This window comes from Bos indicus, chromosome 4 (genome assembly GCF_029378745.1).
Source record: "Bos indicus isolate NIAB-ARS_2022 breed Sahiwal x Tharparkar chromosome 4, NIAB-ARS_B.indTharparkar_mat_pri_1.0, whole genome shotgun sequence".
NCBI classification, from domain to species: Eukaryota; Metazoa; Chordata; class Mammalia; order Artiodactyla; family Bovidae; genus Bos; species Bos indicus.
This window is the reverse complement of record NC_091763.1, coordinates 22,413,303-22,557,481: the sequence shown is the minus strand read 5'-3', so window position 1 is coordinate 22,557,481 and position 144,179 is coordinate 22,413,303. Positions and strand designations below refer to the sequence as shown.

The window sequence follows — 144,179 nt, the reverse complement described above, 5'->3', positions numbered from 1 at the left end:
GCAAAATTAACAGGTACAAACTTTCAGTTATAAAACAAATGAGTGACAGGATGAAATGTACAGTGTTGGAAATATAGTCATTAATTTTGTAATATCATTGTATAGTGACATATGATTACTACATTTATCATGGAGATCATTTTGCAAGTATAGAAATATCAAATCAATATAGTGTTTACCAGGAACTAACAGTGTTGTAGGTCAATTGCACTTCAAAAACAAGCACATAGAAAAAGTGATCAGATTTGTATTTACCAAAGGCTAGGGTTGTGGGGAAGGGGAAGTGGAGGAAGGATGGTACCAACTCCCAGTTATAAGATAAATAAGTACTGGGGATGTAATGTACAACATAACAAAGATAATTAACACTGCTGTATGTTATATATGAAAGTTTTCAAGAGAGTAAATCTTTAGAGTTCTTATGACAAGGAAATTTTTTTGTACTTATTTAATATGTTATCCACATAAAATGATGGATGTTCACTAAATTTACTGTGGTAACCATTTTGTTATAGTTAAAATGGTTTATTTATATAGTATAAATATATATATACCCCTTATATATATATAAGGGGTACACTATGCTGTATCCCTTAAACTTACACAGAGCTGTAGTCAATTATATCTCAGTAAAACTGTAGGAATAAAATGAAAATGAAATGTCTGCTCTCTCCCCAACTCACCTTAGTTCAGGGGCATTGAAAACTGCTTCCAGCTCCCCCTGGAGCCTTCCTCAGCTCTTTTCTTCCTACATATAATCAGCTAGAACTTTCTAGCACTCACCATGCATCTTCAAAACTTTTGGTTGTTAGCCATCTTCTATATTATAAAGTCTAAGCTTCTGATCATAGAAATCAAAATCCTCAAAATATGGCCCCTACCTCTTTTCAGCCATGTATCTACCCTATCCCAGACCTAGTGTATTCTCCTGAAGGAAAAAAAAACAAAAACAACATTTCACATACTAGTTTTGCCCCATTTCAATGCCCTTCCATCAATCAACAATTGAATTTAAATTTCTTCCCATTGAAATCATCTCCTTCAAGATCCTGTTTGAATGCCACTTCCTCCCAAGAGCTTTGCCTAATCTCTTTAGCTGCAAGAGATTGCTGTCTTAAAGTCAGTAACACTCTTAAAACACTTAGATTTTTTTCTTATTTTCTATTATGTCCCCTTATTAGATTTTTCATGTCTTACAGACAAAAGAAACACATCATCTTTTCTTTCTATTCATCTCGTGTTGTACTTGGCATAAGTTTTTGGGCTCAGGATGGTTGTTTCAAAGGAACCACTGAATGAATTAATGGTAGCAACCTGTAAATTTAAATAATAGTTTTCTAGAGACACTCAAATTACGAAATATTTATCTTTGGCATTTTTAATTGTTCTTTGAATACAAAGGTGTTCTCGCTTTATTGACCACATATGAACTTTAAAAACTAACCCATCCAACACTAGAACTACAGTGAGGAATGCAAATAACACAATGACTTGCCCAAGTCATACTATTAAGGATGATACTGTGTCCAAAGGTGTGTTGGACTAATCCTCTGTTCAAACGTATTATGTATTTTCATTTGAATATATGTACACTTATATTTTTTGCCTTTTCATACTGTTCATGAGGTTCTTAAGGCAAGAATACTGAAGTGGTTTGCCATTCCTTTCTTCAGTGGACCACGTTTTGTCCACTGGAGAAAGAAAGCTTTCCTCAGTGATCAATGCAAAGAAATAGAGGAAAACAATAGAATGAGAAAGACTAGAGATCTCTTAAGATAATTAGAGATACCAAGGGAACATTTCATGCAAAGATGGGCACAATAAAGGACAGAAATGATATGGACCTAACAGAAGCAGAATATAGTAAGAAGAGATGGCAAGCATACACAGAAGAACTGTACAAAAAAGATTTTCACAACCCAGATAACCACAATGGTGTGATCACTGACCTACAGCCAGACATCCTGGAATGTGAAGTCAATTGGGCCTTAGGAAGCATCACTATGAACAAAGCTAGTGGAGGTGATGGAATTCTAGTTGAGCTATTTCAAATCCTAAAATATGATGCTGTGAAAGTATTGCACTCAATATGCCAGCAAATTTGGAAAATTCAGCAGTGGCCATAGAACTGGAAAAGGTCACTTTTCATTCCAATCCCAAAGAAGAGCAATGCCAAAGAATGTTCAAACTACTGCAAAATTACACTCATCTCACACACTAGCAAAGTAATGCTCAAAATTCTCCAAGCCAGGCTTCAACAGTACATGAACCATGAACTTCCAGATGTTCAATCTGGATTTAGAAAAAGCAGAGGAACCAGAGGTCAAATTGCCAACATCCACTGGATCATAGAAAAAGCAAGAGAATTCAAAAAAAAAAAAAAGCCCTTCTATTTCTGCTTCATTGATTACACCAAAGCCTTTGACTGTGCAGATCACAACAAACTGTGGAAAATTCTTCAAGAGATGGGAATATCAGGCCATCTTACCTGCCTCCTGAGAAATCTATATGCAGGTCAAGAAGCAACAGTTAGAACTGAACAAAGAACAACAGATTGGTTCCAAATTGGGAAAGGAGTACGTCAAGGCTGTATATTGTCACCTTGCCAATTTAACTTACATGCAGAGTACATCATGCGAAATGCCAGGCTGGATGAAGCACAAGCTGGAATCAAGGTTGCGAGAGAAATATCAAATAACCTCAGATACGCAGATGATTCCACGCTTATGGCAGAAAGTGAAGAGAAACTAAAGAGTCTCTTGATGAAAGTGAAAGAGGAGAGTGAAAAAGCTGGCTTAAAACTCAACATTCAAAAAACAAAGATCATGGCATCTGGCCCCATCATTTCATGGGAAAAAGATTGGACAACAATGGAAACAGTGACAGACTTTATTTTCCTTGGCTACAGAATGACTGCAGTTGATGAGTAGAGCCAGGAAATTAAAAGAAGCTTGTTCCTTGGAAGTAAAGCTATGACTAACCTAGACAACATATTAAAAAACAGAGACATTACTCTGCCAACAAAGTTCCGTCTAGTCAAAGCTATGGTTTTTCCAGTAGTCATGTATGGATGTGAGTTGGACTATAAAGAAGCTGAGAGCCCAAGAATTGATGCTTTTGAAATGTGGTGTTGGAGAAGACTCTTGAGTGTCCCTTGGACTGCAAGGAGATCAAAACAATTAATCCTAAAGGGAATGTATGTCAAAAAGGTTTATTTCTAAAGATACTATTATGGTCCTTGTAACAAGTTCAACTTGTAAGAAAATAAATGAAAATTAACCAATATGAAAGTTTAATTTCTCTGTCTCCATTATTAAACTGGAAATATGTATATATGTATTAGGTTTTGTCTCTATATTTGACAAAATATTTAATGACTAGTCCATACTTATTATTCTTTATTTGGTAATATTTCTACTATATGAAAAATTATAGTGATTTCATTTAAATGTTAGCAATTTAAATGAGTAAAGCTATGTTTTAAAATATCACACCATTATATCTAAAACGGATAACCACCAAGGACCTACTGTACAGCACAGGGAACTCTGCTCAATGTTATGTGGCAGCCTGGATGGGAGAGGAGTTTAGGGCAGAACGGATACATGTGTACATATGGTTGTGTCCCTTTGCTGTCCACCTGAAATTATCAAAACATTATTAATCAGCCATACTCCAATACAAAATAAAGAGCTTAATAAGAAAACAAAATTACTCAAAAATATTGAGGGGTTTGTGTTTTTTGTTTGCACCAAATAGAAAAATTAAAAGGTACAATTTTTGGTGGACAAAAATGAAATTCATGAGAAAATTGGTTAGATCTGAATTTCCAGGATTTACTCTGGTTGATTCTGATACATGTTACCCAAAATCAGTTTCAGTCAACACTTCCTTAAAAGGGAAACATCATGGATTATGTTGATATAGATACACTGCAGAATCTTCTACACATTGAAATGGACTTCCTTGTGAAAATGATATCATTAAACAAAATATTCAGCATTTACTACTTTTACTAAATCTTTGCTACCTTGAGTGATTACTAGTGATCCCCTATTGTCTAAATAATATATTATATATTATGCAATTTTATTTTAAAAATCCCACTACTTTGCCATGATACTTAGTATTATCTATCACTATGCATTTAATTAAATTTTGTATTAATAATACTGAGATGGTCAGTAATACTGAAATTCCTTTCAATTCCTTTATATGCTGAATGAGACAGTTTTAGACAGCTCAAAGTAACGATAATTTAGGGATTCAGTTCAGCTCAGTTCAGTCGCTCAGTCGTGTCCGACTTTTTGCAACCCCATGAATCGCAGCACACCAGGCCTCCCTGTCCATCACCAACTCCCGGAGTTCACTCAAAGTCGTGTCCATCGAGTCAGTGATGCCATCCAGCCATCTCATCCTCTGTTGTCCCCTTCTCTTCCTGCCCCTAATCCCTCCCAGCATCAGGGTCTTTTCCAATGAGTCACTCTTCGCATGAGGTGGCCAAAGTACTGGAGTTTCAGCTTTAGCATCAGTCCTTCCAATGAACACCCAGGACTGATCTCCTTTAGAATGGACTGGTTGGATCTCCTTGCAGTCCAAGGGACTCTCAAGAGTCTTCTCCAACACCACAGTTCAAAAGCATCAATTCTTTGGTGCTCAGCTTTCTTCATAGTCCAACTCTCACATCCATACATGACCACTGGAAAAACCATAGCCTTGACTAGATGGACCTTTGTTGGAAAAGTAATGTCTCTGCTTTTGAATATGCTATCTAGGTTGGTCATAACTTTCCTTCCAAGGAGTAAGCGTCTTTTAATTTCATGGCTGCAATCACCATCTGAAGTGATTTTGGAGCCCCAAAAAATAAAGTCTGACACTGTTTCCACTGTTTCCCCATCTATTTCCCATGAAGTGATGGGACCGGATGCCATGATCTTCGTTTTCTGAATGTTGAGCTTTAAGCCAACTTTTTCACTCTCCACTTTCACTTTCATCAAGAGACTTTTTAGTTCCTCTTCACTTTCTGCCATAAGGGTGGTGTCATATGCATATCTGAGGTTATTATATTTCTCCTGGCAAGCTTGATTCCAGCTTGTGCTTCTTCCAGCCCAGCGTTTCTCATGATATACTCTGCATATAAGTCAAATAAGCAGGGTGACAATATCCAGCCTTGACGTACTCCTTTTCCTATTTGGAACCAGTCTGTTGTTCCATGTCCAGTTCTAACTGTTGCTTCCTCACCTGCATATAGGTTTCTCAAGAGGCAGGTCAGGTGATCTGATATTCCCATCTCTTGAAGAATTTTCCACAGTTTATTGTGATCCACACAGTCAAAGGCTTTGGCATAGTCAATAAAGCAGAAATAGATGATTTTCTGGAACTCTTTTGCTTTTTCAATGATCCAATGGATGTTGGCAATTTGATCTCTGGTTCCTCTCCCTTTTCCTTAGTTAACTGTTTTTTCCCCTTGGAAATTAATATGCAACTAGGAACTATTGTACCACACTCATACTGAAGACCTTGGATATGAAAATTGAAGGTAAAAACTTCTGTAAATGATGTTACTGTAGCAAATTTAAAGATGAAATACTGAAATCTCTCTAACTCTGTTATTTTATATTTGTTTGGATTGACTATCTAAGCCAAAACCCACTGGCCCAGTTTTATTAGAATTTCCATGTCAAAATAGGCCTAACAATTCTGAATTTTTCTCCCACAAACTGTTAAATAATTGCTATTCTCGTTCTCATTAGGAATTATGAAGAGGGCAACCCCTCAGGTATATTATCTGCCTCTCGTTGCCAGTTAGAGATCAGGTAAGACAGATTTCATAAGCAAGTGGGTCCCCAAACTATCATTACATCATTACATCGTAAACAAAAAATCATTTATTCCTGCCTTAACATTTTGATTTTCTGCTGTTTTGTAAGGTGGAGTGGAGAGGCAGGAAGAATGCTTTAATCTGAAACAATTTGTAATGAAAATGAATTTTCCATTTCTATTGCATTTACTGTTTTATTGATTGATTTCAACTAGGGTTTATATCAGCCAAGATACATGTACAAATTGCTCTGAAACTATAGTCATGTTTGGCAATGTTGGTGTTTTAAGAAATTCTTTGGTTTTCATTGGAATCATTTTTCCTTATTCATAATGTAAAGTGTTTGAATTTCTCTAACACAAAATTCCTGGATTGGGAGTTAATACTAACTTTACCAAAGTACATGATGGTAAGAAAGAGGATGTCTCACTCTGGATCTTAGTTTCATTTCCTATAAAATAAGGAATTGGTACTGTCATGAGCTTCCAGGTCCCTTCTGATGATAGGATACTGGAGTAATAGACAGCTGTACTTAGCCATTATTTTTATTTATCAGTATTTGTAATGATCAAAATACAAAGTACATTGATGACAGACCATGTGATAGGATAACTTATTGAAATATCAATTTGTGTGTTTTGTTTTCATTGCTATGGATAACAAATGTTGGCGAGGATGTGAGAAAAAGAGAACCATTGTGCCTTGTTGATGGAAATGTAAATTGGCACAGCCACTATGGAAAAGCAGTGTGGAGGCTTCTAAAAAAATTAGAAATAGAACTGCTGTATGATTCAACAGTTCCACTGCTGGCATTAATTAAAGAAAACAAAAACCCTACTTCAGAAAGATATATAGAGGCTCATGTTCATTGAAGTATTATTTACAATAGCTCAGATATGGAAGCAACTTACACGTCTATCAATGGATGAATGAATAAAGAAGACACACACACACAATGGAATATTACTAATCCATAAAATAAAATGACATCATGCTATTTGCAACAATATAGATGGAACTCAAGAGCCTCATGCTAACTGAAATAAGTCAGAGAAAGACAAATACTGTATAGGTAGGTGTGTGTGTGTGTGTATACATTAAAAATATATCTATAAAACTAAGTTTATAGGTACAAAGAAGAGAAGTGATTACCAGGGATAAATGGAAGAACCATTTTGTTTTAGTTTAAATAAATTGAGTAAAAAATTAAATTAAAATATGATTTTTTTTGGAAAAATGTGAGCCTGGATATTAAGCATATCATTAAAATCATGTTGACTAAGAAACTGAGGCCTTCTCCCATTATCCAATTTTTCTGTAGAACTTGTGGGTTTCTGTGTGGTCCTGGAAAGGCAGATGGATGTTGCCAAAATAATTGAATTTGGATCACTTATCAACCAAACAAGAAGAGGCTTGGAGTCTTTTTTAAAGACTAATCTAATTCAATTAGATTTAATGACAAGAAAGATAATGTGACATTTCTTGTTTGTGAGTTTTAGAAACTCAAAATTATGACAGCAAGTATTGAGAAATAAAAATCCCTTTGAAAATTAACTATAACGTAACTCCAAATAATTAAATTAGAATTACTTTCCTCTGTTACAAACATTGAAAGGCAAAGTTCAAACTATGTATATCAAAGAGACATATATGTTCCAAGAGACTAAAAGTAGTGTTATGGTTGTTAGAAAGTATCATCATAGGTAAAACTTTCTAAGACCTTTTTTTATGAAATAAAAGTGTATAATTTCAGCAATTCTACAAATGACTTACGGAGAAGGCAGCGCTTTAATATTTGTACTTAAAGCATGTCTTACACAATATAGAGAGGAATGATAAAATTAATGATAATAATTTAAAATGTTAATTTTTGTTTTCTTAGAGCAGCATTCTATAGTATATATACATATAAATACCATGGCAAATTGAGACAATAGATGAAATTTTAAAACTTTATATTTTAGTACCTTTAGTACTTTTTCCTGCTTTTTTAATTAAGCTTTTTATTTTGTACTGGAATATAGCCTATTAACAATATTGTGATAGTTTCAGGTGGAGAACAAAGGGTCTCAGCCATACATAAACACGTATCCATTCTTCCCCAAACTTACCTCCTAGCCAGGCTACCACACAACATTGAGCAGAGTTCCCTGTGCTATACAGTAGGTCCTTGTTGGCTATCCGTTTTAAATATAGCAGTGTGTACCTATCTACCCCAAACTCCCTAATTATCCCCTACTCACATCCTTCACCCCCGACAACCATAACTTTATTCTGTACTCTGTGAGACTATTTCTGTTTCTAGGACTTTTCAATGCACAGAAAAATTTAAAGCTTTCAAATTTGTTTTTACAAAGCCAAGGGGTGAAGCCTAACATAAAAAAAATACAGCATTCTTTACTCCTTATCTTTGTACATTACTATGCATTCAAGAGATTTGCCTCTACAAAGCTTAGTTATTTTGAGAGACAGCCCAGTGAACTTGTCACCATTCATGAAGCCGTTGTGGGAAAAAAACTCTCTTGTGTGTCAAGTATCCTAATTCTAGCCCTAGTTTCTAATTTGACATCTGCGTACTTGGTTAAATTGCCTAACTTTTTTCTCAGAAGTATTGTCTCTAGGTTAAAAAGATCATAATGAGATACTCCAAAGCTTCAGCCAGCTTGAATTTGCTATTACAATGATTATTTTTTCCAAATAGTTTATTTCCCTAGCCTTTAGCCAAATATGCTAAGAACTGCCATCTTGACTGCCATTCATGTATTAATGTTGGCAGTTAAAGGAGTCACTACAAAGATTCTCTCATCAGCTAATACTTCTAGAATTTTGTTTGCTTATGTGTTCAGAGTCCATCTGAGTTACACAACAAAGTGAATCTCATTACTGGTATGTTAAACTCATAGCAGTGTTAGAAGAAAAGCAACATTATCAACTTTGTTTCAATCACAAGATGCCCTCCAAAAGATATAAGTTGTTTCAAAGAAAATCCACACTCTAAGACTCCCCTATATTAAAATTATTCAACAAGAATATGCTGCAGGCATTGATGCCAGCTACAAAGGATGAGATCTGAAAGTGTTTTAGGTGATGGCGGTTATCTTTGAAATAAACAACATCCTTTAGTCGATATATTTAATTCACTAAATATAAGGCCTGTATGTTTGCCTTATTTACTATTTTCTTCTAGAAATGCCCTTTTCTAGAGGCATCTGTTATGTCATGTGCCCACCACTAATAGAGAGCCGAAATATCAGGGCTCCAGCATTCTTCTGAATGGAAAGATCTAGAATGTTTGCTGGAACTCAGTTCAATAATAATACGCTCAGAATGGGCATACTTTTTTTATTTTATTTTTTTGCACATTAGCCTTTATCAAAGGACTGTTTGCAATACTTCAATGAGACTAAAATCAAAGGCATTCATTTGAAACTCTGAATAATCAGATAAGTACACAGGATTTGAGGGCAGGAAAGAAAAACTATTGGCTCCATTTTATAGCTAGGTGAAGCAGAGACATAATTTGAAATCCAAAAGTTATGGAGGAGGCAATGTTAAACCTAGAGCATAACGAATTTTTTTAAAGACGTAGAGTCAGCTACAAATTGGCACTTGCCATCTACCTCTGCAAGGATTAAATCATGTGCTGCCGCAGCTGCTGACCTTTATCATTCCCTGAAGGAGTTCAGGGTGGAGAGCAGAAATGAGGCACTCTGTGCTCAGGGATTCGGGGGAGGGGCAAGAAACTAGCAGGACAGGTCTTCAGATAGTTAGATATATTCAGGAGCTGAATTAATGAGCCCAATTTTTAGATCTCCCCATATCTAGAATGGCACTAAAATCTTTCATAGTAACGACTGTTCCTTGTGACTAACAGAAAGCTTCATGAGACTGGTAGAAACCTAGAAAAATATGTGCTTGATTGCATGTATTCCTCCTCCTGAAAATCACACATATATACTGACCTTCCACTCTGGCTCTTCAGAACAGTTTCTCAGAGCTATCTGAGGTGTTGTCTCCCAGGCTGCAGTCCTCATTTTGCCCCAAATAAAGTTTAACTCGCAATTCTCATGATGTACATTTTTTTAAGTCAACATCAGTTTTATTCAGAAGAACACTGCATGCATTTATCAGTTATACTACCTTAATAGGTAGCCAGCAAGTCATTTCTTTTTGAAAAATTGATAACTATCAAAGACACTTAATAGAATATTGACAATGGCCTTCCTTTTCTTGTCTTTCTATTTGACTGGAAAACTGATGTCCCAAGACACCCTAAATAAAATCTATATAAGAACATTATGCTTTTGAGGCAAAAACACTACATGTTACACTGCCCTTCCTCTCAGTCAGAAGAGATTGTTGGCTGATTGTCATCTGAAGTCCTCCCATTAAGACATTCTGGAGTCCTCTTCATGTGTTAGAACCAAGATAGTAGTCTCGAAGAAAAAAAGAACAATCAATGCAGACTTCAGTTAACATGTGACATCAATAGGATTGGTGAAAATTTCCATGGCAACACCCCTGAAAATGTTGTTTAGCAACTATATTGTTGTATAATAACTATATACTTAAACACTTATCTTCCGTTGGATGAAAAGAAAGATGGGTTAATTCTGTCAGTAAAATGTTCTGGCTGTCCTTTATGCCTACCAAAGTACAAGAATATTTAGCAAATAAAGTTTTTGTCTACTTCTTAAAGAAAAAGAATAAGAATAACTGACATGAAGTAGGTAATAACAGGCGGTGGGAGGAATGCAGTCTGCCTTGTGAAGCATCTATGAAATTTTTACATCTAAACAGCAAAGAAATCTTATCTTTAGTTTCTTTAACCCACAGAAGATAAGCTAAGCACTCAGATTGTAAAAATTTGTGTGATTAGACAAACATGGCATAAATATTTTTCTTTCCCCATATTTATTTTATTTTTTAATGTTTACTTATTTATTTGCCTATGCCAGGTCTCAGTTGAGAGACATAGAATCTTAAGTTGGCATCATGTGAACTCTCAGTTGCGTCATGTGGGATCTAGTTACCTGACCAGGGTTCAAACCAGGCCCCCTGCAGTAAGAGCTCAGAGTCTTAGCCACCAGGGAAGTCCCTCATCCCATATTTAAATATATATAGGAGATCAGCCCTGGGATTTCTTTGGAAGGAATGATGCTAAAGCTGAAACTCCAGTACTTTGGCCACCTCATGCGAAGAGCTGACTCATTGGAAAAGACTCTGATGCTGGGAGGGATTGGGGGCAGGAGGAGAAGGGGATGACAGAGGATGAGATGGCTGGATGGCATCACTGACTCGATGGACGTGAGTCTGGGTGAACTCTGGGAGTTGGTGATGGACAGGGAGGCCTGGCGTGCTGCGATTCATGGGGTCACAAAGAGTCGGACACGACTGAGCAACTGATCTGATCTGATCTGGTATATATATGTATGTGTGTGTGTGTGTGTGTGTGTGTGTATGTATGTGTGTGTACACTCAGGTGTGTCTGACTCTTTGTGACTCCATGGACTGTATCCTGCAAGGCTCCTCTGTTCATGGGATTTTCCAGGCAGAACTAGAATGGGTTGCCATTCTCTTCTCCAGGGGATCTTCCTGACCCAGAAATCAAACCTGTGTCTCTTATGGTTCCTGCATTGGCAGGAGGATTCTTTACCACTGAGCCACCTGGGAAGCTCCTATACACACATTCTTATTCAACATTCAGAAAACAAAGATCATGGCATCTGGTCCCATCACTTCATGGGAAATAGATGGGGAAACAGTGGAAACAGTGGCAGACTTTATTTTTGGAGGGCTTCAAAATCACAGCAGATGGTGACTGCAGCCATGAAATTAAAAGACGCTTACTCCTTGGAAGGAAAGTTATGACCAACCTAGACAGCATATTGAAAAGCAGAGGCATTACTTTGCCAACAAAGTTCCGTCTAGTCAAGGCTATGGTTTTTCCAGTGGTCATGTATGGATGTGAGAGTTGGACTGTGAAGAAAGCTGAGCGCCGAAGAACTGATGCCTTTGAACTGTGGTGTTGGAGAAGACTCTTGAGAGTCCTTTGGACTGCAAGGAGATCCAACCAGTCCATTCTGAAAGAGATCAGCCCTGGGATTTCTTTGGAAGGACTGATGCTAAAGCTGAAACTCCAGTACTTTGGCCACCTCATGTGAAGAGTTGACTCATTGGAAAAGACTCTGATGCTGGGAGGGATTAGGGCCAGGATGAGAAGGGAACGACAGAGGATGAGATGGCTGGATGGCATCACTGACTCGATGGATGTGAGTCTGAGTGAACTCCGGGAGTTGGTGATGGACAGGGAGGCCTGGCATGCTGCGATTCATGGGGTCGCAAAGAGTCGGACACGAATGAGCGACTGAACTGAACTGAATTGAACTCTAAATTACCCATATTTTCAATCCCTGATTTAAAATTCTCAACTTTTTCCTTTCTAGACTTAAGAAATTATACACGTATATATGACATCTTTTTGCCTTTTTATACTGTTCATGGGGTTCTCAAGGCAAGAATACCGAAGTGGTTTGCCATTCCCTTCTCCAGTAGACCGCGTTTTATCAGAACTCTCCACCATGACCCATCTGTCTTGGGTGGCCCTACATGGCATGGCTCATAGCTTCAATGAGTTAGACAAGGCTGTGATCCTTGTTATCAGTTTGGTTAGTTTTCTGTGATTCTAGTTTTCATTCTGTCTGCCCTCTGATGGGTAAGGATAAGAGGCTTGTGGAAGCTTCCTGATGTGAGAGACTGGCTTGGGGGAATCTGGGTCTTGTTCTGATGGGTGGGGGCATACTCAGTAAATCTTTATTCCAATTTTCTGTTGATGAGCAGGGCTGTGTTCCCTCCCTGTTGTTTGGCCTGAGGCCAAACTATGGTAGGGATAATGGTGACCTCCATCACAAGGGCTTATGCCAGCAGTTATTCAGTACCCCTGACTTTGCAGCAGGCCATTGTCAACCCACACCTCTGCCTGAGATTCCTGGACACTCATGGGCAAGTCTATCTGAGTCTCTTGTGGGGTCACTGATCCTTTCTCCTGGGTCCTGGTGTACACAAGGTTTTGTTTGTGCCTTCAAAGAGTCTATTTCCCTAGTCCTGTGGAAGTTCTATAATCAAATCCCACTGGCCTCCAAAGTCAAATTCCCTTGGGGTTCTCAATCCCTTTGCTGGATCCCAAGGTTGGGAAATCTGTTGTGAGTCCTAGAATTTTTGTAACAGTGTAAGAATTTCTTTGGTATAATTGCTCTCTAGTTTGTGGGACATCTGCTGGGTGGGCTCCATGGTGGGGCTCACACACTGTGACTCCCAGCTCTGCTGCAGCCAGAGGCCCTGTCCTTGAGTCAGGCCACTGCTGATCACTCAAACACTCTACAGCAGGTCTGGCTCAGTCTTTGTGGGGTCTCTTTGTCCTGGTGTGCACACAGTTTTGTTTGAGCCCTCCAAGCATCTCTGGTGCATGTGGGGTTTGATTCTAAATATGATTTCGCCCATCCTACCATCTTGTTGGGACTTCTCCTTTGTTCTTGGACATGGGGTATCTTTCCTTGGTGGGATCCAATATTCTTGTAGATAGTTGTTCAGGAGTGAGTTGTAATTTTGGAGTTTTTGCAGGAGAAGATGAGCGCATGTCCTTCTACTCTGCCATCTTATTCTCTCTCAAATTCGAAAAGGAGTATGTCAAGACTGTCTATTGTCACCCTGCTTATTTAACTTATATGCAGAGTACATCATGCGAAATGCCAAGCTGGATGAAGCACATGCTGGAATCAATAATCTTAGATAGGCAGATGACATCACCCTTATGGCAGAAAGTGAAGATGAACTAAAAAGCTTCTTTATGAAAGTGAAAGAGCTGCCTTAAAATTCCACATTCAAAAAAAGAAGATCATGGCATCCAGTCCCTTCACTTCATGACAAATAGTTGGGGAAACAATGGAAACAGTGACAGACTTTATTTTCTTGGGCTCCATAGTAACTGCCGATGGTGATTGTAGCCAAGAAATTAAAAGACACTTGCTCCTTGGAAGAAAAGCTATGACAAACCTAGATAGCATATTAAAAGTGAAAGTGAAAGTTTCTCAGTCATGTACGACTCTTTGTGACCCTCTGAACTATACAGTCCAGGGAATTCTCCAGGCCAAAATACTGGAGTGGGTAACCTTTCCCTTCTCCAGGGGATCTTCCCAACCCAGGGATCAAACCCAGGCCTCCCACATTGCAGGTGGATTCTTTACCAGTTGAGCCATAAGTGAAGCCCAGCATATTAAAAAGTAGAGACATTACTTTGCCAACAAAGGTCCATCTAGTCAAAACTATGGTTTTCCCAGTAGTCATGTATGGATATGAGAGTTGGACTATAAAGAAAACTGAGTGCTGAAGAATTGATGCTTTTGAACTGTGGTGTTGGAGAAGACTCTTGAGAGTCCCTTGGACTGCAAGGAGATCAAGCCAGTCAATCCTAAAGGAAATCATTCCTGAATATTCATTTTAAGGACTGATGCTGAAGTTGAATCTCCAATGCTTCATTATACTCCAATATTGATGTGAAGAACTGACTCATTAGAAAAGATCCTGATTCTGGGAAAGACTGAAGGCAGGAGGAGAAGGTGATAACAGGAAATGAGATGGTTGGATGGTATCACTGACTTGACGGACATGAGTTTGAGCAAGCTCTGGGAAAGGAAGCCTGGTGTGCTGCTGTCCATGGAGTCACAAGGAGTCAGACATGACTGAGCAACTGAACTGAACTAAACTGAACTATGATATCAGTTGGAAAAAAATCTTTCATAATAGTTTATAACTAACTCCTGACAATTATAGCAGTCATTTCCTAAATTCTATATATGTTACTCACTTTAGCAAAAAGGAAATGTCATTCTTCTTCTTTATTATTATTGCATTAAAGATATGCCACTTCATTGAGTTATAGAATTACATTGAACATAAGTCAACCATTAGAATGAAATTATGAATACCAAACATACATATGTATGTTACTCTTTTCATTCTTAAAAGTTTGAGAGAATATAAGGGAAATGTATGCACACTTTGTTGCTCAGTCATGTCCGACTCTTTGAGACCCCATAGACTGCAGCCAGCCAGGCACCTCCAGGAGAGAATACTGGAGTGGGTTGCCAAGCTCTCCTGCAGGGGATCTTCCTGATCCAGGGATCGAACCCATGACTCCTGCAATGCAGGTGGATTCCTTATCATCTGAACCACCAGGGAAGCACAAATATATATATCTCTCCTACCCTTTTCATTCTTGAAAGTGTGGGAGAATAGAAGGTAATAGGAGAGACTTACAATGCCTCCAAGTAGTCCTGTCCTCAGAGAAGGCAATGGCACCCCACTCCAGTACTCTTGCCTGGAAAATCCCATGGACGGAGGAGCCTGGTAGGCTGCAGTCCATGGGGTCGCTGAGGGTCGGACATGACTGAGTGACTTCACTTTCACTTTTCACTTTCATGTATTGGAGAAGGAAATGGCAACCCACTCCAGTGTTCTTGCCTGGAGAATCCCAGGGACGGGAGAGCCTGGTGGGCTGCCATCTCTGGGGTCGCACAGAGTCGGACACGACTGAAGCGACATAGCAGCAGCAGCAACAGCAGTCCTGTCCTAGACAAGAGGGGACTCAGCATTTAACAAGGATCCACATACTTAAATAGACATTCACTTGTATTTTTGTCCCTAAATTTTATTTTGCCCTGAAAAGATTGATTGATTTGCATTTAAACATCACTTCAGTTGTTCTTAGTAATGATATTTTATCAGAGATTCTTCTTTATAACAAACAATATATACAGCAAATGTTGTTAGAAGTTACCCTTAATACTTACCTCTCATTGCCTACATCCCACCACTTTAGTATTTTAGTCATGGCTAAGTTGATAATACAAATTAAGAAGGGATTTGTGCTTGTGGAGATTAATGAGAAAATGGAGAGAAAGAATCTTTTCAATGATGAAAATTATATTTATACTGTAGGATTTCCTTAGTTTCATAGTTTCTTATACAGTTTGGATCAGAGGATGAAGCAGAGGACACTATGGTTTCCCCATCTATAGCTACAGCTGTCACATCATTGGAGTTGAGGCCAACATTCTGGATTCCAAGGAAAGGTGGCAGTAATAAGGGAGAAATAAAGTGCAAAACAGCTGGTAGAAAATTAAATGAAAATAATCTTTGATAGTATATAGCTGCTATTATAAGTATTAAAAATTGGTCATTTAGACTATAACCTTAATAACAAAAACCTTATAAACTGGATGTTACATTTCAGCAATGTAATAACAGGTCTTAGAGAGATTAAGCAAACTGCCTGGGATCACACAACTGTTAAATGGCAGAAGCAAGGTTGGAATCAACAGGTATAGCCCGAGGAATTTATCTTTCTCAGTGTCCACCTCTTCTCCCATCTTCTCTATGTTCAATGCAACCTATTTCCTTTTTTTTTGTTAATATTTATTTATTTGTCTATATTGAAAAGCAGAGACATTACTTTGCCAACAAAGGTCCGTCTAGTTTAGGCTATGGTTTTTCCTGTGGTCATGTATGGACGTGAGAGTTGGACTGTGAAGAAAGTTGAGTGCCAAAGAATTGATGCTTTTAAACTGTGGTGTTGGAAAAGACTCTTGAGAGTCCTTTGGACTGCAAGGAGATTCAATCAGTCCATTCTGAAGGAGATCATCCCTGGGTGTTCTTTGGAAGGAATGATGCTAAAGCTGAAACTCCAATACTCTGGCCACCTCATGTGAAGAGTTGACTCATTGGAAAAGACTCTGATGCTGGGAGGGATTAGGGGCAAGAGGAAAAGGGGACGACAGAGGATGAGATGGCTGGATGGTATCACTGACTCGATGGACGTGAGTCTGAGTGAACTCCGGGAGTTGGTGATGGACAGGGAGGCCTGGCGTGCTGCGATTCATGGGGTCGAAAAGAGACACGACTGAGTGACTGAACTGAACTGAACCAGGTCTTAGTTGTGGCATGTGAACTCCTAGTTGAAGCATGTGGGATCTAGTTCTCTGACCAGGGATTGAACCCAGCTCCCCTGCATTGAGAGTGTGAAATCTTAGCCACTGGGCCACCAGGGAAGTCCCAATATATGATTATTTGGCTTCCTAGGTAAGTAGAAGCCTATTTCTATTCAGAAGAACTTCAACTGCAATATCAGTTATTTTTAAGATGATAAAATAAATTGGTATAATCTGCTAGAAAATGAATGCACCATGCACTGATCTAGATAAGAGATAATTCCTTTTATCAATTCTGTGATGGAGGTATCTAATTATTCCAATTTTTCAAAAGAACAGATAAAGGCACAGAAAAGTAAAATAACTTGCCCAAGGTCACACAGCTGCTAATTAGAGAAGCTAGGATTTGCAACAAGTCAATCTGGCTCAAGACCCTATGTTCCTGAGCAAGGCTGATTTCTCTATTAGGCACATAGACACAATGCCAAGGGCCTGCCATATTTTAGAAGACCATAAATGTGCTTTAATCTGAGTTTTTTTTTAAAGAAAATAAAAAAATGGAAATAAAAATGAAGTTAATAATATCAAGTATATAGTAAATATAATATCAAAATATAATACATATAATTAATGGTTTCCCAAGTGACTCAGTGTAAAGAATCTGCCTGTCAAGCAGGAGACCCAGGTTTAATCTCTTGGTCAGGAAGATCCCCTGGAAAAGGAAATGGCAACCCACTATAGTATTCTTGCCTGGGAAACCCCGTGGATACGAGCCTGGTGGGCTATAGTCTATTGGGTTGAAAAGAGTCGGACATGACTTAACAACTAAACAAAAACAACCCAACAATAATGCAGTAATTCTGAATATATAATAATTATTTCTTATGCCAACACAATCTTAAAATATAACAATATAATTATATATTTTATTAATAATATTTAAAGGAGGAAGGAGCCCATGAAAGCAAAGATGATCAGGATCCACAGAAGTCAAATTTAGCCATGTTCTTAATCACTGTGCTATGATGCTTCTCATTATAAATAAAGTTCACAGTAAAACACTCTTAAGTTTATTTGTGGAAATAACTTTCCCCAATAGTTTTCTGCCTATTATTTAGCATCCTTCATATTTATCAGCAATGATATGTCATTATCTCTTCCTAACTAAAACAAATTAAGAAATGAAAATCATCCTTTTCATGCAAATATCAATTTTTACTTCTAAACTGCATACTGAAATCATTTTTAAAAAGCAGACACAGTAAAAGGTAGCTGAGGTCAATTTCACAAAGCCTAGGAGTAAAGTCAAACAAATTATTTTACTAGGTCTCATTAATTTAATGGAGATCCAGTTTTTTGTTTGAGGGTGGACAGGTGATATAGGTTTGAAAATGTTCTGAAAACTAAAAAGTAGTTTATTATCATTTTTAAAAAACTTTTCTTGAAATAGAGTTGATTTACAAAGTTGTGTTAATTTCTACTGTAAAGCAAAGTGATTCAGTTGTCCATATCTATATTGTGCTTGTATTCTGGCTCTACAGCTTAGAAAGCTAAGAAGAGGACTCAGTATCAGTTCAGTTCAGTCACTCAGTCGTGTCCGACTCTTTGCGACCCCATGGACTGTAGCATGCCAGGCCTCCCTGTCCTTCACCAACTCCCGGAGTTTACTCAAACTCATAGAGGATAAAAATCAGTGATCAGAATGTTGAAAGGTCAGAACTTAAGTGAAAGCATAAATGAAAGAAGTAGAATTTTAGGCCTTGTTATGGATAATATGAGAGAATTTATAGAAAAGCGTAATAGATCTCATGTTGCCTTGAGCGTGCCTCTAGTTAACTATTTATTCAGTGTGTATTTGGTGAATGCTCAGTGTGGGCCAAGTCCATTTCCAGACAGGCTTGTACATAAAATAATGAACAAGAACACCAGAACCCGCCCAACTCCACGAAACAACTAAGCCCACCGACCACAACTAAGACCTGATGTAGCTGAATAAATAAATATTAAAAAAAAATCCATACTACTTTCCTGGAGCTTACGTCTTGGAGTGGAGAAGGAAGAATCAGGAAACAAATAAAAACTCGGGCATATAAGTAAACAAGTGGGAACATTTTAGACAAGCTAAATGCTATGATGAGTAAAGCAGATGAATATGCGGGAGAGATGAGGTAGGGGAGACACAGGGTGAGTCATGGAGGGCCCTTCTAAAAGGCTGTTTCACTGTGCTGTCTCTGCTTCCAGCTTATGCTTTCTGTCTGGCGGGGGTGCTATGTTATTTGTGTCTTCCTCATATAACACAGCGCCTGGCACACTGTGATGATGAGTGCTGAGACCTGCTGGTAGCAGCTGCACTTCTCCATTTGCTAAACAGAGAATTTAACAAGAGGAAATAAGTTTCCACTTCAGCAGAAGGGATTTAGTTTAGTTATTACTAAGCATATCCCAATCCTGAAGTGTTAAATCCCTAAATGGTGTTGTAATTTGCAGTTCTCGATTTCCTCTGGGTCTTAGTTTGCTCAGGCTGCCACAGCAAAATACCACAGACCGGCTTAACAATGGAGACTCATTTTCTCACCATTGCAAAGACTGGAAATACAAGATGTGGGTGCCAACTTGGCTTCTCAATGTGCGCTTGAGTGAAGTACCATAAGTCCCCTACCCACAGACAAGCTTCATTCCAAAAGTGCATTTGTAAGTCCAATTTGTTCTAAAGTCCAACAAAGTTAGCCTACATACCCAGTTAACACAGTCAGCTATATAGAACTGTACTGTCATAGGTTTATAATACTTTTCACACACAAAATAAAACATTTTTAATCTTACAGTACCTTGAAAAGTACAGTAGTACAGTACAACAGTTGACATACGGGGGCTGCCGTTAACAGTCAAGAAGAGTTACTGACGAGCAGGAGAGGAGGTGGGAAATGACAAAGCTGAAGGATTGTCAGCAGTAGGACACAGGGCAAACTAACTGTCACTTTCGCCTGACATTGACGGCACAGGTTCTGGTTCCCTGGCGGAACCAGATGCACATTTCCATCTTTGAAATTTTGCAACTTGAATGTTCGAATGTAGGGCACTTATTGTAAAGAAAGTGGGAAGGGGCAAGAGAGAGACAGAATGAGAGATAATCCCTCTTTCTTGCCCTTCTTACTCTTTATACAAGGCCACTAAACTCACTGTGAGGGCCCTACCCTCAGGAATCATCTAATCCTAATTACAGAAGGCAATGGCAACCCACTCTGGTACTCTTGCCTGGAAAATCCCATGGACTGAGGAGCCTTGTAGGCTGCAGTCCATGGGGTCGCTAAGAGTCGGACACAACTGAGTGACTTCACTTTCACTTTTCACTTTCATGCATTGGAGGAGAAAATGGCAACCCACTCCAGTGTTCTTGCCTGGAGAATCCCAGGGATGGTGGGGCCTGGTGGCCATCGTCTATGGGGTCGCACAGAGTTGGACACGACTGAATCGACTTAGCAGCGGCAGCAATCATCAGATGGGGCTTCCCAGGTGGCGCTAGTGGTAAAGAATCTGCCTGCCAATGCAGGAGACTCAAAAGACGAGGGTTTGATCGCTGGAGGGAAGATCCCCTGGAGAAGGGCATGGCAACCCACTCCAGCATTCTTGCCTGGAGAATCACCATGGACAAAGGAGCCTGACGGGTTACCATCCATGAGGTCTCAAAGAGTTGGACATGACTGAGCAATTTAGCATGCACACATGCAGCATCAGATTAGGGGTTAGAGTTTCAACATACACAATTTTTTTTTTCTTTTGGAAGGGGTGAACATAGATATTCAGTCCATATGCTTTGTTTTAGCATCTTTAACAATAGGATGTGTTTAGTAATTCCCTTAAGAGTCATTCCTCAGCTAGGTGACAGGAATACAACCATGAGTAAGAGGAATTCCTGTCTCCTGGAGCCTTGCGTCTAATTGTGGCATAAATTTGAATGTCAAATAAATGGATTCAGTCTGTGATGGACTGGGCATTTGGAAAGAGAGAAGTGCTTATAGTCACCCTCTAAGGTGGCCCCCAGTGATCCCACCCTCCTGTTATTCTTCCGCTTTCTGTACCATCCCTCTCTCATGAGGTATTAGTCTGTATGACCAGTAGCCTGTGGCAGAACTGTTGGTTAGTCATTTTCAAGATTTGATTGTAAAAGACGGATTTCCATCTTGAGCTACCTCTCTTGGATTATTTGCACTGGGAAGCCATGTCATCAGCAGCTCTGTGGAGAGGAACACATGGTGAAAATCCGAGCTATGTGGCCAGTAGTTACAAGGAGCTGAGATGGCCAGCCACCACATGAGTGGACTTAGATGCAAATTTCCTAGCTCCAGATGTCTGCAGCTCCAGTCTACAGCTTGAATCTCAAGAGGGACCCTGAGCCAGAAACACTCAGCACGTTTCCTCCCAGATTCCTGACTCACAGAAACTGTGAGATAAATAAATGTGGATTAACTTAAGCCACTAAATTTGGGGTAGTTTGTAACTGTGTGATAGATAACTAATGCAGATCTTTCAGTGCAGATGATTTGAGAGACAATGATCTAGAGTGTTCTTGATCAATGGTCAAATATGGAAAGCTTAAGTGAGAATTGATAAGCTCTCAATAAGCTAGAAAAATAAGAAGAGTAGCAATGGCGTTGATACCAAAATTGATGCACTACTGGCGTCTGTTTGAGCTGTAAGATTGAGTTACCCAGGATCCAAGCATTGATATCTCACATTTATGTCACGAAAGAGTCAAGTAACAAGAGCTATTTATAATGAATGTCATGGCCTTTTCCTCTGTTTTAACTGATAACACTTATTATTTTAAGAATTCTGAGTTATCAGTAGGAGTGGGTGTCAGAATGTGTATATGTAGAAGAAAGAATATCGTTGTCTCAACTCTAAATGCAAAATTATTTTTAGTTCTCATTCATATACATACCTGCTTCTTGAATGCCTTTCTGATAATGCCTTCCTTTATGGACTCAAATGATGTCTAGAGCATCAGATACAAATCTTTCCTAACAAAGGTAAGGCTCTCATCATAAAAAACTTATTTTTCTGGGTAGACTATGTTTCTCCAAAATACATTTGATAAACCTATGAGCATTGATATTATTTGACACCAGAGAAACAGGTAGTAATTTCAATTTAGAACATAAAAAGGAACCAAGAATAAAAATCCAAGTTGTATTTAGAGTGTGTCTTACAGATACAAAGAAGATTTGCAGCTTTCTTTGATGTGCTCACATGAAATGCCTGTAGTCAAAGGGCTATTTTTAAACTTGAGAAGAAATTCGGGACAAAAGGAACATTTTAAATATAAAAGAGAACTCTCGGGAAGATCACAGAGAAGTGAAATCACTATTACAAAGTTCAAAGACACATTGTTCTTCAAATACCAAGAGGCTGACTTAAGGATCATTGGTGACCCTCATTCTGGGACGACTTTTCTAGCTTTTAAGGAAGTGATGGACATGAAGCTGTTCTTTTGCCCCTTTTCAGAAACCACTCTGTTTTGGACCACTTTTCTGCTTTACTTTTTTGAGACTAATCCCTCTGCTGTCAGGCAACATTTTCTGTCTCCTTCAACTACTAGGCTAGAGTTTTTGAACTCAGTGAGGAGATCCAAATTGCAGGTAATTAGCATGTGGTGTCAGGCATCAAGTTGGCCGATCATAAGAGACTAGGGAAAGGAATCTGAGGTGTCAGTCCCTGGTTGGAGCAGGAAAAATATCAGAGACCAGGAATTGCTCCCACGTCGATGGGAAGCTGGAAAATTATTTTAAAACATGGGCAGGAAGCCAGGCAGACCAGTCCCATGTATTAAGGACCATTCTAAAAGTTAGCTGGAAGGTCATAGGGATAGATCTGTGACCTCAGGCCAAGGAGGACTGACCCAGAGAGGCGGAATCTATTGTTTGATGTCAGAGAGAAGCTCTAATACACAGGACATGAAAGGCAACTTCTATGAGTACCAACTCTGAGAGGCAATTTGAATACATTAGCTCATTTCTTCCTCATAGCAATTTTGGAAGATAGGTTTTATATCCGTTACATAGACGTGGCAACTGAGACTCAGAGAGATGAAGCAATTTGGCCTTTGTTGGAGCCACCATTCATGTCCATGACTGTCTGATGCCAAATCCTCTTTCACCATACCACTTTTTATTGTCCTATGAGTGATTTTATTTAACACAGTCATTGACTAAAAATAATAAACTTAGGGGACTTCTTTCATAAGGGATCTCAAGAGCATCAAACTCTTTATTTAATGTGCTTAAAAATGAAAGAAAGGTCACAGTGGTACAGGTTATGATTCTGAATTATATAATTCAGATACTTTGCTGTTGGTCACATATCAGATCCTTAGAAATCACAAAGAATGTTTATCTGTGTCAAAAAGAAAAGAAACCAATACATAGGAGAAATATATTTAGCTCAGTGCATCTTTTAATTTTCTTTTTGATGATAATTTTAAGAATTTTTATCTAAAAGCCATTTGTACGCAGGTAGTCAGTCCTTTGGAGAAGGCAATGGCAACCCACTCCAGTACTCTTGCCTGGAAAATCCCATGGATGGAGGAGCCTGGCGGGCTACAGTCCATGGGGTCTCTAAGAGTCGGACACGACTGAGTGACTTCACTTTCACTTTTCACTTTCATACATTGGAGAAAGAAATGGCAACCCACTCCAGTGTTCTTGCCTGGAGAGTCCCAGGGACAGAGGAGCCTAGTGGGCTGCCGTCTATGGGGTCGCACAGAGCCGGACACGACTGAAGCGATTTAGCAACAGCAGCAGCAGTCAGTCCTTTTCAACTATCCAGTAAATTTTGGTTTGTTTTCAGAATAGTCACTGCCTACAACATTGCTTAGGGAATATTTGAAATGCATTTATATTTGTAGAATAAGGCAATTCAGTAGCATGGTGTCCATTCACTGGTTCACTCATCCTACAACACCTTCTATATGCCAGTAGCTGAGAACGCAATTGTAATCACAGTACGAAGAAGTTTATTGAATGAAGGATGGTAATTAACATTTACACAGTTTTTAGAGCTATCAAAAAATGCCAGCTCTGAGAGGCCACAGGAAGGAATGCTCCTAATTCTACCTTGGAGTAAAAAAGCAAACTATACTTCCAGAAAGAAAGCTATATTTCCAGGAAGTACTTTGGAAAGCCCATCTTGAAAGCCTCTTCCCAATGTGTAATAACATTGATAATAAAATGATTAACTTGTTAGTCATTAGATTGTTCTAAATCAAGTTGTGTCCCAGGAGAATAAAATTCCATTTCTAAAATGGACCTTGAGAATCCCTTTTTCACTAACTTGTCTTTTATATTTGAAGAAAGCACCTCCACCACACCTGCATCTCCCACCGTGGGCCAGAAAACAACTATGAGGATAGAGACTGGTGACCTCTGCTGACACTTTACTGTTTAAAGTTATCAGTGCCATGCCTTCAAATCTAGAGGAAATGCCAGTGGTCCTCTTTCCAAAGAAAGGTAAAGGATTTATGTTTTGCTCTTCGTTCATTATTTATTTCAAAATTTACAAGTCACTCAAAGTTAAGATTCATGACTATCTAGATATATCGTTATTCTATGTGAAAAGTTCTGTGGTTCTTACAAAACTAACTATAAACTGCTAATGTGTTCATCCCTTATATGGACTAAAAATGACCATGATATGTGCATGTTGTAATAAACCATTCCACTTGCTAAAAGAAAAATGTAAAGATCTTTTATATCACAACTCTAATCAGACTTCCTGTAGGTACATGTAACTAATAGTAAGAGATAGGCTGTGTATTCTTCTTTTAGATGATAAAAATCAATATTTCTGGGTAAATTCAATACTTATAGAAAGAGAAAAATACAGGTATATACACTATACATTATAGATTGGCAGTGGGGCTGATATTGCCCCAAGTGTTGAAAATTGGTTCTTGGAAGGATGGATGCTAGTGTTACACTAATTTGTGATCTTACAAAGGACTACAGGATATAAACAGATAAATAGTGTATCCATAATATCAAAATTTAATAGGAGGGAAGTTAGGAATAAAAAATATCCACAAAGGCTCTTTGGGGGGTAATAATAAAAAAATGTTGAGTAACACTAGTGTATAAGTATATATACACATATGTCTCATATATGTATATATAGGCATCTTTATGCTCACTATTTTTCCTTTAGAACAAAACAATATATGATATTCTGTATCTGTCCCTTGCTTTTATTTTTTAATATGCTATGTCACATATGGCAAAGAATTGATGCTTTTGAACTGTGGTGTTGGAGAAGACTCTTGAGAGTCCTTTGGACTGCAAGGAGATCAAAGCAGTCAATCCTAAAGGAAATTAGTCCTGAATATTCATTGGAAGGACTGATGCTGAAGCTGAAGAAGCTCCAATACTTTGGCCACCTGATATGAAGAGCCAACTCCTTAGAAAAGACCCTTACTCTGGGAGAGGTTGAAGGCACGAGGCGAAGCGGACAGCACAGGATGAGATGTTTGGGTGGCATCACCAACTCAATGAACGTTGAGTTTGAGCAAGCTCCAGGAGATGGTGAGGACAGGAAAGCTGGCTTGCTGCAGTCCATGGGGTCACAAAGAGTCGGACACCGCTGGGCGACTAAACAACAGCATGTCACATGTAAAGCAGGATTTACACAGGCCAATACTTGCAGGGATCAGGTAGGTAACATAAATAAGAAAAACAGGAATTAGGGAAGAGGTGTGGACGACAGCAAAACTGATACCCATGCTCCTGTACACAAGGGGGAAGTGGGATTCGGCTCCAGTTGAAGGCTGCTATGTGGAAATTTGGTCTCAGTGTTATCATATCCTCTGATTTGCCAAGCAATAGTGGAAATACAAACTTTACGTGTTGACATCGAATTTTCCAAGTGTGTCAACATCTTGTGGGTCAAGTGAAACATGTCCGAACGAGTAAACATCGCAGGTCTCCCTTTGGACTTCTGGTAGAGGTCCAACCTGGGGTTTCCCCAGATTGATTCAGAAGCCAACTACAACAAAATTCCTTGCACAGAATTTTCATGGGATGTGCTTGCTGGGCTTCAGTTCAGGTCTACTGAATCAGAAACTCTATGGATCCATCCAGGAACATGAATTTTTAACAAGGAGTTTCTTATGTAATCTCAAGTTTGATAACCAAGAACACAGCATACTTTTTAACAGATATATTACCTCCATAATTGGATGCCAAAGTAAGAAATGACCATACTGTATTAAAAACCATGTCCTTATTGGTGGGTATTGAAGTTGCTTCTAAATTCCCCCCTCTATACATAATACTTCAGTAAATGTCCTTTTGCACATTGCTTTTATTTTTATAGATTTAAAAAATTAGGATTACTGGGTCTAATTAAGGTCTAATAGATATTGTACATTTTAGGGTCTAGTAGATACTGCAAATTTACTTTAAAAAGGGTGCAGAAAGTTACATTCCAACCAGAAATATATATGAGTGTCCTTATCCCAACAGTAACATCACTGGACATTAGAATTGTTTTTCTTCTTGATAGAATAAAGATTTAAAAATTTTCTTTTTTTAAATGAAAAATGTTCTGACTTCCAATGCAGTTAAGCATATTTTTAGAAAACACATGTTTACATTTTCTTTATTTGAGGAGTTTGGAGATATATCCTTGTTGAGAATAGCAGGTTAGAGTGGAAGCTAACACCTTGTATACAGTGTTAATTTTATTGACACCTTTACCTGCTTCCTAGGGTCTACCCTCTTCTCAAATCGCTGCTTCTCTTCCCACAGGGAGCCCACTATAGCCACTAATTGTCTTTCACCATTCTGGTATATGTTTCTGAGTTTTATGTTCACTTGTTCATCCCTATCTCCACTTGGCTATTTTAATAGTCTATCTTTTCCTTATTTATTTGATGTAGCTCTGTGCAAACTAGGCCATTAGCAATTTACTATAAAAAGTATTTAAAGAATTATACAGGTTACTGTTTTACTTAATAATCAACCCAATTTGGACAAAATTTTACTTAATTTCAATCATATTCACCCACTGAATCAATCAGTACCCTTAGTTTCTCTTTTTGCTTTTAGAAATGTGCTCTATTTACCACCATGCATTTTCAGTATAATGCTATAATAAGTTAACTCCAGAATAATAGTGATTTTTATTTTATTAAATAACAGCAAAGGAACTATAAAGATTTAAATAGCTTTATATGCAAGTTAAAAACTTTCCAACCTCAGAAATGGATTTTTATGGGGGGAGGGGGGAGAGAAATGGGCTTTCTCTCAAGAGTTTTAATTTCAAAACCCAAATGGAATTTCAAAATAGAAGTAAATAAATGTCAAAGCCTCTTGGCCTCTGCTCTGCCATTCTATGCCTGAAATCCTGCCAAAATGAAATTTTCCATTCAAGAAGAACTGGCATTTACTAAGCTGATTTTTAAAGACTCACTTTTAAAAGTAGTGGAAACTTTGTGCAACTTTGGACGTTCCTCTGTGAATAGAACAGCTGCCTCTGTAGACATTTTCCACAATGGTAATGTTTTCTGAAAAACGAATTTGTAGCCCTTTCAATGTCTTCAGCCACTGGGTCTACTGGTTTTTCCCAGCACCAAGCATAGAAGATAAACAGTAACCAAACTACAAGCTAGTGTCTCACTAAGTATCACGGCACAAAAAGGACAGAGAGAAAAAGGACAGAAGAGAAAGAGAGAGGAGGGAGAATAGTCTGATAGTTCATTTGCTATACAGAAAGATTTATCTCAAAACTGTGTACTCTTTCAACAAAACTGAGCTGTAGCCTGGCTTGAATATGTATCATCATATTCAATTGCTGTTAAGATCACACAGTTAAAAGCTGAGTTCGTTTAAAGAATCCAAAGGGGGAAATATGGAGCCCCTGCAATACGTAATCAAATCCGAGGATTAAGTCTCCGCTTCTGTTGGTCAATCCAGCCTAGGTGGGGAGAAGCGGCAGTGCTTTGGGGTGCCTATGAAAGAGTGAAGTTTTGGGAAATGGAAACTAAAACTGTCAGCCAGCGAAAGCCTGCAGTGTTCGTAAAGGAAACTTTAAAAAATTAATAAACTATGGGATGCATCTAAGGTAGAAATGAACATTACAGAACGTTGTGAAAAAACTGAAATCCATTTTACTGCTTGTCAGTCTAAAAGCAGTGACTTGCAGCAACAAGCAAAAGTTCCTAGTTTGTCTTTAACGCTTTCTCACACCTCTCCTTAAATTCTCTTCCTTTCCTCTTTTGCAGCTCTCCTCATATGCAGTGTACCCTGGAATTAACCCCGAGTCTTCCTTTGATTTCTAGCTCCCGCCGCACTCCCCCCCCCCCCCCAACCCCCAACTCCCACCCTTTATGTTCCAAGACCCAAGCCTACTTTTCCTCATCTTCTAATATTTGTTGGTTGACGGGGCTTGGAGGAGGTAGCGAGGCAGAAAAAAGTTTTGTGGTTTGGAAAACTTGGGCCTTTGTTGTGTCATTTCCCCCACCGCTCCCCGCCCCCACCACGTGACCAAGACAGGCCGGAATTTTGTGAATGGAGCTGAAAGGTGGGTGCAAGGGAGGGAGAAGCTCCGCCTCCTTCCCTAAAGCGGCCAATCTCCTAGCGGAGCGCTGCGGGGTCAGCAATAAACAACAATGGGCTGGGAACAGACGGTACGTTATTGGCTGCGGAGAGAACCTCGCGGGGGCTGAGCCCGAAGCTCCGCCCCCTCCTGTTACCCTGGTTACCCGTCCGGCTCCAGGCGCAGAGAAGGTCTTTGGAAACTGTTGCCCAGATTAGAGGGGCTGGGCTATCCCGGGATTGTTGGGCGGCGGGGCACGCTTGCTGCCTGATTGCACCCTGGGAAAGTACCCGAGAGCCTCACTGTGCCGGCCTTGAAGCCAGGCTGCGCCCAAACCTCTCCCTGGCCGGGGTAAATGTGCGGTTCCCGCTTAAAATACTTGTAGGTGCGCGCCTTAGGACCGGCTAACTCTGATTCACTGCTTTTAAAGAACTCACGGTGTGTGCCCTTGCTGTCCACAGTTATTGGGTGTTTCCCCAGTATTAAGGTTTTTAATATTATTATTATTAATAAAAAAAATTGACCCTTGACTTCCATGGGTCCGGAATTGAGTCTTGTGCACTCATACTGCAGTTTAATATGGCTCCATAATGTTCCATTTAAGGAAAAACTTGGAATTAGAAATTGAGAATTGCAGCACGTTTCCCAACGGGCTGAACAGCTGCCGAAAATTTCCTTTGGTCTTTAGCTCTGGTCGCCACCAGGATCACAAATGAATTTTAACACCGCTGAGTCCCCGGTGCCATTCTGAGGCCTCTCAGCCCCTGTTGGGCCGAGGCTTTCTTAAGTGACTCTTTACAGCTCTAAGCCCAGTTGGAGGGTCAGGCAAGTGGTTTCAGAATTGCAGCCCTCCCTTTTTAACGTCCTAGTCATTGTCCTTGAAACCCGACCCCCCCTTCTCCCCTCGCCACCAACTCCCGGCTCTAGCAGTTTAAAAACTGGAGAGGAAGTGAAAGCGTCAAGTACAGTAAGTGACACCCTCCGCCTCCGTGTATACATAACAAAAGCTCAGGAAACGTGCGAGTCCCTAGGATATCCGAGCTACCCCAACCCATCCCTGCCCCTCCCCACCTCCACTGGGGACTCGAAACACCTAGTTGCAGTGCACACGTGGGACACATTTTATACTTTTCCTCACTTAGATAGCTCCGTAGTTCTCTCAGTTCCCCCTCCCAACGCAACCCCTTCTAAAAAGCAATTCCTCTGCTTCTCCTAAGAGCTTTCCCTACAGATCTTACTGTCCCATGAAAGACTGACTTGAGGATGACGTTTAAAAAAAATGTTTTTGATACATCATAACGGTGATGGTGGGCGTTGAAAAACGGGAAGAGAACTTGGGCCAAAAGCTTAGTAGGAACGAGGCTGTATTGCGAGGTGGGTTCCTTATCAGGTTCAAAGTGGAGGGACTGGAGATCTCGAGGAAGGTGAGGTAGGAGACTGCGGACCCACGGTCTTGGAAGATCGCGCTTCAGAGTATGTATCTGCCGCGAACGAAAGTGCTTTAGGAAAGTGCTTCAGTCCGATAGTGGACCAAACACACCAGTTAGGAGAACTGGCGACTCGATACACATGGCTTCGGTGTCCCCAGGCGCCTTAACAATAAGCAGCAGGTTAGGACGGCAGCCGATTTGCTCTGTGGAGTTTCCAGGCTGTGGTCACAGCGCCGGCAGGCACAGCACCAGCTTGGGCAGAGGGGCGCGGGAGATTCTCGAGAAGGGGCAGCGAGCCTCCTGATTGACAGCCCGAAATCTGATCTTGTGAAAGAGACGCGGAGCCAATGGGAGGCAGCGATCCATCAGTTTGGATTGGAGGCCCCTGGAGGAGAAGTAGAGGAAAAACCACCGAATTGAGCTCTGTCAGAGGCGCTTTCGGCTTCCAAGGGGGAAGTGCTGGGCAATAATTAATGTTTTTATTAAAATTGGAGGGAATTTTTTGCAGCCGTTCGCCTAGCGTGGCTTTCAGGTGGGTCTTTCCGACAACTTTTTATGTCTCTCCAGATAATTGCATGGTTGTGGGTTGCAAAAACTATCCTTACGAAAGAGGTGTCTCCGTCTCTTTAGTCCCGTTAGGTGCAAAGCAAGTCTCGCTGATCGCCATTGCTAGTTTTGCACACGTTTGCGAATCAGAGCTGCCCGGGGTACACCGACCGCGCAGGGAAACATCGAGAGTGAAAATAAATACATCGCCTCTTGTTCGAATTTTTGCTACTGAGGAAAATATGTAAATTGTGAACTCTCTTGGCTCTCTTTGGATCCAGGTGAAGGAGGCTGTGTAGGGAGGGTTATTTTTGTGAATGGGACTGTCGGAGGATAATTAGCTATGCAAATTCAAGAGCTTCATTCATGATTTTTTTTTTTTTTTAAAGCCTAAAAGCCATCTTGTTCCCCTCTAGGTTGATAGAAGTCCAGATTCCGAGGAAATCTCCAGCTAGATGCTTAAAATATAAAACACTGAGCTGAGATTTGCGAAGAGCAGCAGAATGGATGGATTTTATGACCAGCAAGTGCCTTACATGGTCACCAATGTGAGTGATCAGTTCGAAAGTTGCTGTTTATAAACTTGACTCCGACGGAGGGGAGAGGGGGGAGGAGGGCGAGTGAGAAAGGAGGGGGGGGAGCAAGGGGGTTGGGACTGCAGATACTTTATCTGCTTTGTTGCCACTGTAGGGCGACTCTGCTTCTAGAAGCCCAGTCTTCAAAATGAGCTTACCTTTCAGTGATTTGGATAAGGCATAGTTTTGTTTTTAAGACCCCCCCCCCTTTTTTTTCTGTTTAAAGTGCTCAAGATGAGTGGAAGAAGAGAAGGAGGGCAGCAGCAGCTGCTGCACTCAAAGTTTTTGGCTGGGTTTGTCTGCCACATTGAAAAGAATGAAGTTGAGACAAATGCTGACACTTTTTTGTTTACATGGGTTTTGTTTCTTTTTTTTTTCTTCTTCTTCTTTCTCATTGTCTCTCTTATGTTTTTCATTTCATCACTCTCTTTTTGTTCTTTTTTTAGGGGATTATCTGAGAGAATAAACTTCAACTGTGTTTTAATCTAGCTTCGATCTAGCCTAAAAACGACTTTAAGTGTAATTGCTTAATGTTGTTTTGATGCTGAGATACCATGAATCTATGACTGATACACAGTGTATTCAGATCCGCACAGGGAAGCAACTCTCCCTGGCTGTTGAATTCTCAGCATATGCTTTCACTGTCAAATGAATGCAGAAAATGGATATTGGGATTGATACCATGGACTTTTATTTTTCTGTTTAAGGAGAGGATCCAGTAGACTTCTGTATGCCTGTGTGTGTGCGTGTGTGTGTCTGTGTGACATCTGAGGTTTACATTCTTTTAAAAGAATTTTATCTTTCCCTTTGTAGAATCAGCGTGGGAGAAATTGTAACGAGAAACCAACAAATGTCAGGAAAAGAAAATTCATTAACAGAGATCTGGCTCATGATTCAGAAGGTGAGGTTTGATTTAGAGCTGAATTCCCCCTCTTTACCTGTACTTCCCACCCTCATAAAGAAGAGAAGCATTCAGTCTTACCTTAAGAATAATAAACTTTCAAATGACTGCATTTAAGCAAGACTTGTATTTGGAGCAATTAATGTGATGTGACAGTTTGCTGTTTTATGGCCCTGTCACAAACTAATGAAAGAAGGAAATAATAAGAGTGACATCCTTCTTTTAACCATTTTGTGTTTAAATACCTTTGTCCATATGGCATATAAGCAATCCTATACACTAAGGTAACAATTTGAAAATATCCAACACAGAGGAACAAATTAGACAGCTATGCGCACAGCTTAATTACTCTTTTCTCCTCCATTAGAAGTTGAGCAATATAAGTTACTGTTTGGTTTCCCATCTCCTTACACTAAACCATATACTGTTACCAAACTTTTCAGAGATGGTTTTGATGACCACATGGTGTGGTCATAATACCTTGTTTATAGGCCTTTTAAGTGGTCAATGAATCATAATTAAGGCCTAATTAATAATTATAATACATATTTAGGAAATTAAGTTGCAGATTCTTTCTATGAACTATTGATAGGAGGTCAATATGTTATCAATTATTCCAGCCGCATGGGGGCATTCATAATAAACTTAATAAACTTAGATTTAATTATCAAAGTTCAGTTTGCCATTTAGATTAGGTATATTGAATTCTCAAACTTCTTCAAATCTTCATATAAGTAGGAATAAGTTACACATACCTCTCCCTCCCCAGTGACAGAATACACAGTTTTGCACTTGATAATAAGCAGGTGCCTGGGAATTATCTATTTACTTTTGTAAACCTATTAGTGTACAAATTTTCTTCTAAAATCTTGTATTTAATAGTTGTCCCTTTGAGTTCTGAAGCACTGAACATCAAAACATATAGTACTTTGAGAATTATACCATGTCCTGTTAAATCTTTGATAGAAGATTTGGAAGACAGAAATAAAATGTTATTTAGTCTTTCTGATTTTTCCCCTAACACTATTTTATCAAGAATTGAATATGTTTAAAAAAAGTTTCTGAGGATAGACACACCTTCATCTCAACCTTTTTGAGTTCTACTGTAAGTGTGTTGTTTGAGGTCTCTAGGCTTATTTATTAAGCTATGTATTAAAAGGGGGTAAAAAAGATACTGAGAAGCATTGCTTAGTAGGCATCAAAATGGGCAGGATTATTGGTATAATTAAGTTATGAATCCTCATTTCTTTATTGATGCCTCTCCCCAAATTAAATTGATCTATAGGACTAATTTCATGACAAACATTTCTATTTAATGTCGCCTAAAAGGTTTTCAAATCTTTTGTTTATGTCTTTGACTTGTTTTTTAGAACTCTTTCAAGATCTAAGTCAATTACAGGAAACATGGCTTGCAGAAGGTAAGGCAAAAAATTGCTTTCAAAGGAGGGGAAAAGCAACTCTAGAAGGGAAAGATAAAAAAAAAAAAAGTCCTGAACTTGCTGTCTTAATGTTCAGCCCAATTAATTGAGCTCTAAAAGAGCCACCTCATGTGTCATGCATACATTAGAGCCTCTGATGAGTTTGTCTTTGGGGAATCTGGGACTGCACTACCCAGTGTCATCACAAATTACCAGGAGAAATTGCTTCCAGCTCACAATCACATCTGCTTTTGGCAAGAACTAATGCACCAAGACTTCAAGTTCTAAGCCTCTGTTCAGATTTTAATTGCAATTGATCAGGTTTATATTATTGTACCTCGAGAGACCTCCTAGAGCCAGAACCCGGCTTGCTGTTTCCTTTAGAGCAGCGCATATCATTATTTGGTGTTCTGGTGGAGGACTTTTCTGATGGCAGAAATTAGTTTCACTGGGTTCATCGGGACGGGATGCTTCAAGATTTAAGTGCAAGTGTCTTCTTTCCACCTTGCTCACAACACAGAACGTTAGGTGTGTATCCAATGCTAAGGATATGTATGGCTTTAAAATAAATCTTAGGGGGATTGGAAGATTTTTAAAATGTTTCTGTGTGTTACTATGATGTGATGTTTGTTGAAATTGACTTTTGCTATTTTGTTGCTTGTATTAGGATTTATTTAATGTAGCAAGGAGACATTTAAAGGCATTGCTTTTAATTTTGATTGCTTTTGGATAACATTTTGTGTTGCCATCTATTGTATCTTTTATTGTGTGAAACTTTATTTTATAGGAACAAGGAGATACTGCTTCAGTACAGCTTTATGCAACTTGAGATATGTCTAATGCTGAGGGACTTTTGTTGGTGTCTATAATTTGAAATTTTTCCTTTGGATTTGTTATGCTAAATGTGAAATAATTTTATTATATTATGTATCTTGTGGGAAACACAAAGAGAAAATTATAGATATTTAACATTGAGTACAGTTGTGTTATTTCTATCTTTACATTATATGGGAAACATGCAATTTTTGGAACAGATTTTTTTAAAGATGGTTCAAAGAAGAGAGAGGGTCTTTAAAATGGAATTGAGCATTGCTGTTGCTACTTTGAGGCAGACTGATGTGGTTTTTCGGTGGTCTTGCTTGTAGTTGATCAAATTGCTGTTAGCATATAAAATAAGTTTCTTTGTGTTGCTGATATCCTAGTTTTTCCAAAGAGCTCCTACAATCTTTATGAAGCTTTTAAGTTAAATAATAGCTTTTCCAGGAGCCCTTTGAAAGAGTCACTGTACTTGTATGTTAATGAAAGTTTTAGTTATATTTAAAGGTCATTTTGCTTGTCTCTGTAAATGAAACTTACTGCAATAGATTACTTATTATTGCAACATAAACCATATATTCAAACATAACTTTCTCAGCAAAAATCTGCACAGAGGCTCTTGCATGAACTTTTGTCTGTTAAGTTTTGCAGAGTTGAAGGTTGTAAGAACATTACATTTATGAGGGAATTTATTCGCTTTTCCAAAATACCTTCTAATATCTATTTTAATTGTTCTGGAAGGTTTGTTGGTTCTTAAGATGTTTAAGTCTCACTGATTCCAAGTCAGTGCACTTGCTGGCAGATTTTGAATGTGCATAGCAACTCTGTTCCTGGAATTTAAAAATGTGGAACTGTGACAGACTCTTACCATTTTATAATCAGTTTCAGTGCAGTGTTTCACTTTTGACTTGTTTTGTTTCTTTGTTACTCAGATAAGTGATTTGGTAATTTATCTGAGTTTATTTTAAAACTCTGAGCTGAATATTCTTACCTGTGATAATTAACTTAACCTATAAATTGGATCTGAAGATTTAGTTTTCTATAAAATAAACCTAGGAAGTGATTGATGTATTTGAAAGAACATGGACTTTTATTTGGAAAAGAATTTATAAGCTTAAATAAGTTCAGGGATTAATCCTTGGAGTGTTTTATTGAATAACCAGGTGGGCTCCTTTTACAAACCATGAATAAGACTGTATTTTAGAATAATTTAATTCTATGATGATATAAGCATTAACAGTAACTTGATTTTTTAAAAATCTAATAGTAAGAAGAAAGGTGAATTTTTCTTTTTATTATTAATGGGTTGCACATTTATTTTTATTTTTAGCAATTTTATATGATATTTGCATTAGCATTTTAACTTATTCTACATCTTGATCAACATTAGCTGAGATCTCAAAGTTACATTAGTTTATTCGTTGGTAGCTAGATCTGTTCATTTATGTCCTTCTGGACATCCAGAAATTAAAACATTGCCAAGCTGTCAGACTGTGAACCATTTACTTATTTCTTTTCATAATGTTTTATCTCTAAGAAGGATACCATAGAATTTAAGGCATCTTGACCCTTTAAAAAAAAGATCATTAGCAATTAACCAAGATTCTCCCCTGAGTAAGAATCCCATTGGAAAGTTAAACAGGTCTAAAAATGTATTAGACAGGAAAGTCAAGTTAGTTCTGATGTGTCATAGGAATTTTTAAAAAAATAATCAGAGTCCCTAAATACTTGGGAAACAATACATTCTCTCAGGTTTAATTTGTTTTTTTTTTCTATAAGACTTTTTATAAAGTAGACCCAAAGTGCACCATGAATTAGTCATAAGTAGATTATTATAGATTATGAAATGTGTTGTATGTCCAAGGAAAAATTTGGGGTAGATAAAGCAGGATTTGTTTGAGGGTGAGATTGGAACCAGTCTTTTCGGTTCACTAAAGTGTTCTCCAAAAATATATACTTCCATTCCCCCCACCCTCCCACCCCCCACCGCAATTTCTGAACAGGGATCAAAAATATATTTTTGAAGAATATAACTTTATATTAGTATCACTTTTGAAGTACTAACATTGCAATTTCAAGGTTTTTTTTTTTTTTTTTAACATATATGCCACACTTTAATCACATCTCATTCTGAAGAAAATTGAAAAGGTTATGTCTTCAGTGGCCACAGTAGCAGTTAAAAAATGGAGAATGTGCTTATTTAAAATTTTGCCAAAGCCACTTACTTATGTTGTCATTTTCCATGTACAATTCTTTATTGATTCTTTGACTTTTGAATTAGATTGCCATTGACAGAAAGGCAATTCCAATTATTTGATCCATGGAATAATGAGTTCAAATGTCCATTCTAATAACATCTTGGTAATATGCTTTTTTAGTGGTGCTTTAAGGAAATGTATCCTAGTAATTCATCGTTAAAATGGAACCTTTTATATGTGGAGGACAGAAATAGAAGGATGTAGAAGTGAGTTAAAAGAGGCTCACATTTTTAAAAGTTACTCATTAAAGCTTACCTGCTAACACAACTTAGAGAGAAATGATACATTTCATATGTAGCTAATATAAATATATAGCAACTTTTGAGTGTTATTTTTGATGTTGGTCTAGATGTCCGTGAGGTTTCCTTTCGTTAGTAGTTTTAAGGATAAATGTCAACAATGATTCGCCCCTATCAGGGCAGAATGTTTTTCAGTTGTGATGTAAGTTAAATTTCATGCTGCCATGACACTTGAGTCAAAGTTGTATCTCTAAAAATAACTTTTCTACTCTAAAGGTTATTATTACCTCATGCCCTTGTGCAGATAAGCTTTTTCCTTTTGTTTTCTGTGACCTTCCATTAATAATCAGGTTTGCTGAAAAGCAGAGATATCATCGTATCTCAACTTTAGTGGTTGATACTAAATTTGTATTCAAAATCATTTATCATGAATTTCTTTAAATGATATGTTGTTACTCAATGTGCATAATGTCACCCACAATACAAAGCTATTACAATGCATTCATTTTTATTTTTCAAAAATTACACTTTCTTTTTGAAATCAAACATAAATTGGATATGTACTCATAGATTTTTTTTTTTTTTTCCTCCATGTGATGCAGTTAGGAGAAAAGGCTTAAAAACTTCATTATGTGTGTTGTTTTTTTTTTTTTTAAAAAGAGGAATTGAGAATTAGACATCAAATTACAGAAGTCCATACTATTTCTTAGTGTTGAGCAAGAGTCATTGTGAGGGGGCAAAAGGGAGCTACTGCCCATCTTTTTCTTGTACCACGAAATACTCTAAACTATGAAACAAAGACTTCTTGTTTGGACCTTACTAAGGGATAGCAGTTGGAATAAACATATTATATTTTTCAGCATTTATTGACAATATATAAATGCATTTCATCTAGAATCTATTTGCAAAATAGAAATATTTGTTAAAAAAATAAAATTTGGATCTCGTATAGCCTAGATATAGTTTTTCCAGAAGGTCTTAATATATGTTAATAAAATTACTAAGCTAATTCAGTTACAGAAAATGTGTACTTTGTTAAATTTCATAGGAAAACTTTATTCCCTTTGTTGTACAACATTGTAATTAAAATAATAATAATAACAATAATAATATAAGTCAGCTCTCAGTACCTTATAGAGAATGTTTTGCTGACAGCAACAGCTCTGAGCTATGCGTAAGTTTTCAAACCTCTATATGTTAAAGTTAGGAAATTGAAGTTGATTTAAGGCTAAAAACAACGGAAAGTTACTGGTTTCTTTCTCTTTGAGCATACACAAAGCATGACTTTATCACTATAAAAGATTTTTCTGCCATGGAAGAATAGCCCCCTTTTTGGGCTGTTTAAATATATTTATACCTCTGCATTAATTAATGCTTATACATTGGTACAATCATTTTAATGTTAAAAGAGGATGTGGTATAAAACCTGGCTTAGAGGTTTCATGATTATTTCGTTCCATGGCCTGACGCTTCATTGTAGGATTAAACAAAATACGACTGTGTGAAGGTTGATTTTCTTATTGTTTTATTTAAAAGAAAAGTTAAATTTCTTCAGAGAAACTTGTTTCTTATCCTGTGAGAGGGAAATGCTATGAAGTTAAGCAATAGGCTATTATAATCTTAAAATAAAAAGAGCATTTGAAGAATAAGCAAGAAAAATAAAAGGTATTTCTTTAATGCTTTGTCATTTTTTCCCCTTCCTCTTTCCTTCCATCCTTCCTTCATCCATCCATCCATCCATCCATCTGTCTTTCCCTCTTCTTAGTTTTATACATTCAAGTTTCTGTGACAAGTTACCCTATAGAGCAGGATGGATTAAATATGTGTAAATGTATATATGGATTTCATTTTGCCATTTATTTAAACATATACCTTGATGGATCTGAGCTGTATTTGAGATAGAGCAGTAAAATTGGTGTGTTTATATTGCAAGTTCAAGTTGACTTGCCTTAACTCTCTGGAAGGGTGTGACATGAAAAGATTGCGGTTGAGCCACATGGCTCATGCTGGACTGTGTTTTTGTGAATGGAGGCAGAACTCCAGTTCTGCCTGCTTGTCTGGAGGAATTGCCGAGGAGATCAGCTGTCTCATTCACGGGCAGAAAGAATGACTCATACATCTTCCGCCTTGTTTGGCTCCAGGTCATTGTTACAGTGGATAGAACTGGTTTTAATTAAATATTAACCCCTTTTCAACTTAACATTTGTTTCATTTGTAAGTTTTCCGCTTTTTCCCTAGCTTTAAAAGAAAACCCGACAGGCGCCTAGTTTGTAAGAATAAGACGGTTTTTCCTTGTCTGTAGCCAAACTTGGAAAATATTTCAACATTCACCTTTTCTTAAGTAATGATTACTGCTTTATTTGAACGTTAAAAGCAAGCACAAAAGAGAGACAAACTGTTTAAAAATTGTCTGCTCTCCACCTCACCCCCTTGCCTAGGCAATGTCAGTTAAGAAAGTATATATTAAAATTCAAAATAAGGATTAATGATTCTGTGACATCAAGGTTGTGGTTAATATTTTCATGGTTTTCTCTCTCATAATATATATTGCAATGTAATAAAAAAGAGAAGGAGAGAGGGGGGAAGAAAAAAACAACTTTCAATGATAATCTAGGTAAAGCAAGTAGCTGAGAGTGCACATACTATGCTTTTAAAGCCGAAGTCCTGAGACTTGATGGCAGCTTGTCTATTAATGTGCAAGGAACTGACAGAGCGCTCCAGCTATTACCAATAAAATCCACATGCTTCATCTTCTTGAAAGCCTTTTATTGGTCTTTTGGTATATACTTTCTCTTCCCCTTTCTTACTCTTCCCCTTCCTCTTTAATTACAGAGTGTGGGAAAACATTTTCATTCCCCAAAGGTGATTATTCCAAGCATAGTTTATAATAGATAGTAGTAAAATAACTATATATATATATATATATATTTAGGTTGGCCTCTATTGTTAAATTTTCCTCTTTGGAGTGGGTATGGCTTGCCACAAATTTTCAGGCAGCTGTAGTTTGCTACTTCATAGAATTTTCGTGAATGGAGGCAAAAAAGGAAATGTATGATATGAGTGTGGCAATACTTTGTCATATTTTCCTTGCCCAGATCCAACTTGTGTTTTTCGTTAACTGCTTTCCTTTGACTCTAACTTGAAATTAGAGATAGACTGAAGCCTTTGTCTATTTAAGTGGCATGCTGCTTCATTTGGTCTATTCGGTTTCTCAAGATTAGCTTCTGTGAAACTGTGAGTCATATGTTTTTTGTTAAAATTCTGTAATATGTTCAGGCATAAGTGTGAAGTATTTATTCAGTATGTTAAGGAGTTAGACTAGAAATAGCAATTCTTATTCTTTTTACAAAATTGTTAGTATGTAGCTATTTTCTGTCTCTGTGAGGTATAACTTCTGATTTCTTCTCTTCCCAAAGTTTTGCCTCTGCCCCCTCCACTCAACAACTTCCCCCCCGCCGACCTGCACCCCACACATATGCCAATATATACTACTTATCCACCAGTTATTTTTATACCTTTCTTGCAGTGATATATATCATGGAGTTGCAAATTTGTCTTATGATAGTAAGAAAAAAAAAAGTTTGGCCTTTAGGACATTCATACCAGCATATTCTGTTACAAATATATTTGTTACTCATTTGCTATTTTTAACTATTCCTGTAAAGGGATATTACATTTTTATTAGATTCTTGTAAGTGTTGGCTTTTTAAAAGCGTAGTAATTGCTGTGGTTGATAACTTCGCATCTCAATGGTTATCTCTGTTTAGCTGTGAATTTAGAGCAAAAACCAAAACGTGTAGATATGATAGAAAAAATGTATAGGGTTTGATTCTGTCTGCCCACTGTCATTTATTAAATAAATATTTAAAACATTTTTGTACTATTTTTGGTGAAAACACTTACTTTAAAGGACATTCCTCTACATAATTTGTGAGTCTTCGAGAAAAATGAGGCTTACTGCAATGTCAAAAAATGATTATAACTAAGAGAATACTAATGTACAAATTTTAGCTGTGATTTTTTTTTCATATCCAATCTAATTCATTAGAAGTAAAAATATTAAACTTGCATTATAGTAATTTGAGTAGTACTTCGTGTGTGAAAGGAAAAAAATTGTGGGTGGTGGAGGTTGGGAAAGAAGAAAATATGTAACATTTTTTGAATATCTGATATTGTGACTGGCATTGTGTTTAAACTATTTCATTTAGTCTTCATGAAAAATATGTATTATCACTGTTAAACTGATGAGTGAAATGGAGTTCAAGGAGATTAAATAATGTTGCATAGTTTACACAGCAGAGCACAGAAAAATGATTTGAAAGTTGCTTGATTTGATTAACCTTGGTATCAGATGTTAGTGGAACCTGAAGAAAATACACCTTTTCCTCCAGTACAGGCTGGTGAAACAGGCATCAGTTCTAATTTGGAAAAAAAGTTCTTAATTTGTCTCATTTCCTTTAGTGGCAGGGGATGTAATTTATCTGTAATAAACTTAAGTATTGGTGAACAGAAGAAAGTTGTTAGAAAATAGTTGAATGTCCTGCTGCATATATTTTGGCAATTTGCAAGATTATCATTTATTCTGCTCTTGAAATATAACAAATTTTTTTCAAAAGATATGTTTTTTTTTTATATCCTATTACATAAGCTGACACACCAGACATTTGAATTGTGTGTATATTGTATTATTTTCTTATATAGAATTTTTTAAATATCGAATTTCTCTTTATATGGATTTTTTTCTTAACTCTATTGCCAACCCAAAACTTTTTCAACAAAGACTGATTATTTTCACAGAATAGGTACTTAAAAAAAATTACGTCTGTTTTAATATGACTTGATTAGATAAGTTTCAGGATTAGGTAATATTAGTTAAATAATACTAGCTGATCAGATTATACCTAAAGTTAACTAGGATGATAACTCATTATATTTTTGCCAAATTAAAAGTGACCCCACTTTTATGTAGTTTGTATGTGTGTAATTGTGCATATTTTTGTGTGTATATGGAAACTTGTTTTTGTAATGTTATGTCAATTTGGAGTAGGTTATTTTGATGCCTGAATTAACTGTGATAAAAATATTCTAGAAGTAAAATATATACTTCTGTTTTGATTGCTGAATACATTAAGTTCTTGCTATATTCATTGTTTTATTCCTTTACTAAAGACAGGGAAGTCATTTGATATTAAGACTGATGAAATAGTGATATTCTTTTTGTTAGTGTTGAATGGTCACCTGGAAAATATTGTGAATAAAAATATGAGGTTTATTTTTGTTAACTGTTATTTTTATGATTGTGACCATAATCATTGAGATATAATATTTTATTCCATATGACCAAAATCAATGACTGTCTTTCATGTAAAAAACATTATCACGTATTTTGGCCAAATTTAGGGCAAATGTTAATTATGGTAGTCTAGCAGTAGGTCAAACACATCAAAAACAGACATTTCTGAAAGGCAAGAGGGGTTTGTGTAATAACTGCACATCGTTTGAAAGAATTCTCTGATAAATGTAAATGGGCTGTTTAAACATCGGCAGTAGGTGAATTGAAATACTTCTTACTCCATTCTTGCAAAAAAAAAAACAAAACACTGCAGCTAATAGAATTCCTGTAGCTGCTTTTATTTTCATGTTTTTTTTATTTCCATGTGGCAAGTAAAATGCAGAGAAGCTACAACTGCCACCATTTTATTTCTGATATATGTGTTTGCTGGTTGACATTGATGATTGCTTCTATTTCCCTTCTTGAATTTTGCTGTCAATACCATTTGAAATAGGAGCTCACTGGCAAATAATGGTAGATTTGGTCTCAACCTAAAAAAAAATCTCCCATGAGAGATGTTACTTGACATTCTTTATGCTTTGGCAGTTTCTCTCTTAATTTTTTTTTTTTTTTTTTTCATTTTTCCCTTCAGCTCAGGTACCTGACAATGATGAGCAGTTTGTGCCAGACTACCAGGCTGAAAGTCGTAAGTACAGTATGACTTATCCCTTGGATTTGTCTTTGTTTCCTCCTTTGATTCTTTCCGTGTGCTTGGTCTCCTCTTCCAGTGTCTGTTCTTGGTACTTTTCAGCTTACAGTCATGAGGTAACTGTATTTGTTAGGTTGTACAGCAGAATTCCTCTGTGATCTGAACAGAGCTTGGGGAAACTGGCTGGACTAAAAGAGGACCCTGTTCCCTATTTGGTTAATATCCTTGGAGAAGAAACAGGGTGCCATCCATGAATGCTCAGGTGTTTACTTTCAGCTTTTCAGTGGGTCCACCAGGAAAAGTCTGAATACCGATGGCAGACAGTCAGTAGTTAAAATCCTGAAGAGATTTGTTGTATGACGTAAAAATCTTGGAACAAGCATTCTTTGGCTTATTGTATTATTTTACATTAATGAACATTCACTTGCTCGGATTTCATTTTTATCTTCATTATTTGCTTCCTGGATGGACACAGTGACACAAATGAAAGTTGCCATTGGCTTCCCTTAGAGTCCCTTCATGTTTCTTTCCCTGAGCCTCATTCCAGGGCCTTTCAGAGGATGCAAGAGAACTGATTCAGGGGTTCTGCCCTCTAATCGCCCAATGAGCATTTTGCCTGTATAAGCATGGTTGCCTCTATTAGCAAACTGCAGCTATTGGCCTGAGTAGGAATAGTAAAGAAAAAGGTATAAATGCCATCCTGATTTTAAAACTGATCTAACACATTTTGTTCTCTTATTTATTTTTTATTTTTAAAATTTTTAAAATGAACATGGCGTACCATGCCTTAGTTTTATTTATTTTACTTTTTATTTTTTTATCATTTTTGGCTGTGCTGTGCCTCATGTGGGATTTTAGTTCCCTGACCAGGGATTGAACCCGTATCCTTTGCATTGGAAACAGGAAGTCTTAACCACTGGACTGCCACAGAAGTGTCATTTTTGTTCTTTTAGCACCATTTAAAACTCTAACTTGTTTCATTTTTCCAGACCATTGACAGTTTCACAGGAGGCAGTAGCAAGAGCAACAACAGATGCTTAATACCTTATAACTTATCAAACTCGTATTTTCACACCTAATATCATAAATCTAATACAAATACCTACGTTTCTTTGAGGAACAGATGTTTGTGTGCAATGTTTTCAACTTTTATGTTTGAAATCTTTTATTTCTCAGGTGTCAAGGGTTGTAAGTGGTTTCTTCCAGGTTCTCTCCCATTTTACATAGTTTAGTTCAGCATCATTAAAGTTCTTTTTCATTTGTGGTAAAATATATGCATTCCAGAAAATTTGTCTTTTGAACCATTTTTAAGTGTGCAGTGTGGGGCTTCCCTGGTGGCTCAGATGGTAAAGAATCTGCCTGCATTGTGGGAGATGTGGGTTAAGTCCCTGGGTCAGGAAGATCCCCTGGAGAAGGGCATGGCAACCCACTCCAGTACTCTTGCCTGGAGAATCCCATGGACAGAGGAGCCTTGTGGGCTGCAGTCCATGGGATTGCAAAGAAGTGAACACAACTGAGCAAGTAACACTTAGGGGCAGTCACACTGTTGTGCAAACATGAACACTATTTATCTGAACTTTCTCATGATCTCTACTGAAACTCTCTACTGTACTTACTAAAAATTCACTCCCTACTTACCCTGCCTCCAGCCCCTGATAACTGCTGTTCTATCAATTTAACTTTTAATCTGAGAAAATAATGTTCTGTGCTGTTTGTTGTCTGAATATAGTTATTAGACATAGGATTTCCAGAAACCTATTCAGCTAAGATACAGACCTTCATTAGAGACTCTCAGAAATTCCCAGAAAGATGATGGCTAAGGATAACAGCTTGGCAAGGCTTCCCCTTCTTTGATAAAGTGTAGGAAGAGAATAGTCACATTTCTGCATGTCCTTTCCTGTTAGGAACTAGAGTTCTTTCTAAATACTGTACCTGTCATCTGAGTAGGAGAGTTAGTCTCATGGAGTCACTTTACATCTGAAAAAAATTGGTAATTTTAATACTCTGCTCCCTGGTGGCTCAAACTGTAAAGAATCTGCCTGTAATACAGGAGACCTGGGTTCAATCCCTGGGTCAGGAAGATCCCCTGGAGAAGGGAATGGCAACCCACTCCAGTATTCTTGCCTGGAAAATTCCATGGACAGAGGAGTCTGGTGGGCTACAGTCCATGGGGGTCACAAAGAGTCAGATAGAGCTGAGCGACTAACCCTTTCACCTTTCACAAATGCCTAAAGATAACTGTTTACATCTTATTTGCCCTCTCTTAGTTTTTCATATCGGAGAAGGCAGTGGCACCCCACTCCAGTACTCTTGCCTGGAAACTCCATGGACGGAGAAGCCTGGTGGGCTGCAGTCCATGGGGTCGCTAAGAGTCGGACTGAGCGACTTCCCTTTCACTTTTCACTTTCATGCATTGGATAAGGAAATGGCAACCCACTCCAGTGTTCTTGCCTGGAGAATCCTAGGGATGGGGGAGCCTGGTGGGCTGCCATCTATGGGGTTGCACAGAGTCCGACACGACTGAAGCGACTTAGCAGCAGCAGCAGTTTTTCATATTCTTGGTTAATTCATCTTCCTGAACTCAGTTCTCTTGGTTCACAGCATATGATTATTTTTCTTTCTCTTTTTACTCCTCTGATTACTCCTCACATCACTTATCTACCTTCTCTCTCTTGCCCAGGGTTTTGTCTGCAAACCTTTCCTCTTCTGTTTCTTATGCCATGCCTGCACAGTTCCATAGACCAACAGTCTATATCTGTTCAGTATAGTAACCACCAACCACATTTGTTACTGAGCACTTGAAATGTGGCTAATGGGTCTGAAGAAATTAATATTTAATTTTGTGATTTTAAATTTATGTGAACATGTGGCTATCGGCTACTGTAGTGGTCAGCACGGTTCTGTCGAAATAGGTTTCCTACACTGCTTATTGTAGTGTTGCTCTCCAGTCTGCTCCTGTCTATTGAATATCTGCCCCTGATCCACCACTGGGGTCCTTGTGCAAATTATAACTACACAGCACCTCTGGACTCATCCCCTCCACCCTCAGCTGAGCATCAGCATAAAACACCATTTATGCAACACCCCCTGTTTTCATTGTGAGGCTTCACTGCGAGTTCACATTCCCTAAGGCCAACAGTGAAGTCTTTCATTTTTTTCTGCCCAGCATCTTTCTTCAACTTCTGTTGCCTAAGTTGATGATATTACCAGTCCAAGCTGAAAACCTTTATCTTCAACCCCTCCCAGTTCTTTATCATCACTCCCTTAGGTTACCAAGTTGTTAATTCTACGTCTCCTCTCAGGAGTATCTTAATTTCATGGTCTCATTTCCATTTCCCTTTCACTGCCTTAATTCACACCCATATTCTGCCTCCACTGAACTTGTGAGTCAGCCTTTCTATGGGGGCTCTTGCCTTCAGATTTCCTTCCATTCTGCTCTCTGCAGTGATCCTGACGCACAGCCATCTGACTTTGTTAATTTTCTTTGAACTTCTTTCAACACAAAATTCTAATTTAGCTGTACAGAACATAGTTCCATGTCCTGGGCCTTGGCTACCTTTTCAGTTTTAACTGTTGCTTTCCCAGTACCCTGTCCCTCCCCATTCTAAACCTGAAGCTTTCTAATTTTTCAGTTCCCCCAAAGAGTGAGCTCCTTTATGCCTCTTTACCTTTGCACATGTTCATTTTGCTTTAACATTTTTAAGATCATTCTTTGCAGTCTGGGGCATCTCCAGCTTCAGATTCAGCTGAGACTTCATCATACTGAGATCTTTCTTGACCTTTTCATCCTTAGCCTGCAGAGTTAAGACTCATGGCATCTTGTATGTTTCATTTATTATTATATCTTAGATACATGTCAGTAAGACTGTGAACTTCTTGAGGACTAGGAGCATGTCATATTTCAGTATGCCTGGCCTATTTTAGAAGCACAATAATTAAAATTGTCGTAACCACGATCAGCGTCTTAGTGTTTATTTTCATTCAAGTATTTTCAAAGTCCCAATTCCCTTCTTAAGGTATAAACATATGATCATGCCTTAAAGAATATATATAGCTTTCATCTGGAAAACATGCTGAAACCATGAATGTTTAGCCAGGCATTTTCAGAATGCTGAAATTTTCCTTCAATTAGTGAATATTTACAGTTTAACAAATATGGCTCTGGGACTTCTGAATAAAGACCATCATTATAAAGGGAAACCTATAAACACAAGTAAAAATAAATCTGAAAGAGTCTACTAAAAAAGAAAGTAGAAGTGCAATTTATTCAAGTTTCATTGAAATAAAGGACTATTGTTCTGATGATGGTGACCAGCTAATTTCAGTCTTTGCTGAGGATGGAACAAGAGGGATATAATTTTAAAAGAGGAATAGGGCATATGGATTAGATTCTAAAGAAGATTTCTGGGTGGAGAAGTTTATCAAATATTGGAAATGAAAGGCTATATTGTCTCCTAAATGCCCTTTATAAATGTTTGATACTTGTCTGTCTGGAGAAGATTAGTGGGGCAGAGGGACCCTATCTCTAGGAGCAGAAAGAAGCTACATCCTCTCTGTGTGGCCCATCTATTAATTCTATGGGGCTATTTTTTTCCATTGTGAATAATCAGATTTCCTTACATACCTCAATCAAATAAAATGCTTCTGTTTTTGCTTTTATTGCTTTAGCTGTTTGGTAAATGTAGGCTAGATGAATGAATGGCAAATTCCTTCCCAACTTTGTATTCTAGAACATATGTTTGACTGTAACACATATAAACATATACAGAAGAGTAGTGACCAGAGCATTCAAAAAATCTGAAAAATGAAATTAAACTGTAACACTTGGGTGTTTTTCTAAAAATTTTCCTGAGCGTTCCTTATTTTGTTTATAAAGTATTTCACTCAGAAACCTGGAATTTTAATGATGTCATGCTATAGTCTGGTAACCTTTCAAGGATGCTGACTTTCTAAGCATGTATAGACATTAAAAACAAGTGAAAACAAACAAAAAACCGCCTACAAGCCCATCCTAGGAAATGAATGGAGGCTAAGAAAAACAATTACCTGGCTTGAACAAATTGTTTCTTAGAAATGAGTCCAGAATTCAGACATTGCTGACAAAAAACAGAATAACTATAGGATACACTTTCGTCCAGATGAAGTAGAATTATACTCTTAAGAGAATTGAAAGAGTGTTTAGAATATAGATCAACCTTATGTTTCCAAAGTAGATACAAATTTGTGTACACCTTGAATTTTTGAAAATCATGTGTTTTAAATACAATACATTGATAACCTTATATTTTAAATAAAATATTTTTACATAGCTAATCCTTTAAAATCTACCACCCCTCGTTTTCTTCCTTTACAAAGTTGTGTTATTATTTTTCTAACTAGCTTGTTTCCATTTGATGACATTAGTTCTTTTTGTGCTTGCTCTACACTGATTCACACAATAGATGATGTTCACATTTACATTTTATGTTCTTCCAGAACATTCCCACGGGTATAGCCAGGATTAGGCACAATTCCCAGTAGCACAATTCCTTGTAACTATACTTCTTTCTTTTATACCTGAGAAAAAACACTGGAATGCAAGTCAATTAGAAGGATGTCATTAAAGGAATAATATTGCCTAGATTCTTCTCTGGTTTATTTATGAAAGTAAATATAAAAAGGTTGCAATTTACTTTAACTGAAATTTGTAACACAGTAATACTAGTGACCCATTCAGAAAATAAAGACAAACCAGTGTGTGGGAACTTAACTGTTTGAAGTCATTATTATATGGGTGATACTTTGTGTATGTAAATTAAATTCATAGCTGCACTTCATTTTCTTATTTTTTTTTTTTTTAAGAATAGCACTTTGGATCCCTTTTGCAGTGAAGTAGAGATAAAAATACCTTAACAGATTCTTGTATAAATCTGCTTCTGAAAAAAAGCTGAAGTTAGACAGGTCTATGCAGACCCTAACTGAATAATTCCTTTTATATTAACATGTATTTCCTAGATTGGAAAGTTCCGTTTGTGTTTCTTAATTTTCTTTTCTACTAAGCTACCTTCCTGCATTCTGTTCCTTTCTACGTGGACAATGAGTACTTTATAAAGTTTACTTTTTTGTGACTACTTTTGAAACCTTTCTTACCCAATTCGTTTTTTGGATGTGACTTGACAGGAAGGTTTTGTCTTTCATTTTTCTTTTACCAGAGGTGCGTACACATTCAGGCTTCCCTGGTGGCTCAGTGGTAAGAACCTGCCTGCCCCTGTAGGAGACAAAGGCTTTATCCCTGGGTTGGGAAGATCCCCTGGAGGAGGAAATGGCAGCCCACTCCAGTATTCTTGCCTGGAGAATCCCATGGACAGAGGAGAGGAGTCTGGCAGGCTACATCCATGGGGTCCCAAAGAGTTGAACACGACTGAGCCATTGAACAACAAGAACACACGTTCACAGAGGAATTCCGTTTCTGGGATTGGAGTGCATGATTTTGCAACTGTGTCCTGTCTTCTTTTTAAACATTTTCTGAGGAAAATTTGAGTATGTTGCTGTCCTCAGACTCAAACTCTCCATTTGAAGGATGAAGTGTCTCCTGCTTTTTCATCTGAGATCATCTGTGTGCCTAAGATCTCAGCCGTCTCCAGCCCTTGAAAGGTGTTTGCTTTGTGCTGCTTTTTGTTGTGGTTTTGGCTGTTCTTGGTCTGTTTGTTGCTTTGTTTTTTGTCTTTTGCTTTTTTTTTTTTTAACAGTTTAAATATTTTATCAAAGCAATATATTGATAGAGGAGGAGAAAAAGCGCAAGTCAGATCAGTCCCCATTTTCACAGTCCTCTTCTGTAGAGGCATAGAGGCAACCATTTTTTTTTTTTTTCCCTTTGTAGTTAGCTCACATACTAAGTGATGTAATTGTACTGCAACTTATTGATTTATCAACTTTATATTTTTTTCTTTTGCCCTGTTCAGATAGATAATTATTTGGGGTAAATTTTAAATTATTTTCCTGAAAGTCATCAGTTATATAATTTTATATGAGTACAGTAATCTTATTCTCATTTGAGTATGAACATGAATTACTTGGGAAGCTTGTTCAAGTACAGCATCATGGTCCCAATCCTGTGAGAGTTTGACCTTTTAAGTCTGGAACTGAGCCCTGGAATTTCTAACGAGCTGTTAGGTGATTCTGATACAGGCCTTCCATGGAAATAAGGTTAGACATTTTTTTATCCTGTCATTTACTTATTTGTAAAATAAAGGCAGCAACATCATTTCTTTTTTTTTTTTGCAATTAAATTGTAAGGTGGACTCAATTCATTATGTAATAGATACAGTTTCTGAAAATGTTAACAAGTAATATTTTACCATATTATTACTGAAAATACTAGGGAATTAGTCTATATAAAAATGATATTATTGAAGTGGTTTCTTCATTTTCATTTTTGCTTGAGTTATTTGTGTTTCCCATTTCCAAAGACTATTTTCTACTTATTTTCTCTAACCTTTAGCTGTAAGTCATTGCTGATTGTTCATCCCTGTCATCCTAGAATCAATTCTACATTAGAAGGCTACCTAGTAAACTTTGAATCTTCCCAATCTGGTTAGAAAAAACCAAACACTGTGCCCTGTCCTGTTCCAAGTACCTCCGTTAAGGTTTCTTGTTATCGGAGAGTTCACTCTGACATTGGTAGTACACATCTGCCCTATGTATGTCATTTTGGAGTCCAGCAGCCACATTTTCAGCAAAATCAATTTTTAGTTTGGTGCTTGGTTGTTTCATGCACTCAGTGTGTTTAGTCACTCAGTTATTTCCAACTCTTTGCAACCCCATGGACTGTAGCCCATCAGACTCCTCTGTCCTTGGAATTCTCCAGGCAAGAATACTGGAGTGGGTTGCCATTTCCTTCTCTATGATTGTTTCATAAGGAATATATTTTTCAAATCAAAATAGAAACCCATTGGAAAATAAGCTGCATCTTGCAATAATTTTCATTTTAGATAACCCACCAGGAATCCACTGAATTCAAGAGAAGTATATCTAAATTATACACCTTGGCCCTGTTTTTTTTTTTTTTAAACCTTTATTTACTTAAACATAAAATGCAAAGAAATAATCTCTCAGGCTCATGCCCCATTATGATTCTGTGACATTTTTTTTCTACACTCAAGGGAGAAAAAGGAAAAGTAACATCTAAATACGGTAAATGCTTGCTTGCATTTAAAAATGAACTTTAGAAAAAGCATAATTAATGGGGAAATGTATAAATAGAAATTATAGTAGATGACTATGGACTTACAAGTAAAAAGTTGCATCAGTTTTATTAAAATATACTCTAGTAGATAGATATTTTTAACAGTTTTTGGTTTTACCAGTTTATTCTTCATAAGATAGATGGTTGAGACTCAATGCCAAAATGAAAACCAAAAGACAAAGCAAAACAACCACCCTCCAAAAAAAATTGGGGTTTTTATAGCTGACAGCTAAAATTAGGTATCACAACACAAGATTTTTGCTTTTTGTTTCAGATTTTATTTATTCTTTAATTTGGCCTTCAGCATAACAAATTATCCTAGAAATTAACTTCAGAAACACACTCAAAGGGAATATGTCAACAAATACTTTCCAGTCACCCTGCCTATAATTAGTATCAAATTATTTTGAGAAAAGTGATCTGTGCCTTCTTTGGTTGAACTTTACTCAATGTTAAATAAGTATACTGTTATGCAGTAACTGGACTTATTAGTCTAAGAGCCAAACCATATCTATTGGAAAATTTAGGTAAGGGATGAAGGTGGAAAATTATTTGCAGAACTAAAATTATGTTCTTTTTTTTAGTATTTTTAATATATGCAAGACACTTATGTATAGTGATGAATAAAAAAGCAAAAACAACATTGATTAGTAGTTACAAATAAAGCCAAAGCAATGATGAAAGTAAGTACATTTTTGAGCCACCAAATTTTGTATGTAAATTTCATGTAATCAGATGTAAAGGAGACATGAAGAGAGAATCTGAGCTAAACTAGTCTATGTGAATCTTTCTGTCATAATTGTATGTTTAGTGTTTTTATGGAGTTGTATTTATATCATTCTTTTTCCGTTTTTTCCCTTTTTTAACGTTAACTGTCTGCTTAATATGCATAGTGCATATTTGCTTCTGTCTGTTATTGAATTTTCTCCTAATGAGAGTTTGTGCTGTGTTTCACTAAGTAAAAGTGGTTGATTTAATGTAGTTGCTTTTTTAAATCTAATGAGTTGTGCCCTAACAAGTATTACTGTGATTTGGCTTTAGCTGAGGCTGTTGTTAACTCAAGAATGTATTTATTGAAAATTTGTCAAAATTTGTCAGGAATGGCTAAATTAAAAATCCTACTTATATAATGTCTGATTAAACTTTAAGAAAAACTACTTGTGGAATGGTTTTGTATGCCATCTTTAAAGCTTATTTAAATCTAAGTTTTAGCCAAAAATTCATTTTTCTGTAGATGCTACATTGTTAAACCACTTAGGTTTGTTTCAGTTACTCCTATTTGTTGGATTTACAGTCATGTTAAGAGTAATTATTAGATCCCATGGAATAGGTTTTGAACTGTGATTGTTCCTTGATGTGTATAGGAAAATATTATATTCATATTTCTGTTTGCAAAATTGGAGTGCTTGTATATGCTTACAAATGTGAGCCATATCCATTATATTCATTTTTATGATTTGAAATATGAATAATAGATCTTAGTGGTAAACATTTTAATTTTTCTTATGAGATTTTAACTTAGTTACTGGTACACATGTCTATATGGTTTTATATTAAGGATGCTCGATGGGTTTAGTGCCTGTGCTCAGTTGTGTCCACATTTTTTGTGACCCTGTGGACTGTAGCCCGCCAGGTTCCTCTGTCCATGGGGTTTTTCAGGAAAGAATACTGGAGTGGGTTGCCATTTCCTCCTCCAGGAGGTCTCCCCAACCCAGGAACTGAATATGTGTCTCCTGCCTTGGCAGGTGGAATCTTTACCGCTAAGCCACCTGGGAAGCCCATTAAGTAAGTTTGTAAGGCACCAAAGATTTATTCATTCAACAAATGTGTTTTAAGCCTATTATATGCCATGCTTTGATCCAGGCATTGGTGATAACAGTGGTGGGAAAACCAGAAAAAATTACCTCTACTCTCATGAAGCTTTTGTTCTTACCAAGTGTAACTAATATAAAGTCTCACTCATCTCATGTTGAGGGATGTGAAGTTGTATCAGGGGTCAGTGTGTATGCATAATCATTGTGTGTTCAGACTCCAATCTGTTATGTTCTGAAGAAAATATACTTGGGTATTTTTTCAAACTTTGTTTATTTCCACAAAAAGCACTCTGCTTAAAGTGGTAGCCACTGGATTTCCCAGGGGATGTCTCTGTGTTCACACCTCTTTATTCCTAAACCTAAATTCCTGTGATGGTTGACTAAAAGAAGATATTTTTATCACTTTTTAAAGTTTATGTACTCTCATGTTAATAGCATACATTGTATATTACCATATACAATGTATTAACCTTTACTTTTTGAGATCATACTCGAAGATTCAGTTCATTTGTCCTTTATTCCTTAATTATCTTAGAATTGATGACTTCTGTGTGCCCACAGATGCTTTGTATACATCTCAATTTAAACAGGATTTCAATTGACTTGTAGAGAATGGATCATGTCCTACTCATCCTTGTATAATTCACATGTGGTGGGTATTCACTGAATATTGAACTGAATGACTAGCTTCTTGGGTGCTTAGATTCTTTTTAAAAACATTCATTCAGAGGTAGCTTGCATTGTTTAAAATCTTGTACAAATATCTGCTTTTATTTTCCTGTGTTTTATTTTCCTTTGAGGGATAATGGAAAGCTGTTCCCACTTAAGTAACATTAGAACTAAGTCTCAGTTATCAGATAAGGGCTCTCTGATAAATATTACTTAAGACTCATATCTCACAATACATTTCTCAGTAATCTTTATTTAGCACAAATAATCTTAAGTAACTTAGTATTGTTCCCATTTTATTCAGAGAGAATCTGGGATGTGAAATAATCTGGTAACAAGGCACAGGGTTGAGATTCAAGAGGTCAGACACCCTCATTCTGGCTCTCTCTGTGGAGATCTCCCTTCCCTGAGGGCCCAAATTTAGCCCACTGGTAGATTTCAAAAGTGTTATTAATCTTGAAAAAAACATACATCGCAAAGAATGTTCTTCATAGGGAACATCAATATTGTTTGCAAATTCTTATTAAGGTGTGATAAGCTGAGGGAGACCAAGAGCACCTTTTTTATAGGGATTTGCAATGGCACCCCACTCCAGTACTCTTGCCTGGAAAATCCCATGGATGGAGGAGCCTGGTAGGCTGCATCCACGGGGTCGCTAAGAGTCAGACACGACTGAGCAACTTCACTTTCACTTTCCACTTTCATGCATTGGAGAAGGAAATGGCAACCCACTCCAGTGTTCTTGCCTGGAGAATCCCATGGACAGAGAAGCCTGGTAGGCTGTAGTCCATGGGGTCGCACAGAGTCGGACACGACTGAAGTGACTTAGCAGCAGCCCCAAGAAAGATATTCTATGAGCTGATGTGAGGTAATAGCTGGAAAGCATGGTGGGAGGGCTTGGTATTTGGGAACTATACCAATTCTCATCTAGGTTACAGTGAATTTTTTTTTTTCCTCTTCCTCAAATATTTTATCTTACTTATCTAGCATTGGAGAGATTTATGACTATATTTTCATGTTTATGTGCAGGTTTTGACTTCAGAAATGTTTGAGACCTGGCATATTTTCCTTATTGGGGGAGGGTGGATGGGGAAGAATGGCTTGGGTAATTAAGACAGTAGTTGTAGTTAGCAGCTGCAGAGTTAGTAGAAGTAGTACTAGTCACAGTAGTAGTATTGATGGAATTGCCAAAATAGTAGTAAATATTCATGAAGATCCCAAAGCGGCAGCTTGTGGATTAGTGATATTAGCAGTCTTATTTTAAAGATGAAAAACTGAAAAAAAAAAAATATTATTGGGCTGTCTCTGGCTTCAAAAAAAAGTGTACGCTCATACTTGTGCCAAAGTGGGAAAACAGCAAGTAAAAATTATGCGAACCCAGGCACTTTAGCTTATTGGGGAATTTTTCTTTATCGAATTCTCTGTAACATTGGAGTAGAAAAAATTTTTTTCTCAACCATTTTCTTATTAAAGAAGGTACTTTTAAGTTCTGCAGACTTATTAGCACAAATATTTATTTGTTGGATGAAAGAATGAATTTGAGTACAATGTCTTTATGCCAGTCTTTTGTGTATCTGCCCTACTCATTTTAGTGTGTCTGTGGTGCTGGTGGTTTAGTCACTCAGTCGTGTGACTCTTGGTGACCCCATGGACTGTAGCCCACCAGGCTCCTCTGTCTATGGGATTCTCCAGGCAAGAATCCTGGAGTGGGGTGCCGTTTTCTTCTCCTCTTAGTTTAGTATTACTTAGGCTTTTCACATTAAATAAGTATAATCAAGAATCTATAAACCACTATAAAATTCTGGATGTATTTTGATCAAAAAGAAATATAGGCCCCCCCTCTTTGTCCAGTTTTTCCTCTGAACTTTTTAACACTGACATTTAATCCTAAAGCATGATATACTCTTCTTAGATTGTCTTCTAGCCACAGAGCTGCCAGCAGAAGTTCTGTCAAATCCTCCAAAGGCCACTGGACTCGGTGAAAAGTGGTTCTTTCCTAACAAGATGTATGAATAACATTGAAGTAAACCCTTCAGTAGTGTGAGCTTTTTCCTTTGAGATAGTGGTCATGCGAAGAAGTTTTTTGAGCTTTTTTGAGCTTTTTCTGCTGTTTGAGCTTGTTTTTCTCCGACTTTATGGACACAACAGCCTATTATGTTGATTTGATTTGATTCTCTAGTCCTTGGCACTGGGGCTATAGCATCAGGTGATGACTCAGTTATCTCTACTCACAGGACTGCAGGGAAAGCCAAGTAACTGGATGTTACTGCTCCATCTTTCAGGATGTTTTTGCCTTCTTCAGTAGCCCCACATTCTTGTTTCCTTCTTGGGCAACCAAACCTTGTTTTCCTTTCTGAAAGCTCTACTTTCATTCACAGTTTTATGTCAGATTAAAGGCTGGTGCATTAGGTTATCAGCTAATCAATAAACTTCAGTCATCCCATCTAGTGATAAAGCTGTTTCATTGATCAAAGTGGAAATTTAGGCCCTTAGCTTTTAAATGGCAATTTCGGAAGGTTTGAAGAATGTGCTTGTGGAAAGTATAGCCCTATGTTCTTACGTGTATTGAGAGGCGGTCACTAGAGTTTATGAACTGTGTCTGATGTACACATAAGCAGATCCACATATAAAAATGTCTATCTGGATTTTATCTAAAATATTTTTCTGATTTTCCTTACTTTTTTTTCAAATTCTAATCAGTAACTCTTTCTCTCTCTCTCTCTAAATGTATAAAACCTGTATTTGTCAGAACTGATGTTATGATGTCTTCTGAACCTCTAAGGTGAATTTTCAATAAATGCACACATAGAAAAAAAAAAGGTTCAAATGCTGTAATTGTGATATCAGGAAGAACACCTCTTATTTTCCTATTAATTAAGTTATTAAATGGGTAATAGTTTAACAATCTTAAGATTTGGCATCTTTAGCCTTTTCTCTTGGTTGAGTTCCTACCATTGCTTTTTTTTTCTCCATAATAAAAAATAAGTGTAGCCAACAAATATTCATACTGTCAGGCATTATGCTAGATGCTATAGAATGAAATTTAAAAGCAATATTAGTGATAATACTAATCTCTCTTTGTTTAGCAATTTAGAATTTGTAGGTTATTTTCACACCCACATCTCATTTGTGCCTCGCAAAAGCCCTGGGATTTAGGCAGAGCAGACAACTTCATGCAGGTTTAATGAGATTCCCAGTCTCTTAGATAGTGAATGGCAGAACCAAAACTTATCTTGTAGTGTTTTCTCTTATACCCATCAGACAAATTGCAATAACCCATCATTCATTGAAATGATACCGCTGGGCAAGTGAATTAAAAACATATGAGTATTTTGGTAATATTAATATATATATATATACATAAATTTGTTTATATAATAAGTTAAAGGAAATATGGAAAACATCCAAAAGTTTCTTATTGTGTATGGATGACTTCTAATTTATAACTTAATATCCAAAATAAATCATATATGGAAAACAAAGGTGGAATAGACAGCCCTTTAAGTTCCCTATTACCCTATGAAAATCACCTTCATACTTTGAATTGTAGAAGTGTGGTTAAGTCCTGTGTCTACATAAGCCTGCAGCTTCCGGAATCCTGGATGTTTGATTAACAAAATAATGAAGCGCTCCAAAGAGAATTTTTAAATTTTGATTTGGAACACTATTTCTCTTTGGACATTGTGTAATTTGGCCAGAAAAATGTTCCAATATTGTCCTGAAATTAACTGAACACTACATTTGGCATTTTGTCAGCTTTTTTTTTATATTTATTCAGCTATTTTATAGTATTAATGCTGAAGACACTAAATACATATACATATACATGGTATATGTATTACACCATGTAATATAGATATAGAATCCTTTCAACGAACCAAGTGCAGTATACTGCATGAGAGCAAGGTGTTGGATCTAGGATGCTTGGTTTCAGATCTCTGTTTACTTGGCGTGTGGTTTGTAAGCAACGCAAGATAAGACCTGGATAATAATGTTCTCATCCCCTAGGGTAACCTGAGTTTTAGGATAACTTGTGTATTTTTACGTAAAATATGTAAGTAATAATCAGTGAGTGATAAACTACTGTGCCGTTTTATGTAAGGGACTTGAGTATCAGGATTTCGGTATTCACAAGTGGGAGGAGATCCTAGATCTAATACCCTGAGGATACCTACAGAATGATTATAATATGACTGACACAGAGAAAGCCCTAGGTATGGTTTTATTCTATATACACACAAATATATATGAAATATACGAAACATACAATTCATATTATTGTTCATTTGCTAAGTGGTATCCGATTCTTTGTGAATCCGGACACCGCAGCACACTGGGCTTCCCTGTTCTTCACTGTCTCCCAAAATGTGCTCAAAATCATTGCAGTATTTCACAAATGTACTCATTTTGAATAACTTACCTTTATGTGTTGTGTGTTTTGTTTTTGCCATATTTAGAAATTATATCTACACCTCCTTACTTAAAAGGTTTATTTAAACATACTGTAAATTTGTACAAGAGTGATTTGATCTTTTAGTATGGGTTACACTAGCAGTTCAGTGCATATCCACAGTGATGCTGTCAAGAGACACTTGGAAGTGTTTGTACAAACCTGTTGTCATTTTGACCATAAGGATTCATAAACAGAAGGTTGAACGGGAAACATTTGATACTTGAAAAAAAGGCCTGGTTATAGGATCTGTTACCATCTTATGTTTCAGATTATGGGTTATGCATTCTGGTTGATCAAGGACACCCTAATTTGTGGCTCTAGCAAAATTGCCTGCATTTCAATGTTTTTGTTGGTTTTGAAGTTGATGTATTCATTGAAAGGGAAAAAAGTGTTGATTTTTCAATTAAGATGCAACCTTTACAATGCAAAGCAATAATAATTATAGTGTTCACTCAGCCTGAAGAAAATATTTCACCAGTTAAATAGCAATAATCAAGATGAGAACTATATTAGAAGGGTGCTAATTTTATGATCATCTCTTATTTAAATAATAAAAATTAACCCCCAGGACCTTTGCTGTAACACACTGCGTGCATTGAAAGCCATATCAGCTTTAGATAGGGCCTGGGGAAGCACATTTAAAAGTTAATTGGTTGCTTAAGTTGTGAATAACCTAAGGTCCTCCTTATAAAATAGAATGAATGAATTAGCTAGGGAGTGACTGAACTTCTACCAGTCCAGTTGTGTTTGACCCAGCAATTGGGCTCTGTGTGCTAAATTTAAGAAAAGTAGATTCTAGCTGTATTAAAAAAAAAACCCTGAAATTATTAACATTAAATGATTGTCAAGCACTAAGTAAAGTAAACATCTTAAACAGTAGCTGTAATTTCACAAGGTGACACAATGACTTTGAAGCCCAAATGTCTAGGTTCAAATCTTAAGTTGCACAGTTCAGTGCTCAGTCGTGTCCGACTTTTTGCAACCCCATGAATCGCAGCACGCCAGGCCTGCCTGTCCATCACCAACTCCCGGAGTTTACACGAACTCATGTCCATCGAGTTGGTGATGCCATCTCATCCTTTGTCGTCCCCTTCTCCTCCTGCCCCCAATCCCTCCCAGCATCAGAGTCTTTTCCAATGAGTCAACTCTTGCATGAGGTGGCCAAAGTACTGGAGTTTCAGCTTCAGCATCATTCCCTCCAAAGAAATCCTAGGGCTGATCTCCTTCAGAATGGACTGGTTGGATCTCCTTGCAGTCCAAGGGACTCTCAAGAGTCTTCTCCGACACCACACTTCAAAAGCATCAATTCTTGGGCGCTCAGCCTTCTTCACAGTCCAACTCTCACATCCATACATGACCACAGGAAAAACCATAGCCTTGACTAGATGGATCTTTGTTGGCAAAGTAATGTCTCTGCTTTTGAATATGCTATGTAGATTGGACATAACTTTCCTTCCAAGGAGTAAGTGTCTTTTAATTTCATGGCTGCAGTCACCATCTGCAGTGATTTTGGAGCCCAAAAAAGTAAAGTCTGACACTGTTTCCACTGTTTCCCCATCTATTTCCCATGAAGTGATGGGACCAGATGCCATGGTCTTTGTTTTCTGAATGTTGAGCTTTAACCCAACTTTTTCACTCTCCACTTTCACTTTCATCAAGAGGCTTTTGAGTTCCTCTTTATTTTCTGCCATAAGGGTGGTGTCATCTGCATATCTGTGGTTATTGATATTTCTCCCAGCAATCTTGTATCCAGCTTGTGTTTCTTCCATTCCAGCGTTTCTTATGATGTACTCTGCATATAAGTTAAACAAGCAGGGTGATAATATACAGCCTTGACGTACTCTTTTTCCTATTTGGAACCAGTCTGTTGTTCCATGTCCAGTTCTAACTGTTGCTTCCTGACCTGCATACAGATTTCTCAAGAGGCAGGTCAGGTGGTCTGATATTCCCATCTCTTTCAGAATTTTCCACAGTTTATTGTGATCCATACAAGTCAAAGGCTTTGGCATAGTCAATAAAGCAGAAATAGATGTTTTTCTGGAACTCTCTTGCTTTTTCCATGATCCAGCGGATGTTGGCAATTTGATCTCTGGTTCCTCTGCCTTTTCTAAAACCAGCTTGAACATCTGGAAGTTCACAGTTCACATATTGCTGAAGCCTGGCTTGGAGAATTTTGAGCATTACTTTACTAGCGTGTGAGATGAGTGCAATTGTGTGGTAGTTTGAGCATTCTTTGGCATTGCCTTTCTTTGGGATTGGAATGAAAACTGACCTTTTCCAGTCCTGTGGCCACTGCTGAGTTTTCCACATTTGCTGGCATATTGAGTGCAGCACTTTCACAGCATCATCTTTCAGGATTTGAAATAGTTCAACTGGAATCCCTTAACCTCCACTAGCTTTGTTCGTAGTGATGCTTTCTAAGGCCCACTTGACTTCACATTCCAGGGTGTCTGGCTCTAGGTTAGGGATGACACCATTGTGATTATCTTGGTCGTGAAGATCTTTTTTGTACAGTTCTTATATGTATTCTTGCCACCTCTTCTTAGTATCTTCTGCTTCTGTTAGGTCCATACCATTTCTGTCCTTTATCATGCCCGTCTTTGCATGAAATGTTTCCTTGGTATCTTTCATTTTCTTGAAGAGCTCTCTAGTCTTTCCCATTCTATTGTTTTCCTCTATTTATTTGCACTGATCACTAAGGAAATTGTACAGTTTACCATATTTGGGATCTTGGGCCAATTACCTTTTTTAAGCCTTGTATGTAAAGGGGAAAGTAAATGGATTGATGTAATGATTAAATGAGGTGTCTTATGTCAAGATTTTGGTATACAGGTTAGTATTTGATAACTCACACTCTGTGTAGAAGGAAGACATTATCTGTGTCTATATTCTTTTGAGGCCAGAGGATTTCTTAAGCTACCAGTGACAGTTTCAGGATCATAGGGCCAATAATACAGTTAAAAAGAATTGAAAATGACTGCATATGGTTGACATAGAGGTGAAGAAATTTGGTTTGTTTCATCATTCCTGCTGCCTACCACCTGCTGATAATATACTTATCCTAGATAGAGATCATGACTATATTATTCTTTAAAAAGTAAAGATCTCACCATTTTTTCCATTACCAACCCAAAAGGAAGGAGCACTACAGATGTAGCAGTGTTATCTTACAAAATTGTGAAAGATCCCGTGCTTTCTCTTGTTTGTGTGGTAGGTTGTCTATGCCCAGTGCTTGAAGTATTTCCACTAAGAAAGACAGTGTATTTATGACTCATAATTGGAAAAAAAAGGTGGTGTGACAGATGAAACCGTTTTTTTCTTAATATGTTATTTTACTGAGGTGTAGTTGACTTATAATGTTTCAGGGACACAGCAAGGTGATTCAGTTATACATATACACATATATTATTTTTGAAATTATTTTCCATCATGGTTATTACAAGATACTGACTATAGTTCCCTGTGCTATACGTAGATGGAACCATTTTTAAACCATGGTTAAGAGTCATCCTATTTTAGAAATTGTGTGAATTATTTGTACAGATATGATGCCAAGATAAAGACAGACAAATATTTAAGTCTTCATTCATATGAAATACAGTTTTTGTGCATAAAGGTATGTTAAAAAAACCAAACCAAACCGTGATCCTTGAATTCAAAATCATACTAGGAAATTTGGAAGAAGAGGGTGAAATATGTCTGGGATGGTTAAGATACAGTAGAGTGAGAAGTTAACATAGCAACCAAGAGTGTACTGTAGGTTCTGGGATCCTAACTAGTTAGGCTCAGTATCTCAATCTACTACTTCTAGCTGAGTGACCTTGGCAAGTCACTTAATTTCCCAATACTTCCATTCCAGTCCTTCCTGGAGCTTACAAAAAGGCTCTCAGTGGTAAAGATGCTATAGATGTAGAACAAGAATAAAACTAAACAGGGTATTCATAATTAACATCATTATTATTATAAAATTAAGAAAAGTCCTGCATGACTAACAATGAAAAGAATGCTGCATAAATACTATAGTGTTTTTAAAAGTAAGAGATTATTGTAAATTGGAATAGTTAAGAATGCCTGCATGAAGAAAATGGAACATGACCTGGAACTAGAAATCAGATCCTTAGAATAAAATGACCCATGAAATGCAGTGAGCCTGGAGATTATCCACCCTTCATGGGTAGTAGTAGTGAATACTTGCTCAGTGCTCCTTGTGTGCTGGGTGCTTTTCTAAGCACTTTATATGTATATTCATGTATTATTCTGTGTTTACACCAGCCTTGTGTTCTGTGAGCTATTATCTCCTTTTATTCAGGTGGGAAAATTGAGGCACAGAGTAGTTAAGTGGCTTGTTTATCATCATAGAGTGACCAGGTTGCAGATCTGGCTCTCAAGTTTACACCTGTAACCACTCTCCTACACTGTTCCAGATAGAGCTTTGTGCCCAGACTAAGGTTACGGGGCAAGAGAATTTGCCAAGGTGACTAGTAGTTGATGCCCAGGTCGTTAGGCACTTAATCCTCCTTAGTGCCTAATTTTCAATATTTCTGTGCATCTAGCACCCTGGTTGGCTTCTCATGATGCGTATGATTTCCCCAGTCATGATGGGAGGACCTGTTAGGTTAGATGAAGGCCAGGTGTTAATTTCTCTGCGGGAAATCTGAACATTCTCTGTCCCTTGGGAAGAAAGGCAGTTGTATTTGGAGATCAGGTGTCATTGGATAGCAGGAGAGTTGGAGTTTGAAGGTCAATGTAAGTCAACATCTGTGAGGCAACAAAAATCAATCAGGTATATTTGGGGTTTATTCCTAAGGACAAACAGGCCAACTTGGAAATTTCTAAGCATGCAATTAGATGTCACATTCTTGAGGAAGAGAAAGTAGAAAGAAAAAGGCAAAGGGACATACATAATATATATATTTTGTACATAGGTTTCAGCAGATAGGCACACTGTCATTAACCATATTTTAAAAACATACATACTAAGTAATGCACCTCTGTCAGAATTGTTTTAATTGTATCAGTGGAACCTAATGTGGTAAGTCTAAGAAATGTGCAGTGGCTGAGAATTTAAATGCAAGCATTGTAACAGGAGACGGGAATCAAGCTTTATCTGACTTAATATTTATCCTCTGCACACCCTCAGTTTACAAAGCTCCTGTTAACTTCAAAGGGGTGAGGTGGAGAATGCAAACCAGGCCTGTTGTGTTGGTGATCATAGTTTTTTTGCAGGTGGTCTCCATGTGTTTCTCCAAAGTTCATCTTTTCTATTTGCACACATGGAAAGAGTACCGAGTCCTCTTTCATCTTCATATTTTTGTAGTTTCTTGGAGCTATCCATTACAAAAAAAAGGGCTAAATAAATTCTTTGTGTGTTTTGGTGCTAATGTAAGCTGCCGAATGTGTTAGCTGGTGACAGTATTTGACACACCTTATAGTCACTTTACACCTGCAGTTATAACAGATGCATTGACAGAGCTCTGTGTACTAAAGAATGAGATTATATTTCAGAATACAACATAAAATGGAAATCTAAAAAAGAAGTCCATTCTGCTTGTGAGTTTCTTACATTATATTATGTTGGTAAATACAGGGGCTTGAAAAGAAGTGCTGTTTGTTGTCAATGTTTGTCATCCTCTTTGATCACTAAGTGGTAGAAAAATGATCATTCCTGTATAATTTGTGATCAGCAGCAGACATTATAATATTCGTTTATATTCACATGGGCTTGCTGTTAACATCTAAGCGTCTCAAAAGGCAAATTTTAAGAGATGGTTCAGGTTGACATAGCAGCAGACATAGTTTTGACAGTTTTCAAAGAAAGCAGTTAAACATTAGAATATGTTGATTGTTTGGCTGTACCACCTCATTTAAGCAGGGAGATCCATTTATATAGACCTTACATCTTTAATTTTTAAAATCCACAAGGATTCAGTCAGATGAGTTCAGTCACTCAGTCGTGTCTGACTCTTTGCAACCCCATGAATTGCAGCATGCCAGGCCTCCCTGTCCATCACCAACTCAGACTCATGTCCATGGAGTCGGTGATGCCATCCAGCCATCTCATCCTCTGTCGTCCCCTTCTCCTCCTGCCCCCAGTCCCTCCCAGCATCAGGGTCTTTTCCAATGAGTCAACTCTTTGCATGAGGTGGCCAAAGTACTGGAGTTTCAGCTTTAGCATCATTTCTTCCAAAGAAATTCCAGGGCTGATCTCCTTTAAAATGGACTGGTTGGATCTCCTTGCAGTCCAAGGGACTCTCAAGAGTCTTCTCCAACACCACAGTTCAAAAGCATCAATTCTTCGGCGCTCAGCCTTCTTCACAGTCCACCTCTCACATCCATACATGACCACTGGAAAAACCATAGCCTTGACTAGACGCACCTTTGTTGGCAAAGTAATGTCTCTGCTTTTGAATATGCTATCTAGGTTGGTCATAACTTTCCTTCCAAGGAGTAAGCGTCTTTTAATTTCATGGCTGCAGTCACCATCTACAGTGATTTTGGAACCCAAAAAAATAAAGTCTGACACTGTTTCCACTGTTTCCCCATCTATTTCCCATGAAGTGATGGGACCAGATGCCATGATCTTAGTTTTCTGAATGTTGAGCTTAGTAGCTAATATTTAAATGAAATTTATGGGAAAATTCAATCTAGTGGGTAATTTACTAACTGGTTAGTGCATCTATATATTGTAACATAAAGACTTGCATTGTGTGAGGATTAGTATGATTTGATATGTATTTTAATGATGTGCTTCCCTGGTGCCTCTGATGGTAAAGAATCTGCCTGCAGCGCAGAAGACCCAGGTTCAATCCTTGAGTTGGAGAGATCCCTTGGAAAAGGGAATGACTACCCACTCCAATATTACTGCCTGGAGAATTCCATGGACAAAGGAACCTGGTGGGCTACAGTCCATGGGGTTGCAAAGAGTCAGACATGACTGAGCAACTAACACTTTCATTTTTCTTTGATGTTACCACAGAATGCTTTGCCCAAAATAGATGTAAAAAGATTTTTAATATTGAAATATTATTGCTTCCATGCTATGATTTTCTATTTCCAATAATACCTGTACAATACTGCTATCCAGTTATGCTCAACGTGTTATGCTTAATATGGTAATCGAATTTCCCCTTATTTGCAGTTAGCAAGTCAAAGTAAAAAAATATACATTGGAAAGTTGCCATGACATTATTGGCCCTGGAGCCAAATTTAGTAACTGATGAGAAATCTTGGTTCTGTCAGATGGGGTGGTTTCTTGAAGGACCAGAACAATCTTATTACATGGCTTTTCCCCTGTAATGTGGCCTCCAGAATGCCCTTGTTGGGACCCTGCAGTAGAAAGGCTCTAGAGTAGGAAATGAAGGTACAGACATTCTTCGAGCTAGCAGCTGGGAAGTTATATCAACAACTCTATGAAGTGTAATAAAAATTGGGGGATAATTTTCAACACATTTAAGGAGCCCTTCTGGAATACTGTGAAGAAGATGAAAATTAAGGAAATGTCTTAGGTGTTCAGCGTGTGTAATTAATGAATAGTTGCATAATACTTGATTTCATAATTTTAGTTATTCTAACAATTATATATCCCTGTATGTGTTAGTTGCTCAGTCGTGTCCAACTCTCTGTGACCCCATGGCCTCTGTCCATGGATTTCTCTAGGCAAGAATACTGGATAGGGTTGCTATTTCCTTTTCCAGGGTATCTTCCCAACCCAGGGATCAAACCCAAGTCTCCTGCATTGCAAGCAGACTCTTTACTGTCTGAGCCACCAGGGAAGCTTCTTATGTATCTCTAGATCATATCAACTAACTCATATTTAATTGTAAATTTATATAAATATGTCTTAAAATGAATTGGGTTGTGGGGTATAAAAATCAGATTTAAGAAATTGTATATCCATGGATAAAGTCATTCTCAGTAACTGTTCATTGTGAAGACTGTGAAAGTGTACAAGAGTAACCTCTTAAACTCCTTATGTAATATTGTGTACTGACTTGGTTCATTTGTGATTCATAACTACCAACTGTTACACTGATTAAAAATTAAAGATGTGTTCCTGTAGAAAAAAATTATAATCTATCATGTAATACATTTTTGTAAGAAAAACATATTCAAAGGAAGTTATCTATAAAAAATGAGTATGTTAAAAAAATTACAGAAATCACTTATATAATGCTAATATAATTCTGAAACTCTATTCCAATAACTCTTTTCTTGGGATTATATTCTTTATTTGTGGAAATGAGATATGTGTATATACTGATCCTTTACATTTGCTTCCTGCAACATTTGAAAGTGAAATCAGCTCCTTATATACAGCATTTTATGTGGTATCTCTTGATTATTTATTCCATGACCTTGGTTAAGCCTAGCCAAGGCTTTCTTGGTTGGTCTTTTTTACTAGCTTTTGACTTGTTTGCTTATTATATTGATGAAGGCTGGGCCTGTGTCAGTAGAGACTTTTATAGTTATTGTTTTGATATCACTCTTATGCTGCACACTTTAAAAATTATTTATTTTTTATTTCTGCTCTGCTGAGTCTTCGTTGCTGAGCGGGCTCTTCCCCAGTTGTGGCAGGTGGGGGCTACTCTTCATTGTGGTGTGCAGGCTTCTCACTGCAGTGGCCGCTCCTGTTGCGGAGCACAGGCTCTCGGGCATGCGGGATAGTAGTTGTGGCCCATGGGCTCTCGTTGCCCCAAGGCATACGGAATTTTCCCGCACCAGGGATCTGACCCGTGTCCCCTGCATTGACAGGTGGCTTCTTATCTGCTGCACCCCCAGGGAAGTCTCTGTGCTATAGATTATTTTAAGTTGATATTTATTGTTAAGAAATGGAAAAAAGGGCTTGATTGGCATCTGGAGATGCTGATGATCTTGTCACAGTTTTGAAAGCAGACACTGATACTTAGCTATGCTTCTTATTTTTAAAGAAAATCTTGATGGATTTCCATAAGGAAATTTGATCAACAATATTATCTGCTGTATGAAAAAAATACGTAGTTTTCTAAAGGTTTCTACATAATAATTAAATAATTTTTTCTTCCTAAAGATTATTTTGAGGTTAAAAAGTGTGATTCCCAAATCCTAGTATTTACTTTTATCTCTCATGCATCTGCCTTTCTTGGGGAGCATTCTTAATCTGGTGCAGTTACATAAATCTTTTTCATGGTAGGCAAGATAGTTTGAGTGCAAGCTTTTCTGTAAAAATGGTCATTTCTAATGGAAAATGCTCTAGAATACATTGAATTAAATATTACAGAGCATGTTTAGAGAAAATCTCCAAATTTATTTTGGGGGAGAAGTTATAAAAATTTTGAGCTACATAGTGGTTGGTTTAAGTAAAATGTGTCTGTGGGATTTACCCGCTTTAGTATTAACAGCTGTAACCATTGAGGTCAACTGACAGATGATTTCTTCTTAAGAAGGTGTTTATTGTCAGGAAAATTGCCAAGTTTCCTTTGTAATTACTCTATCCTTGTTATTTTGGCAGCCTGTAAGTTTTATTGGTATTTACTGAAAGGTAATTTTTTTTTTTGGCTCTTGCCAGCTGCCTTTCTGTTTTTGGGCAAACTTTGCTAGCTCTGGTATTCAGACCATATTTTCAACTTTTTCTGCCGATGGGGTCGTTTTGAACAAGGAGCCAAGTGACAAATAATGTCTGAATTGTTCTCAATCATGTTTTCAGGAGAGTGACATCAGAATACTACAGGTATACTTCAGTCATTTGAGTCTTGCCTCCTGCTTATCCGGTGTATCATTTTGGTACTGCTGCTACTACTAAGTCACTTCAGTCATGTCCGACTCTGTGCGACCCCATAGACGGCAGCCCACCAGGCTCCCCCGTCCCTGGGATTCTCCAGGCAGGAACACTGGAGTGGGTTGCCATTTCCTTCTCCAATGCATGAAAGTGAAAAGTGAAAGTGAAGTCGCTCAGTCGTGTCGGACTCATAGCGACCCCATGGACTGCAGCCCCCCAAGGTCCTCCATCCATGGGATTCTCCAGGCAAGAGTACTGGAGTGGGGTGCCATTGCCTTCTCCGATTTTGGTACTGAAGTGGTCAATTTAAGACCAGGCAAATTACAGAATCTCACTATTTTCACATGCAGCCTGGAGGAAAAGTATGTTGAAATTATGAATCAAAAGTGAGGATTCACTAACTTGAAACAAAATCGAATCTTTCAAGCAGTATGGGGTCATCAAATCCAAATGGAAAGATTCTTTTCAGGAGGTTAGTATTAAAAGAAGTAAGGCCCAAACATTTGAAGAAATAGAGCTATGGTATAATTTTTTAGACGTGTGGGTGTGAAATATAGGTTTGGAATTTCAGTTGCCTTCTTGGGGATATTCACTTTGTAGGTTGTGTACCATTTTTCATACCTCTGGGCTTTTTTAAAGACTTTTCTAGTTCATACTATTACATGTGAGATGAATTCTAAATTTAGAATTATACTGCTCTAGTTTTGAAGACCATGATAATAAATTCATTTAAGCAAGTCTTTGCATCACTATTTATTTCATTGCTTAAAAAAGAATACTGGAGAAAAGTGGTTATATCTATACTTAATTGCATAAAAGCTTATTTATTTGACTACATGTTCTTAGTAAAACTTACAAATTACAGAAAACTGCTGGTCTTTTTAGTAATTATTATTCTAAATTGGTGACAGGCATATTAGTAATTGGCAGTCTTCTTTGGCAATGAAGTACTATCTTACTTTCTTTTTTTTTTATGTTATTATGGTCTATAGAGTAATTAATGTAAGTCGCTCAGTTGTGTCTGACTCTTTGCAACCCCATGGACTGTAGCCCACCAGGCTCCTCCATCCATGGGATTTTCCAGGCAAGAATACTGGGGTGGGTTGCCATTTCCTTCATTCTTTTCTATTGTGTATTGTCTGCTTCCTTTTTTTAATCAATAGATTTCAAAGAATATATTAACACCATTTTGAACCATTTGTTAGAGATCTAGTCTGCAGGGGCTGGCACTCTGGGGGTTGTTCTGGAGAGATGGAGGAGGCAGCAGTGCAGGATGGAAAAAGCCCACCTTGTTCTGTCCTTCCTATGAGAAGGACCTGTCTTCATGATCACACTGTAGTGAGAACAGAGCACCCTTGGTGTCTGGATATTCTGGCCATCTGTCATGGCCACCCTCAGGACTTCTTCATGCTAGACTGAGAAACACCAGGTAGTGTGGGTATCTTCCAACTCAGCTAGGAATAATAATAGATCCTGCTCAGCCTTTTCCAAAAAAGTGTTGTCCATCATTTGAAAGAAATCACAGAATTACAAGGTAGGGAAGTAATATTTATTTTTGTGATTTTATAGGGCTTAACAAGTAACTGTATCAAAGCATAGTGGAACAATTTCTGCAGAAGAGGTGTCTTCCATATTTATAAAGGTTTTAATTTGGTAATTGATGAAGGAGGGTGGTTTTTGAGGGGTGCAGGTTTGGGTGGGTATCTTGATTCAGAATGCCATTTCAATTTATTAGATCTGTTTCTCAAATAGCTGCAGCTTGTTCAGGTTTGATTCCTGCCAGCTGGATATGAAGTACTCTCTGTTTGGGCTCACTATATGGAATCTGTTTCCAAAAAAATAGTGTCGTGCTGCTTTCCATCTACTGGACCAGTAGGGGTAGGAAGATCTGATTTGAAGCCAATGCAGAATGCAAAACTGATTAGATTTGGATTGTTCTAACAGGAGGCCTTCTTTTCCCTGTTCTTACCCTTTTCCAGATGGAAGAACCAGTTTCCTTCCAGGGCACTTTCTCCTGGCAATTAGACTGTGAAGATGAGGTTCATTTAGCACTACTAGAAGTACTATTATCGTAGGATTAGGCTTTAAATTTTAGAGGAATGAATCAACGCTGTTTGTCCGAGCATTGTTTGTCTTTAATTTTCAATTAATGGTGCTTGTAATGCTTTTAAATTAGGAATATAACTTTTTATCTTTTGATCCTGCTTTTTGTTTTATCAATATATTAATAATAGCATTACTTTCCATCATCAAGTGGAAAGTAGGTGGTCCATGAAATGCCTTTTAAAGCATCAGGCATTTTAAAATGTTAACCATATGTTCACCTTTCTAATGTGCATTAGGTACCCTCCCTTGAATATAGTGGATTACACCCAATTGTGCTTTTTCATAGTGATTAAGGCCCATTATGAATTCCAGTGACCACCGTTTGCTAAAATGCAGTAATGCCCTCAGTTATTATTGAGGTACTTAGAGCTGTGTGGCCTCAGAATGTTATGCCCTCTGAATGTCTTATGTCAAATCTTTAGATTTTTCTTAGATATTAGTGAACAGTTACTTACATCCAGAGTTACATTTTAGAACTGCAAGGTTGCTTAGTGTGATGCTTTCATTTGGAGATTAGGAACTGAAGCTCAGAGAGGTTGCACAGTATGCCTGGAGTCACACAGCTAGCTAGCAGTGGGGTGGGAACTAGGTCCAGATTACTTGATTCCTCATCCAGTGCTCATTCTACCAGGCCATGCTGTTTGCTTTTTCCTTCTCTCAAGGTGCCTTGCTTACAGATTCTTCTCCATGTACACATTTTTTGCTCTTAGTAAGTAGTTGACTTAATAATGTGAAATTGAAAACAAGATGAAATAGAAGAAGTAGTGCAAGTAACACTCTGATGGCTGAAGTCCTGCTCCTGTCATTAGTCACTTTACTTCCTTGAGTTTCAGTTTACCCTCTGTGAAAGGAAGTGGTTGGAGTCATAATGGTAATAACCAACATTTCCTGAGTGCCTACCATTGCCAGGTACTATTTGAAATTCTCCTGTGCATTACCTCATTGAACTGTCACACAAACTCCATGTGGAAGGTCTATGATAAGCCTCATATTATATAGGGAGAATCCAAATCTTGTAGTAGCTACCTGGTTGACCAGAAGTCCTTAAACCAGTAAGTAGCAAAGCCAAGGTTCCTCTCCATGCTCTTAGCCACTGCTGCTATGTCTCTGGATGATCTAAATGCTCTCTTAGCTGTTGTGCCTAAATATTCTGGGTTTGAATAATAACTATACCAATAGCGGATATTACTGAGTACTTACACACTGCACATAGAGTGTCCTATTTATTTAATCCTATCAGCAACTCTATGAGTCAGTTGCTGTTATCATGCCCATTTTTTATAGGAGAGTAAAGTGAAGCACAGAGGCTTGCTCAGTTTTACTACTGGTAAGTCAAAGTGGTGGCAAACTTTGAAACCTGACAGATTGAAGTACCTGCTACCTTTGCAGCCATGCCTTATTGCCTGAGAAGGGTACTTGAGTACCTAAGCCTGAACGTGATATGAGTTTTATATTTATTTTTGCTGATTAGAGGTAATGTGTATGTGTCTGAGCACGTGCACATCCACATGTAGAAACACACTCACTAATGATTTCTTAGCTACGTGTTTGGTGAGGTGTAGAAAACACTCATGCCCAGTGTAGAAATGGGGGAAGTGAATTTAGTGCAGGAGATAATGGAGTGTGGAGTGGGAGCTATAGTGAGGACTGTGGCAGAGAGGAAAACACAGGTTCTGGCCGAAGAGGAAGCTGACAGTGAGTTCAGTCAACTTTTGAGGCTGGAAAGTAGAATCAGTGTTGCTGGATATTGTGTATTTTTTTTTTCCTAGAGAAGCCAGAGTTTTGGATTTTTAAACCAGAAAGAGATTTTGAAGCTTATTTTTAAATGATCTCAACTAACTGAAATTAACTGAAGCTCCTATGTGAATCAAATAGAAACCCTCTGGTTTAGACCATCAGTACTGCTAGGTAGATGAATGATCTTCAGGTGAGAGAGAGTTGACTACATCATGGTATCACCACTAATTTTAGAAGAGGATGGGTCCCATATCCAGAATACTTGTCCATCCTCTTTTGTCTGTTAAAATGGCATGATGGTACACTGTGATGTAGAGAGTTGAATTATGAAGTATACTTCTAAGAAATAACTGTCTTGTGAGGCTGTGGAACCTTGTCAGAAGGCTTTACTCTGCAGACCCCGAGATTTTGACTTCTGATTTTGGCTCTGTCCTCAGCACTGGTTTTCAAGTCTGTAGATATCACACCTGATTCTGGATGGGGCCTTGAGGTGTGGAATGACTTACGGGACCATTATACACTCTGTCCTCTCTTTTGTTCAGGTATGTACAGCCCCCTGGCAGGACCATTTAGGAATCCCTGCAGTGGAGTGTGTAGTCCCTATTACTACTTGGAGTTTGGTACTAGTTAAAAAAAATCGGATTGTCCCCTTCTGAGAAATGTGTGGCTTCTCTGAGATTCAGTTCTGGTTTCCAAACTGCCCAGGAAGTTCCTTGCAGGTACTGAGTATTTACTTTCGGTAGCAATGTAGGGATGGGTTAATGACTGTTGATCTTCCTCCAGCGTGCTCCTCTTAGCACAGCAAGGCTTCTAGGTGATTTGCTCACTTCTTGTCTCTGTGTTACATTTTGGTAATTTTCACAATATTTCTAACGGTTTTATTATTACTATATTTGTTATGGTGATCTGTGATCAGTGATCTTTGATGTTACTATTGTAATTGCTTTGGCTTTTCTTTTTTAGCAAAAAAAAATGTATTTTGTAATCAAAAAAGTAGCTCCTCTTTTTTATCTTTTTACCCATTTTTATTATTTAGTCACTAAGCTGTGTCCAACTCTTCGTGACTCCATGGTCTGCAGGCTTCCCTGTCCTGTTACTGTTCCCCAGAGTTTGTTCAGATTCATATCCATTGAGTCGATGATACTGTCTAACCATCTCATCTTCTGCCACCCTCTTCTCCTTTTGCCTTCAATCTTTTCCCAGCATCCAATGAATTGGCTGTTTGGAAAAAGAGTCATACCCATAGGGTATTCACTTATGATTCCTTTAGCACAGAGGTTTCTGGTAGAAATATCAGCTCAGTCCCTAAAACTTGATCACATATAATGTTTTCAATTCAAGAATGCTGGGACCCACAACAAGGGGTGAAAATCTCCCTTAGTTCACCTTTGTGATTGTTACTGCCCAGAGTTCTGTGTGCTGCCAATACCATCAAAGGACCAACTAGATATGATGTCTAACCCCACTGATAATATTCCTTTTAAAACACAGAAAAAATACACATCAACTTGCTGTGCTATGGTCTAAATTTTTGTCTCGGAAGTATTATAGGTGAATCTGTTTCCAGATGCTGCAAATAACGGAAAATAATGGAAAACGGGAATCAGGGTCTCTGTCCTTAAAATGTGTTTCAGTTTGCATTTTGATAGCGGTTTAGAAATGTTATCGCTTGTTTTGTCACAGACATAATTCACATCTTTCTTCGGGTACTGTAAACAAGAGAAATGGTTTAATGGCCCCATAAAGGCACTCTGCTGATAGCTGAGATTAGGCCCTTTAGTAATGGATGTCAGTGTGTGTATGTGTGAGTGGTATGTGTCCGCGGTGGGGGCAGGGCGAGCTTGAAAGAGGTAAATGTACTGGAAAAGAATCTATGAGAGGCTTAGATGCGGCCGAAGTGCCTGCCGATTTTCTGTAAGTCTTGGAAGATGGATTTATTAAGCATGTAACACTATTGTCTTTATTTGTACACAAACGTTCGCCTTTGCTTCTGGAATTTAACCCTGTACTAATTGAGGTCATTGCCACCCATTTATCACTTGGAATTGAAGTGATATTAACTTAAAGTGAATGCTTTTCATCTGGTGAGTGTATTTCCAACTACATATATTTATATAAAAGGCTACATGCATTTTTCATGCCATACTTGTATCTGGCCTTAAATAACCTAATTTATGTATACCATTTACTTTTTCCCCTTTTTACAGAGGCTTTTTGAAAATTCACTGCCATAACCAAGGGAAATTTTTTTTACAAGTGCTTTAGTGTCCACAGAGTGATTTGTTTTGACTTTCTCAGTTATATTTTGTAAACAAGTATAGAAAACTCTCCGCATTATACATAACCATGGTCGAAGTAAATGCTTTGAAATTCCTCAAAGCACATAAATTTCTAGTGTTTTAGAGCCTCAATAATATGTCATTTTTTTCACCATCATGTTTGTGTATATCCCTGTAAATAGGCCACACAGGGCTGTTTATCTGATTTGGAGAGTCAGAGTAAACACAGGGTTAATAAAGCAAACTCGAATGTCCCTTGTTAACTAACTTAGCATATCCTAACACTAGGAGGTGTCACTATGCCATCCATCCACTCTGATATTTTCTTTTTTCTTTTTCTTTGCAGACCATAATCTAGAATAGGGATCAGAAAACTTTTATTTTTTTCCCTGTAAAGGATTAGATGGTAAATATTTTAGATTTGGTGGGTCAAAGGGTTTCTGTCACATTGTTACTCAATTTAGTCCTAGACTACATAAATGAATGGGTGGAAAAGTGTCCCAATAAAACTTTATTTACCAGAACAGGTGGGAAACTGGATTGACCCATGGGCTGTGTGATTTGCCAACTCTTGTTCTAGAATACTGTTTTTTTGTTGTTGTTCAGTCGCCAAGTTGTGTCCAACTCTGCCACTTAAGCACACCGGGTCTCCCTGTCCTTCACCATCTCCTGGAGTTTGCCCAAGTTCAAGTCCATTGAATTGGTGATGCCATCCAACCATCTCATCCTTTGTCACCCTCTTCTTCTTCTGCCTTCACTCTTTCCCAGCATCAGTGTCTTCTCCAATGAGTTGGCTCTTCGCATCAGGTGCCCAAAGTATTGGAGCTTCAGCCTCAGCATCAGTCCTTCCAGTGAATACTCAGGGTTGATTTCCTATAAGATTGACTGGTTTGATCTCCTTGCTGTCTGAGGGACTCTCAAGAAATTTGTTCAGTAGATCATTCTAAAATAGATTTTTTTTGCACAGCCCAGAAATCTCACCATCAAAGTCAAGAGATTCTCATCAAGGCTCTAAACTCCCAGCTAATATTGATTCAAAAACTACAGATGTGATTCAAAGATGTAGTTTTATTTAGATAAGTAGTTAAAAATGTGATGTGTTTCTCTTCCCAGGGTAATTGTTTTGCACTCACAGAAATTACTGCTGTATTTCACTTGCATATATGATAAGAGTTGGGAGGAAAGCAAAGTGAAAGGTCACAGCTGAGACAACTTATAATTGTATTTATGCTCACTGTCCACATAGAGAAGGGGACCCATCATTTGTGACATTTTGGTTATCAGAGTCACAGGGAAGCTTTAGTTGTTGGATAGCAATATTTTTCCTTCAGTGGAATATGAATAGTGTGAATTTTTAAATGCCTTTGGTCCCAGCAATAAATTGAAAGAAGGCAGAATGCCTAAAAGCAAGCATGAATGCTCTGAGAATTGTTTTCATTTAGATGCAAGTGCCAAGAATATATTACTAAGGTTATGTATATAGAAATATGCATTGCATACACATGAATTAATCAAACTTGAAGACTGGATAATATACTTATTAGAACTTTTCTTAAAAAAAAAGCAACGTTATGAAGCTCCAATTGGAGTTCTGTGAGCTCTTGATGGTAGGACTTACTGTTCAACTTCTTCTGTAACTCCACATGTCCTGTCCCTTAGCAAATGGCATAATGTCTAGGCCAGTAAATGGATGAATTAATGAAGAAATATATGGATAAAGAAACATCTGATATAATGTTACAGTGGTTCTCATGCATGATGGAAATCTTAAGTGTGCCTACACAAAGTAAATTTGAATTGTATGGTCAAGGGTTCAAGAGTTGCTGCCCAAAGCCCAAGACTTTAATTCCTACCTATAATAAATTAGTCCTAGGCTTTTAGTTAGGCATGAAGCTTAGCTTCTTTATGCCTCTTTAAATTTTTTTTTTTTCCCAAAATTGGAATGCTAATGTCCTTCTTGTCTTGAATGATGAAAATCCAGAGTTGTTGAAGATTCTTTGGAAACTTTATAATACTGTGTAAATCTGAGTTTTTTGAGGCTTTGTAGGAGAGTTTTCTATCACTATTCCAAACTCAATGAGAGTTCAATATATTAATATTAACACCAAAGTTAAGCATATTATCTTTCTTAAATTTACTTCATGTTCACTATAGAAATATAAACAAAAACTGAATTCATAGATTTCATTGTTTATTGTCTGAACTAACATGAACCAATCAATCATAACATGGTCTGTTTTCAGTTTAGTAGTAACCAAAAAAATACTTCAGGGTCATGATTATTTAGGAAATTATTCTTCTATGAGCAAATTGTTAAATTTATTTTCTACATCAATATTGTAGATGTTCACATATGACTTATCATATGTCTACCCTGAACCAAGGGACTTGCCTGATGGCTTAGTGGTAAAGAATCCGCCTGCCAATTCAGGAGACTCAGGTTCAATCCCTGAGTCAGGAAGATCCCCTGGAGAAGGAAATAGCAACCCACTCCAGTATTCTTGTCTGGGAAATCCTATGGACAGAGAAGTCTGGTGGGCTACACAGTCCACGGGGTCACAAAAGAGTCGGACACAACTTTGTGATTAAACACCACCCTGAACCAAAACTTGGTTGTATGCCAGCGTTGTTGCATTTGGAGAGCCACGGGCCCTACACTCTGTGCTCCAGGAGAATGATGACAGGAGTGTGCCTCTGGCCTAAAATGTGGGCAGGAAAAAAAATGGAAGCCAAGATGATGCCTCAGAGTTCATTGTTCCAAAATGAAAACAATTGCTAATCTAGCAAATACTTTACGATGAATACCATAACCCCAAGTAAACTTTTTGAATTAAGAAGTGGTTAAGTTTATTTTGGAAGTGCATTTTTTAACGTCTTGGTATTTTGGAGCTCTTAAATTTAACCATTAGAGGAACTCAGTCATTGCAAGTCAGCCTTAAGATGTGGTTTTAAAGGTCAAGCCTCCATCAAAGCAAAAATGCAAGATGCATCTCTGGAGAGTTCTCTTGGCTTCTCCTCCTAAAAATCTGATTGTCCGGAGGAGTTGCGGGTCATAAAAGTTTGCATGGAAATGTGGTTGAGGAAGTCAGCAGATGAATGATATGAATTGTCTGAAGTCAGGGATAGAATGTAATATACATTGGGAGCCATCACTTGTTTGTAAATGAAGGAGTTAACTCTTATGATTTGATACACTTGAAGAAGGAAAGAGTCACTGTAATTAAAACTACGAACAATGCTGATGCCTGTAGCCCTCTGTTGCCGACACAGGCAGGACAGGACAGTAAGCGAGATGAAATGTACCTAGCAGCCTCGGCAGCAGGCTGGAGCCATGTTCAGTGAAAGTAATTTAATTAGTGTTGATCATGACTCCAGATGATGGTGATTTGATAAGGAATAATTTAGTACTTAACAGCCTTTTACATGCACCAACTCCATGTGGGAAGGTAAAGCAAATTGCACGAAATGAATGTGCTGCTTCCACTTGTACCCGTGCCAGCGAGCTGGAAAACTGCCTGTTCGCAGACGCTCCGACTCTCAGCCCTGTGATGAAATACCCAAACCTGGTCTCCCCTCTGGAAGGAGTCTCTGTACTACCCTTACCAAAGAATAAAGAAGTCATTTTTGAGATCCGAGATCTCCAGGATGCAGAAGACTGAAAATGAGGAAAATAAAGTTGCTTTGGTTCTTGTGCAAAAGATTGAAGATCTCAGGTTGGCTTCTTTTTTCCTCCTCAACACAGCAATTAAAAAAAAAAAAAAAAAAACCTAGTATTTGGCTTATGATTAGAAAAAAAAGTCATGGTTCCAAGAGCCCACAGCGATTAAGAGGCCCACACACGGAGAGAGTACGGGAGCCCTAAACCTCTTGGAGAACCTGTGAGAATCCTTGAGTGTTGGCATCTAACAAAAAGGGAGACATTGTTCAACTTCATTTTTTTTTTAAAGTCTTTTCAAGTCTTGGACCTGTTTCAGGGTAGCATACACTGGATCCACGTGTTGCTAAGATCATTGTGGATCTGAAATTTGTCTGGTTATGAGAATCACCTAGAAAATTTTCAAAGATAATGCTGATCTATATGCCAGCTGTAGTGAAGCAGAGTTCCTGGGAAGGGTGTATGAGTTTGCTAGAGTCACCATTTATGTTGTTGTTTAATCACTAAGTCATGTCTGATTCTTTTGTGACCCCATGGACTGTAGCCCACCAGGCTCTTCTGTCCATTGGATTTCCCGGGCAAGAATATTGGAGTGGGTTGCCATTTCCTATTCCTGGGGATCTTCCCCACCTAGGGATCCAACCCACACCTCCTGCCCAACAGATTCATTACCACTGAGCACCCAATGAAGCCCAGGGCTGCCATTACAAAGTATCATAAACTAGGTGGCTTAAAAAGTGGAAATTTGTTGTCTCACAGCTCTGGAAGCTAGGAGTCTGAGATGAAAGTGTTGGCAGGGTTCTGATGGCTATGAGAGAGAGAGTGTTCTTTGCCTCTTCCCTAGATTATGGCAGTTTGCAGGCAATTTTGGCAATTCTTGGCTTGAAGAAGCATCATTCTAATTTCTGCCTTCATTTCACTTGGTATTCTCACTGTGTTTCTCTGTCCTAATGCCCTATTTGTACGAGGACACCAGTAATACTAGATTAGATTCCACTCTAATGACCCTGTCTTTTTTTTTTTTTTTTGTCAAATTAACTACCCTCCCCAAAAGAAAACCAACTCAAAGAAATATATCACAAATTATTTGCTAAAGTGACATCAACTAGTTTTCCAAATAAAGTCACGTCTGAGGTAGGACTTCAAGTTAAAATTTGGAGGGGACACAGTTGAACTAAGACATATGGAATAGTAGAATCCCTGTTTGTTTGTTTGTTTTCAAAATTTCTCTGAGTACTTTGATGATTGGGCAACTTTGGGGATCCTCTGTTTAGGGATCAGCTTCCCTCTGAGTACACGTTGGGTGTCCTTATGTTCTTTCTTCTATGGTTACTCCAAGAAGTTCTTGGGGCCAGTCTGAAAGCTCCAGATGGTGTATCTACAAGGATGAGTTATGCTTTTTTGCTTCTAGGCTGATATTAATGGACATTTTGATAGAAGGCTAGTGTCCTGCTAGGAATCTTTCCTGGGGTCTCAATGTAAAAATCTTAAGTGTAAAACTTGGTGAATTTTACATATGTATATACTTGTAATCACTGCATAGAGCAAATATAAAATATTTATAGCTCTGTAGAAAATCCACCTGCCAGTGCAGGAGATGCAGATTTGATCACAGGTTGGGAGGGTCCCCTGGAAAAGGAAATGGCAACCCACTCTAGTATTCTTTCCTGGAAAACTCCATGGACAAAGGAGCCAGGCAGGCTACATTCCACGGGGTTACGAAGCAATCGGACATGACTTAGTGACTAAACATCAGCGTTAGATTACTAGATCCCTGTCTGTCATTAATACTCCCATCCACCACCGGAAGATTCTTTCACTATCAGGGTGGTCTGTTCTTCAAATTCCTTTACTACATACTCTTTTGTGCTTGTCTTCTTTTATCAGCTTACCATCTGAGAGACGTTCTGTGTGTAACCAGTGTGTTCCTTGTTATTCTTGTAGAGTATTTCATTGTATGAATAAGCCACACATTATTTATCCATTTTTCTGCTAGTGAACACTGGAATTTTTCCAGTTTTGGTATTATGAATAAAGCTGCTATGAATATGTCCTTTTGGTGAACATATTCAGTCCTTTCTCTTTGATATCCACCTAAGAGAGTTATTACTAGATCATAGTAATATGATCTTATATAAAATCTTATATAAAAACTTGGTTGATACTGCCAAAAAGTTTTCCAGACTGTGTGTTTGTGTGTACATGTGAGTTTGTACTCTCAGTAGCATATATTTAAAAGTTCTTACTGCTTTAGGTCTTCTTCATGTCAATGTCAATGCCAATCTTTAGCCATCCTAGTCGGTATATAGTATAACCTGATGTGACTTTATTTGCAATTTCTTGATGAGTAAAGATGAATACCTTTTCATATATGTTCATTTTGTTGCTTATTTATTTTGCTATTTGGATATCTTCTTTTATGAACTGCCTGTTTGAATCTTTTGCCCAATTTTAATTGGGTTGTTTCTTTTCTCTCTTTGTAACAATTTTTATTAGGTTGAGTATGATATCTTTGATCTTTCTATAGCAAGTAACTTCTTGGTGTGTGTAGCTTAGTGTCTTGGGGAAGAGAAGTTCTTAACTGCAATGAAGCCTAATTCATAGATTATTTTCTTCTGTGGTTAATGCCTTTGCATCCTGTTCACTAATCCTTTCCTACTTCGTGGTCCCAAAGACTTTTAAAACAGTAATGTTGAATATAGTAGTCTCTGATGATGTCTGATATTTTGATAAATATGATCAACTTTGCATTGTAGTACCAATTTATTAGCTTTTGAGATCTTATCCATTTTTATTCATACAAATTAGTTCTGATCTCTCAGGTATAATTTGAGTTCCTTTGATGTTGGTACTGCTTTTTCTTAGGAAAATATAAAACCCAATACTTAATCTAAAGTGCTGAACTTAAGGTATGCACATTTTGTTGTATATGTTCAAGTAAGTCATAAAGAGTTGAAAACTATTTGTTAAGAAAGCAGCAAATACATGATTAACATATTACAAGATTTCATTGTGCAATATCTGTCATTCTAAGAAGTAGCATACACACACACATACACATGCAGAGGGCAAAACATTTTCTTAAAGGATGCTACTTTAAATCCTTTGTGTTTTTGTTTCATAATTTAAAAGCATTTTATCTTGTGAATTTAGAATTTAGATAAAAGTAAAGAGAATAATGTAATGAACTCCCACTGACCCATCAGTCTGCTTTTAACATTTATCAACATTTTTCTATTTGATTCTTCCCCTACACATCTTTTTCTAGATTATTTTAATGAAATTCCAGGACTTACTTTTTTATCCGTAAATATTTTATGAAGCTTTAGCTTTAAACCTTTTTTGGGAACAACTGCCATTTCATTATCACATTCAACAAAATTAACAATAATTTCTTACCTAGTCCACATTAAAATGTCTTACTCATTGGTCTCTTTTAGTTGTTATGTTCAAATCAGAATCCAAGCAAGTCCTCAGGTTATGAAGTGAATCCTGAGGTTGTTAAGCCTCTTTCATCTTAGCATTTTATAAATTATAACTTTCTGACTTGGTAAAGTTAATGAACATATGTACCATTTGCATATGAAAACATACATAATTTCCTCTTTGTTTCTGTTCCTCTGACTCTCTCTTCTCTGAGTAGGTATATTAAACACACATTAAATTAGAAAAAATACTTTGAAATAGATCACTCAGTGAAATAATTGTATTATTATTTATTAAGTTTTCCTTAGACAACTAATTTAGGTGACAAATTTGTTTTCCACAGTGCTTCAGATGTTTCTTTAATATCACTAAACATTTTAGTCAAAATTATGTGCTTATATTAACAAATTTATTTTCTTGGAGCTTGATAGTTCTTGATATCAATTTCTTATACTAAAATTATATATGACATTCAAGCAAGTACAAGTTCATAATGCTATAATGTTATGATCAAGATTGAATGGCATCATAAACCACAAAGTTTCTCTTCTTTTATCTTCATTTATAGTATATGTACTTAATATTTTGTATTTTAATCTCAGGTTTTACAGAGTTGGGATAACTATCCACAGTGTGTCCTTCTTGGGCTTATCCTTGATTATTCTTACCTGTGCATATTGTATGAAACTAAAATTCATTCTCATGTCTGTTTTTCCTCTTATCTTTTTATTTATTTTTCCATTTTTACTAAAACTTCAGTTATTCTGAGGATCTCTAGTATATATTTTTTTCAGCTTCACTTAAAATAACAAAAATATATAACCTTATTTTATTTTTTGGTTTAAGAGATATGATTCCACCTAAATACACATATTTCTTCATATTTTGTGATATTATCTTTGTATTATATTGAACATTAATGACATGACAATGTCATATGAAAAAGGAGAAACTATCATTTCATATAGAACAATTGCTTTATGGTCATAATATACAAAAAATAACTTTAATGTATTTCTCACAATGTATCTTCACACTTCTCTTAAATAGTTAGATAAGTACTTTTTATCTGTAGTTTAATATATAAGCACTGTCCACAAAGATGTTGAGTTTTTATCCTTTTGTCCAAAGTATCATTAGTTACTCTAAGAACGGCAGCTGGGGTTTCTTCGTCATAGTTCAATTTTTATTCCATTAAACCATTACTATTGATGCACTTGAAATATTTTCCTTTCAGTTAATTCTTAAAATTATGCTTCTATTTTCAGTTAATTCTTGAATAGTCAGTTGTGTTTTTTTTTCCCCCCTGCTTGAGTTATTGGAAAACTTGCTGAAATATTTTCAAGTTTATTTTCTGAAAACTGAATTTCTCATTTTGTTAGTGTCAGCTAAGCCAGTTACAAATAGTTCATTTGACTTTCAGTAATGAGAAAGTTCAAGCGTGCATTTTGTTATACAGTAAAAGCAAACAATGAGTATATGGAGAGTATATAAGATTCTCCAGAATCTTTTCTTGCATAAAATTTGTCCAGTGTGATTTTTCTTATGTATGAGAGTTAATATGAAATGTTAGTGACATTTTAACCAAGAGGGATAGAACAGGTTAGTGTACTTAATTCCTAACAGGATTTCATTTTTGCGGGTATTTTTTGTTTTCTAGTGGCTTTTCATGGCCTCCCACTGAAAATCAAGAAAGAACCCCACAGTCCATGTTCAGAACTCGGCTCTGCCTGCAGTCAAGAACAGCCCTTTAAATTCAGCTATGGAGAAAAGTGCCTGTACAATGTCAGGTAAAGTAATTGAGTGTATAGTGAGCACCTGATGGTTCTTACAGAAACACAGATTTACCATAATATAAAATCTCAAGTCGTATTTTATAAGAGTTACATCTTCAACATGTAACAAGCTAATTAGGTCATATGTTGAGCAGAACTCAAAAGGACCGTTTACTGTCTGATCATATACTTCTAGAATCATTTTAAAGGAGTAATTTTTATCCAGATCATGAGCTGCTTTTCCACAACCGTTAGGGGATGCATCCTGAGATTGTAAAAAGGGTCTTAGGTGGCATGAGCAGGTACCGAAAGTTCAGTTCTCATTAGAAAGAATGCATTATGCACTTTAGAGTTTGTAGGGGGAAAACAATGAAGCATTTGGCAGGTCTGAACAGTACATTAGTTATCTGACAGGCTTTGCAGATGATCTATAAGATGCATTCATGGACAGTTGCAGTAAAGTTAGAATTTTATAAGGCTTAGCAGAGGCTATTATCTGTTAAAAACCCAGTTGTTCCTTCTGATGATAATAAAGGGTGGAGCAGTAGAAGTACATTGTTCCTTTGTTGGAAAATTTGATAACATGTATGTTCATTAAAAACCCTTCACAGTAAATTGCATTCTGCTACTTTTCATATTGGCCCCTAATTGCATAAGGAAAAAGTTGGCTCTGTATATTGTATGTTATTACTCTCAATTACAGTAGAGACATAGTCCTTTAAAGGAGTTAGTTTAGAAACTTATAAAAATGATTACAGATATTTGCGGTCTTATAAATTATGTTGATTCAAGTTCAAGTTCATAATGCATTATGATTCAGAGGAGTCTTCTGTTTCCTCAGATTTTTTTTTTTTTTTTTACCTATACTCTGTTTCCTTCTGCAGAATAATGTTATTTTTTTTCCCATTCTTTAAATCGAAGCATAGCTGAAGGTTAGAGGTGTATAATATAGTGATTCACAATATTTAAAGTTATGCTCCATTTATAGTTATTATAAAATACTGGCTACACTGCCAGTGTTGTACAATCTGTTCTTATAGATTATTTTACTCCTAGTAATTTGTACCTCTTAATCTCCTACCCCTATATTGCTCTTCCTGCTTCCCTCTACCCACTGGAAAGCATTCACTTGTTCTTTGCATCTGTGAGTCTACTTCCTTTTTGTTACATTCACTAGTTCGTTGTTTAAGATATTTAAGATTCAAAAAACTTTGGTTTGTATAGTTTCATGGTACCGACCGGTGCTTGGATATTTCATTACTATTTGTTCTTGCAAACTTGTCTTCTACATCCTCTTTCCTAGACAGTTCACCAGAGTCTGAAATGATAAAGGTGGTCCAGTTGAACTGCAAAGCTTTTATAAGATATATCTCTTATAGAAGCCTACTATTAAAGCATACTGAGTTCAGATAAAACAGTATTGATCAATCTCAGTTTTATTTTATCACATTTTTAATTTTTGCATTTTCTCCTTATGAATAATACTGTGTATTCACAGAGTAATTATTTAACATATTGGAGAATTTTTAATTAATAAACCAAATAGGTATAGAATTGTCATTGCATTTTAGCATTGATCAGAAGTGTGATTATGGAAGAACTACTGGTTTATAGACATATTTTTCAAAAATGACATCTGACTTCCATAAATTAATGGTAGAATTACCTGTGTATTTTGAGATTCTTCTCAAAGACCAATAATTCCCACAGTGATTTATTGGATTAATTCTGTTTTTTCCATTTCTATATGAACAGTGTAACACAGTATAGCATTTTATGAGAAAAAAGTAATATCCTAGGACAGAAGTTGTATCACTGTTTTTCACATGGGAATGAGACAGGTGAACCATTTTATAAAAGAAGTACATTCTCATTCAGAAATACTGGTAAAGGAAACAGGTGAAACCAAATAGTATGAGTTTGTGGACTTTGCTGTAAAGGAAGAAAGACTTATGCAGCCCATACTCCTCTACTTCTGTAGTTTCATGCGTGGATGTAATTCTTTTGTATGGATGGAGCAACAGGATAAATTATTACATAAGTCAATTTTGTTTTAAGTTTCTTTTTTAAAGAAAAAATATACTGGCAAATGCTTTTTATCTTAAAAGGAACAGAGTGTTTTAACCTAGATATTTTTTGTTCAGAAACTTAAATATAATTTGTTTTCAATAAAGTATTTTTAGATTAGAAGAATTAGTTAAATCATATCCCTGAGAACTATGCTAAAGACTGCAACTTAAATTCATAATGTGTATAAAAACAAGCTTACTCATTTTATTCTTTTGTAATTATGTTTAGAAGTTAGACTGTGATAACAGGATTTTATTCTTAAGAACATTATTTTGTGCCTATTCTTATGCTCCAAGAAGGTTTAAATATATCAGAGACGTTTTAATTTGCCTCATAAATCTTTATTATCTCATGTGAGGAAGTTAATGCCAGGCATCATTTATTTTACACTAAAAGAATGAAAATAAGGCAAAAGCATCGGCTTAGAATTCTACAACAAATAAAGGCGAGTCAGGTATGATCTGCATCTCGTTAAACTGATACGACTTCTTATTGTAAAGTCTTCTGTAATGTAGAAGGATTATAATATCAGAAATATTTAATGATCTAGAAAAGATCTATGAAACTTGCTTAAGGAGACATATCAAAAACAGATGGTAATGGGGACTTCCCTGGTAGTTCAGTGGTTTAAACTCCACACTTGCAATGCAGGGAGCATAAGTTTGATCCCTCCTAGGATCCTGCAGTGTCTCACAGTGTGGCCAAAAAAAACAACGAAGAATAGATGGAAATAATGTCACTGCTTTTGCTGACAGAGATTTTCCTTATGTTATGTTGTTTGTATATGTATTAAAAATAGATGGTTTATATTTGTGCTGTTTCCAAGTGATAGATTATCCTATTTTCTGTTTAAGTGTGTGGCTGTTTTGATGATTACATGTTTTGGAATTGCAAAAACCAAAAGCCATACCATTCTAAGCTTCCTTGGGACTTTAGCCTGAAATATTTTTTTCTTTCCTTGACTGTTTGGGGTGGGGACAGAGTTTTAATTTTTCCCAAGAAACACACATTCTCTTTTCTCTTATCTCTTGGGTAGTGCCTATGATCAGAAGCCACAAGTGGGAATGAGGCCCTCCAACCCCCCAACACCATCCAGCACTCCAGTGTCCCCCCTGCACCATGCATCTCCCAACTCAGCTCACACTTCAAAGCCTGACCGCGCCTTCCCAGCTCACCTCCCTCCATCGCAGCCCATCCAAGACAGTAGCTACCCCATGGATCACAGGTAAAGTGCAAGTACCTTATAAAAAAAATTTATTGGAATATAATTGATTTACAATGTGTGTGTTAGTTTCTGCTATACAGCAAAGTGAATCAGTTATACATATATCTACTCTTTTTTTGATTCTTTTCCCATATAGGTCACTACAGAGTATTGAGTAGAGTTTCCAGTGCTATGACATATATCCTTATTATTTATCTATTTTATCAATGGTAGTGTGCATTTGTCAGTCCCAATCTCCCAATTTATTCCTCCCTACCCCTTATCCCTTGGTAACTGCAAGTACCATTAAAAAAAAAAACAAAACAAAAAACAAAGCAAAACTGTTTTTAACATTCTTGGAAGAAATTCCTTTTACCACTTCCTAGGACCTATAGTAAATTCAAGGCGAGTGTATTAATTTTGCACATCTGTGCAAAATATTTTTAGAGTTTGCTCTGTCTTTAGCTATAAATAATTTGTGGAGAAGGTCATTTGTAAACATTCCTTTATAAACATTTAAATTGGTTGCTAAAATGGAAAATTAATCTATATACTGACATTTGAACATTTCCCTTTCTCTTTGCTTGAATTAAATTGCTTCACTTAAACTTTAAATCAGATCATCCCATTTTTATGAGCATATGTGTGTACTTGAAAAATAAAGTTAGGAGACTAATTTTAGTAGATGGCTTATGGAATTAGGTTCTTTACCTTAGACTGACTGGTTTAGCTGTACATAGTTTTGCAGAAGAGAACTTATATGATAGAACTCTCTTTCCTCCTTTGCAAGTGATGGATATTTAATGTCAGTAGATGCATGACCCTGAACACTGAGAATATAACATTAAAGTGATAGAGACTGAATTAGTATTCCTTAGAAAGGAACAAGGCAAGACACAACATAGAGAACGTGCTATGTCAGGTAATTCTCAACTCTTAGAGATTTAAAAATTTGTGTTTAAATAAAATATTGAAGGACCCTTAGAGGCCTTAATAATACAACTTAAAAACACAGTTCAGTTGTATACAGCATTTATTTTTTCCCCTTCTACCCTGTACTTATAGAACAAGTGGTGTGTTGGTAAATGGATAACAATAGGATCTATGGAAGAAAACCCAAAAGACTTTGATCTGTAGCATTTGATGAGTCTGTGATGTAAATATTGCCCCCATGGCAGATTCCAAGCTATCAGTATGACAACCCTGAATGTGGAATTGGAAAGAGATGTATAGTAACATGCCATGAAATAGTAGTATTTCTACCAAACAGATACAACAGGCATAATCTCGAGAGCATGGTTAGCATGCTGTTGTTGTTCAGTTGCTCAGTTCTGTCTGACTCTTTGCGACCCCATGGACTGCAGCACACCAGGCTCCTCTGTCCATGGAATTCTCCAGGCAAGAATACTGGAGTATTCTTTCCCTTTCCCAGAGGATCTTCCCAACCGAGGGATTGAACCCAGGTCTCCTGCATTGCAGGCAGATTCTTTACCTTCTGAGCCACCAGAGAACCCCAAATTTAACAATAAGCCTGTGCAAAGGGGTTCTGACACAGCATTATAAAAATAGCTCAGCCCAGGAATCCTCCAGATCAGCAAAGGAAACCCAAAGATGGGCCACTGGCAACTTTCTGAAAATAAGGGAATACTCAGCTCTGCTTTTTATAGATTATTTAATGGGACTCAATCTCAATTTCAGTCACTCTTCTGATATGAAAGGATAAGATGAAAGCATTCTTTCCAGCATGAAACCAAATAATAATGTTTCTACCTTGGTTTCCATCCCTGTGTCCTCTTGTGCTTTGGTTATGAAACGCTGTCCATTATCTTTTTCTTCTCACCCTGTGGACCTGAGACTTTCTCAGAGTGTAATGGTATGAGCATCTGTGTAAACAGTTTTGTAAATACAGATGAAAGAAATCTTATTGCCGGGTGGGCCATTAAACAGATGCACATTGTGTAGGACTGATGGGGGCATAGAGAGGACGATGCAGAAAAAAGCAAGTTTTGTTTTGTCTACTTCTGGGGACTTCCCAGAGTTCTTGGTACCAAGCCTCTCTCCCCCTCAGACGAGGGTCAGAATTAGAGGTGGAACGGTTGGCGCTCTCTGAAGTTCTCTCTTATGGAAGGTGACTGCTAAACAAGCAGTGTGGCTGTTTTTAGGTGACCTAACTAGAGCTGCCATAGCCAAATCCATTTGAGCGTCTCTACTTGAAGTCAAATATTTGAGACTGTGAACAGCCGGCCCGGAACTAGGAGAGGGAAGCTCAGGTCTTTTCCCAGTGTCCCCCGCGGAGCGTGGAGGCCAGTACCAGCTGGCCCATCCCAGGAAAATCTCTGAAGCCGTATGTTTCTGAGGAGGATTTCTTGGAGAGCTCTCGCCAACAAATGACAGTCCCTCAGTTATAAATGGCAAATTTGCTCTGGGAACAGATCCTGTCCCCAAATAGCCCCCTCCAGCCCAGCACCCAACCTCTCTCAGGGAACACTTCATGGCCAACTGGGCTGCACCCCACTTCCTCTCCTCTGCCTCTCTCTGCTCCTCGGCCCAGCCCTTTGGCACTTTTCCCTGAACTCACTGTGCAGGAGTCCTGTCTCTTTTTCTCTGTTTCCCACCACTTAGACGCTGTTTTTCTATACCCAAGAGTTCATCAGCGTGCTCTCCTTACCCATGCACTCTCTTCCAGAAGCTTCTGAGTCCGTTTCTCTTTACCATCAGTCATAAGAACATCACCACAAACTTGTAGTTTCTTAGGAAGCATATGTGTGTTGATATATGCATGGTCCTCAGTGAGTAGCAACTGGAATCACATTGACTCCTGCAAACAAATGGCTTGACTTTTTTTTTTTTAAACAAAGCTTTTAGCAGAAGTATTATTAACTTCCTTGTGTGGTTTCCCAAGTGAGCAAGAGTTCTTATTTTAACTTCAAGTTACAATTTTCCGATTCACTCCTTGACAGTTCTTAATGATAATTTCTGTTTCTTTTTTTGGCTAATGAAATAAGCAAGAGAAGGGAAATGAATGCAGTGCCAGTCAGCCTAATTGTTTGGCAATATCTGAGTTTCTAAGTTGGTTTTCTGCAGGTGTAGTTGGAATTTCAGTGCTTTTCATGGCAGCTGGCGAGGCTAGAGTTAAATCACAGGGTGGAGTGTTCTGAGAAACGCTAAAGCAATCGCTCCGCCATTCTTTTGCTTTTCCCTTGTTTTCATTTAACGTTACCAAAATTAAATGTTAACTCTCCAAATTAAAGTCACAGGAATGCTTTTAGAAGGGTGCAGGGGAATTAATAGGCATACATTTGCTCATAGAAATGTCGGATAGGTTATTTTTAAGCACTCCTGGGCATTTTAGAGCACTTTTAAATCTTTAATTAATCCACATCTTTGTGGTGGGTCAATGGTATTAGGATGAGACACACAGAACTGAATGATGATGTGATGAGACAGTCAGTACGGTAGATAACCAAGAAGGAAGGAGTGTAGAAACTTACCGTCAGCCTTCTGCCAAGGCCTCGGAGCTTCCACATGACCTAACATCATGACGTGTTGCAATGCTATGTAATGCATGAATGTTCTTTCCATCTTCAGAGGTCTGCTGTAATATTTTATGCTTATTTTCATCGACCTGATATTTTGTCTGAAGCTCTCGGAAGCCAGTGTGTTCTGTGTTGCTGTTTTGACAGTAAAGAAGTGGTCTTTAAAAACTAGCTTGGATTTCATTCTCTATAATATTGCCCAGTTTAATTTCTCATTAGAATACAGTGTTCTTTAGGACATTGTTGAAGATGTAAGAGTCCCACCCATTTGAAAAGAAAGCCATTCCTTTCTTCTTTCCTCAGTAATCGATGATAAGAAATGGAAAACCATTAAGGAGGTTTTTATTTGGTTGATATTTTGTTTGTTGATTAGCTTGATAACAATTAAAAGATAGAGGATGCAGTTTGAGATCAGATTCTTTCCAGAGTCTCTGTTTTGCTTTTTTTTCCCTTGTCTATAATTATTTTAACTCACTTCATAAGGAAATTTGGTGAGCTACCAAGTTGATTTCTCACTGGGCATTTTAACTGTCAGGGTATGTATTTCTTGCAAATGGTACATTGCTCTCCTTCGCCTTACTTGAGGCACACCTTTAACTTCTGGTAATACACTGAAATGGTGCTGATGGAACTAATTAGAAGAGGAACACAAGGTGTATTATGATTAGAAAGCATATTGCTACTGACCCAGGAAGGAGAAATCTCATCTTCATTGAAGATTTACACTTTGGGTCAGTCAGCTGGTGTCATGTTCACTAACTAAGCGATTAAAAATTGTGCCAGTATTTTTAAAGGCTATTTCTTGTTACCTTTTTATTTGAAATATGCTCTCTTATTTCCTAGATTTCGCCGCCAACTTTCTGAACCCTGTAATTCCTTTCCTCCTTTGCCAACAATGCCAAGGGAAGGACGTCCCATGTACCAACGGCAGATGTCTGAGCCAAACATCCCCTTCCCACCTCAAGGCTTTAAGCAGGAGTACCACGACCCAGTGTATGAACACAACACCATGGTTGGTGGTGCAGCCAGCCAAAGCTTCCCCCCTCCTCTGATGATTAAACAGGAGCCCAGAGATTTTGCATATGATTCAGGTAGGCCTGTGCTTTAAGTTACATTTATGATATCTTTTCAGTTGCTTGTCGCTTTCATTAGTGTTGGCTGCAGGTTAGGTGGCTCCTGGCCTTTTTTTGGTTGAAACTTTCTGATTTATTCCTTCTTTGAATCTTTCTCTTTATGTGAAGGGTTGGACTATCAAACTATTTTGGCATGAGTCGATGGTTGAAATAGTGTCTAGGAATGAAACCTGTTTGAGGAAAAGTACAATTTGTAAAATTAAGCTCTCCTATCTCAGGCCAGGAGAGTAATAGGATTGTTCTTTTCTAAATTCTGGGCTTGTTTTTCTATTTGCTCCTGTGGCATTATTTAATGACAATATTTACAGAAAGTAATATTCTGTACTAACTTATTGCTTATTAACTATTTTTTTCTTTATTGGTATGGCAAGATTCCAAGGCACGAATAAGAATTCTTCTATACTGGACAAAGAATAGCAAAAATAGCAATAATAAAGCTTAGCTGTTGTCTCACTGAGCCAGAAAGGCCCTGCTAAGTATGGCAAAGTGGAGAATTGGGTTACCTGGAAATAAAGAACATTTTTGTCTATTGTTAATGTTGCCAAAAACTTTGCCAATATTCAATGTTGAGAACTCAGAAAAATTACATAATCTGTATTCATTTTATTTTACAGAATGAATTGAATACATTCAAAATGAATCACATTCAAAATACACTTACGAAATGAATTGTCTTACATTCAAACAAAATGAATTTGTTTTACAAAATGAATACATTTTTCGAAATCAAGACACCTGCCTTTCAGAAATCTTGGGAATTTTGAAAAATAGTATGAAATAAAAGCTAATGCTTCTAAGAAGGGCACCAGGCAAAAAAATTGCTAACATTATTGTAAGCATGATCAATAGATGGTTGTAGACTTAAAAATATTTGAAAGCAAAGTGACTTCCTTTCATGTGGAAAAAAGTTATGGATATTCTTTATGAGGGAACAATTGCTTCTCTAGGCATAACTCTGCTGAGTTTTTCTATCAGTTCCACTTGATGAAGGAAAACTGTCTCCTGGTCTTGCTTCCTTGTCTTAAGTTAACTTCTATAAAGTTACCTATTTTATTATAAACTGATCTTAAAGCTCAGCAAGAAGGAGCCCTACTGAGAGCCTCCTTCCGGCCATCCTTTCTCATTGGACAACAAGTTCAAAGAACTAAGAGGAAGTTCTGCTGAGAGATTCGGACTCTACTTCTAGAAGGTACACTAGCTACCCAGGACCCATGCCTTCCCTGCCCAGTCAGCCCTGAGTCTACTTCCAGGACTGGAGCAAGTTCATCCCAGGCCTGGTTTTCCAGGCAGAGCACATTGCTCTTGTGTATACCTCTTAAGTCCAAGGAGGTGGCCAACGGGCAGCTGTTTGTGAGAGGATGAGGATGGAGCTTGGTTGTACCCATAAGTTTGGTGTGTGAAGCTCCTGTGGTATGGAGCAGTGTGGGCTTGAGGGATATAGGAAGTGAGGCAGGAAATAGGGTGGGCTGGGGTCTGAAAACTGAAAACTGGCTCCATACCATTTTCTCTTTCAGTTCTCATTCTAGAAATTTCCCCAAAGTCTAGGTTTGACCTGGCCTTCCTAGTTGCTATGTTATCACATTTTCAAATAGGAGGAAAGAACATATTTATTTATAAGTTTGTTTGATTCATAGTTTTAAAAGTTTTTTTAAAGATGTTTTTGATATGAACCATTTTTTAAATCTCTATTGAGTTTGTTACAAGATTGCTTTTGTTTCATGTTTTGGTTTCTTGGCTGCCAGGCATCTGGGGTCTTAGTTCCCCAACCAGGGATCAAACCTGCACCCCTTGCGCTGAAAGGCAAAGTCTTAACCGTTGGACCACCAGGGAAATCCCCATATAGTTCTAAAAATTTAAACATATGGTGTGAGGGACTTTCTTTGAATGCTTGTCCTGGACCCTGTAATTTCAAGACCAACCTACAATGTACCATAGTGGTTATAGTTTAGAACCTTTTATATTTGTCCATGATTTATGCACATAATTAAGAACCCTGCACTACCATCGGCTTTATTACAGATAAGGCTCATTTTTTTCTGTAAATTTCTAATCCTGTTAACTGATGTTATCCTGATTCTCCAAACCTCATTTTAATTTGCTACACAGTTTCTTGAATTCATTGTGATTTCAAGAATCTTGGCATGTAAATCATTTAAACTAGCCCAAATAATTGGTTCAGAAGGAACTGCAGGGCATAGCATTTTTAGAAATTTCTTCATGTTTTCTAGAAATGATTTTATATCTCAGAAAGATTATAATTGGAATAATTTTCTTGATTCTTTGGTTTTCCATCTATTTATATTATATGTAAATATGCATATATTTATATTAATACAACATTCTCCTTATATTTATATCATATATAAAATCATATATAACATGGTATTGAGAATGTGTAACTTTTCTTAAGAAGATGTGAACCAAATAAAAAGATTTAAGTAATCCAATGAGGGGGGAAAAAAAAAGAAGAACTGATACGGTGAGGTTTAATTGCTTTAGTTTTGGGCCATATGTAATATAGAGTTCTAAGTCAGTTGCTGTTTGGTCCTCAGAGGCACAGATTCAGTTACTTATAACCAAAAAAGGATAGTCCATGCTTTTGCTCAGCCTGCTATCATCAGATACCATCAATTGGAAAGCTTAAACAGCAGACATTTAACTCTCACAGTTCTATAGGCTGGAAAGTCGAAGATCAAAACTGCCAGCGGATTCATTTCCTGATGAGTCTTCTCTTCCTGGCTTGCAGATTGCTACTTACTCACTGTGTCATCATGTAACAGAGAAAGACAGAGCTCTCCTCTCTCCTTCTCTTCCTTTAAAGATACTAATTCCACCATGAGGGCCCCACCCTCATGGCCTGGTCTTATTCTAATTACCTCTCCAAGCTCTCCTCTCCAAATACCGTCATGTTAAGCATTAAGGCTTCACAATGAATTTTAGGGAACTTGATCATTCAGTCCATAAAGAGTGCAATATCCTATTTTAAAGGTACATAGGGCATCTTTTTTTGTAAGTTACCATATACCTTGCAAATGACTTCTGGAACATTTGTTTAATATTTAAGAAGTTGTTAATGTAACTTTCTCCCCTCTAAATTACATTTCAAGTTGTTAAAGTTGGACAGTACCTTTGAATTCTAATTTCAATATTGCCAATAAGATACAGTTCAGTTTTGCTTGAATAAATAGTAAAATAAATAGTTCAATAGTAAAGTTACATCTTCTGAATGGATGTGGTCTGAAGAACTATAGTAACTGTAACCAGGGCTGATGAAAAATTAACCTGTGCCTTTCAAAATGTGTTATACTGACTACCCACTTGCAGCAATTAGGCTGACACATCTGCATATGTCCTTCATTGCTGTCACAATATGATCTCCAGATATTTTGTTTTATTGTCTTTAGTTCTTTCATCCTCGCTAGCAATTTATTAATCTTTTTTTTAGAAAATATAATGTATTTATCCCTGAATTATTGAGTGCTTAGTTCACTTACTGATGTTGAACAAATAGCACATTAGAAAATACTTTATGTAATCTAAAGACAATGCGAGAAACATTTCATAATCCTTTTATTCAGCATCTATGATCCACAGATTGTCCTTTAAGAAGGCCTCTAGAACTCTTCATTGCTTAATTCAATATAACATAAATGTTGTGAAAATAAAAGAAGCTTTGTAAGTGAAAAGGCAACATGATTATGCTCTAATAAAGCCTGACATTAATTATGACATGGGAAATGGAAGGTCTATTAGTCATAATTATAATTACAGGAATGCAATTTCAACTGCTGAGTATTTAAGCTAAAAATTACAAAATATTATGTTAGTAGAGTAGAAATTTTTATGAAGAGAAAGGGAAAAAAACTTAGATCAGAGGACTCTGAAAAGATAAAAAACAATTGATATTTAGGGCCAATTTGATGAACCAGTACAATATGATCATGATTATAATATTAAGTTCTCAACAGTCCAGTACAATAATAGATGTAATTATCTATTATTGTTGTTTTCCTTCTCTGTTTCTCTAGCCTAATATCGCTGCACAAAGCAGGGACACAGGCTTTTTGTTGGTTGGTTGGGTTTTACTGAATCCAGTCTGATTTCTTCTTTTTTTGTCCCTGTGGCTGAGTTCAAAAGAATTGAGTAAGCACTGTGCTTCATATGGATACAGTGCTCTATTTAAATAAAATTGTGGCTGTTTTCCCGTGTTCATACTCGCAGAAGAGGTTTTGCAGATTCTGAATGCCCAATGAGGTAAATATTTTAGATATTCGCAAAAACATATTTTGTTAGAATTTATGTGTTCATTGACTGGTCTTTTGTTTTGGTTTTGGATAGCTAAGGGTAGTATTTTTAGGAGGGTGGTGAACACATGACACTAAAATTTAACTCAAGAAAATATCAGCACAAAATGTTCATACACTTTGATCAGCTATTTTCACTGTCAGAAAATTATCTTATGGAAGGGGAGACACATGATGAATATTTAGTGGTGGAGGAATATCATAGAGTAATTGGTAATGTAAGTTATGGCTCTCAATAGCAAATATTATGCAGTCATTAGAAGCCAGACTTTTAATAATATTTAATGAAATGACACTATTGCGTAAAAAAATTATACACGTCAAGTGTGGCTCAGGTAAAAATAAGACCCAGTATAGAAACACTGTAGCGCTATATAGGCAGTGATAATATAGTCAGTATCTACTTTGTCTATAAAGTGCTTTGTCTTTTAATTATGCTTAGTACAGCTTTTCTAATCAGAGTATTAAATTGTCAAGTATCACCCAATTTAGAGTTGAAAAAGAAAAGTGTTCAAGTTAATCACATCAGTCCTATAAGTAAAAAGAACACTAAATAAAGAAGGACATAGTCTCATTTGTTGCAAACCTGGCTTCTATTCCTTTGTTTCCAGGGCTGCCTTAGAGAGGGAGGAGAATGCATATGATACCTGGTCGGTTTCAGGCTCATCCCTGCGCTGTGCTTGAAGCCCCATTATTTAATGCTGTTATGTTACTTTGCATTTGCGGTTGGTGACTAAAAATCTTAACCCAGTAGTTGATTGAAGAGGTGATACATTAGTAAAGTGTTTTTAACACTCAGGGCCTATTCTGTTACTTTAATTAATTTGAAAAGCTGCCTCCCCACCTTGTGTTGGAGCAGTTTTAGCCAGGAGCTGGGAATGAAGAAGGGAAAGAACTTTCAGAGACAGGAAATAAGAAAATGGGGGAAAGTGCATGCTTGTAGCTTTAGGAGGGAAGGAAGCAGTTCTAAAGGGTGGGGGCGAAAGCTGGGATCATGTTTTCTAAAGAAAAGGTTTCTGTATTTTGTAAGTGTTTTTTAGGGTCATTGTGTTTTTTAGTGTCATTCCTTCTGGTACTGATGAGTCCTTTCAGTTTGGAGGCATGACATATGTATGTGTTGGCAAATGCGGCATTATTTTCAATTGGGAAATTGACACAAATAGTTGTTTCATAGAATCATAAGTCTTTAAGCTCATGAAACTCTTGGGGATCACCTCATTGAAATTCCTTCTTTACACTCCACTGTAGAGATAAAATGTCCAAGGCTCATTCACGTTAACTACCATCAGTTGCATAGTTCTCCTGTGAAGCAGCCAAAACTAGAACTTATTCTTAGTGTACAGTTTACAGTCTTTCTATATAATTGTCCAAAGTAAAGTTTTTTAATTCATAATTTGTTAGATGTATTATTTATTCTTTTCTCTAATTTTAGCCTGAATATTTGCATATGATTTTGAAAAGCTCTACATGATGCAGGGCAATGAAAGCATTTGCATTAAAACCTAAGGTATGCTTTTTCTAATTTGAAGGTATTCATTTCATGTTAGATAGTCCTCAAATTTTATTCTGGTTGTTAGGTACTCACTGTTGTAAGACAGGAAAATATAAAACTTCAAATGATATTTTGGATTAAAATGTGTTCTGTCTCCTTTTTAAAAATGCACCATAAACATTATCAAAATTTGAGATTGTCAGATAAGTGACTTTTCCTAATAGTTCTTCTGAAAAAGGATGAATGATAATTAGAAGGAAAAGTAACAAATCAGTGTCATCAGTTCAGTTCAGTCGCTCAGTCATGTCCGACTCTGCGACCCCATGAATTGCAGCATGCCAGGCCTCCCTGTCCATCACCAACTCCCGGAGTTCACCCAAACTCATGTCCATCAAGTCAGTGATGCCATCCAGCCATCTTATCTTCTGTCGTCCCCTTCTCCTCCTGCCCCCAACCCCTCCCAGCATCAGTCTTTTCCAAAGAGTCAACTCTTCGCAGGAGGTGGCCAAAGTATTGGAGTTTCAGCTTTAGCATCACTTCTTCCAACAAACACGTCATAGCCAGCTCTAAAATTCTTTGATTATGTAAACTTTGAGTTTGTCTGAGCCTTCTTTCTTATTGCACTTCACTCTGTTAAAAACACTTGATCACTTGATGGCTTAAAATGCAAGAGTCATTTTCAAACTGGTGTCAGCTCAATCTATTTTTTAGTAGAAAACTTATGAAGAACTGAAATATGTAAAGAAAGCTTACATTTGGAAAAATAAGATGGGCCTTTTCTCACTTTCAATTTTAAATCCAAGCAACCCTTTCTACGTTCTCCATATACTTCTTCATCATCTAAGGACTTTAATGAAGGCCAGTAGACAAACCTTCAAATTTAGAGAATAATTATCTGTTCTTAGCATGTAGAAAAATTATATGTAGGCAGAGAAATGATCAAATAAATGCAAAATATTTAGCTCATGTTAAATATGTTAAAAACTAGAAATGTGTTTAACTTTCAACTGTTAGAACTGACAAATATATCTGGTAGTCACATAGGCCCAAGCTGGCACTGCAGTCATCAGAGTTAAATAGTCTTGGGTTTCTGAAATGGTGAGAGAAAAATTTTATGTTGTAAATGTTATTCTATGTTTTGCTGTGTTGATGGGTACTCATCTTAAATAGCAAAGAAAATAGTGAAGTAATTCCTAACACTGCTCTTAGTGAGCATTCTTGGAATTTTTCTTGTAAAATTTAGAATATGATTTTAAATTTATGGGATGAAATCAATGGCTAGTAGAGCAAGAAAAAGATAATTATTTTCTGCAGCCACATAGAAATATGAGTAAATAGTGCTTTATTTTGGGTTGAAGATGATTTGTCAGGGCCTCATCAACTGGTTCAACTTGCTCAAAATTAAAAATAGACAATTCAGAAGGCTAAATTTACTCAGCAGTTTATTTCTAAATTATTACTATTATGATTGTTACTACTACTACACTACTACTACTGTAGTAATATCTCAGGAATTCTGTCATCAGGATATCTTTTTTTTTTTTTAATGATTCCTGATTATTTACTTTATAAGAGGAGATATGTATTTTAGGGAAATTGGCCTCATATATGTTTTATGATAAATATTCTTACATGCTTAATGAACAATTGATCCATACGTAAGTAAACAACCAAAAATATTATTCAAGAAATAACAAGGAGTGGAGTGAAGGCAAAAGAAAACTGTTGAAAATGCTAATTAGATTTAGATGGAACAGTAAGAATAGAAGTAAGGGCTCCTGATACTCGGAGAAGGCAATGGCACCCCACTCCAGTAGTCTTGCCTGGAAAATCCCATTGATGGAGGAGCCTGGTAGGCTGCAGTCCATGGGGTCGCTAAGAGTTGGACATGACTGAATGACTTCACTTTCACTTTTCACTTTCATGCATTGGAGAAGGAAATGGCAACCCACTCCAGTGTTCTTGCCTGGAGAATCCCAGGGACAGGGGAGCCTGGTGGGCTGCCGTCTATGGGGTCGCACAGAGTTGGACACGACTGAAGCGATTTAGCAGGAGCTCCTGATACTTATTTTACACTTTCAGGTCTCCCATAAAGCTTTGTCATTTCCAAAATGGAAGGCCTCAAGACAGATAATTATAATTCTAATTTTTAAAAATACAAAATACAACGTTTGTAAATATTCAGCTTTACTTCATCATTTTTACTTACCTATCTTTGAACCACCATGGAAACTAGTTCTAGATACTGAAGTTTTTTTTAAACCTTGAAAAAAGAATATTATTTAAGAGTTAGTAATTGAATATATATTGACTCTTCAGCAGTCTTGTTCTGTTCTGTATTTCCTGTGGATGACATGTTGTAGGTTTCCTTATCATCTCTCCTGGCTATGTCAAGTATTCTAATTTTAGTTCAAAGTTAAATATGCTGGTAACTTTATTTATTTACTATCATTTTATTTGGCAGATATTAGAAATTAGAAGATAAATATTAAATTATTATAACATCATATTAGCAAATCTTGCACACATTTAAAACCAAAGACCATGCATTTTTCGTGTTTCTTCTCATTCCTTCTTCTGTAAGCACAGTGAAGATTCCTTGAGAAATCAGTTAAAGATCTACCCAGGGATTGTTGACTGCAACCAGTTCGCAAAATGGCTTCAGGTCACTGGAAGAAAGAAGTATTTTCTTCCCTTCAGGGTCAAGGACCAAGTTACAGATGGCTGATAAAACCCACGATATGTTTTGACAGTATTTGGTAGTGGACTGGGTCTTTACAAATTGTTCCCATAATTGCTCATAAATAGCTTTTTTCCCTCCTAAAAACTCTAGATATTTTTAAGTGTTACCATCTTTAGTAATTTCCAGTGTAGTGATGATTATGGTTCCATGAACTTTGGCTTTTTGTACCTGATATTTAACACTCCCAAAGGCCAAGAGTTGGCCCTACTCCATGACAGAGCATCGTTTGCTTATGGTCACATTTTCTCCTGAAACAAGGCAACTGGTTTTTTTTTCCCTCTTAACATTAAAACTGTCACTCGAAGAATTGGAAAATCACTTGGGAATTTAAAGGAATGAGTTATTGGATTGTTCAGAAAATGGTAACATCTTACCTGTTTCTCTGACATCCAAAGATAATTTTCTTTTATTCAGCCAGTAATTTGTGGATTAGTAGGTCACATAATCTCTGATTTTTAGGTGCTTCAAATGTGAAAAGTGATGGTGATGTCTTCCTAATTGATCTTGTTATTATAAGAGAGGTCATGGATTGGCCTCACAACTTGACATTGCCTTTTTTTGCTTATCAGATCTCACATGAGTTTTCCTATTTCAGTTCTGAGTGAAAATAGCAAATCTCTCCAAGATTTGGTCCACTCTGTCAGTTTTTCTAAGAAATACTTCAATATGCTCTAAATCTACAGTTACAGTAAGTGGCATTGGCTAGTGATTTGATTTGAGAATTGAGACCATGGTCTGGATTTACTCTTTATGCATTAACACAGGTCAAATGGACAGGGACTGCATTTTAAGTCAGTAATGGAAGGCTGAAGGCTGTTTTAAACCAATCATATCAGTTTTACCCATGACTGATTGATCCCTAGAGGCAGAGCCCTGTAAGCATTTCTCCTACATGAATGGACTCTATAGAGCCTGGAGTTTCATTCATAAAATGGAGACTGAAAGGAAAAACATACAGACACACACACACATACACACTCTGACTCTCTGGAATGTCCATTTATACAGAGCTGAAGGGTGTAGTGTTCCATCAGCTGCTGCTTTTGCCAGTTGCCTGGAAGTAATGATTAATGCTCATTGGTCCTGCCTGCATGTAACCTGACCCTATGTAAGGCCGTGCAGTGTTCATAATGTATAGTGAACGGAGAAGACAACATTCTCAAATCAGAAACATAAACAGGAACTGGTGGGTCTGAATTCCATTCAAATATGTCATTTCAGCCACACAGTGTTTGTCTAACTTGGATTTTACAGGCAGGAAAGGGGGAAGGGAGGGATAGTTGGCTTGTGAGCTGTACTAGCGTGAAAAAAGGGAATTAGAATGGGGAGGGGAGTGTACTTTTTTAGGGTGGGATTTTTAGTTTCTTTTTAGAGAAAATGACCACGATGCTTAGGCCCAGAAATGCTTATTCCAAGTGGGTGAAATGAATATACAACTGTTTTCATGTGTGCAACTTTAAGATTTGCAATTAAATGAGACAGTTTAAGGATGTACATTTGAATCTCTCCCTGTGTGTGTGCTTCATAAAAGTGAATAAGAGAGGGAAATAAATATTTTTTTTACGAGTGTATATATCTGAGTATATATTTTTAGGTTTAGAATATTGTTATAGAATTTTTTATACTCTATCCTTTAGGGACTTAACTATTTAATAGTTTAGAGAAAAAGGAGACTTTATATTTCATAAAATATTTTTACCTAACGTGTATAACTTAATGGAAATCTTTTCAAGGAATTTTTGTCAAATAGCTGATTGTTTTTGTTATCTTGTATATGCATTTTCTATTGAATTGCTTCTAATACAGTCTTGGAAATTTTACAAAAACAGCTATTCAAAGGCACATGTGAAAAACAGAGCGAGGCAAGACTAAAAGAACGACATGCATGTGTCATCGTGATGTATTTACTGTTCTCTGAAGTTTAGAAAAGTATCCTTACATGTTCCATTCTGCTAACCCTTCCACTCAGTGTGGGCGCTCACAGTTCACTGTTTTCATTCACTTGTTTTTATTATTCTTAGTGTTAAAAAATAAAACCACCCACTTTGTATGACACTGGAAACATTATACTAAAGCCTGGACCTGTTAGCTATTTACTAACTGGTGTCATTTTGAGCGGGCGTCGTTACCTCTTTTGTCCTCAGTTGCGTCATTCATAGAAAGGGACAAATGATCCCTATACTTTTGTGTTTTTGTGCAGCAGTCCATGGGGCCGCAAAGAGCTGGACACGACTGAGCGACTGAACTGAACTGACTGAAGGATTCAATATGACTGTGCTTGTAAATGTTAAAGTATTAAGGGTCCAGGCAATTATAATAAGGATTTCTGTTGGTATGATTTTTATCTCCTAGAGATTTCCTCAAAGACTGTTGCTAGTTCTTGAATGAAATGCCACCGTTACATCTAACATTTACAAATACACTTTGGTGCTAAAGGATAAGACAGAATAGAGAAGTTCTTATGTTAAAGCAATCATGTTGTGTATGGCCAATAAGATACTATAGTATTAGGATGTTTCTAATGTAGTGAAACAATCCTACTCAACTTACTACTAGGACTACCTGTGTTCAAAGCAAGTAGATGAAATCATCTGAATATTGTGGTGATCCAGGGAGAAATGAAAGTGAGAAGACAGTTCCTGGTGTATTTGTTTCAGATCACGTGGATTCCAGAAAGGGAACAATTCAGTATTGAAGCTCATCATAAAAAATTCCCCCACCTCAGAAAGTTTGGAGGGGCTTGTTTGGGCAACTAATGGTATCTTTTCTTTTAAACTTCTACTGGTTGTCAGAGTACAGTAATATCTAATATTAATAAATAGTCAAAGTTAAAATTGTACTTATTTTATGTAACTGTATTTCCTATCATTTCAGCTTTATTTTCAACTCTTAACAACAAAACCTCCACAGGCTTATAAAACTTGTAAAACAGTGAGCCAACTAGATCACAATAAACCAATCCTGTTTGAAGGTGGTGGTTATTTGTGTAGGATATTGTCCTCACCCTAAAAAGAGATGCTTCCAAGAGAAGTCTGTGGTAAAAGTCTGTCCTGTTATTTTAGATACGTTGTTGTTGTTCAGTCAGTCAGTCATGTCCTACTCTTTGCCACCCCATGGACTGCAGCACTCCAGGCTTCCCTGGCCTTTAGTTCTTTTAAATTACGTAGCCTTTAAGATTTAAAAGCATCTGACTGCAGATAACTGTTTAAGCTTTTTTTTTTTCTTCTCTTTTTTAAAGCTTTGCAAGCACTATTCTGGGTGTACAAAGACTGACATAGTTCTCTTTCTGTCCTCAAAGTATGTTAGCAGTAGATTCAGTACATCTGAACTGTGACAAAAGAAATATCTCTGCAGATTTTACATTATTCATTTTTACAGTTTACTAAAAATCCTAATGACAAATTTCCCATCTGAGTGTGAATGAAGTAAAACTCCAGCTTTTCTGCCTTCTTCACATGAGTTTCAATGACTAAGTTATTACATTCACATACAGATTTTGTGAGTGACAACAGATACCTCTTATAAAACTCAACATTTTAGCCATCACACTTGATTTCGCCACACTTTAATTCAAACATACTGGTACTGGGCCTTATTTTTAGAACTAATTATTTTCAGGTTTGTTCCATAATAGAACGATTGTATGGGTGTAAAAAAAAAATTTCTCACATTAGCATCTTTTTCAGGGAACTTCATAAAATATGTTTTTTTATCACCTATAAAAATCTATTCACGTGGCAAGTGGATATGCAGAGGCAAAGGATGATACACTATGTATGTGAATAGTTTTGCTTTTAAATACATCCTTACGAAGTTTATGCTATTTACATACCCTGGAAAACCTTTGGATTTTAAATGTTAAACTGTGAGTTTGCCAGGAAATGAGTAGAAACAAAAAAATTAAATTTAAGACAGACAAAACTTAGGCAAGATCTGTCATTAATACTCATGTTTCTTGAATGAAATTGATGCCATTATTTCTTGGTACAGCTCAATATTTTTTTGGTAAATGTTTTTGCAAAACTTATTTAAACTCCTATGTTTACATTGAAATACACACACACAGAAACATATTTCTCACCAAGTACCTGTTAATTTCTGATGTATGTCAATACACTCATTTTGGCCCTTCGCTTTTTTTTTTTTTTTTTTTTTAATTTTTAAACTTTACATAATTGTATTAGTTTTGCCAAATATCAAAATGAATCCGCCACAGGTATACATGTGTTCCCCATCCTGAACCCTCCTCCCTCCTCCCTCCCCATACCATCCCTCTGGGTCGTCCCAGTGCACTAGCCCCAAGCATCCAGTATCGTGCATCGAACCTGGACTGGGCCCTCCGCTTTTAATGTGCCAAATTTTCCACTGTCATCCTTATGCATTAAACAAATTTAGGTGGACCTGATTTTCTCACATCACCTCCTCAAGGAGTTAGTTAAGTGTGTAATCAATCCATTCCTGCATTGCACACTGATATGAAAGTAAAAATCACATTAAAATACAACATCCAGTGTATTCCTATTTTACTGGGATTTCTCATTTACTCTTTGAGATTTGTATGCTTGATTAAGTTATCACACCGATTATTTTTTTCAGGAATTTAACTACAAGCATCAAATGAAAGCAAGGTGCTTTCTCCTCTTAAATAGAATTTGCAATCTGGAGTGTTTTCAGGTTTGTACACTATTTGATAACAAACAGTTTCAACACATTGTAGGGATGTCTCATACAAATGTGGCAGATAGTTCCTCTCTGATCTGGCCTGTTCAGCTCCTAGAAATTTTAGGCAAACCATGCCCTGAAGAGGAACCTTCATTCTGTACTACAGGGTGGCACTTAGGCAAACCAGAAAAGTGCCTGGCAAAAGCACAGCTGCACTTTGTGAGCAGATCTTTGGTAAAGCTTCCCAAGTCAGTATTCTATTTCCCAATACAGCTGTAAAATGCAGGTCAAGAAACAGAAACTGAGTTTTTAGTTTCATACCTTCACATCTTTATTTAAAGGAAATTTTAACAGTATGACTAAAGGTGAAGATTTAATCAAATCAGGTAGTTTAGGGTGTCAGTTTACTCTTAACTTCCCCCCACAGTGTTTAGGGCATTAAAATAACAACAGTGTTTTGCTGCTTTGAGTTTTTGCAGCATATTAGATCAGCTTTCATCACCATGAACTCATCTGTGACAAATTATAAGCAGTTTAGTTTCTGCAAGCTGATTTGGCTGTGTCTTTATGACATGTTCTTTGATCCATAAGTTTCAAAATTAAAAAAAATTATTTATCCTAAATTAAATATACCTGATTCAATTTACAGACTGAGTTTAAAATTTTTTAAATGAAAGTCTAAATATAGCAACAAAATTGGGGGATAATACTGTAAAAAGGAAGCTTAAAAGAAGTACCTCCAAATATTTTGAAAATATAATGGAGCATCTCACTTAAACCTTATACATCATAAATTTATAATGAATTTAAAATCAATATTTTAAATATCACAGGTTAATATATTTATGAAGAATATTATGAGTAAGCATATGAATAAGCAATGTCAGCCATCTCAGTAGATACCTTATATAAGAATAGAAAATTAAGATACAAAAATAATTTTGATACATAATTACTTTTTGTTGTAAGTACTGTGGTTCACACGCTTTAAATACTTATGAGATTCACTTAAAAATAGATTCTGTTAATAATAAGTACCTTGTATTAAATTCTTAGTGTTCTCAGAAACTGGGTATAATGTTACCCATGGCTTGTTCCATATGGTCTTATCTTTGAAGGAAATCACTGTGATTCCCATTTTACAGATGTGGAGGTTGAGAGAGATGTTAAATAAATAACAAAATGTTTTACTCTCACAAAATATCAGAACTGAGATTTCAAAACCAGGTCTTAGATGACAAGGTATATGTTTGTAATCACTGCCATACTAATGGTCCTAAGATTGTAATTATAGGTGCATATTAAGACAGTGTAAATATGCAGTCGCCTTAACATTTGTGCATAGGCTAAACTGCAGCTTATGATTGTCACTGAATTATAGAAGTTTTATTTCATGAATAAACATAAATGAATATGTATGAAATGCCTCTATTCCCTGCTACAAAACATTTGCCTTTGAAGTCGCCACTTGGCTAGTTTGGATCTGAGTTGAACATTTAGCAAAAGTTAAAATGTAATGCCAAACTTCATTGGTTGGATTTTTTATTAGATAAGGTAGAAATGAAAGCAGCAGGCAATTTAATTAGCAGTAATTTTTCTGGGCAAGTCATTACTTTGATGAACTTCAGAGCAATGTTTATGGCTCCTAATTAACCATGTTAGTCATTTGATTGAATAATCACTTTGGAAATGTTTCTACAATTTGATTAGAGTCTGACCCACTCTGATGGTCATAAATTAACTGATATCACTTTAGGATAACATGACTTTAGTTACTTTAGGGAAATAAACTCCTCTTAACCATATTTTTTTCAGGCTTCTCTTTTCTGTATGAAGGATGCTGAATTTAAAGACAGACTGAATTTAGACAATGCAGCCAAGTGTCTCAATTTCAAGAGCTAGATGTTAATTTTATTTACCCTGAGGTGTAATAAATAGTATAAGATCTGGCATAAACACAAATATATTCTCATATATGCATTTTTTTTTTTTCTAAATTGCTGTTTGATGCTTTTTTTTTGGAACTTAGATCATAAGTTGAGCCTTTGGAAATGTAATGGAAGCCTGGCATCAGGTGTATTTTATGTCATTAATTTATGGCGAATTTTAAATTAGTATACTTTATACCTCATAGATTAATAAGGAGAATTTATGAAGAATATTAAAGTACAGCAGAAAACAGTAAATCGTCCAGTTCGGTAAATACCTGAGTGTTCGTGAAATTACCCATCGAATCCTATCTTTGATGTCCAATGTCTAGTTTTCTAGAATATGCTTATTTTGTGTGATGTTGGAGTACTTTTATAAACTGGCCCTTCAACTTTCTCAGAAATGCTTAAACCTCTTTTCTCCGCCTCTGGGGAGGAAGGGCTACATTTAGTCCCTCTTATATATAATAGAGTTTAACCTGTACGTTTTCTAGCTGCCTCCAGGGCCAGCCAGCTGTTTTTACAGCCACACTCCAGCTGTGCAGCAGTCAGTAAAAGTATTTTGTGGCAGGGTGTCAACATCAGTTCGACAAAATGCTTGCCTCTAAGCAGCTGCTGAGCTGATGGCAGAGTCATTAACACAGTCCCTTCCAGGCCCAGCTGCATGAGGGACCTTATGCCTTGGCAATAAATCAAAATAACATTAAACATTAATTTGAAGTACCATTGGTTAAGAAGTTGGGATAAAATGGATTGCTAATTATTTGGTGACCCAGAAGATCAGCTCCATTGCAACCCTATTATAAGCACTGATATCAGAAAACAAGATTTAACCCTGCCTTTTATAGGGTTAGATCTATAAACTGCATAATACTTTAAAGAAGGCACAGCACAATAAAATGTTTGAAAATGAGTTTGACACTATTTTCAGCTTGTAAACTATTGATTGCTAGATGCTTTTCAACGTTATTGCTATTAGGGATCGCCATTAAGATGTTTTTGACTAAGATCTTATAATGTATGCTTTTTTTTCTGTGAAATGATATCTCATATTTTGGTTGACATTTATCACCAGGCAAATTTTTAGAAAATCAGATAGACTTTAAAAATGGAACATTCTGGACCTAAAAAAAATGACATCTGGACTAAATAATGGTCATTATCTGTTATAGCATGAAAGTTTATAGACTGATAAGAGCCTTTAGATTCCAATTCACTTAAATGCTATTACTTGTTCAGAATTACTACAAGGGGTGGAAAGGAGGTTGTATTCTTATATTAAATAGCAACCTGTCATATATATTTTAAACATCTAATTTTGTATGTGCTCAGTTGCTCTGTCATGTCTTGACTCTTTGTGACCCCATGGACTGTAGCCTGCCAGGCTCCTCTGTCCATGGGGATTCTCCAAGTAGGAATCCTGGAGTGGGTTGCCATGCCCTCCTCCAGGGGGTCTTCCCAACCCAGGGATAGAACTCAGGTCTCCTGCATTGCAGGCAGAGCCACCAGGGAAGCCCTTTTTTTTTTTTTTTGTATATGTTTATTTTTGTAGATGTTGCTTTAAAATCTTTAGTAATACATACAGAAGATAGAATCAACGTAATCATGTTTATGCATTTCTGTGGAAACTGTGTATGTTATATTCAGATTTGGACCCAGGTTTTAGGTACCTAAAACCTATAAAATGTGGAACCTGAAAGAAAAAGTAAATGAAATGGCATATACAAAATTAGGCTTAAGGTCTCAGCAGCACTTTTCCAAGTGGAGGGTCTTGAGGTTGAAACTTCAGTATTCACCCTGAATTGACCTCTTGTTTATGTGAGTGAACTTCCAAATTCAGAGTCAAAGAAGAGCAGACTCAGATAACATGTGACCCCGTCCTCTATTTTATATAAACTTAGAAAATAACTTATCTAAAGTCATATAGCTTTATTAGTAGTAAATGAAGGACCTGAATTTTTATCTTTTGTCTCTTAAATCTGTATTTCTTTCCCTTTCCCCATATCTAGGCTGCTAAACACATTACATACACAGCCATCACTATGACTCAAGGTTAACCATTAACCGAGTTTTGTTTTCTCAGGAATGAATTAAGTTGGTCATACAAGTAAGGCCTTGCTTTTAGGGTAGCAATGGTGTTTGCTATTGGATTCCTGCTGTTGGATTTGTTGCTGTTGAATTTGTTGCTGTTGGATTTCTCTTTTATAGCCTCACTGGCTTTGAATATGGCCTGTGGGCTTAATAAAATGAAAAGTCAGTCTTGTTTTTGTCTGAAGAAAAAAAAAAATAGCAGTCATCTTACTAGGCTGAAGTAATTATAAGAGACATAACAATTTTGTCTTTCCATCATGATTTCTAGCCAATGTTCATGAAATAAACTATGAACGAGTCTTGTATTGACCTTTGCTTTGGTTGCCACTGGGTAAACAAATTTATCCCATACGTGTCCTGAAATGTCTTTTAACTCATGATGCTGTTTGTTTTGAGGACTCCATCACATTTATGTGCTGTTGCTTAGCCTACCTTTAGTTTAGTCAGGTTGGTGTGGGTAAAACTTCGAATTCACACACCTGTTCAGGGGAATCACTGCTCACCATGGTATGGTTCTCAACCTTCCGTCTCGAGTGCAGGCCCTACCTGCAATGTTAACCATGTGTTGACAAGTTCCCCTCAGGAGACTCGTGTCTGTTTCTGTTACTTTCCTGTCTGCACTCCGTTCACTGATAACAACATGTTTTCAGCTCCAGACATCTCTTTGACCGATGTTGTTTCCTCTTTCAGAAGTGCCTAGCTGCCACTCCATTTATATGAGGCAAGAAGGCTTCCTGACTCATCCCAGCAGAACAGAAGTTAAGTTTTCCATTATTGAAATTCTTATAAATACTTGTCAACATAATCAGCCATCTTCAGGATGCTGTCACATTATCATGATATACGGGAAAAATCACTTAAGTCCACTAAACCATTGTTTTAAAACTTTTTGAAGTAAAAGTAAGATTTTTCAGGTCATGATCTCTTATATTCTGTTAACATGAGTCATGTGCATATAAACAGCTGATAAGTGGATTTCTCTGTTCTTTTTTGCCAACAACCATATCCTTTTAAAATAGAACATGTGCTTTATAGATCACCCACCTTACTGCTGTCTGCTGAAATGTATCTTCAAGGAATTTTCAGTTTTGCTTGAGAGAGCTAAGTCATTGTGTTGACATAAAATGCAGTTGATTTAAATACATTCACATTTAAATATCCTGGATTTTACATTTTGGGACAAGTAATTGTTAAGCCTCACATAAGAGGCTTAGAAAAGGTGTTTTTCTCATGGGTGTGTTATAGTAACTGAGGTGGGAAAGTTTTGTTCTAATGGGCATGGTATTTGCAAGGTCATGTATGAAAGTTCTTTTATCGGGATAGACTAACCGTTAAAGTATTTCCTGAATTATGTGCACGGTCCTTGATGTCAACAGTCTGTGTCATCAGTGAAACGACTTGGATCCATCCTTCTAGGTTGAGTCTAACATTGGTTGTTTTGCATAAATGATATCAGTAGAAGTTAACCCCTGTGTTTAAAGGATAGTAAAATGAGATGGTAAATCCAGAATATACGAGACCAAAATTTTGCACAAATGCAATTTAATTGTTGTTGTTGTTAATATTATGTACCTACCACAGAGACCAATACTTATGAGAAATAAAACTGTGATTAAATTATGTGAAATTTCTTCCTAGTAATTGAAGATAATAGCAATTAAATGAAAGTCCCACAGTCAAGGATATTTGGGGGAGAAAATGATTGTAGAAAGCCATCAATTTATTTTGCATTTTTTCTAAGGATTTAGCAATAAAGGAAAATTCTTTTTTTTTTTTTTTAAATCTGACTTGTCTATTGAAGATGAAATCATGAAAAGGTTAACGCAGCTAAATATTTCTGTAAAGGAGTGAGGGAATAAACTGTATTTGTTTCAGTTCATCAGGGTCATAATGCAAGATAAATGTCAGTAATTCTCATCTGTTTGAATAATGAAACTTGGAAGAAAACAAAAAAGAAGATAATCTGTTTTACATCGCAGGTTTGCCAGTGTTTACATGAGCATTATGGGTTAGTAATAATATCTATAGCTAACTTTCATATATTACCATGTGCCAGTCACTGTTCTAAAGTTGCATATATTGAACCATTCAATCCTCACAACAGCCCTATAAGATAGGTGGTTTATTTTCATTCCCATTTTATAGATGAGGAAACTGAGGCACAGAGGTCAAATAATCTGTCCAAGGTCACAGAGTGGAAAAGCAGAGAAGTCCTTTTCTGCCTCCATTTTTGCATTCATGGTTATATTTTGAATTGTTTGTGAGTTTTATTTCTGTCATGAATAAATGTATCCCATTTCCCCTCCACAGGCTGCATGTTTGAAAAGGGCCCCAGGCAGTTTTATGATGATACCTGTGTCGTCCCAGAGAAATTCGATGGTAGGTTTTTCATTGTGTATCAAGTGTTGATTTCTGTAAGAGGCTGTGGAGAGATACCCTTACCTCTCCTGAAAGCAGTCAACATCGCTACTTAAAGATTTTCATGCTCATCACTTACGGTGCACTCAAGTCTCGCTAAACTTTGCCTCTTATAAATTCCCTTTCCTTTTCCCATTAAGAAGCTTTTCTCTTTTGTCCTATGAGAGATCCCATTTTTAAAGACAGACAGAGTATCATTCTTGCTGAGCTTTATGTAGAATAAGAGAGGGCCCTTTCCATTGCCCGACTGAGTACATGCAGCTTGTTGTTTGAGATGTATTGAAAGCTGATCCCGTAATTAACAAAGCAGAGCAGAAAGCTTGCTCCTGTGGACGCACAGTTGACTAATGTAGCCTCTTGCCTTTTATTGTTCATGAAAAGATGCATTATGGAACACAGGAGCAACATAGCTGCCCATTTAGTTAGTGATTGTGCATCCTCTTTTTTTTTTTTCTTTGGAAGATGTTCATTACTAATGCGACATTAGTTTGTAATTGCTCCAAATGGATTTAGGAAAGCATTACCTTTTTAATATCACTTGCTGTGGCAATGAAAATGAAAACATCACCCCCACATGTTAGAAAAGGGTAAGGGGTGTCAAGTTCGAGAGACTCTTCTTCTCTTGACAAAGATTGCAAACAGTCGGCATCTAGAAGGAGGCTTGGGTAAAAAGCAAACGGTTGATTGACTTAGTGGTTCTTCAGAGTGGTCTCCCTATTTCCTGCTTTGATTGTTTAACAGGAAATGAGCAGGGGCCTTCTGATTAGCTGATTGCACAAACTTTCAGGATCATGGCTGTAATGACTTGGTAGCTCTTGGGAGTTTTAATTGTCATTATTTAAACAGCAAAGGATATGCACAGATTACTCGTCTATCTCTAATTAGTTGCTTGAAGACTACTCTGTTCTCGATACTTTTGCTACTCTTAGACTTATCAGACAGGATGACCAGTCTTGGGAATATCTGTTTCCTTAGCCTCCCTTTAAAATGCTAAATTCATCTCAAGGTCATGGGTTAAACTCTAACACAGATCACCTTTTCAGTTTTATTCTATAATAAATGTTAGTTTTAACCTTTGAGTTTCAGAGGTGTGATGTGTGTTATTGTATTTAGCACCATTAGCAGAGTATCAAAATGCTTAAAATCTAGTTTTTTTTCTCTTGAAATAAAGCAGAAGGTCTACTTTTTGGAATAACCTTCATCAGTTCCTTTCATAGTCAGTGAGTTAACTTTTTAAGAAATGACGATAATTAGTATGGGCATGCAAGGAAGAAAAACAGTTCAAAATATAGACAAGATCAGGGTGTAATCTAACAGGGCGAAGACAGAGTCACACTTGTGTTTGGGGAAGCTAATTGTCTTGATTATTTTTTCCCTTTGATTTTTAAATACTTCTCAGCTTCATACTAAGGAAATATTTTGGGCAAAATAGTATTGGGCTTACATTTTATAAGGAACAGAGAACAAGAAGAAAGAAAATCAAAGAATTTTTTTTTTTCCTTGTGCAAGGCGAATATGATCAGTCAGTTTTATAGGCAGAAGCAATCTAAAGGTTAGAATATTTCACAGTGTTTCATTCCATCTGCAAAATTATTCTTTTGCCCCCATGAAAATTTCTAAATCTCAGAAGGAAAAACTAAGATAAATAAAACTATCACTGAACAATATGAAGAGACACTTCCATATTCTATAGCTTAGACCAAAACATCATAATGATTTTTAGCAGCTATTGAGTGAAAAATTTTACTTTGATTTTTTTTAAGTATTTTTTCTATCATTATTTCAAGAGGTGTATTTCTGTCTTCTGACCAAAGGAAAGTTTTAAAAAGCTTGTGATTTGGGCTATTTTATAATTCACTCTTCATGTTAGTATATCACCTTAAGTATATTCTGTCTAAATTGTTTCTAAACAATTTCCCTCTGCATGAAGGAGAGAAATTCATGCATTAATAGTGATATGCTTATAGGGCCTTAGACATTCAATTCCCAATGTGATTGGTTCCACATATTTTTGAGACAGTTTGCTGGACCTGGAAATGTATAATCAGTAGTCATGAAACTGAGTTGTGTGTGTGTGTTTTCTTTTGTTCGTTCGTTTGCTTTTGGTAAAACCAAAATATCTGACCAGATTTATACCAAAGAATTGGAAACTGACACCTTTATTGCTGTAATGTATTTAATAGACTTTTACAGTTTGTATGTAGCACAAACAATCCTTTCTTGTTTAAAAATACAGCTTTACAGAAAACTCTGGTGTGTTCATTTTTATGTGTATATGTATTTTTGAATTGGACTCTCAGAAAAAGAATAACAAGCTAAACTCAAATAAGTGCAATATAAACAAGAGATAAGGAAAAATGAGAGACTTTTCATTTGCTGCCAGCTGAGCAAAGCATGGTGGCAATATGAAGGTGTGGTAGAAAGATAGCATGATGGTAATCCAGTATGCCTTGCATTACCCATGATATTTTCCTGATTTTTACTTAGCTCACAGAGTTTAAGCTGCTATTAAATTTGCTTTGAAACATTTGCATTTAAATTTTCAATAGTTTGTCACATGCAAATCAATGAGGTATTTATAAATTGTAGTTTGCAAATTTTAATTTGTATAAATAAAATGCCTGGAGCTTAAAATTGATTACTGCCTCTCCACTGTTGCTTAGAGTAGTGTGTGTGTGTGTGTGTGTGTGTGTGTGTGTGTGTGTGTGTGTGTGTGTGTTAGTCACTCAGTCATGTCCGATTCTACGACTCCATGGACTGTAAAGCCTGCCAGGCTTCTCTGTCCATGGACTTCTCCAGGCAAGAATACTGGCGTGGGTAGCCATTCCCTTCTCCAGGGGGATCTTCCTGTCTCAGGAACTTAACCTGGATTTCCCACATTGCAGGCAGGTTCTTTACCATCTGAGCCACCAGGGAAGCCCTGCTTAGAGCAGTAAGAGATGGCATTAACAATGAAGCAAAGAAGTAGGATTAGATACTATAGTTTTTAAAATGTATCTGAAGAAAACAAAAGATACAGCGTTTTTATAAGTCAGTGACATCTGTGCATTTATTTTGCCCTGTGTGCATTTATATTGACCTATGCGTAGTTATCTATAAGTTTGTAGATTCCTGGTTTATATTCAACCATTTAACTGTGTTAAATCCCTATTTAATGAAAAAGATATATTTCATAGAAACTCTTAAATTAGTTGTGGTTTAACTGTTTTTAGTGATTATTTTAATATAAATTTTATATAAATGTCATAATAATGCTAATCATAGAAACTTAAAATGTTTTTAATTTAGGAGACATAAAACAAGAGCCAGGGATGTATCGGGAAGGACCCACATACCAGCGGCGGGGATCACTTCAGCTCTGGCAGTTTTTGGTAGCTCTTCTAGACGACCCTTCAAATTCCCATTTTATTGCCTGGACTGGGAGAGGCATGGAATTTAAACTGATTGAGCCTGAAGAGGTGAGTTTCATAGCTTCTATTTAGGGAAATCAGCTATGTCATAATAGAAAGACACATACTTGATTAATATGCCAAAAATTCACTTTTTAATTTTAAAACTTTAGGGGAACATTTTGAGTGAAAAGGTAGTCCAAAGGGAAAAAAAGCAAGCTACGTGTAAAATAAGAAATGAACATGTTACAGGCTTGTTCCAGTTGAATACTATCCTATAGAACTGATGTTGAAGAAAATCAACGGGAACATTACTGTGCATGCGCGCTAAGTCACTTCAGCTGTATCTGACTCTGTAGGGCAGGGCCTGGGCCTTCTCTAAAGGTGCTTCTAAGTTGGGCTTGTTGGATGGTCTTTGAGAAAGAGAAGAACGTGCATCAAGTTCAACTCATTTTAGGGAGAGAGGAATTGTTCTTGAGAATTAGAAGCTATTAATTGGACAATCTTGATTTTTGGCAGGAGGGTCGGAGAAAAACATTTAGAGAACTAAGTCATGTGTAAGAGGGCTGTAGGGGAGACACAGCTGTGGGAATACAGGCACTCAAAGGCCATAGTGGGAAATTCTCACTCCTTGGGTGTCTCTTAGGAGACACAGACCCATAGGAATATTGTTTCCCTTTGATTAATGGTAATACCTGTTTTGGATCAGCTGGGCGGTATACACTCCATTGGAAGGTAAGAATAAAGTTTAAAATGTCACATGATACCTAAGAAATTGCCCAAATGAGAGGACTCTGGATAGAGATACAATGGGTAAATGGAGCTCCTTTCATTCTGTTCAGTTGTCTTACCCGCTTCCAGCCTGCCCTTGTGTACATACAAGTGGAGTATTTTCCTATAAAACTTCCCAGTTCAATGTTTATTCTTCTCGGGAGTAGCTTTAGATTTAAGGCTACTGTTATTATTACAGTGTAACCTACCAAATAGCATTTGGACCTCAAGGGAAAGGCGACGTTTTATATTTATTTACACTTTCTTTAGAAGAATTTTGTCCGTGCTGGGTCTTGGTGGCAGTGTGCAGTCTTCTCATGTGGTAGCTTGTCTTGTTGTGGAGCAGGGTCTCTAAAGCACAGGATCAGGGGTTGTGACACGCCAGCTTTAGCTGTCCCTCAGCAGGTAGAATCTTCCTGGACCAGGAATCAAACCCAGGTGCCCCACATTGGCAGGCAGACTCTCAACCACTATACCAGCAGGGAAGTTTGAAGGGCCAACTTTCATTAAAGTTTGTGTCTTTTCATGAAAGATGCTTTCTCTCTTTACATTAGCTGAGAAAGCATTGGGAGACTTTTAGCTAACATAGCTATGACTCAGATTGGCTGTTGTATCTTAAACACCCCAGAAAAGTAAAAAAAAAAAAAAAATTCAGAGATATCTATTTTTTTTACCTTAAATTAATTCGTTTCATGTAGATTTGACATCTACAACCTAGGCTAATGGGCCTGTATACATCTTATATTATCTGCTCTGTGAGTCCGTGTATTCAGTCATAATCAGATAATATGTCCTAATTTGATATCCAGAAGATAAGATGATAGTACTTGTAAAGATTTAAGGGATTTATCTGATTTGAGTATGGATTGAATAAAGTATGAAATAAGAAGAACTAATGAGCACAATTAAGTCAACTCCAGCTTATATCAGTGAGAGGGTATGTTTCCATCTTCTTTAGCCCCACACCAAGTATACACAGATACATGCATAATACCTACTCACACACAGAGGGCTTAGGATCAAAACTGTAAGTATCCATTATCAAGTATGGGCTAAATGTTTGGGTAGTTGAATTTTGTATTGTGTCTAAAACTTAATTTGGCTGTCAAAGGAAATTCATCTTTATGTAGATGTACTTAAATAATGTAAGTGAAAGAACCACAAAAATGTGAAGCACTAAAGATTGAGGCTAGAATCACTTAACATAAAGTAATTTGAAAGCTTGTTAAGTAATGATGAGAATGTGAGCTCTTCATCTCATGAAAGATGTTAATAATCACTGCAAGAGTTGGTTCATGCTAGACCTTAAGGACATCCAGCAGGGATTTATATCAGTTACTTCTGTCCATCTGTGATTAAAGTGAGCAGAAACAGAATTTTTTATTGTTGCCATGGGCTTCCCTGATAGCTCAGCTGGTAAAGAATCTGCTTTAAATGCAGGAGACCACAGTTTGATTCCTGGGTCAGGAAGATCCCCTGGAGAAGGGAAAGGCTACCCACTCCAATATTCTGGCCTGGAGAATTCCATGGACTTGGAATTCTCCAATACGTGGAGAATTCCATGTATTGTCCATGGGGTCGCAAAGAGTCGGACGGCCTTCACTTCACTTTCATTTGTTAAGATGGGGGTATTACTGAATTACATCAGTGATTATTGATCCACTTAGAAGTGTAAAAATTCTTAGGCAAGTGATTAAGTTCTTTATGTATTGATTTTTAAGCTGATTGTGTTGAAACAACTAGAATAGGAGACTTGACCAGAGGACCATTATGTTACATCAGATTGTGAATCTCTGTGACTTTTTTATTTTTTTAGCCTAGAAGGAATACAATTATATCTGTTCTTATGACAGACTAGCATTTAGATACCTTTTCTGTAGCAGACTCTGAAAGTGAAAAAAGAGATGAGGAATTCAGAGAGTCAGCAGACCATTTCCAAATAGTAACTAACTCCCTGGTAATAGGGAAGTAAGCACTGAACGTCTCCGAAGGCCTTTTGTTCAAAATGAAACATTCCATTTCTGATTGCTGCATTGCTCACTGCTGCAATTGCTTCCATCAGGCAATGACTCTGCTGTTTATGTTTAAATTTCTTCTTTGAAAAGTGTTTGTGAAATTCCTTTAGTCTCCGTGGCCCCCGGTCACCCTCTTCTTTCAATCACACAGCAGTTCTTTGAGGGTCTGCGACAGCGCAGCTCATGAAAGGTGGCTGTGAAACCATCCTTGTTGGAATTACTTTAAGTTCCACTTGTTTATATTCCATCTTGCAGTTTAAAATGATACTGAGTGAGATTTCAGTCTTGCACTGATCATCTGCTCTGTGTGTTTAGGATAACTTCAGCAAGCGCATAATCTTTACCTTCTCTTCTTTGAGATATTTGAAATTATGGGATCTTATTTTTGAATTAATCATGGGTTCAGGGAACAGTTATTGACATAGCAAAGCATCTACAGGACACAGCATGCTAAGTCATTTCAGTTGTGTCCGACTCTTTGCAACCCCATGCACTATAGCCTACCAGGCTACCTTGTCCATGGGGATTCTGCAGGCAAGAATACTGGAGTGGGTTGCCATTTCCTCCTCTGGGGGACCTTCCTGACCCAGAGATCAAACCCACATCTCTTATATCTCCTTTATTCACAGGTGGGTTTTTACTACTAATGCCACCTAAGTAGAAGTCTTTTGGTAATATTCAAGATTGTTGAGCTGGAAGAGTTATCGAGAAGTCTGATAGCCTGTGGTTTCTAGGTTTACTGTTGCATATTCAAGCATGATTTTTTAAAATAAATTGAATAATATTAATAATTGAACAATTACATTGTCCTATTTAATTCATTTGACAATAAGGGTAACTGCTATAGTGCTACATAGATCGTTCCACTCTCCTCATTGACAGCCAACGTGTTCATTTGAAAAAATGTTATAAGGAAGTTACTAGAAGTATTGTTACCGTTGTACATGCTCCATGTTGAAAATGGTCCTTTGGCTGGATATAGTGGTGATTGTGATGGGTCATTCGTGAGGGCTGGATGGACTTTATTAGTTGTTGGATGGTCTAACCTGTCCTGGAAGTTTTTATGTTGTCTGTTCATTTTAAGTTTCAGTCTTTTAAAACGATTTTATTATGATAGGAACACAACATGGGATGTATCTTCTTATCCAGTTTTTAAGTGCTTGGTCCAATATTGTAAACTAGAGGCACAGTGTTAAAGCAAATTTCTAGAGCTCATTCCTTTATCTTCTATAACGTGTCTACATCTCCTAGGCATATGGGTATGTCTCATTTTCTTCAACTTTATGATAAATGTGATATTGAAATAGCTCTAAAAATAAATTTGATTGTTTTAATATGTCTACTGATACCCACAGTGCTGTGAATTAGCTGGCATCAGAAAAGTCAAACTCTGCTTACGATATTAAAAAAAAGGCATCTTTTTCTCCCTAAAGACCTCCTTTGGGGAGAGAGAAAGTTGTTGTTAAGTTTGTCGCAGGTTATTTTGCTTTCTAGGTATATCCTGGTGAGCTAGAAAAAAATTATTAAGAAATGCCAAAGTATTCAGAAATTGTTGTTCAGTTTAAGGAGATACTGATAATTTATTTTCACATCCCCTCCAGGTTTGCAGGCTCTTCAGTTGTCCTGTCTGTTAAAGATTCACTGATGTCCATTGTTAGCTGTTTAAAAGATGTTTTATTTAGAAAGTATTGCTTTCACTTATTATTGCCACTTGCCCATCACACTATTGCTCCCAACATTTACATTAAAATTAAGTTTATCTTAATTAATGAAATTAATTAATGGGTTGATTAATATTAATGGAATCCATTAGTTAATCCATTAATTAATGGAATATTAATGTGTGCCTGTCACTGTGACTTTCTATTTGGAGATACATAGTCACAGGGATGTGACATCTCATATTTCGCTTTTAAAAAGTATACTGATGTATGTGACTAAATTACATTGTATCTTCATTCAGGAAATAGAAATTAGTGAGAGAGAAAATAGGAAAGATCAGTGTTTTTTAAAGAAAAAAAACAAACCACAGAGAAAAGTTATTGCTAATAAAATAGAGTATTTCTGCAAAGCATTGTATAAGATGTTGCTATATGACATACAACAACTTGGAATTCTGAGAACTTGAAGGAGAACGCTAACCCAATTAGAAAATGCTCTCTCCGGGTTGCCTAGGTATACACGGGGGCTGCAATTTCTGCTCAGATGAAGCAAAAGTGGAAATGAATGAGGATGTGACTTTGACTGGAGTCACAAAAGCAGGCTACCCTGTTCTGGATCATCTACAGCTAGCCCAGGGTCGTGGGGAGGGAGGGGATACAGATTCATTGAGGAAGGAGGTTTTGCTAAAGCTCTATTGAAGAACTTCGTCTTTGCCAGAAAAGTTGCACTTCCAAAGTCGTATTATAAAAAGCTCGGAGATTGTTCACAAAACCACAAAATGGATATTCTGCTTTAGAGATTTTTGTTTGTGGACTCATATACATGGTGACCTTTTTTGCTTCCTTCTTATTTTTAGCATCTAATTACTGTTCTTTAAATGAATGCTTAATTCCACCAGTTTAGTATTGACTGCACTTTTTTTATTTTCTGATGCTGCTTCAGGCAATAAAAATTATGTACAGTTCAGCTTACTAATTTGTGCACACTATGCCACTTGTCTTTTAGCCAGTGTGTTTTAGCCAGTGTCAAGCAGGGTATCTTTTTTCCTTTGACTTATCATAACCTGAAAAACACCTTTACCAAGAGATCTTTATTTATAGATAAAGTTGCTCTTGATCTTTAGTTTTTAATCTGAAAAAGAAATAAGAAGGAAAAAGCAGAAATGAGACCTCAGAATGGGAAATATGCCTCATTTTGGTGAATTGCAGCCTGTTCAGTCCTGTTGTAAACACATTCCCTTATTTCCATTTAATTTTGTATCCAAAACAATAGTGACAATGAATTCTATTGTGATGTTTCAGAATGATCACTTAGTGCCTGGTTGAGAAAGCAAACCAGGACCCAGGAAATGCAGATCTTGATAGCTTTTGCCTCTTACACGTATGCCATCGATTTGGATATGTTTTAGATGGTTTGGAAGTAGTTAATGAATTAACTTAATTTTTATGAAATATGTTGATAAGATAATACTTAACACAACAATGTGGTTCTGTCTCAATGGCAGGTGGCCAGGCGTTGGGGCATTCAGAAAAACAGGCCAGCTATGAACTATGATAAACTTAGCCGTTCACTCCGCTATTATTATGAGAAAGGAATCATGCAAAAGGTGAGCAGCTAACACAGCATTAAAATTTATTGAAATGTTTCACATTCATCCGCATGTCATACTTCAAAGCCACATATCATTGCATTGCTGAAGCAAGGTTTTCGCTCACTTTAACGTATGCTTAGCTGTTGGTTTTCCTATTACAGGGCCTTCTGTTTATAAATTTATGAGCATTATAGGCAAATATGTAATACAAAATAGATTTTCTGAAAGTCCCCACTTTGCTGTGTTTGGTTAAAAAAAATCCTGCTTTAGTACTAATATGGCAATATATGGCAATATATGTCCCTAAAAGTTGTTGACATTTTGCTCATTCTCCACAATTATACAATTTTGAATATTAGCTGAATGTTTCCTTTCCCCCTCTTTTTCTGATTCTTAGAACAGTCAGAGCATTTCTTGTTCTCATTCTGAAAAACATCTTTTCTTGGCTGATTTCATTACTTGACAGCTTAACATCTTAAACAGTTGATTTGAAATGAGTATTTAATCTTATCTTGTTGGCATAAGGACATTAAATATGCTTTATTTCAAATCAGTGTCTTAGTATTTCAAGGTAGCTTGTTTAAAAAGTGTGAGATAAAACAAATGAATTACACTTGGGACAAAATCTAAAATTTTTGAAGAAGGTAATGAATAAATAAAGATAAAACATTTGGGCATTTGTTATTATTAATATCCTTCAGCCTTGCATTGTACTCAATCTATTAGTCTTGACTGTGAACGGCGTTTTAGGATTTATCCATTGTGAACATTACATTATAGTTTCATTATGTGTCCTTTGTTCATTTGTGGAAACATGAACATAGTTACATATTACAGATCATGACATAGTTTTATGTCACCATGCTGCTGCTACTGCTAAGTCGCTTCAGTCGTGTCCAACTCTGTGCGACCCCATAGACAGCAGCCCAACAGGCTCCTCCGCCCCTGGGATTCTCCAGGCAAGAACACTGGAGTGGGTTGCCATTTCCTTCTCCAATGCATGAAAGTGAAAAGTGAAAGTGAAGTCACTCAGTCATATCTGACTCTTTGCAACCCCATGGACTGCAGCCTACCAGGCTCCTCCATCCGTGAGATTTTCCAGGCAAGAGTACTGGAGTGGGGTGCCATTGCCTTCTCCATAGCTATTCTTTCCATAGCTACTGTCACCATAGCTATGCCAAGAAAAACTATACCAGTTGGTCCATGACAATGGTAAAAGAAGAGGGGGAAATAGCATCATTTGGGCTTTCTGGACCAAAGGCAATCTGCTGTCTGGTTAGCCAGCCAGTAAGTTAGAACTTCAAAGAGCCTTAAAAGATAAGGCTGAATGGGATTCTTAATTGCTTCCTGTTTCCCTGAATCTCACCCTCAAATTGTAAAACCAGTTACTGTCTGCTCCGTCTTCTCCATCTCAGTCCTGGAGTCTTTTTTTTAATTCTTCCTTTCTTTCACCAACCACTCCCGTTCACAGCCAACCTTTTTCAGATACATACCATCCTTTCAGTTTTCATCACCATCTTCGTAATCGGGCAAAGCAAGTAAACGGGCACAGTAGGTCTCTGCGGGTCCCCTGCGCAGTGGTACACAGCAGTAACAAATGCAGTCATGGCTTTGGTTTGCATGTTAGCGTCGTGTGAGATGACTGGTTTTGAACAGATTCTTCTGCTAGTAAGCAGCAATATTCTTTCCTCATGAAGCTGCTGTGATTGTTAAATGAAATAATATGCTTGAGACGCTTGCCTTGTACCTGGTGCAGTGAAAGGCTTCAGCAGATGGTATCTGTGAATAAACCTTGCACCTTGAAGCCAAGACATATTTAGCTTGTATATCTTGACTAGTAAGCCCTTTAATAAAGGGAGCAGTCACAGAGGCTAAAAAGTATCTCAAAATATCTAATCATACCTCAACTTTTACACAGTGTTTAAAGGGGTATCTGCAGGATGTTATGTCTGGTCTTAGATATTCTCAAAGGTATTCAAACTTATGCTTATTATTGATATCATTACTAACATATTCCCATTTATTTATCCAGTTATCACACATCCCATTTGTTTACCTCTTATTTTAAGAAAATAATAAGGCAAGATGCTTTCAAATGATCAAATGATAGCATAGATGTTGGAATACAGAGAAAAATGTTGTGGCTCCTCATATTTTCCCTATTAGGCTGTAATTGCCAAGGTAAACTATTAGTAACTATTTATCAGCCAACATAGGATAGCAAAATGTGTACTTAACAGGCCTTTTGGGTATCACATATGATACAAGGAAGAATAGACCGTTTAAAGGTGAAAACGCAAAAGTTGAAGTGTACTTATAACTAGCACAACAATCAAGACTTGACAGTTTTTGCAGACATACGTATTTACTCATTACACATGTTGAGCCGGTCTACTTGCTGCTCTCTGATACACCTGTGGCTTTCTCATTGCTTCATTTTCTCCCTGATAACATAATGGATAAGTAAGTCCTAAGATAGTCATTCAGAGGAAAATTGTGCAGTCCTTTAAAAAAATATGAGGTAGAATTACATATTTTAATGTGTAGGGGAAAATGTTTATCTGATGATGCTTGTATATGAACTTAAAATTCTGTGTATATGTAGTGTATGTCAATATTAAGTGAAAAATTAGAAAATACAACCAAAGTGTATCAAAACATGAAAGAAACCCTAATTAGTTCAGTAGCTATGAAGGAAGAAATGATGAAGTAATGATTATTATACATTATAGACGATACATGTATGTTTTTACTTCAAAATTTAGAAGTGCCTAAATAAAAGTATATATAGACATTTAAGTATTGGTTATTTCTGAATGATATAATCAAATTATTATTTCTTTTGGCTTAATCTGTAATTTCAAGTTTTCCTCCAATATTACTGTACTATTTTTGAAATTTTAAGAGTTAACACATAATTTAAATAGCTAGCCTTTCAAAGCACAGTTCAAAAGCTAACCTCCTTGTTTAATTCTGATTCATCTCTCTTGCAAAATTAATGTTTTACCTGAGCATTACTATTTATATATACTCAATGTATAACACTGTCCATATTGTAATTGTATTACTAATAAGAGGATTCATTATGTTCCTTGGTTGTTTATCAGACCTTGCTCTAAACTCTGTGGCATTTAACATAATCCAATAAACAGAGTAGTAGCTCTAAATATGTTTACTGAAAGAAGAAGTAAAACAGTGTATCAAGGCAGGGTCCTTAAGAGATTTTATAATGCTGATTGCATATCATACATTTTAATTCCCCACAATAATTTATTAAATAATTTCTAATTATAACCACTAGCAACAGGTTGTACAAAAACATTCCAGTAGTCTAAAGCAAAGCAAATGCCTCCTTCTCAGTGGCCACAAGCAAAACAAAGCCAGTTATTAAATGCTCTGAGATATGCTGGCCAGTTACTTCATTTTTTTTCTCAAAATACTTTGAACAAAGGAATAACGTGAAAACTGGGATTTAGTATTGTTGAGCTTTGTTTCTGATAGGGCCTATTTTTACTTTTATGGCAGTTTCACCATTTCACCTTTATGAACTTAATTTCCTTTTTATAAAGGGCTAAAGTGAATCAACTTATGCCAGACTCCTCTGTTTGCATGCCCTGTGCTAGAAACTTCCATCTCAGTCTTGTAACAGGCTTTCCAAGAAGCCATCGCTGCCTCCATTTCATCAAAAAAAAGGGGAACCGAGGGTGGTTTAAGAAACTTGTAAGTGTTGGCTGTTTTCAAGCCTAAGGATATTCACAGTATTTGAATTCTCGAAATTGGTTTCTCTTATAGGGTAAAAAAAAAAAAAAAAATCCAGGGCAAAAAACATTCTAAATCTGAGTCTAGAACAACAGTGCTCTTTGGTAATTTTTTTCCTACAAACAAGCACAGACAGTTTATAAACCTTGAATTCACCATTCCCCCACGTTTCAAAGCAACTAGTAGAGGTGTTGACTGATTTTCACCTTTCTAAAATTACTGAACTCAACATACACACACAAAGTCAGTATCAAACTTAATACAAAGAACTGTATTCATCCACTCCCACCCCATACCCCAAACCCTCTGGGCTTTTGAGAAGCTCAGCATTGTCTATTAATGGCAGCGGGGGAGGGCTGTATTTGTTTCACTCAATTGTTTATAATTTCCTAGAGAAGCATTACTCTTCAAAATTTAACTTTGGGACGTGTCATTTCCTACAAATTACACTACTTCTCCTTTATTTCAGGCAGCTGTCACATTTCTTTTTCTCATTTCCTCCCTATGTATTGTATATTTTAAATTCCTTTCACTTTTTTTACACCTCTTAATTCAATTTGACACTATATACACATCCTTAACGTCTGTCTAAGGCATCTTGCTTTCATTTTTAAAAGTGATGTACCCAGGATAATACTGCCCTGTTGATCCATCTTTCATTTAAATAAGGCTATGCGTCTTTCTTTTTTCAGATGAGAATATACAGCGAAAAAGAAAAAAATTAAAGGAAAGAGAAAGAATAGTTCATCCTGCGAATTAGTGAAGCACTAGTCTAGTCTTATTAGGAACACAGTCCATTTTTTTCTTTTAAGGTTTGAAAGTTTAGCTTTTCTATAATTTCAGAAATATAATGTTAAGAGGGAAACACTACACTTTAAATGTCTTGTTATTTTATAAGTACAAAACCTTTTTAAACAGAGGGGAAAAAAATTTAATGTGAGATGCCTGCATGAAATCATTGATTTTTTTCCCCCAAATAACAATGTAAGTTTACATTTATATTAAAACAACAAACTGCTAAGTTTCCAGTTTTATCTAAAATGAATGTAATTATCACTCAAGGTCAGCATTTTGCATTTCCCTCGCTTGAACTGTAATTTATCCCACAAAGTGAGGAATTTTTTTTTTCCCTATCTGTATCTGTTAATACTTGATTGCCTTTTCTTTTGTTATCCATCCTTTCTGGAGCATTAAACCATGTTTTTTGTTCATTTCTCTCCCTGCATTCCCCATTTGGAAATGGTGAAGATGAGGTTGTGTTTGTGTGTGTGTGTGTTTTAATTGAGGTGTAATTGACGTAACAACCTTGCATTAGCTTCCAATGTAAAATATAATGATTGGATATTTGTATCTCTTGCAAAATGCTCACTATTCTAAGTTTAGGTACCATCCCGACATCCCACATAAGGATGGGCTTTTTCTTCCATGTTTCCCTCAGGTGGCTGGAGAGAGATATGTCTACAAATTTGTGTGTGATCCAGAAGCCCTCTTCTCCATGGCCTTTCCAGATAATCAGCGCCCACTGCTGAAGACAGACATGGAGCGCCACATCAACGAAGAGGACACGGTGCCTCTGTCCCACTTTGACGAGAGCATGGCCTACATGCCGGAAGGGGGCTGCTGCAACCCCCACCCCTATAACGAAGGCTATGTGTATTAACACAGTGACAGTCAAGGGCCTCCTCGCGCTTCTGCTCTTTTGCAAGATGAAGAGAATCTCTGAATTCTCTTCAATATTTGATTTTTGTCATTTGTATTTTATTTTTAAATAATAATACACAAAAAGGGGCTTTCCTGTTGCATTGTTCTATGGTCTGCAATGGACTGCGCACTTTATTTGAGGGTGGGTGGGGGTAACCTAAACATTTATTCTGTGTAACAGGAAGATAATGGGCTAATGGGAGGGGGGATTGGGGTATTACTTTTTACTTAGGCTTGGGATGGGGTCCTACAAGTTTTAAGTATGATGACGCTATATCATGTTGATTTGATTTCATAACAACCTAGAAAATGTTCATTTCCTCTGGGTATCTATGGTACAGTTAATTCACATTGTGTAAATATCCACTTGGAGACTATCTGCCTTGGGCATTTTCCCCTAGCATTTCTGTGTCTCCGCAAGGTGTACAAAAAAAAAAAAAAAAAAAAAACTACTGTAAAAGGCAGTTTAATTGTTAGAAATGACTGTTTTTGCACCTCTTGTAAAAAGTTATTTAGAGATTGCATTTACTGTTTTTTTGTTTTGTTTTGCTTTATGTATGACTCCCAGAGGAAAACCATACAATGGGTATTCTCTCTGAAGCTGAGTAATCACCATGACTGTAAATGAGGGGCACAATTTTGGACTCTGGCTCCAAACTGAGTCACAAGGCCAGTAGCAGTACACGTATCTGGTGCCACCTTGCTATTTAGATACAGATAATACTGTCCTTTAAATATTTTGAAACCCATTTCAGTTACATAATGATATTTTTCATGGTCCTTTGAGATCTTCATTTAAATGTTAAATCTGGGATCGCAATGAAGCAAAAAATATCTGTCTCCATTCACTTCCTTCAGTACATAAAAACATTATTTAATCAATAAGAATTAACTGTACTAAATCACATATTATGCTGTTCTAGATACAGCAAGCACTTCTTAAGAAAAATATCCAATACACTAAATAGGTACTATAGTAATTTTTAGACATGGTACCCATTGATATGCATTTAAACCTTTTACTGCTGTGTTATGTTGATAACATATATAAATATTAGATAATGCTAATGCTTCTGCTGCTGTCTTTTCTGTAATATTCTCTTTCATGCTGAATTTACTATGACCATTTATAAGCAATGCAGTTAACTACAGATAGCATTTCAGGACAAAATAGATGACTCAAACCATTTATTGCTTAAAAAATAGCTTCTGCCATGCTATGCTATAAGCAGCTTTTATGCACATTGACAAAATGAAGAGTAAGCTTCAGCTTGCTAAGGGAAATTGTGGAAACTTTTGGTGAAATGGAAAATTATTTACAAACTGTTCAAGAATATGAGCAAGTTGCTGTATGACATAGTGCTGGCACTGATATTATCCATCATCTTGTTCTGGACACTTGTGTAAATGTGATTGGATTGTTTGAAAGATTTAAAGATTTGAAGTTTCAAAGGTTTTTGTTTTGGTTTTGTTTTGCATTTGGAGGAAATAGTGAAAGCAGGGTATGTTGTTCTGTTTACCTTGACAAACCATAAGTAAATGGTGTTATAGTATCTCTGATTAGCTTGCTAAAATGATTCAAGCAAAAAACATAAATTTTGTTCACTATCTCAGAGGAAAAAAATTTTAGAGAGTCAATAGCAAAATGGATTTTTTTTTAAAATCCTTAACACAAAGCCAAAATCAACTTACAAAAGATTTTCATGATGAACACAGGAAAAATTGTTGAAAGATGATCTCCTGGCTACCCATTTTCCAACATGACATTGATCACAGTTCATGTCTCTAAACTCAACAGTTATTGGGAAACCCACATAACATAACCTATACTTACTCACATTTATTCCTACCAAAATAATTCTAATTTCAACATATTTATGTAACCTGTGATTTCAATGGTTGTTCTACATTTACATTATATATCATTAGGCCCATTATGGGTTAACAAATATGCCTTAAAAATCAGAATCCCCCCCTACCCACTATGCTCATGTGGCCATTTACAGTTCTTAGAACAAAAATGGATTTTAAAATATTCAGCTAAAATTTTATTGGAAAGAGAATTGACACATTTGGAGAAATTGAAAGTAGGTCTTTAAAATATGATCCAAGTGAAAATTATATTGAGAATACTTTTTCTTTTTTCTCTCATTTTCTTTTATTCTTTTAAAAATTCTAGTTTGATAGTGAAAAAGAATCGGACTATGAGCTATTTTAAAGAATCAAGGAAGAATTGGTATTGATTATATAGTATTTAAGGACAAATTATATATTTTGCTGTTTATGGTAGTAACTCACTGAATAAAATAAGTAATTGGCCAACATTAAGTATATTTCCAACACAGAAGGGTTCAAAACATTACATTATAAACTCTTTTGGGAAATGTATCTAAAGGGTTTTTTTTTTTAAGTTCTGTTCTTATTCTACTTTTTGTTTGGTTGTATTTTTATTTTCAGATAGATTAATAAATCTGGCAGCTGATTTCTGCAAGATTCTTGTGTTTTGAATTTCTAATTGAATTGGCTATTCAAACATAGAAATCAATAATGTAACATTTTCCTTCAACTTGGTAAAAGAAACTAAAGAAGTATCTCCCCTCATGTTTGCTGCCTCTCGATGCCAATACCCAAGGGGTTAATTACAATAAAGAGTGGCACCTCTCAAATAAGTAATGAAAAATGACTTTCCTTAAGTTATGCCTATAAAAATGCATAAAAATAAAAATTCACACAGCTGACAGTGCAGAGCAGTTTCCTCAAATTATAGAAAGATCTTGGAGGTCATATACTTGAAGCTCCTTTTTACAGATTTTATCAGTTTCATGTTGATGTCATAACAAATTGCCACAAATTTAGTTACTCAAAGCAAGCAGATTTACCCTCTTATCATTCTAGAGATCAGAAGTCCACAGTGAGTCTAAAGGGGCTATAGAAGGATTCAGGGGACAGCCCCACCCTGTTGTCATTTCTGTCTCCTGGCTTTGCCACTCCAGTTTCTGCTTTTGTGGTGACATGTCTGTCTTTCTCCTCTGCTGTAGTCAAATCTCCCTCAGCCTATCTCTTGTAAGGACACCTGTGATTACATTTAGGGCCCACCCAGATAACCCAGGGTTATCTCCCTATCTCAAAATCTTTAACTTAATCACATTTTTCAAGTCCCTTTTGCCAGGTAAGTTATTCACAGGGATCAGGGGGTGGATAAAGGATATGAGGGGGAAAGGATGGCTGTTATTCACTTTACTACACAGAAGAAGACATGGCGTATTAAAAATACTGATTGACTTAACGTATGGACAAAAATGTTTTATTGATCTAGGATTAGAAATTACTAAAGATCGTTGGTTTTTTTACCATTAAGATAGTCTCACTATACTCTTTATAAAAGATAATGAGAACATCTTAGGTTAAAGTTCACCTACTCTAATAAAGTGTCTGGTAATCACATAGAGCTTAGATTATTTAATCCCCTCTTGTGTAAACATTATGTAATGAGAGAGAAAAATTAAAAAGTGATAATTACAGAGTCATAGCAGAATGAATTAGATTGCCCAAGCCAGATCATATTTTGTAACAGAAACTTCTTTTGGTGAGATTATGAGTTATTACTGTACAATCTTAACATATACAAGCTATTACTGTTTAAGAAAGAATAATATATAGAATATATCTATTACTCAAAAGGACAATTCTAAAATATGAGTCAACTCATGTTTATTTGACAAGGAAGAAAATATATTACCTGGTGTATAGCCTTTGGCCAGATAATAGATGTTTCCAAAAGGCATATCCTTATCAGGCAGCATTTTCAGGCCTTATAATGACAAAACATTACAGAAAGGAAGACCACTTGAATGTTTCTTGGTATCTTAGAAAAACTTGAATTTGAAAATAAGAAATAAGTGATATTTTCCAGTTGCAGTTTGATATGAGGAAGGGGAAAAACAGAATTGCAAGAAAAAAGAAAAGGTAAAAAATAATAAAAGGAAGTTAAAAAAGGCAAATGAACATATTAAGCAATTGTGATAAGAATTGCATAAAAACTAAGTTTTCCTAAGACACCAGTGTTGGACATGATAATTGGTTCAATTTATTCAGAACTTAACTAGTACTTGTAGGACTTAGCTGTTTTTTTTTTTTTCCTTTAATGTGAGATTACTTTAGAAAAATGTATTTATTTTAAAAACCCAGTTTATAGAAAAATATAGCTTAAGAAAAGGAGAATTTGATCAGGGTAGTGGATGCCTTTATAGAAAAAAAATACTGATGATTTTTAGAATGTTCTATTAAAAGTATATATAAAATAGCTATGGTTTATAAACCCATGTAAAATAGGATTATTTTCTGTTTTTGCATATAGACTCCAATATTCTTATTTAGTTCTATTCTAAAATGTTTCTATGGAGAAGAAAATTTTAATTCACTTGGATGTATTAAAATTACACGTACAGTTTGAGAAAACATTCTATGAAATTTATGTGATTATAGCAAATAAATATGCTCAAATTTTAAGTCTAAAATAAAAGCCCAGAAACTGAAAATATTGCACTATCGTGATCACTCTGGAAGGTGGCGTATATAAAACTGATAAATATTATCTAAATGTTTGACTTGCTTTTGAATCATTTTAATCATTTAATTTATGGCCACGACCCTTGAATTCTGTAGCTTCAGTCCTGTCCAACTCTTTGCAACCCCAGGGACTATAGCCGTCAGGCTCCTCGGTCAATGGAGTTTCCCAGGCAAGAATGCTGGAGTGAGTTGTTATTTTCTCCTCCAGGGGATCTTCCCGACTCAGGGATTGAAACAGATTCTCCTGCATCTCTTGCATTGCAGGTGGAGAAGACCAGGGAGGCCCTTAGGTCCTAGGACACCTGATACATCTTTTTCTTGAACTGTGTTCTATCTCTTTAAATGCATTTTTTCTCTTAATCTGTTCAACTATATTAGGAAGAAATTCTGGGAAAGGAGCTGTCTAAATTATTTCAGTGACTCTCATGTGCCAACCAGCATGCATGCATGACACATGTTACAGCTTTCATCACATTGGCTTTGTCTGAGAAGCTGAGGCTAACGACAAAACCAGAGTCTTTGTGTTAAGATATCACAGGCAAGTGATCACAGACAAGTTTATAAACCCTTCTTTTTTCTGTAATCTTAACCTAGCTACTTTCTTGATTTAAACTTTAACAAAAATGTATGTAACAATGATTCACATTTTGCTGAAACAGGTTTAATTAAAATGTATTTCATTAAACATTTTTCATTAGTCTTTATAGAAAATCTGAAAAAGAAGTCAAGTACTACTTAAACAATAGCAATATCAAAACATGAATTTTTTTTTTTTTTGAGTCTTTAAACATTTAGAAATCAAAATGATTGAAGTATCACTTTGGTTTTTCCACTGGAGAAGGATACAGCTTAATGATTCCAAAAGAGACAGGTCAACTTCAGGATGTTGTAAACACGGCCCCCATAACTAATGCCATTAGACATAATTTCTGAAAGTAATAGATTTCCCAGAAAACTTTTAAAGCAATCACCACCGCTAGTGGTAAAAGTCATGTGATTTGGAGTCATGTGATTCAGAAGATGCAACAAATGAGTGGAATGAATTCAGAGACTGAGATTGTAATACAACAATACTATGCATAAAATACATAACTAATGAGAACCTACTGTATAGCACAGGGAACCCTCCTCATTGCTCTGTGGTGGACTAAATGGAAAGGAAAGCCAAGAAGGAGGGGATATCTGTACAGGTATGGCTGACTCACTTTGCTGTACAACAGAAACTAGCACAACACTGTAAAGCAACTATGAGAAATGAAAGTGTTAATCGCTCAGTCGTGTCTGACTCTGTGACCCCATGGGCTGTAGCCTGCCAAGTTCCTCTGTCCATGGAATTCTTCGGGCATGAATACTGGAGTGAGTAGCCATTCCCTTCTCCAGGGGATCTTTCCAACCCAGGGATCAAACTCGGGTCTCCTGCATTGCAGGCTGATTCTTTACCAACTGAGCCACCAGAGAAGCCCTAAACTCCAATAAAGACAAAGTAAATCAATACAACACAATTAAAAAATAAAATAGTAGAACTGAAATCACAGCAGCTATCTTTTCAAAGCAATCTGAATTTTTAAAAACTATCATATTGTTTCAGAGGGGACTATGATATCTTATGTGTGTTTAAATTTTGTGAACAGCCCATAAAACTGTTTGTCCTGTAGAAAACTTTATGTGAATTTAATTGAAAGAAGAAAAATATGGCATCAAAAAAGTGGAGAAAATAAGGTAGTACATGTGGTATTACAGTTTAAATTGCAAAATGTTATCTAATTCTCAAGAAATATTTTACTTTATACTTGAAAATATTTTAAAATTTAAAAATTCTTTAAACTTTTCCCATTTAAAAAAGTTATAGTAAAATATATGTAACATAAAATTGACCATTTTGAGTGTCCACTTGAGTGATATTAATTGCATTCACAGTGTTGTACAATCATCACCGCTAGTATTTCCAATCCATTTAGATTATTTTATTCCTAAAACATTGTTTAAAAATATATGAAATATTTTGTTATATATTAAAAATGTAAAAATGCAATCTTATGCTTTCTAATAATTCACATGGTATAGTTCCTTTATTAATATGTTGGCCTTGATTTCATACTGTGGTTTAATAACATTATGAAAGAAAAAAAAATCCGTATAAAGACTATTTCTAGTAGCCAGGACATGGAAGTAACCTAAATGTCCATCAAAAGAAGAATAGATAAAGAAGATGGCATGAAGGGGGTATAAATGTATACATCTAGCTGATTCACTTTGCTGTAGAGCAGAGACTAACACAACATGGTAAACAAATCTATTCCAATAAAAAATACTATGTCTGCAAATTCTCTATGATTGCAGGGAAAAAAAGTTCACTTAGATACTGAGTTTATTAAATGTTTGAAAATAACTCAGTAATTTATCTCTATATTAACAAGTAAAACAGCCCAGCACTTTAAAACAAACCACATCAAACAGAACTGACAGGTTGCACTCAAGCTTCTTTAGTTTGAACGGACAGATCTGATTAACAGATCATAAAGACACAAAGATACAAAAGCTACACTTAAACTCTTTAATACAGTGATAGTTTCAGATAACAATTTTTAAGGAAAAAAATCCCAAACAGAAACATGATAGATTTAATAAAAATGTATTTTATTAATGTGTAATCAGACTAACACACTACATTGGGCACCATGCCACCATCCTTCACAATATTTTTAGTTTAAACACTAAGAACTTGCTAAATTAAAACAAATTGAATATTTTTCTGTGACTTTTAAAATCTCATAGATTCCTTTCAAAACCTGTCTTCTGAAATATGGTACTTAATCACAAGATGACTTGTTTAGAATCATTCACTTATGGATTAAATTTTGCTTTATTATTGAAAAGACAGCATCTGAAAACAGAAGATTCTATTATTCATTTTTTCTCAGATATATAATATCAGGCCCAACTGTGATAACATTCCAAATTTGTTTGTTGATTTTTGTTTCATGAGGAGCTTGCCTTGCAGGTATAACAAATAACCCATAATATTTCCATTTAAATTATTTCATGAGCTAACCTCTGAAATTCAGTATCAAGAAAACTGTGAAATAGAATCAACTGAAAAAAGGAATTCTTCCCTAGAATTTACTGTTTAGTTATTTTCATAACAATTTGTGATTGAGTAGAAACTCTGAGGCAGTGTTTCTAAAACCAAAACAAGGAGAAATATGAAAATAAATATTTGAATAATTTCTATCTCAAAGGAGAAATACATCACAAACTGATTTATTCATTGAGTCAATATTAATTCACTCATTAGAAGAGATTTTGAGTTATTCATTTCAATTTGTTCTTTGTTGGGAAATCTATTGATTTAATCCCTCAAAATTACCAATTATGAATCTTCTACAAACTGATATTAAACACTGCTATCAAATCAGTTGGGCTTCCCCAGTGGCTCAGTGGCAAAGAATCCACCTGCCAGCACAGGAGACACAGGTTCAATCCTTGGATGAGGAAATGGCAACCCACTCCAGTATTCTTGCTGGGATAATCCTGTGGACGGAGGAGCCTGGTGAGCTACAGTCCATGTGGTCACAAAGAGTCAGACAACTGAACACACATGCACACATAAAATCAGTTGGTTTTCTACTTTGTTGTTATTGTTATTCAGTGGTTAAGTCTTGTCCGACTCTTTGTGACTGCATGGACTGCAGCACATGAGGCTTCCCTGTCCTTCCCTGTTTCCTGGAGTTTGCTCAAACTCATGTCCATTGTGTCAGTGATGCCATTCAACCATCTCATTTTCTACCACATGCAATTTAGGTATACCTCCCCACAGGAAGACTCTATAGAAGATATAGTAGGTTTATAAAAGTGATCCTTTACTTCAAACTAAATAAGACTAACCCATGTGAATCCAACCCATCCTTAGAGAACTGCATATGGTGTATCAATAACCCCTTATTTAATGCCTACACTCTATGGAAAAGGAGTATGATTTTAAAAAGTGGACTTAAGAATGCTTGTGACAGTAGAAGCAGGTATACTTTTATTCAAATATAATGTGCACGTGCGTGCATGCTAAGTCACTTCAGTTGTGTCCGACTCTTTGCGACTCTCTGGACTGTAACCCCACCAAGGTTACAGGAATTCCACAGGAATCTCCAGGCGAGAACACTGGAGTGAGTTGCTATGCCCTCCTCCGGAGGCTCTTCCGACCCAGGAATCAAACCCGTGTCTCCTGCAGCTCCTGCACTGCAAGCAGATTCTTTACCACTGAGCCACTGGGGAAGCCCAAAATATAATGAGTGTTTCAGGTCAATAGTGCCTGTTACTATAAAATGAAGCATTCAATTAATCATAGACTTGCATGCCGTCTGTGTGGCCCATCATGGAGAAGAATACTGAACATTTAACTAAAAATCAAGGCAGACCAGACAACTTATTTCATTAACTTCTGGGCTTCCTTGACCCTGAACATCTTGATTAACAGCATTTATCAAATGCCCACTTGCTGTTTTATGTGTACATTCCTAGTAGCAAGAAATAATCATCAATCTATTCAGGTCACCTTTGCCAAAATCCATGATTACCAACTGTCTTTCCATTCTTGCATTACTTTACCCAAGACTCAGAGTCCAGGAGAGCACAAGGGTTTGCCCTTGGATTATGTCCTCACTCCTTGCCTGTAAATGGGCATAGATCATACTGTCCCATCAAGCCCCTGAATGCTGGATGAGAAGTAAGTCCCTCAAGTAACTGGCAACTTAAGAAGTGAAATTGCCTGCTGGTGTCGTCTTTCTCAAAGTCCCCCCAAATAACATTATTATCATCATCCATCTTCAGAATAGGAAAACTGCTGAATATAGCTTGTCCTTTTTGTTCTTCCATTTCCTTCAAGAGTATTTTGATTCCTATGGGTTTTTAAAGCCTGCTGACATGGTAATATGCATAAAAGCAGTGAGTAACAATTACTGGATGTCTTTACCAAGTTCTCTAAGAGTATAAGAGGAATAACGATGAGAGCAAAACAATATGAGTTTAGGATGGGTACTAGTTTACTGGGGCCACCCGAACAATGTATTTAGTACCAACAGGGTGGTTTAAAATGCAGAAACCTATTTTCTCAAGTTCTGAGGCTAGACGTCCCAAATCAAGGGTGTTTGCAGGATTGGTACCTAGGGCTCGATCTGTTCCAGGTCCCTTTCCTTGGCTTGTAGCTGCTCTTCTTTTTCCCACTTTTCTTAATCTTTCCTTTGAATCTGCCTCTGTGTTCACTTTCTCCTTTTTCAGAAGGATACTGATCACACTGAGTTAGGGCTAACCCCAACGACCTTATTACTTACCCAAGACCCTGAAACCGTGGTTAAATCCATTTCACCTTCCTTCACCAATCAAGGTTCATTAAAATTTGCATGTTCTCCAAGCCGCACATGGCCTAAACAATAAGATGTGTTCCCGTGTTGTTATCTAGGAACTTGGAGTCAGCTCTCCCTCGATCAAACTGCTTCTGTTAAAGCCTGATTAGGATCGCTGACCGTACAACTAGGCACGCGCTAGCTGCAGATGCCTTAGCTTAGTTACACCTGCGCAGAACCACACACCTTTCCTCCAATCACCTCTCCTTGCTTTCCTATGGGGCCTCAATAAGGCCATCCTGCTTTCTTATTTGGTATCCTATCAGTACCCAGGACCCCTTGCGTTGGGGAAGGTGGCTTTGATACTTTTCTCCTGTCTCCTCGCTGGGCTGCCTTGCACATAAGCCCTCTCTTGCCTGCAAACCTGGGCGTCTCCCCTGCTTTGACTTGACAGGAAAGGCAAACCTGGCTCAGTAGCAACGTCATCTCCAAATAAGGTCACTTTCTGAGATGTTGCAGTTAGGACTTCAGATGTCTTTTTCAGGGAGGACACAGTTAAACCCATAGCAGGTACTTAAGATAGGCTTGAACGAAAGAATCCATTAAAATGAAATGATTATTATCCATTACGTGTAAGATTTAAGCTTAAGACAAATTACAACTGTATGTGTCTTATATTACATGACTAATGTAGACAAATATATTGCATAAATATAACTGAGGCATTGCCCTTTATTCTTAATGAGAATGTTTAAAATAAGTTTTATTCTCAGTCCTCTTCCTTTTACCAATGAACACTTTTCCTAAAAAGATGTTAGAGGAAAATAGAAATGAAGGGATTACTCACATAATATAATGAAAATCTAATAAGGGATTGTAGGGATAATAAATGGGAAAAAGAAATCATATAAAAACAAAAAGAAAACAAAAAGGAAAAGTGGCAACCCTAATAATATCAGTACACTGCTTCTGGTCTCTGTTTTTTAGGACCTATAAACTTCCTATGTGCTAGGAGAAAAATCCATGAACAAAAACACTATAGGCTTTTCTGAGCTAAAATGAGAAGTTAGATGAGGAAATCTGCATTGAGCACTACTTATCATTTAAGCACCATTGAGCAATAAGCAGCCTGGGTTTACAAAGAACAAATCATGCCAAACAAACCTGATTGCTTTTTTTATTGAATTACAAGATTAGTGGATGAATGCAATGTGGGAGATGTAATACATTTGGGTTTTAGCAAAACATTTGATAGAGTATCTCATGAAATCTAAAATGAATTTAAAGAGTCAGGAATATTAACACCATGATAAGGAATGGAAATTAATGAAGGATTGCAAAGAAAAAGAAATAATACTCAACCGTGATGTGGCAGCCTGGGAACACATCATTATAAGGTGCTACAGTGATCACAGGATTTATTCAGTCCATATTAACATTCACACAGCTTTCTTGGGCTTGATAAAAAGAAATGGAATGAAGAATTCAGAATGCACCTTTTGGTTTCAGGCTGTATATAAAGTCAATGCAGATTTAGGGGAAGGAGAAAATAGACTTGAACTCACGTATTTTTGATGGCTTTAAAAATATGTGTCACTGGATCATTGAATTCACTTAGTGCTCTGAGTTTTGTCACGATGCTATTCTTTGATCTTTTTTCTGTGTCTCAAGACTAGCCCATTTTTTATGTCATCCATCTTCTTATATCGGGTAAATCATACTATAATTTACTGTAAGTCTGCCTGGCCTTATACTAAAGATCACTGAAGACAACACAAGCTCTCGGTTCCCCAACTTTTTAGTGTTCAAGTGACTCGAATCCCACCACTCTATCTGGACTTCATGGTAGATACTGCCCTTAAGGTGCAAGTTCAAAGGATACCTATTAAATAAATAGAAAGTAGTAGAAGCATTCCCTCTTCCTGTGGGAAGCTGGCTGGTTGGTCTACAGGGTACGATTCCTGCCTGAGGCAATGAGAGGTCCCAGATTCAGGTCCCGGATGAGCCCTTTTCTTTGGGGCTTCCCTGGTGCCTCAGACAGTGAAGAATCTGCCTGCAATGCAAGAGACCTAGGTTTGGTCCCTGGGTTGGGAAGATCCCCTGGCAGAGGGCATGGCAACCCACTCCAGTATTCTTGCCTGGAGAATTCCAGGGACAGATGACCCTGGAGGCTACTGCCCATGGGGTTGCAAAGAGTCCAACACATCCAAGTGATTAACATGGGGCCTTCCAGGTGACTCTAGCAGTAAAGAACCAACCTGCCAATGCAGGAGACAGAAGAGATGCATGTTGGATCCCTGGGTCAGGAAGATCCCCTGGAGAAGGAAATGCGACTCACTCCAATATTTTTTCCTGAAAAATCCCATGGACAAAGGAGCCTGACAGGCTGCAATCCACAGCGTTGCAAAGAGTCGGACACGACTAACTTAGCACACACAGAAGCATTCCAATAAAATCCGCAGTTGATACTAAGTCGGGAGGTGCTGCTAAAAAGCAGTAAGACCAGTAAAATTATAACTGGTGCCCTGGCACAACTGAGAAATGTATATGTCAAATGCAAAGTGCAAGAGTCACTTGGAAAGGAGAAAGACTTTCAGCAGTGAGCCGGAGCATGCCAGGAGGCGACAGGAAACAGCAACTTGCGTGTGAGTTTACAATATCCGATACCACCCAAGAGACGTAACAGGATGTTTGATCTACTAGATGAGTTTATAAAAGATCCATCAGTTTCTAACACAATGCTCAAGTGCCTTCTGGAAGACTGAGTTTATTCCCTTTGGAAACATCCTTTCCAGAGTAAGAAAAAGGTACAGAGAGAAGTCAGAATACAGCAACAAAAAAATGATTATGAAGTAGAGGATAGCCTCACAATGAAAGAAAAAAATATATATAGCATTATTGAAAGGGAAAGGAATTATATATATATATATATATATATATATATGTATAACATCTGTTAGGCTGAGTAGCAAAAGAAAGTATTTTCTAAAGAGAAGGAAGAATACTCAACTTAAAAAACTTAGAATTAGTAAGTTTATAGCCACATTAATAAAAAATAAAATCCTGAGAAAGGGAGATACTATATGTCTGAGAAAGTCTTTAGATTTTACCCTTTGATTAAATAATTGACTTGAGAATGTACCAAAATGTACCTTTCTTTTGAAGTATAGTTGATTTACAGTGTTGTTAATTTCTGCTGTATAGCAAACTGATTCAGCAATACCTATATAATAAATGTATATACATTGTTTTTTTCTTATTCTTTTTCATCGTGGTTTATCATAGGCTACTGAACATAGTTCTCTGTGCTATATGGTAGGACCTTGTTGTTCAGTCATTCCATGTATAATGGTTTACATCTGCTAACCCCACCTTCCTTCTCCATCCATCCCCTAGCCCCCTTGGGAGACTGATCTAAGAAAACAGTGGTATGATATATGTCAGGGTATGTTTCACCTCTATTGTCTTGGAAGAGTTTTATGGTGTTATATTTAAGTCTTTAAGTCATTTTGGGTTAATTTTTGTGTGTGGTGTGTTCTAAGTTCACTGATTCATATGTGGCTGTCCAACTTTTCCCAACACTACCTACTAAAGAGACTGTCTTTTCTCTATTGTGTATTCTTGTCTTCTTTGTCTAAGATTAATTGATGGTAGGTGTGTGCTTTGTTTCTGAGTTGTGTATTCTGTTCCATTGATCCATGTCTGTTTTTGTGCCAATACCATGCTGTTTTGATTACTGTAGAGAAATGCAATGGCTTTCTGAACAAAGCTTTGCCAAGAACTTAAGAATCTTCTTGACAAACTGATATATTCAATAATTTATTTGAATAAAAATTCAAATCCCAGTACATATTTTTTATAAATCCATTATGACCATAACTGTTGGATCTGCATGCCCCTTCCTTCCTTCATTCCTTTTTTTTTTTTTTTTTGTATGGTTAACCTGTGTGTTTCTCAGTGGTTTGTCTGGTCCAGTGCTTTACTAGCAGAACAGTTGGCATTTGGGCCAGACAATTCTTGAGCAAGATTCTCATGCTTTGTAAGATGTATGGCATCTGCAGGTCCCAGACATTACATGCCAGTATGTCCTCTAGTAATGATAACAGTCAAACCCTTACATACACATACACACAATTTCTAACTGCCCTTAACATCACTCTCTTCCCCAGAAAGTTAAAAAAATAATTTTTAAACACTCACCATAGAAATCTCAGTAACTAAGTTTTCCATATTTAAGGGTTTTGTCATACTTGCTTGGAGAATTCAAGAGTCTAGTGTCACAGGAATCTTGCTTGTGTTGAGTGACTTACAAAAACAAAGTCTATTTTTCTGTTCAGCTGCAGTCTCATCCCAGACTTTTTTTGATGGTGCAGTCTTACGGCAGAACAGTGATGGTTCTTATAGGGAAGAAGAACATAGCTCTTGGAGCTTCTGCTATGAAGTTTCTGTTCATACTCAGCCAAAGAATGTCACTTCCCTAAGTTTGAGTTCCAAAGAGTAAGAATGTACAGCATTTCTGCTGGGGGAGGGAGGGCATTTAATACGAGTAAATAAACTTTCTTTGGCTCTTAATATTCGTTTTGAATTTCAAGGAAAATACCATTGGAATTCATCATAAAATTTCCCAATGGGAAAATGACATCTTTAAACAATGTGATGGTTGCTACACTGATATTCATAGTAAAAATTTTAGGGAGTCATGGAATAGAACTGCTTTGCCTCTGGCCACACAGAGTTTTCTAGAGATGAGAGGGTCAAAATTGCCACACTAGAACTGGTCTCACTGACTTTCTTACTACTGTTACCTGAGATATTTGGTTTGTTGTGTCTGTAAAACAAGAATTCTTAATTACTTCAACATATATTTATTGAATAAGCTCTGAAAATTACAAAAAGAAAGAAACTTCCTCTCTTGAGGAATTCAGTCTTGCAAGCAAGAAAGACACAGATCACTGACTATAATTCAGTGTGGGAAATTTTGTATATGAATATCTAATAAGTATCTGAGTACAGTTATGAGAGCAGTTAATCTTGCTTGAATGTGGATATGGAGACATCTTTATAGATGAAATGATATATAGCCCAAGCTTATAAATTTGGTGGAAAATTTCAAGTAGATAACAGGGTCTGGCAAGTGAGAAGAAAGAGAAAATCTGGGAATGTCAGAATCTTCTTGGAAACTTTCTTAAGCCATGCATCCCCATCCCCCAACTCCCACTGACACAACAGACAAAAAGCAGGAGACTTGCTTATGCTGATAAAGTTTCAAAGATAATTCTAATGAATACACAACCCATACAAACACCATGACCACTCAATACTTTGCTCTACTCTCTAGTAGGACAACCACCTACACAACTGAGATCTTTAACACTGGAGTCACTTGGGACTTTGATTTAAAATAAAGATTCCCAAGTTTCAGATTCAGTAAGACTGGGATTCTTGTTGTTGTTCAGTTACTAAGTTGTGTCTGACTCTTTGAGATCCCATGGACTGTAGCACACCAGACTTCCCTGTCCTTCACTATCTCCTGGAGTTTGCTCAAATTCATGTCCATTGAGTCAATGATGCTATTGAACCATCTCATTCTTTGCCGCACTCTTCTCCTTTTGCCTTCTATCTTTCCCAGCATCAGAGTCTTTTCCAATGAATCTTAATCCCACTTGATTCTACTGTACAAGATCCATCAACCTCACTTATATGGGATGGAAAATATGAGGAAGTGTACCTAGAGTTGAGGTTATTGGGAGAAGCTGAAACTAGAGCTTGAAATTCTCCTGTGGAAAGATAAGGGTTCATACAGTCTGTAAGTATGGGGGTCCACTATTCTGCCTACCACAACATGTAGGCATTCAGCTACATAAAATTCATATAATTACAAACCAATAGGAAAATCTTTAATTTTACTGTTTGTTAATTTAATTCATAAAATATCAGTCAAATTAAGAGGCTCAAGTGATTATTTTTTTAATGGGTTTTTAAAAAAACATTTATTTATTTGGCTGTGCTAAGTCTTTGTTGTGGCACGCAGGACCTTTTTTTAGTTGTGGCATGTAGGATCCAGTTCCCCTACGAGGGATCAAACCCAGGCCCACTGTATTGGGAGTTCAGGGTCTTAGCCACTGGACCACCAAAGAAGGCCTCATATGATTGTTAATATAAAGCAAATTTTAGAAACTCAGCTTTTGGCCAAAGTGAGCCATAAGAGTCCCTAAACATAAGTAGAAAGAGGTTGCTGCTGCTGCTGCTGCTAAGTCGCTTCAGTCGTGTCCGACTCTGTGCGACCCCATAGACGGCAGCCCACCAGGCTCCCCCATCCCTGGGATTCTCCAGGCAAGAACACTGGAGTGGGTTGCCATTTCCTTCTCCAATGCATAAAAGGGAAAAGTGAAAGCGAAATCGCTCAGTCGTGCCCAACTCTTGGCGACCCCATGGACTGCAGCCTACCAGGCTCTTCTGTCCATGGGATTTTCCAGGCAAGAGTACTGGAGTGGGTTGCCATTGTTTAAAAAAATGTTCTTTTATAGATATGTGCAGATATATTCGAGGATGCAGCATGGAGACAAGCTCATCAATTAGAATGCAGCTAGCTGAGTCAAGAGATAGGTGAGGATCATAATTAGACCCTAGAAGCTCATTTTCTAGGGACTGTGAGCTCCTCTGGGAAAAACAAAAGAGAAGGGTGCTGGGTTTATCTTCTCCCTTTCCCCTACCCAACAGTTGTGTCTGCTCTCCATGTTAAAAACACAAGAAAATTGTGAAGAATACAAAGTTATCATCTTCACATCTGTTCACAAGAAGCTTAAAATCTGGCATTCCCAAATGATATAAAGAAATAAACCTAGAAAGAAAGGGTGCAGTGGAATAGAGGTGAAGAAAGGGCATGGATAACAGTGATATCCTGCTGTGGAGAGATTGCTTTTAAATATTCAGTACTTTACAGGTAATGCTGGGGAGGTCAGCATCACGCTCACATCTGCACAAGTTGGTTGGAAGGTCTTTTACATTCTGCCCCAAATTGCAGCTCAGTAGCAGCATCCTGCCTCATTTATAAATGTCAGAAGAGACTAAAGGAACAGGTCTATCTGAACAATTTTTCAGTGTTGCCACTTGCTGCAGAATACTGTGTGAGCTTCAAAATTGGAAATTGAATGGGTGTCTTTAACCCTTCAAAATTCCAGGGTGGGGTTTTGGGGCTTCCAGCTTGAGAAAGTGGACTTTTATGCATTACTGAATAGAGTGTCTTTGAATGTACTTGAATATATATATGTATTTAGGCTAGTGAATCAACCTGGCTTCTATTACCAATGCTCCCACTCACAGGTACTAAAGAGCAAAAGATTGAAAACAGTTAAAAGAGCAAAAATAGCTCTGTCTAGCTCAGGCCTCCATCACTTAGGGCCTGTTAGAATAACTGGCACTGAGAAACAGAGGGTAGTTGAAAACTTTTGATGCCAGTAGAAACCACAGAATAGGTAGATTCTGGTCTGGTAGCATCACAGCGTGAACAGGAGTGGATGGGGACTGGTCAAGGGCTGAGAGAAAGTGAAAGAAGTAGCTGGTCAAGGCCCATCTTCATGGTGCATGCTAAGTCGCTCAGTTGTATCCACCTCTTTGAGACCCTACATACAGTAGCCTGCCAGGCTCCTCTGTCCATGGGATTCTCCAGAAAGATTATTGAAATGTGTTGCCATGCCCTCCTTCAGGGAGTCTTTCCAACCCAGAAATCAAACTGGTGTCTCTTATGGCTCCCACGTAGGCAAGCGGGTTCTTTACCACTAGTACCTCCTGGGAAGCCCTGTCTTTAAGGTGACCAGAAACCAATTCTACAGGAAGGATCTTAACAGGACCTAAAAGGTTGAATACAGTCAGAGTCAGCACACATATCAATAGGTAGCCTACACCAAGGAAAACTGGAAGGAACCTTCTCACATGCAGTAGATTCTTCTGATCAGAAGGGGTAGTTTCTCCCGTGCATGTTATAGTGAAAATAATGCTAGTATTTATAGAAATTTGAGTTCTAGGTTGTCTTGTAGGGGATTTAGAGACAAATAAAGCCTTTTATTGGTAGTAACACTTGGCCACTATCTCTATCTTTAAGGCATTTCCAGGTATCGTTCTGTCTTGCCTCTGTGGTCATGTCTGTCAGTCCCTAGTGTGTTCTTCTTGCTCTGCTAGCATGCTTTGCCATTTTCTAGTGTCATTTTGTGGATTCTCCCTGGATTCTCTCTTTGAAGCCTATCGTTCCTATCACCTCTTATTCTGATGTATTCTAGAAATCTAATATGCAACTCCAGCTCCAGATCTTAATTTCCGACTTACTACTGGACATCTCAACCTGGATATTCCACTACACTCTTGAATGGAATGTGTCCCAAACCAGCCCAGCAACTGTCCTGTCACAGGCCCTTTGTTCTCCTGCTGTGGCCCCTCAGCTCACCCTATAAACATTTACTCTGGAAAATCTAAAACTCACCCTCCACCTGTATTTCCTTGCTTATTCTATGTATGTTTTGTATTAATGTCTCATGGCTAATTGAAGTACTATGTTGTTTAAATTTGACCTTGTGTGACTTGTTCATTTCAGTTCAGTCACTCAGTCATGTCTGACTCTTTGCGACCCCATGGACTGCAGCACGCCAGGCTTCCCTGTCCGTCACCAACTCCCAGAGCTTACTCAAACTCATGTCCATCAAGTCTGTGATGCCATGCAAAACCATCTCATCCTCTGTCATCCCCTTATCCTCCCGCCTTCAATCTTTCCAAGCATCAGAATCTTTTCATATGATTCAGTTCTTTGCATCAGATGGCCAAAGTATTGGAGTTTCAGTTTCAGCATCAGTCCTTCCAATGAATATTCAGGACTGATTTCCTTTAGGATGGACTGGTTGGATCTCCTTGCTGTCCAAGGGACTCTCAAGAGTCTTCTCTAACAACACAGTTCAAAATCATCAATTCTTTGGTGCTCAGCCTTCTTTATAGTCCAACTCTTACATTCGTACATGACTACTGGAAAAACCATAGCTTTTCTAGACGGACCTTTGTTAGCAAATGCTGTCTAGGTTGGTCATAACTTTTCTTCCAGGGAGCAAGCTTCTTTTGATTTCATGGCTGTAGTCACCATCTTTAGTGATTTTGGAGCCCAATAATTAAACAAACACTGAATCAATGGGCCTAATTGCTGGTTTGATAAATACTGCGAGGACGATGGGGCAATGGAATTCCAAATATCTTATATCCACAGACATGAAGATAACCATGGACATTCATGAACTGGGCAGTCTAGAGCCAAACTGGACCCCATGTGACCCAGCAGGGCAGTGTCCTCTGTCTCTGTGCTCTAGAAACAGAAGATAG

General features: G+C 37.0%; 1 protein-coding gene across 5 annotated transcripts; it reads left to right on the top strand.

Annotated features, from left to right (window-relative positions):
* Window positions 1-29,927: 29,927 nt before the first annotated feature.
* Window positions 29,928-127,410, top strand: ETV1 (ETS variant transcription factor 1). 5 transcript variants are annotated; one of them, XM_019958474.2, is made up of 14 exons: window positions 29,929-30,354; window positions 30,453-30,649; window positions 30,785-30,916; window positions 31,757-31,844; window positions 33,215-33,262; window positions 42,500-42,553; window positions 82,334-82,463; window positions 85,555-85,743; window positions 90,102-90,349; window positions 108,302-108,370; window positions 109,922-109,990; window positions 113,318-113,487; window positions 119,371-119,472; window positions 124,655-127,410. In XM_019958474.2, the coding sequence occupies exons 3-14, from the start codon at window positions 30,872-30,874 to the stop codon at window positions 124,874-124,876; spliced, it is 1,434 nt and encodes a 477-aa protein (XP_019814033.2). In that variant the 5' UTR covers window positions 29,929-30,354; window positions 30,453-30,649; window positions 30,785-30,871; the 3' UTR covers window positions 124,877-127,410. The 5 variants fall into 5 exon arrangements, with proteins under 5 accessions (XP_019814034.2, XP_019814033.2, XP_070643648.1 ...); XM_019958475.2 differs by lacking the exon at window positions 30,453-30,649 and having other exon boundaries at window positions 29,928-30,354; XM_070787547.1 differs by lacking the exons at window positions 29,929-30,354; window positions 30,453-30,649; window positions 30,785-30,916 and adding an exon at window positions 31,037-31,121.
* Window positions 127,411-144,179: the final 16,769 nt, after the last annotated feature.

What these genes read in the sequence shown, in the direction of transcription:
- ETV1 (XM_070787546.1), top strand. Translation starts at nt 31,178, where the DNA reads ATGAGTGGAAGAAGAGAAGGAGGGCAGCAGCAGCTGCTGCACTCAAAG. An exon ending in TCTGGCTCATGATTCAGAAG is followed by an intron (nt 31,845 to 33,214) that starts GTGAGGTTTGAT and finishes CTTGTTTTTTAG; the next exon opens with AACTCTTTCAAGATCTAAGT. An exon ending in GGAAACATGGCTTGCAGAAG is followed by an intron (nt 33,263 to 42,499) that starts GTAAGGCAAAAA and finishes TTTTCCCTTCAG; the next exon opens with CTCAGGTACCTGACAATGAT.